This window comes from Thermobia domestica, chromosome 3 (genome assembly GCF_964235325.1).
Source record: "Thermobia domestica chromosome 3, izTheDome1.hap1.1, whole genome shotgun sequence".
Classification (NCBI taxonomy): domain Eukaryota; kingdom Metazoa; phylum Arthropoda; class Insecta; order Zygentoma; family Lepismatidae; genus Thermobia; species Thermobia domestica.
In genome coordinates this window covers 211,269,819-211,413,997 of record NC_137456.1, presented here as the reverse complement: position 1 = coordinate 211,413,997, position 144,179 = coordinate 211,269,819, and the positions used below count along the sequence as shown (strand labels likewise).

The 144,179-nt window shown below is 36.4% G+C and overlaps 3 protein-coding genes across 3 annotated transcripts; 2 read left to right on the top strand and 1 right to left on the bottom strand.

The window, feature by feature from the left end:
• Positions 1-46,625: 46,625 nt before the first annotated feature.
• LOC145682101 (uncharacterized) lies at positions 46,626-98,750 on the top strand. Its single transcript, XM_081753696.1, has 2 exons — positions 46,626-47,441; positions 98,730-98,750. Exons 1-2 carry the CDS (start codon positions 46,626-46,628, stop codon positions 98,748-98,750), a joined length of 837 nt encoding a protein of 278 aa, XP_081609822.1.
• A 16-nt stretch (positions 98,751-98,766) lies between these two features.
• LOC145682100 (uncharacterized) lies at positions 98,767-99,513 on the top strand. Its single transcript, XM_081753695.1, has one exon. The coding sequence runs from the start codon at positions 98,767-98,769 to the stop codon at positions 99,511-99,513; it is 747 nt and encodes a 248-aa protein (XP_081609821.1).
• Positions 99,514-111,576: 12,063 nt separating this feature from the next.
• Positions 111,577-124,739, bottom strand: LOC145681576 (E3 ubiquitin-protein ligase Siah1-like). Its single transcript, XM_081753211.1, has 2 exons — positions 124,524-124,739; positions 111,577-112,450 (listed from the first exon to the last, which is right to left on the bottom strand). The coding sequence occupies exon 2, from the start codon at positions 112,430-112,432 to the stop codon at positions 111,611-111,613; it is 822 nt and encodes a 273-aa protein (XP_081609337.1). The 5' UTR covers positions 112,433-112,450; positions 124,524-124,739; the 3' UTR covers positions 111,577-111,610.
• Positions 124,740-144,179: the final 19,440 nt, after the last annotated feature.

Sequence of the window (144,179 nt, the reverse complement as noted above, 5' to 3'; positions counted from 1 at the left end):
GTAATCCATGTATATGAGCATTTCAAATGGATGAGTATTGAAATTATACACTTTAATGTTATACGAAAACATAGGCCCGCAATTGGACGGGAATTCTTGAAATTATATACCAATCTGATATTTTGCAGAATAATTTAGACCCCCTTCGTCCCTCTGAGATGCCCATATCCTCCCAAAATCCGGTTTCATCCAGTTTCTGTTATTTTTATTCGCTTTATATTTTTCCGCCTCCAAGACTCTTTGTTGTGTTGGAACTATTTCCGAAGCACTAGTATTTAGGCGCGATTCTTGTCATTCGCTACCTGGGACGAGTTTGAAGTTACATCACGCAAATCCGACTCTTGGAAATTTCGGAATTTGGGTAGGAAAACTAACCAGAAATGAGGTAAAATTAGTTTCAGTCAATAAATAAGCTTGTTGGACGCAGAAGGGAGCCCTGAACAGTTGAATTCTGCACTGAAACAGACTGAAAACCGTAAAATATAGAATTCGATTCCGAAGACTCCATGTTTGTAGATATGAATAGTTGTGGGCAGGAGTAACATTAAAGTGAATTGGTTTTGCGGTTGTGTGATATTTCAAATTAAGTTTTCCCCTTTGAAATTTCCTTCACCCTCCAAAAGTTCAGCTTAGGATTACGGTAGCCTGTCCATATATATATATATATATATATATATATATATATATATATATATATATATATATTTGCATGCGGTATATGTGATTTCTTATTATTAGTAGTAACATGGCGGTATTCGTAGGCTTCTTTGTAGATAAGTTGATTTTCATAATGTCAGCGTAAGTTAGGACAGTAACTCTCATTTATTCCTAAATTGACCAAAGCTTCCAACGGAAATGGGTTGAACGATTTTTTGTCAGGGTTCTTTTCCCTTCAGGAGGGAGACCCTTGCCATTAGTAGTTTCAATATGTCCTTTTTGGGGCATTTAAAGCGTTTCTGTTATCGGAAAATCATGATTTAATTAGTAGTGGGGCCATTGGGCTCTGATTATTCCGTTTCTTTTTCCCTAGTTTATAGAGCCGGTTCAATATGGTGAAATTTGGTGATTTGTTTGATTCACGTATATGTGAATTGTGTAATATTATGAATTTACATCTGTATTGATATGTTATAATATTTGTTTTCTTAGTTGTATGTGGGATGTAGCATGCATGTGTGTGTAATTTTAGAATTTTGACCGTAGTGATATCGGAGTGAAAATGTGGTTTATTTCCTTATGGACAGTGTATTTTTAATTAGTTATCAATTGTAGTCAGTTGAAACGGATAAACCAATTCGCAACTCCAATTCATAGTAATACTGTACCGTAATCACTCAGATTGCTTATATTTAAGAGTCTTCATCCCGGCGAAATTAAAATACCGCTAATTTTACAGTAATTATGTGATGTCTTCAAATAGATAAAAGATAATTGAAATATGGAACAAGAGCGCCCTAGACAATATTATTTTGCGTGAGCTACTGTTATCACAAGTCACCTAGTGGCTATCCGTTTCAGCTGTTTAGAAACGCGAAAATAAATGCCGATTTTCAAAATGGCTCGAAATCGAAAGCAGGTAAGTGAGTCGTGATAACGGTTTCTTATGTAAAATAATATTGTCTAGGGCGCTCTTGTTCCACATTTCGATTATCTTTTATCTATTTGAAGATATCGCATGATTATTGTAAAATTAACGGTATTTTAACTTCGCCGGGATGAAGACTCTTAACGATGACAGTGCAAAACGTGGTTAGTAGTGCAAAGGTTGTTTTCATTCTACCAACACCATCTCTCGCTCGGTTAGGAACTATTCGCTGCTAGTTTTTTTTGTTACTCCTATACTTAGTGAACTGGTCAACACGAAAATGACCCTTCTTTTGTAATTAATTATGAGTAAATATTAGTTCTGGCCCATATCAATAGGTATTTAGACGATTTACATTAAAAAATGAACGTTACTGAAAAGCACAATCATTTATGTAATCCGGTAATCAAATTATTAATAACAGTAAACTTTGCTTTTTTTTAACTTGACGTTTGCCTATATGTACGGTGACCATACGTCCCGAGAAAATTGGGACAGTCCCGATTTTAGGGTCTCTATCCCGGCATCCCGAATAAAGACCCCAATGTCCCGAATAATTGATAGGGAAAGGTAAAATATTTAACATTGAGTTTATACTTAGAGAACCTGAATAATTTACAAAGGAGGGAACACATTTTGCTTTCGTGAGATCACAAAATTGGTTTACAGTTTTCGATCGAAAAATTTTTAAAATGTATTTGTGAACTAAACGAGGTAAGAATATTAAATTTATTATTTTGTCGCTGTGCAGCTCTCGCGCGACTGTCTTAGTTTGAACAATGAATGGGTTGGCTACACTTGCAACTGCACTGCCTCTCCCCTCCAGACAGTGATGCCAATTTAGCCTATTTTTGGCTAAATCTAGCCTATTTGGAAAGACATTTAGCCATACAAATCTACGAAATGATTATAGTCTTAAATATAGCTTATTTGGTGAAATTCTTTTGCCATTTTGATTTTTTTTACTAGCGGTTAAATTAACTCTAAAAAATACTTTTTCTTTGAACATAAGTGTATTTTTTTAAATAGCATATTTGTCATTATACATTATCGTATTAATTGATTTCTCTAGACAGAGGATGTTTTATTACTCAACAAACACTTGATTTCATTCTTCTTGTCTCTCCCTACCCACATATTTACTACTTAGCAATACTTATCAACTCAGAAAAAAGAATTAATGTCGCTCCCGTAACGGCCACGTTTCCTACTTGTTACTTATTTTAATTTTTACATTTCATTATAAAAATAAAAGTTTTCTATACAAAGTGCGTCCAAGTTTAGCCCCAATTTCGTCTCCCTATAAATTTGGCCGAACGTGATTGCAATCGATAGCTTCCGATGCGTAGAACACGACTGTGAAGGAACCAGAGTGATCAGATGCGCCGTTCCTGAGATATCGCGTTCCAAAAGTATGGGATGCCACGAGAGGTGCCAGCATCGACGTTCAGGTCGACGTGGCACTTTAGTTTATGAAACTCAATCAGAAATATCCTTATCATCGGAAGCATTTTCAATGCGAAGAGAAACTTTGGACTATCGATGACCGGGCACAACAAACTCATAGTTGTGGCCGTAAGATAAGTATCCAATAATGGTGGCTATTTGTTAAAAACATCCTACTGTACGTGTTCCAGACTCGCAACAGCGAGCTTGATCAACGAGTTTAATGCGATACGGAGTTATATCTGTGACCACTGTAACGTGATAGCTTCACACTTTATATAAATACCTTCGAGGCGTTAGGAGACGATCTCGTAGCTGTTCTTCGATACTGGAGCCATCTCGTGGTATCCCACACTTTGGAACGCGACAACGTAGAAACGGTGCATGTGACCACTCTGGTTCCTTCAGAGTTGTATTCTATGCATCGACGCTATCGCTTGCACTTAGGTACTAGCAAATTCATGGGGAGATGAAATTGGGGCTAAAGGCTAATGCTTTGTTGGCCGCACCCTTTAGTAAACTGTTCGGTTCTTCAAGCCACAGAGATTGATTTGTTTCTTAATCTCTTCACGAATATGGCATCAAATGATACCACATAGTTATCGGCAAAATAGTCCGAATTTTTCCACGAATAAGAGTGCGAACTGAAGGTAATTAAATTCAATCTTCTGAGTCACTTGTTTGTATTTACCTTCAGTTCGCACTCTTCTTCGTGAAAAAATATTCGGGTTATTTTCCCGATAAATATGTGGCATCATTTGATGCCATATCCGTGAAGTGGTTAAATGAAACAAATAGGATATCTAATTAGATTGAAATATCTCTATGCAATCATGATGGTTCATGTAGGTGTACGGAGAAATAAGAAGTGTTTGTAAGGAGTATGACCTGCCGAAAGAACTACCACTGAAAATTAGAACAATCTCAGTCTACAAAAGTAACCAATCCACAATCCAACAATGGGGTATCCAGTTCCAGCGCCTCGGCTAGCTGCGACGTCATCGATGATTACATGGCTGTTGACTTTCGCAAATCAGATGAGTTGTTGATGGACTTTATTGTAATTTAAAGCCATGTATGTTGCTTGTTACTCCTTAGCGAAATAAAATTCAACATTTCAAATTTTACTATAACTCACTTATAATCCTACACACAAGAAAAGGGGTTTAAAATTCACAGTGTGGGTTATAGGTTAGGAGTTCAAAATCTAGCATTGTTTTTTCTTTTTTTTGCATAAAAAAGCTTATTTTTGAAGGCCATCTAGCCAATTTTCTTCAGAAGTTGTTGGCAGCACTGCCTCCATATCATCTTCAGTTCAATTCAGTCTGACACTTATCACCTGAGCAGTGTGCTATGCTTCGTCGAGCTTTGTTTATTCTTTTAGTGAATTTTGGTTCAACGTTTTGTTGTTGTTCTGTTTCTTTTCTCGTAAATATGGGTGGTGATAATAAGGGCAAGAAACGTAAGTGTTCGTTTATTGAGTAGTTAAGAAAGGAACATCCCTTCTGGAAAAAAAAAAAAAAAAAAAACGTGACAGTAATCCACATGTAGCGTTTTGTATTCAGTGTTCAAATGAGATTAATATTGCTCATGGTAGCGTCTCCGACATCAAACTTCACTCAAAGACTAAAAAACACCTGGATTTAGTTAATGCAGTAGCGATGACAACTTCAATGAGTAAATTTATCACTAGGAATGATCCAGCCAAAAATTAGATTTTAGCAAAAGAGGCAGTTTTTGTGTATCACACTATAAAGTATAATCATACCTTTTATATTCTTAGATTGTATATACATCTAAACTTATTTCAACACTATTTGAGCCAAAATACTCTTCTGCAAGAACGAAAAATGAAGTCATAGTATAAAATGTTTTAGTCCCAGAGTGTCAAAAGCAGTTACAGAAATTGAGTGAAACGTCTTGTTTTACTGTGATGGTTAACAGCTCAAACTATGGTGCTGAAAAATTAGTACCAATCGCTGTGAGATATTTTCATGTGCCTAGTGGAATTAATGTTAAAGTATTAGAGCTAGGAACATTGTCTGGTGAAACGAGTGATTAGCTTAATGAGTTTGTATTTTCAGTTTTAAGCCGCAACGATCTGGTTGAGAAATTACTTGGAATGTCTATAGACAATACTAATACAAATTTTGGGGGTGCAAAAGAGAAGGGTCGCAATAATCTCTTTCGAATGTTATCAGCAAGCACTAAAAAATCCTTAGTTGGCGTAGGATGCATGGCTCCTGTTCTCAATAACTGCAATAACAATACTGCTGATTCATTTCCTGTTGATGCTGAGGTAATAATTGTGAAGATGTATAAGTTTTTCCATATCTACACACATGGGCGGCGATTAGGAAGGGGCAAAGGGGGCAGTTGCCCCCCACTTTTTTGAAGTAACACATTAATGTATATAGTTTCATTTGGAAATGTAAAGTTTTTGTATGTATTACTGTTTCATCGGAAAAAATTGTGCCATTTAGTATTTGCCGTTGCATGACTACGTATTGGTTGCCTTCCGTGAAGTTAAGAAAGCTACAGGAATTGCGTTTTAATTGCCACGGAAAATAACCCAAAAATTAACCTATTGGAGCACAACAATTCCAGCATACTTTCAATTTAGGGGTATAGAAGCAAAACCTGCTAAATCCATTTTTCAATTTTGTCAGGAAACGAAGGAAAAGTAACGCCCTTATGTTTCAGAATTGTTGAACATTTTCTCTTGTTTAGTGGTCACTACTTAATACAAATAACTGAACTCAACCACTAAACAAAAAAAGTTATTCAACAATTGTGAAAACATGAAGGCGTCACTTTTTGTTCGTTCCCTGACAAAATTAAAAAATGGATTTACCAACTTCTTACAAGGGCTCGATATGGAAGTCAGCCGCTTTGAAACTAATTAAGAGAACATTTCGCTAAAAAGAAGTATTTCATAAGTTATTCTTTAATTGCACAAAAATTGACAGTTTCTAAAATGTCTTTTCTTCTTTCTAAAGTAATGAATATTGATTAAAAAGAGCGTATTAAGAAACAGCTTCTACCTTTTCCATTGTTTTGTAGTGTAATATACGAGTGAAATGGTGTGTTTATGGGGTGTATGAGTGTATATACAATTAAATTTAATGAATTCAACATAATTCTAGGTTTTAGGATTATTTTGTATAAGTGGAGTGCGAAGTGATTTTAAATATTGTGTTTTGATATGTTCCAAGAAAGTGAAAACTGCCCCTAATGGCAACGAACACGTTTTGGGAAGCTGCAAAAGCAAATATTTCTTTAAATGTGGTAGCATGTGTTTGTAGTATTTACTGTCTTTCATTTTGTAAGAGTAATAACATACATTTAATAGCATCTGTGGAATTAAAAATTAAGTTGCTCATTAAACCCCAGTTTCAATATAACTTCTACAAAACAAGACTCGTTATTCATTGCTATGATTAATACAAGTATTATCCTTTCTATTTATTTGATTTGTAAATTTGTTATTAAATAATCTGATTACACAATTTCCCAGACAGAATTTTAAGATGTTCATGAACAAGGAATCAAATCTCTTCTTACACTTTCGCTGTTTTAAGAGTACAAAGGACTAGTATTTACCTCCGTTGCTTTTGTCAATTTACTTAATAAAATATGAAATACAATATACGGCATTTTAGCCGAAAAAGATAGTATCCTATTAGTTATACAATCTATCGTCAAACAAAGTGTTCAGATCATGTCTTGCCCCCCCCCCACTTTTAACGTCCAATCGCCGCCACTGCCTACATAGTTCGAGTGGCTGAACTGAAGGAGTTCTGCGCATTCATTAATGCTGAGTACCATAAACTGCTGCCTTATTGGAACACACGATGGCTCAAACTTTTACCTGCTTTAGAACGTGTTCTACAAATGATGGAGCCACTCAGAAACTATTTTTCTGCCTAAGGAAATCCTCCTATGGTTCTAAAATCGTTTTTTGAAGATCCAAATAGAGAATTGTGGCTTTGGGTTTTACACAATTGTGCATCTCTTTTGAACGATGTTGAAAAGAAAAAAAAAAAAGATGGAAGGGAATAAAGTATCAGCAACAGATGGAGCACGTGAATATTTGATTCTATAAGAACTTGATTGACAGAAAACAGTCCTCATTTCTACCGACGAAAGTTGGAGACCTTCAAAGAAAGAATTTTTCTGCAGGACAAGGTTATGACTTAAAACAGGTGAAGGAGACTGTGTATTCTTTTTATAACCATTGCATAACCTATTTAGATCTTTGGAAATCAAATGTAGACAGCTTGAGGCAACTGTCTTGGATAGTTTTAAAGAGGCAACTAAAATGGGAAGAAGTAGAAGAAAGCTCGAATTTTTTTCAAGATAGTATGCGCCTATTTCATTTGACGATTTGTTTAACGAACTCATATCTTACAGCAGGCTCGTGCTGGCCCAGCGGGACACCGGGATGTGTCCCGGTGCGCCCTCCAAAATATCACAGTATAAATAAAGGTACAAGTCTTTAGTAATAAATTCTTGCAGTTTTATTGGTAAAGAACCCGTGAAAGGTGCAGTGCGCCCTTTACATTAGGCGCTCTTGCGAGACCACATCAAAGATGAACGATTTTATTTACTCTTCTGTATAGCACAGTTCTGTACAATAAATATATACAGTTACTGTTTTTAAAGAACCCGTGAAAGGTACAATGCGCCTTTTACATAAGGCGCCCTACGAAATATCACATTATAGATATGTAGTTTTAGTTATTCTGTATACCAGCTTTGTATAATAAATTCAAATACTGACTGGTAGTACAGAACCTATGAAGAATACGAGGCGCCCTTGACGTAAGATGCCCTGCGAAATATCGCATTATATATATATATTTTAATTTTATTCTTCTTTTTTTCAGTTTTGTATTATAAATTCATACAGTTCCTATTGGTAGAGAACAGGTAATAAATATAATCACTTACAAAAATATTAGAAAGTTATGTAGCTATAAAACGAAACAATGTGATACATCAAGAATAGTTCGGATAGTGAAACGTACGATGCATTTATGTAATACTACAGTGACACTAGTCTCTAATTTACGATTTTTACGGCATCATCGAAGCTTTCACAGTCTTAATATGCATCCATATATCCGAGCATATTGATTATTCTTGTGTGTTTTAAAGCAGTGTTCGGATAATCAGTACCTGTTGTATTTCTGAAATATAGCTATACTAATTTCCGTAAAATGTGGTCTTGTCACCACGGCACGGCGCGTCCTTAGGTTGTGGATCAAGGAGAAGGCCTCTGGGATATAGAAGTTAGCTGCGAATATACTGAATAAGCAGTCGCGGACAGACAATGGGTGATCCTCCAGCTTGGGGATTTGGTGTGGGGCTAACAACCTCATCCTGTAAAAAAAAAAAAAAAATGCTCCGATAAGTTTGCAGAATCCTCGGATCAGAACTGATAACTTGACACAAACTCAGCACAAAAAAAATAGACATGAGATTTGGAACATGGAATATAAGAAGTCTCTATAGGGCAGGTGTGTTAAAATTCGTAAAGAATGAGTTTAGAAATAGAGGATGGACCTAGTGGGATATTAGGAAGTTAGATGAGAAGGAAATGGAGGAGTCAAGTCGGGAAATTTTACGTTCTTTTACGAGGATCGAATTAAAAATTATTCACTAGGAAGGAATAGGGCTTTTCGTTCACAAACTACATGGGTTGAATTTGTTAATGATAGATTTTGTTATACTTCTCTTAAGGGTCGGTGGTGTAACATTATTATTTTAAATGTACATGCCCCAACAGAAAATAAGAATGGCGATAAAAAGAAATTACAGTTTTTACGAAAGAATAGAACGGGTATTTGATCATCTCCGGCAATACCATATGAAAATTCTGTTAGGCGGTTCAATGCGAAGGTAGGACGAGAGGGTATTTTCAAACCAATTATAGGGAATAAGTGTTTGCATAAGGAAGGTTGTGACAACGCGTTAGACTCGTGAACTGTGCAAAATCCAGAAACCTTATCGTGAAGATTACAAAATTCCAATATCGCGACATTCATAAATATACTTGGACTTCTTCATCAAATGGAAAAATACATAATCAAACTGATCTTGTTTTAGTAGACAGAAGAAAACAGTCTAGCACAACTGGTGTTCGGTCGTTCAGAGGAATTGATTGTGAAGTAAGAGAGAGACTATCGTTGAATAAAGGGAATATTCAATATCTGAAAACGGAGCGGTTTAATTTTTTTTTTTTAAGTAGAGGAGAGTCAGGTGAGAGGGGAGCCAGATTGGTGTCGATTATATTCTCTGTTTTAGAAGGTTTGGAGTGCACTAGTGTTCAGAATACTTGGTTGAAATTAGAGATAACATTAAAATTTCAGCAAGAAAAATATTGGGGCACGCAGAAATACGTAGGAACAAACCATGGTTCAACCAGGAATGTTCTAAATTAGCAGAGAAGAGAAAACAGAAGAAACAGCGTTGGCTACAAAATCCGAACGAAATAATTACATAAAATGTCATTATCATCTGGCAGAAAACTTCCAAAACTTTTAGAACTAAGAAACGCGACTTTTGAAAGTTACAATTAATTAACTTGAATATAATAGTGAAAACAAAAACATTCGGGACATGTATAAATGCATCAACGAACTTAAGAAAGGTTATGAACTTCGTGCTTACCTAAGTATATATTAAAGAAAGCTAACGGAACAGTTCTCACTGATCAGCATAGCATCTTAAATAGATGGAAAGATTTCTTTGACGATTTGCTTAACACATAGCCAAAAATAATGCGCGTGGAAAAAGTGAAATGCATACAGCATAACCGTATATTCCAGAACCTAACAGATAGAAATAGAAATCACTATTAAAAAATTAAAGAAACACACATCTCCGGGCGAAATTCTGGTTGACTTAATTTTAGCTGAAGGAAAAAATTGTAGAGCAAGATACACAAACTCATTCTCCTAATCTGGAACAAGGAGGAACTACCACAAGAGTGAAAAAAAAATCAATAACTGTTCCAGTTCAGAAGAAAAGCAACAAAACATATTTAATAATTATTGAGGCATTTCTCTTCTGTCAACATCCAGTAAATTCTCTTAAACATTCTATTAGAAAGATTGACTCCATACTCAGATGAAATTATTAGAGATTATTAGAGGGGATGTAGGTAAAATCGATCAACTATCGACTAGATATCTACCATTCGACTAATACTAGAAAGGAAAAGAGAATACAATATCCTGGCTCATCAATTATTGACTTTAGACTCGGGTAGGAGGGAAACATTGTACATTATGCTTACAGAATTTGCAATACCGAAAAAGGTAGATTAATTAGGATATGTTTAAATGAATCCCAAAGTAAGGTTCAAGTAGAGAAATTCGTGTTCAGAAATCAGCTTCGTGTTCAGAAATCAGATTCAGAAATCTTATTAACGCTTGCAGGAATATAGGCTTAAAAGTAAATGCAGAGAAAACTAAATAAATGGAAGTTGGTTGGGATCGTAATACTACATTTAACGGATGCGTTAAAATACCAAATAATATTTTCTTTCGACAAAGTGGATACCTTCAAATATCTAGGATCATTATTAACAGACCAAAACCATAATCACTAGAAAATTTGATGTCAACTGAAAGCAGGGATTTCGTGTTATTATTCAGTTAAAAATCTTTTGTTGTCGCTAATTCTGTTGAGGAATTTGTAGCTCAAAATATAAAACGATTATCATGCCTGTTGTGCTGTATGGTTGCGAAACATAGTCACTGACTCTGAGGGTAAATCGCAGACTGAAAGTATCTGAAAACAAGATTCTTAAACCCAATATTCCAACTCCAAGAGGAACGGGAACGGGGAAAGGCGGAAACTTCATAAGGAGGAACTGCATAATATTATACCGTTTACCAAGCATTGTTAGGGTCATCAAGTCTAGGAGGCTCAAATGGGCAGGTTATGTAGCCAAAATGGAGGAACTAGAAACACTTTCAAAGTTGTAACTGGAAATCCAAATAGGAAAACGACCATTAGGAAGACCGAGGCGCAAATGGGAGAACAATATTAAAATGGTTCTCCAGAGATTGAAATATAAAGTAGAAACTGGATCCAGTTGGCTAAGGACAGAAATCGATGGAGAGCTTTTGTAAATGCGGCACTGAACCTCCTGCGTCCATAGGCCATAGAGCTATATTAAGTTGTTAATACATTTAGCTTCTTTTTATATGACAGAAATGTTATTACAGGAACTAGTTTTTCTCTAGTAAAGAGGATTTCGATTCGAGCTTAGGTATTTACGTTAATACTGAAACAAATCTGGTGGTGATTTTGATACATGGCACCCATATTTTCTTTCAAAGTCTCTTATATTTCCGTTTGTATGGGCGCCCTTTTAGTAGACTTGTCCACCGCCCTCATTAGTATCCCAGCACGGCCCTGTCTTACAGGGACTGTTTTTTGTCAGAGTGGAAAAACCAGAAGCTTTCATAAGAACAAAGCTGGTTAACCATATTCCAGGACTTGAAGAAAGATGATATAAATGTTCCTAATCTGAAGATGTTTGTTGAGTTTGTTCTTTGCTTCCGGGAACAGATACTTCGATCGAGCGGGCATTTTCAGTAATAAACAACTATTGGGGTGCTGAAAAGTCCGTGATGTCCATTAATTGCGTAAAATCAACTTTAGTAATACAGTTGAACTGTTCACAAACGTGTACATAGGGATGCGCACGACACAAGATTTGTGGCTGTCTCGACTCGAAAATGTGCTGTAAAAGTGATGTCTCGACTCGAAAAATGTATATTTCTCTATTGGAAGAGCCGTGTCTCGACTGGAATTTTGTCAGGAAAATTCTGTCTCGACTCGTCTCGTGCGCATCCCTAGGTGTACAGAAATGCACGAGAACATCAAGAAAAAGGAGAACCTTTTAAAAGCTTTGGCCTCATCAGAGAAATATGACTGGAAAGAGTCCCAACCGTCTTGCTGTATGAACGCTGAAAAAGAGCAGTACAGTGAACATATGAACTAATCTAATATGCATTTCTTTTTCTTTTGCTTTGTCCATCAGTTATTACAACGTTCGTTCTTTAGAATAATTAGCACTAAGGATAATGTCATTATTTAATAGAGTAATGTAAGTAAACAGAGCAAATAAATTACAAACTACTACTATTATGTGAACAGGTTTATATTTTACCTTAATAATAATCTTTCATGGCAAAAGAGGGTTGAGAGTTTAATCAATAAGAACGGTGACTGAGGCACGGGCGACGTTAGCGGAGGGGGGAAGGTCGGGGACGCGTCCCCCAGATTTTAGTCAAATGTATTAAAACATGTGTGGCACTTATATATATATATATATATATATATAACATTTGTCAGAAAGAGAATTTTGATTTTGATTCATCCGACCTCCCCCCAACAGAATTATAAACCTAACGACGCCAGTGGCTGCGAGGACTGACTTTAAAAAATGTCCCGATTTTCACTAACATGAATATGGTCACCGTATCTATATGGCATTATTTTTGTTGTCAGGCTGCGGTTTTAAATTCTCTCTCTTCGTTGCTTTCTGTGAACGATTGTATTGTTGTCACTTATAAAATATAATTGCATTTAGTGAAGAGGAAAGTTAATAATATTCAATTCTCATCTTATATAAAATAATATAAGGTCGTGAATTGAATATTCTTTGGTTTGTAAGGGGCCGCGGTGGCTCAGTGGTAGAGCGTTCACCTCTGGTGCTTGGGGTCCCGGATTCGATCTCAGCTCCCGCCATGTGTACTTTGTGGTGGACAAACACCGTGTGCGTGGGTTTTCTCGGGGTTCTTCCGTTTCCTCCCACTTTCTTCATTTCACCATTTCATTCACTACTCATTATCACCGTCTCCTTTAGCCTAACCGGCATAACCGTGGGACGTAAAACTCAAAGATTACATTACATTCCTTGGTTTGTAGTGAAAGAATCTAATTTCAGTTCATATAAATTCTCCCGTGTTGATATCAGTGTACAAAAGTTTATGCGGTGGCTTGGTGATTTAATATATATATATATATATATATATATATATATATATATATATATATATATATATATATATATATATATATATATATAGGACTGCTTTGAACAGTATCGGGCGTAATTGGAGAGTACAAGGTGTCTGAAAACAAATCTATGTTATTAAGAAATAAATGAATATATAAAGGAGTAATAATATATATATATATATATATATATATATATATATATATATATATGATAATAAATGTGATTAAATAATAGAAGGCCTGTACATATATTGCCCAGTTGTGAATTTTGCCACAAGGTATTGATTATATATGTATAATAATTATAAATATTGGGTACACTGACTATTACGTCAGAAATTGTGTGAAGATAGTATGTCAAGTAAAAGTGGTGGATTGTTTTCACTTCGTGGCTTGACATTAGATAGTAAACAGACATACTAACTAATCATCCAGCCTGATGGCACAAACGCTAGCCATATAGCAAATAAGTTCGGATATTTTCCAGTCAATCACAAAACAGTATAACCGTTCGCAGAATTTGTACAATTTAAATGTGCGCGCTCAGCTTACATTTGCGATACTACTCTGCAACTCTGATTTTTTTGTCCACGTCACCCAATCAAGCTAAGTTCACTATTGTCCGCAGAGGTGACTGAGTAGATAGGGTTGAATAATATAGAAAAGTTATTACAGTAGAATATCGTTATACCGTACCAGAGCGTCCAAAATCCCCAACGTCAATGAAATTTTCATTTCTTCTACTTCTAGTAGATATAGTGTTTGAAATTAGTTGACGCCTCAAGGTTGACACCCTTGCGGATTTGGGAGCTACTATTAAGATTTGCCAGACAACTTACTATTACAAAATTTATTTTATTTATTTATTTATTTTAAATTTTCGCAAATCCCTGATTAGGATTTCTTCTATTTTATCAACCTTTCTCAGTTTCTGAGTAATCAGATAATTCCTTTTCACATAGAAATTCTAAATTAGAGATCACACCAACCTTCCGGCTGGACCGACCGTAATCTGAGTGAATTTGTACCAGAAACAGTTAATAGTCAATCATTCCACAGGGCTTATTCCTTGTGAGATGGTTGCTTAGAAGGCACGGACTCATACTTAGGCACCCAGAGACCCCGTTGGGCCACGCGCTTTATTAGGCCACCTTTTTCGGTATATGAAAGCGTATTTGGTTGTGGATTGTTGTATGTCGAAATTCGACCACTTATCTTTGTAGTTTTAGTGTCCTAGCTTATTCGTTTGGCGCCGCTTTTTTTTCTCTTCTCTATCTATCCCTCTATTCTCTTCAGGAGTTTTTAAAAACTTTTAACCTTCCCCCACACCAGTTTTGAACTTGACAAATATCAGCCATTTAACATATATCAGTTTAACCTAAATTACTAACTGATATGTCGCGATACACGATTGGTATTGGAGGTATTCGTTGATGTGGAATATTAAGGGAACGTTTCGCCATCATATTTCGACCCACTGCAATAGTGAGCGACGGTTCAGTACACGACAAAATTTTCCTTTTTTCTTATTCGTTCAGAATCCCCCTTCGGATTATGTCATTTCTACTTTTGTTTCCATTGGTAACCATAGTCATAAATGTTGTCACAGTAGTTTGGGCCCAAAAGTAGTATTAACATTTTAGAATCATATATTTATACATATTTTGAGATTACGGGCCTGCCCTGCTAGCTAAATGTCTACTATTTTAATTAAAATGCTTGAGAATATTAATTTTATTATTTTGTGCGGTCGATTAGTTATTTGTAAATGTGCGATATATTCGGATTTCTCTTTTAAGTGAAGTCTTGCAACCTAGAAAATTTAATTTGTTGGAGTTGATTTGAAAGTTTAAATGATTATTGAATATATGTATATTAAGATATAAATATGTGTGGAATTTAAATATGATATTGAAGCGAAATGTATAATGTTTAATTCAGTCGATATATATATATGTATATGTATAGGGTTTTGGTACCTATCTTAACGGTCATTGGTGTCTATAGTTTCGAAATATCCAATAAATGTAAAATGTGATTGTTAGAAGATACCACCGCATGTTAGATATTCTCTTCAATTTTTGTGATATTATTAAGTAACATATGTAACAACTAACATCATCTGTATTACACTAACTGCATGTAGCATGGAATTAAGGCAGGTCGTAATCGTAACCCTAATTTATCAGCAAATCTACTCTCAAGTTTATAAATTCAATTGCATCCCTCATATACAAATCCTCAAACCTGAACAGTGTTTCCACCTCAGTAATCGTGCTCTCGAAAAAAAAAATCCCTTTGGACCTGGAAAATTTTCATTTGTTTATACGTGGTATGAATATTACTACAAATGTGTGCGTCTTGGAATATAAGGCGATAGCGATTTAAAGCTGGTCAGTGAACTAGTTAATAATCGGAATGATCAGATAAGTGGCGTGGTCACCGTGTTTGAGTGGCAAAACTTTGTTCGTTTAATCCAGGAAATCGAAAAATATATAAATATATGTGTCTACAAACTGAATATATATGGTCTATGATCTATAAACATGATCGCATGTGTGTACATTGAAATAAAAGGAAGTTAAGTACATGGACACCAAGAAGGTGCGTTCCTAATACGTGTGATATTATAGCTAGTTTGAAATTACGAGCGAGGACTCGTGGGATTAATTAAACTGTCTTTTCATATAAGATATACGAACTCATTCTAACCCTCATTTCAATTTTTTTCGCAATATTGTAGAATGTAATGATATTCTTGGATTTACATATCATTTTACAAAAGTTAAATAATTATTCTTTCCTTTTCATCTGCCTGTTAACGTATATACACCATTACATTGCTGTTGTTAAATTTCGCATGTGGATTGATATATTTATATTTATGTTTATTGCATGTTTATAAAATTCTGTATCTAATTTCTCCATAGATGTAATAAATGTTCGCCAAATTGTAGTTAGATGATTTCTTTTAAACTAACTTCACCCGTGTTGATACGCTGTCCGCTATGTATGCGAGTGTGTGTGAATGAATGATAAATTTAGTTTTAAGTGGTAGCATTTAATATTAATTTACTAAGATAGTGTTCATAATAAGTGGGTAATAGCATGTTATATGTATTAGTGTATGACGGAGGTCATGAAAGATAACCAATTCTAAAGTAGTCTAAATCGGCTCTGGGAGAAAGCCAAAATAACAGGAGCCTGAATAACGACAGTCTTTTCAAAAATCTCAAAACTTCTATTTGTGAAAATTAAGTACATTACTTTGACTTTTTTATTCTTGGCTGATTCAGATGTGTGTTCGATCTCCATTATGAATATTCAGATACTGGATATAGGTTATTTAACATTTCGAAATAATAGACAAACAATTAAATTAAAACTTCTCGTCACCTGGACTGGGTTAGGGCAACTCCCACCTGTGCAGTTGCTTGGATCCAGATCGGGGTCGTATGAAGGAACATGTGTTTCTTCGAGATCACTTCAGAATTGATCCTCAAGTAATAACACTGGTCAACAGTGAAAATGCTTCGAAGATAAAACTAACCAATTCTTACTAATTTTAGGGTGCTGATAAGTAATATGAAATTAGTTTTTGAAGATTGGTTCGGGTTTCAAAGAAATACGTTATCACCCGATGTGCTCTGCTGGGCAAATTAAGGGTTCGTGGCAACAGGAGCAGTCTACTTATTTCAACAAACTTCTATTGTTTGACTGTTACAGTAGTTTCATTGCTATCCTTAGGTACATACGCAGGAGTTGGTCCTGCGGGTCTTGACACCCCGACTTGTTTGTAAATTTAGTCTAATTTCAGGTGCAATTTTACAAATTTTAATATAATTTAGCTTCAAATTGTATTTGGACAACTGAAAACCTTAGGACCACTCCCGAAATAAACTTCTCCGTAGTCTCTGGCTATCCATATTGCTCGCACTTCATCGCTAACAAAGAAATATCAACCACTTCACGGTTTAGTTTGTATTGAAGAGTTTGCCAGAGAAAACATGTTGTGTAACGTTCTTTTGTAGTTACAATTTGCCATCTCGGACGTAGTCGTGGTGAGATATTAGGTGGGTGGGTGGGTGCTATTATTATTTATTATTATTATTATTATTATTATTATTATTTATCGTTCTATGACTATACTAAGCAGAAACATGTCGCGTAAATGTGTTTCCAGTGCAGAGCGAATTGTTTTTTTTAACGAAGTGAAGCGAAAAGTGGAATTTCGCTCCTATCATAAAAAAAGCCTATCACTTATATTCTGGCTGTAAAGTGGGAGATGTGGACAAGAAGTGAGCACCACATATATGTTGTAATACTTGTTCTACAAATTTGCGGTACTGGCTACAAGAAAAAACGCCATGCGTGCCATTTGCATATGGAGAGAACCGACAGATCATACTTCATACTGCCATTTTTGCATAGTTCTTCCAATTAAAGGTCTATTCAAAAAGGAAAAAAAGTGGACTGCTACTTATTCAAATATTCCTTGAAATGTTCATCACTGTGCCACACTCTGAAGAAATAAAGGTTCCACAACTTCCAGTACCTTACTCCAGTTTTTCACCCGATGAAGAGCAAAAGGCGAACAATGTCGACCCACATTGTCAAATTTTGCTGCAGATATATCGTCTTCCACCGATCCTAATTTCACAAAACCAAAATATCATTATCTATTCACCATATGATACTCAACCTGAATTGAATTATCTGGGGTTGTCAAAAGTGCCGCAGAACTGCTGGCATCCAAACTCAAGAAGTGGGGAGCTTGTTCTGAAGATCTAAAAGTGTTCGTGTTTGGAACACGTCAGAATCCCTAAACAGTATTTTCAGTACAAAGTGACATATTACGTTGAAACAATGTAGGCCTAAGTGGTCTTATGAGTAAACTTAACATAGATGATAATCTCGATGAATGACGGCTATTCATAGACGCATCAAAACTATTCTTCAAATATATTTTGCGTAAACTTCCACAAATTACTGAAACTAAAATCAGGTAAGAACCCTTATTGGCAGTCAAATTCGCCAACTCCTCAATGATCCTGAATTTGTTGCAGTGTTAGAAAATGAGGAGAGGATTACATGAGATTCTTTCCGAAAACTGGTGACGAATGTTTTGGGAAACGAGCGGTCTCAGAACTATAAGGAAGTAGAGGTGCACCTAATACCTTCTACCAAGCAATAGTGTGTAAAGTATCACTAAAAATGCATATGTTGAACTCCCACATAGATTTCCCAGATTTTGCGAAGAAGTCATTCATGAACATGGGAAATATTTCTACCAAGTTATATCTATGATGGAGAAACGATATCAGGGCTTCTAGACCAACTCTGCTCTTGCTGATTGTTGTTGGACGGAAAATTCCCAATTTTACCCCAATTTCCCCTTTTCTCGTACAAAACACACACACACACACACACATATATATATATATATATATATATATATATATATACGAGTATATATATATATATATATATATATATATATATATATATATATATATATATATATATATATATATATATATATTTATATCATGATACCATTTGAAAGTCTGTTTTATTCTAAAGAGAATGACGTATGTCATGATACTCAAATAAATAATACTGTTCGGATTCATTTGAGTTTATAGTTATCTCACTTTTTCCTATATGAAATTTGGTATTGCACAGCTGAACTGAGAAATATTTTTTTCCGTCACAACTATTGTAGGTATTACAATGAAACTTGGCACATGTATTACTTATAAACTACAGTAGTTTTAAAGGTATATTATATTTGGGTGCCTTTAGTCGGGGCCGTACCAGGGGATACTACATTTGAAAAAAGGGATTTTTGGACGGGAAATTTCCAATTTTACCTTACATTTCCCTCCTCTTATACATCATATACACATGCGTATAGTACCATTTGCAAGCTTGGTTTATTCTGAAGTGAATGACATAAGAAACAAGATAATCGGATGAACAGAATAGTAGCAATAGTTACGTAATTGAAAGACCAGATAGAAAATTCAACACTACATAACACACATTTCTATCGATTACACATAAATTCGAACCAATTTGTCATTTTTATTTTTATTTTCGTATTCAGCATACTCATTTGCATAAGAAAGTGTACTTTTCTTTTCCGAAGCATGGAAAAAGTTAAAATTTGTTGTCCAGTGTAACCTTCGAATATGAATCATCTTTTAATAACTATTAAGTTTCTTTACCACATTTCTATAATTATCCAGTAATCCTTAATCCATAGTTCCTTCTTCCTTTCTCCTTTTCCTCTTTCTCTTTTCCTCCTTTCTCCTACCTTCTTCTCTTCTTTCTCAATCTTTCTTTTCCTCTTTCTAATAAAACTGAAGAGGGGTCGTAACTGGGAGTTATCGCTATAGACATGGTCATTAAATTGCTTTGATGTTTCTCTTCGGGAGTCCGATATGAATTAGTTAATCCTAAAACGTACATATGAAACAAGAATTCCAAAATTCATTCATATTTTTTCTTTTCATATTTGGCAAAATTATCATAATTAAAAAAAATTCAGTTGCAAAATATAGCGACTCCCCGTTCCCACTCACGATCAAAATATTTTGTTTTGCTCTTCAAACAAATACATTGTATTTTGCCTAATGTATAATTTATGCAGAAAATTCGTCTTACGTGTAGTGAGGAGTACAGTACAGACATCTAATGTGAATAGAAACAGTGTGTTTCCTATTTAATAACACTAACACTCGAGATGCTTTGTCTAAGAGCTCGATAAAATAGTGTACTACTATTGTTCTGCTATTTCTTGAAACATAAAGATTCCTTTTCCATATACAATTTGTGTAGAAAATGGTTCAATTATATAATTACAGGAATAAAATAACATTTGTAATATGGGAGTGGGACATACTGTGTAAGAAATACAATCACATACTTGTTCAATAGAATTATTTGAAATACATTTTCTTTTTTCTTCAAAAAAATATGTTTTATATTGAATACTACTATTGAATAATACTATTGTTTTATATTTATACTGAATACTACAGAATACCTCTTTGTATATACAGTCATAAGTATCTATATAAATGTAAGCCTAAGCTGTATAATTTATTAATTGTATGAAATCTGCAAGTACACCTAATTATCTTTTATAAAATACATGCAGAACAAGTTTTTTCTGCACAGCTTGCATGTGTTGTTTGCTCTGCCTACTCCCTGGCTCAGTTGTTCTGACTCAGTTACGCACAACTTCAAATGAAAAAATGAAATGAAATGAAATCTTTGTTTTACGTCCCACGTTATGCCGGTTAGGCTGAAGGAGACGGTGAAGATGAGAAATTAATGAAATGGTGGAATGAAGAAAGTGGGAGGAAACGGGAGAACCCCGAGGAAACCCAGAACACGGTGTTTGTCCACCACAAAGTCTACACGGCAGAGGCTGGAATCGAACCAGGGACCCGAAGCACTGAAGATGAACGCTCTACCACTGAGCCACCGCGCCGTCAGAGTATCCACGAATGCGAATGACTCTGTACTATAGTGCCACGCCTCACGCATTTCGAAAATTAAATTATCACACCTTGTATAATGATTCATAATTATTTCAACCATTTTTTTTTTGTTCTACTGTTTTCAGCTATTCCGACAAGTCACTCTTTTGTTTCCTTGCTCTCCCCTTCGATTTCTTTTTCACTTCGCTTATAGGCACTAATCATTCTACACGCGGATCAACTTTTTCGGGAAGCAAGCACTCAAAATAAAACCTAAATGTCTACCTATTTTGTTAGAAATAATTCATTCACTCTCTCTTATAGAACCAACTCTCATATCATTTGATATATAAACGACAAGATCACATTTCGCATTAAGGTTACAAGATGGTAACCTGATTGAATTCCATATAACTACTCACTTTTGCAAGGTAGAAACAATTCTCCTCTTTCATTAACCGACAATGGAAAATGTCTTTATTCGTGTACATGCTTCTCTAATCGTTCCACAGTGACGCGCGTTATACGTCACTTGATTTCGATTAAATACATCTCATCCACAGAGCGTATTATACCATCAAGCGAAGTTGCAAGGAATGGATATTCCTTATCGATATACGAGGGTCCTTCCGAAATTAACGCCTCCTATTTTTTGTATTGACTTTGTATGTCCGTGTCAGATGTCGTTGGTATAGTGCTAATGCTTGAACCTTTCTCTTTTATTTGCAGCTGGTCCCGTATTTGTGTGGTAGTTGACGCCAGCTTAGTAGTGTCCAAAATGGAGCCTGATATGGACGTGCATGTAAAACGACTTGTAATTGAATTCCTCACTGCTGAAGGAACTGCGCCGATGGAAATCCATCGACGCCTGGTAAAGATTTATGGAAACGATACAATACACGTGAGGAAGCCACGGCCCGGTAGATACTACATAGCTGCCATCCCTCGCAATGAAAAGCGTCTTGATCAACTGATCCGTGCTGATCGCAGGATAACGACCAGAGAATTGTGTACAAACCTGAATGTGGCGAACATTTTCAAGACTGAAGTTATTGTCAAAGCTGTAAGGAAATGGTTAGCCTCAGCTGGTTTCGATTTTTACCAGAGCGTCATGCAGGCTCTGGTTCACCGTTGGCAAAAGTGCATAACGAATAGTGGGAGCTATGTGGAAAAATGTCAGTCTGTAGCTGAAATATTGCTCTGTTTAGCTGTGCTGTTGCTATTTATGTATCTCCATTAGTTTCCATGAAAAAATAGGAGGTATTACTTTCGGAACGACCATCGTACAATCCGTATTTTCTGACAGTGACTTTATACTTTTCTTCGTACATTTTTTGAATTGTATCTTCATTCGCTTTACTCCCAAAAAACGCACTTGGAGGATATAACATTGTCTTTACCAACGGTGCTAGACAACAAGCAATCATCTTAATATATGGAGATGTAATACTGATCCTTCGTTCTTCTTTTCATTTTTTTACTGTTTAGGCTTGCTCTCTGATTTATTCTTCAATCTTTGTCATAATTTCCTTTTCGAAACAAATTCTATTTTTGTAAGATTCCTTACACATGCCATAAGTTGGCCTTTTGGAATGTCGGGTACATCATAATCTAGGATCCTTTCTTCTTGATTTCTGGCCGAGTTTTGATAATTTCTCTTTGGTAGAGAAACAGTAATTTTGTAAATATAAGGACTTTCTGGAATAGTACTTTTTCTTGAGCAGCAATTCCTTCGAACGTTTAACAATTAATCTTTCAGCGGTGAAAGTGTGTTTCTACTGTGCATAGCTTTACAGTATATGCTGTTTTCGTACTACGCATTATAAGGATCACTCTGAGATAACACCGTTCGTATATTTCATATTTCATACGGAATATTTATTAAGTGGAATGGACTAGTTCATCCCTTATAGGAAGAACGTTACATTACTTTCCTTACAAATTATTAAAACTGTACTTGGATTCACACCCAAATGCGGAAAAAGGCAAACACTATCATTAAATTGTGTATCTGTATTGTATGAGGAGTCACGCAAATTATTAACAATGGAGTCACGCCATCATAGCAAACCATATCCGACCCATCTCACTAACCAACCACGTTACAACAAGTCGGTTCTATGTAATTCACTCCGTTTTATTTGTTTTCCTTGTATTGTGTGGCCAGTATCCTATCTGTAGTATATAACTCAGTACATAGGAAAAATATTCAGTACAATAATTAGCGGGCTCCACTCTCCGATTACCAACACCTGAGGTTCAATCCTCGTGGGACATCACGCTGTATAAGGTAAATATGTCTTTGACTTTGGTATTAACAAGGTTGCTATATTCGTGACTTCCGTTACACAGAGACAATATTAATCTTGCCGTGGATCAAATAACGTTTTACATTTTCTAGGAGCCATGACTTACAAAATTTCTAAATACAAATGCTAGAACAGGTGTCATTTGGCATACACATCTTTTTCCTGGAGGCACTATAGTAATATAAAGGATTAGTTATATCATTTTGTTTCATCTAAATTTTCTTGTTCATTTTCTGTTATTGTTGTTCACTTTTTAATATTTTAATAATTATTACTATTAATCTCCACTTGTTCTGATACTTTGTATGTTATGTTCTCTCTAAACCTTAAAGACTTGTGGTAAACAAGTTTTTAAAGCATCTCCGATCTGAGATTTCAGCAAAAATCTCGGTTCATGACTTTTAGGATCGTTCAGAGTATCGACTGTAGTCTGCTATTTTACCCCGAACGACTTGAAAAATCGTTTCACCAACTATTGAAACCGCAAGTCGTATAAATCTGCCGCTTCTTTAAAACCAGTGTTGGGCAAATTTCAATTCAATTAACAATTAATCTGTAAATGTAATTGTTAATTGCAATTAACAATTGAAATAAGTAATGGTTAATTGTTCATTGCAGTTGGCCATTAATAATGGAGAATCAATTGCAATTAATCAATTGATTGAAAGTAATTGCAGTGGAAAGTAATTGCAATTGAATTCAGTCATTCAATTGCAATTGAAATTAATTGGCAATTAATTGAATTGCAATTGATTTCCACAGCAATTACTTTCAATTGATTGATCAATTGCAATTGATTTTCACTGATTAATTTTCAACACTGTAGTTCAGAGAGGGCGTGGGGCAATGAAAACTTTAGCCACGACCAATTGACTCACCACCCATCGTGACCCATAACCCACCGTGACCCACTCTGACCCACCACCCACCATGAACCACTCTCACCCACTGTGACCCACAGACCCACCAAAACCCATTGTCATCAACTCTGACTCATGATTCACGCCTTCTTCTCTACTGACTAAAGAGTTTAAACTTGTAATAAAACAAGCCTATGAAATCATCACTCATCGGAGTATGAATTTCTACGATCAATCGCTCAAGCACCGCTCTATTAGAATAAGGGCGGATCTGACCTTTCTAATATAAATAAAATAAAGAGTTTGTTTGTGTCTGTCTGTATCTTTGTGCGGCCTGTGGACCAGACGAGTGGACCGAAACTTTTCAAAATTTGGCCACGGGTTGCTTGGTCTAAGACCCAGATCAAGACGAAGAGGATTTTTTTTTTAAATCTCGAACTACGCGGTCTCAGGGGGACGTTTTCCGGGACCGACCTAGGGACCAGACAAGTGGACCGAGAGTAACCAAATTTTGGTCACGGGTACCTTGGTCCAGGTCCCACACCAAGGAAAAGCGTTTTTGACAAAATTCGAAACAGGGGGTCTCAGGGGGGCGTTTACCGTGACATGTAAAAGTAGTAGAAAATGACCGATATTAGTGTCGATTTCATAGTTTTCGCGATCGCTGAGATCCATGGTGAAACTCCGATCGCATTAACTTCCAAATTCACCCTATTCGGCTGCGGGTCGGGGGTCAACGGCGAGTGGGGAGGGATACCGAAACGTAAAAGTAATCCAAAATGACCGATATTAGTGTCAAATCCACAGTTTTCACGGTCGCTGAGATCAATGGTGACACTACCATTAGCGATGACTTTCAAATTCATCTACCGTTGTATGCGGGCCTTAGGTCACCAGAGGGGGGAATTCCGAGACATGTAAAAATAATCGAAAATGACCGATATTAATGTCAAATTCATAGTTTTCGGGGTCGCTGAGCTCATGGTGAAACTCAAGACCGCGCTTACTTTCACATTTAGCTTCCATTAGCTAAGGAGCGGAGGCATTATAAAGAGGATCAAGAGACATGTAAAAATAATCCACAATGACCGATATTAGTGTCAAATCCGTAGTTTCCACGGTCGCTGAGATCAATGGTGATACTTTCATTAGCGATGATTTTCAAATTTAGCCACCATTGTATCCGGGCCGGGAGTCACCGGGGGTAGAGAATTGCGAGACATGTAAAAATAATGGAAAATGACCGATATTAGTGTCAAATCCATAGTTTTCGCTGTCGCTGAGATGAATGGTGATACTTCCACAGGCGTTGACTTCTAAATGCAGCCTTCATCTGCTGCGGGCCAAAGGCGTTGTTTTTTGAAAATTGGAACCAGAGGATCATATGGGCTTTTACCGGGATATGTAAAAAGTAGTAGAAAATGGCAGATGTTAGTGTCACATTCATAGTTTTCGCGGTATCGGCTTGGGGCCAGAGGAGATTTTTTTCACAATTCGAACCAAGGGGGTCTGAGGGGGCGTTCACCGGGACATGTGAAAGTAGTAGAAAATGTATTTGTGTCGAATCCATATTTATCGGGGTTGCTCAGATGTATAGTGACACCCCCGATAGTGTTTACGTTCAAATTCAGCCCCCATCGGCCTTCCCAATGAAAACACATGTACGTTGTTGGATATATATTCACACAAAATATATCCAATTTTAGAAATGTTTCTTAATTGTTCTCCCGTTCTTCAGTTTGTTTACATTGATATTTTATCTGATCCGTGCGAAGAACGGTCATAACAGCTAGTACGAAAAGGTAAAGTGTTTGTCATGGACCACATTACAATGAATTCAATTATATAGATAATTATTATAACTATCATTGATAATTATTTCCTTGTTGAATTATAGATCCTTTTCAGTTGAAAAAAGAATAAAATTTGCAAGTCCCAAATCAACGTAAAAAAGATCAACGTAAAGGAAAAATGTATAAAATTTTCCATATAATTAAGCGTACCGTACAAACTTAAAATTTCCATGTAATTAAGCTAAATTACAATTTTTGTCGTTTTGTGAGCTTATTTCCACGTTTTGTGCGTCACCGAAAATGGGTCAGTGTTATCCTACAAATATGGCGGAACAAGTTAATGCTGTTAGGTCAGGAACGATTTCGAGGTCGTTTCCTTCAAGTCGTCTTGTCGTGTTTTCTACCGTTTTCTAAGCCTATTTCCACGTTTTGTGAATCAATGGTAGTGGGTCAAAATGGGCATTGAAAGTGGGAAGAAAAATGACCCACTCTCCCACCAGTATCGAATTTGAGGTCGCTTTTTTCGCATTGTTTAGTGCATGTTTTGTACCGTTTCTGCGCATACTTTTACGTTTTGTGCGCCACCGAAAGTGGGTCAAAGACGACCTACAAATATGGCAGAAAATGACATATTCATGTCACATTCATGGACCATTTTGACCCACTTCCACTGATGGACAAAGCGGGACAAATCATGCATAAAATATGTGAAGGAAACGACATCGACATTCGATGGTGACGGAACAGCATTAAGTTACTCCGCTATACTTGTAGGCCATTTTGACCCATTTTTGTTGTCGCACTAAAGTGGAAATAAGAGCACAAAACGGTACAAAACAGACACTATACGATGTGAAAGAAATGACATCCAAAGTCGATAGTGGCGGAACAATGAATGTCTCTTCTTCCTCACACCTTGGTAGACCATTTTGACGCATTTCTAGTGATGCTCAAAACGTGGAAGTAGGAGAACAGAACGCTACAAAATACACACTAAACGATGTGAAGGAATCGTCCTTCAAATTCGTTGGTGGCGGAACAGCATTAACTTGTTTCGTTATATTCATAGGTCCATTTTGACCCATTTTCGGTGACGCACAAAACGTACAAAACAGGCACTAAACGATGCGAAAGAAACGACCCAGAAATTCGATAGTGGGGGAATAGTGAGTCATTTAACTCCCACTTTAAAGGCCTGTTTAACTCACCTCGGGTGATGCAAAAGACAAGAAATAGATGCAGAAAACTTTTTTTTTCTTTTAAAAAAAAGGTACTAAGCGATGCGAAAGGAACGATCTAGAAATTCGATAGTATCGGAACAGCAGGTCATTTTCGTCACACCTTGGAGGCTAATCTTGACACACTTCTGGTGACGCACAAAACGTGGAAATGGGGCACAAAACGGCACAAAATAGGCATTAGTTAATGCGCAGGAAGGACCTCGAAATTCGGTAGTGGTGGAGCAGTGAGTAATTTAGCTCCCACTTTGAAGGCCCGTTTAACTCGCTTCCGGTGACTCACAAGACGAGGAAGTAGACACAGAAAACTTTTTAAAAAATAGTCACTAAACGATGCGAAAGAAACGACTTAGAAATTCGATAGAGGCGGAACAGTGGGTCACTTTCGTCACACTTTAGAGGCCCATTTTGACACACTTCTGGTGACGCACAAAACGTGGAAACAGGGGCACGAAACGGCACGAAATATTCACTAGTCAATGCGAAAAGAAGGACCTCGAAATTCGGTAGTGGCAGAGCAGTGGGTCATTTTCGTCCCACCTTCGAGGCCCATTTTGACCCTCTTTCAGTGACGCACAAATTGTCGAAAAAAGGGCATAAAAGGGTACGCGATGTGAAATTAACCACCTCGAAATTCAATAGTGGGGGAACTCTTGGTCATTTTCGTCCCATCTTGGAAGCCCATTTTGACCCACTTCCGGTGACGCACAAAACGTGGAAATAGGGGCACGAAACGGCACGAAAATTCACTAGTCGATGCGAAAGGACCTCCAAATTCGGGAGTGGCGAAGCAGTGGGTCATTTTCGTCCCACCTTCGAGGACCATTTTGACCCTCTTCCAGTGACGCACAATACGTCGAAATAGGCGCACAAAAAGGTACGCGATGTGAAATTAACGACTTCGAAATTCGATAGTGGCGGAACTCTTGGTCATTTTCGTCTCATCTTGGAAGCCCATTTTGACCCACTTCCGGTGACGCACAAAACGTGGAAATAGGGGCACGAAAACTCACTAGTCGATGCGAAAGGACCTCCAAATTCGGGAGTGGCGAAGCAGTGGGTCATTTTCGTCCCACCTTCGAGGCCCATTTTGACCCTCTTCCAGTGACGCACAAAACGTCGAAATAGGCGCACAAAAGGGTACGCGATATGATATTAACGACCTCAAAATTCGATAGTGGCGGAACTCTTGGTCATTTTCGTCCCATCTTGGAAGCCCATTTTGACCCACTTTCGGTGACGCACAAAACGTGAAAATACTCGCTCAAAACGGTAAGAAACTGGCACTAAACGATGAGAAAAAAGCGACCTCAAATTCGTTGTCGATGGAACAGTGGACTCATTTAAACCCACCTTGGGGACTCACCTTGGGGACTCATTTTAACCCACTTCCCATGACGCACAAAACGTGGAAGTAGACACACAAAACGGTACAAAACGATGTGAAGGCAACGACCTCGAAATTCATTGGTGGCGGAACAGCAATAACTTGTTCCGCCATATTGGTAGGCCCATTTTAACCCACTTGCTGTGACGCACAAAATGTGGGAACAGGGTCACAAAGCGACACAAAACACGCACAAAAGATGCAAAACAAAGTACCTCGAAATTCGTTGGTGGCGGAACAAGTTAATGACGCCGTGAACACCAATATAAGTATATACTGTAGTTCTTACCATCAAGTCTGAGAACTGCACGGTCTAATTTTTTTAGCCAAAGTAGAAGCCCAACCGGGATAGTGATGTCAACCGGCTCGGCTCGGTTCAACTGAGCGAACAGCTTGAGCTGGCTTGGTTGGATGACCCATCGACTGGGCTCAATTGAGCCGATGGCTTGAGCCGGCTCGGTAGGGACGAGTCATCGACTGGGCTCGATTGGAGCCAATGGCTCGAACCAGCTCCGTTGAAACGAGTCCATAGATTGGGTTTGAGTCAGCTCAACTGAGCCGATGGCTCGAACCGGCTCGGTTGGGGTAAGCAATCAGCTCGGTTCGGTTCAGCTCGTGTGAAGCCACCGGTTCGAGCTGGCTCGGTTGGATGAGCTTTTGGCTCGGCTCACTTCTTTGTTCGGCTCGATAAGTTAATGAGCTTTGAGAGAGCCGCTTGAGTCGTTAACAACCCTAAACCCGGGTCGAGCAGTTTTGAACATGTTTGGCTGGAGTCCCATAATTTTAACAATTTTTGGCTCGAGCCCGAATACTTGCTCCTCCTCAACTCAAACCTAGAACCTCGGGACCGATGTCCTTGCCTCCTAAAGACTAGTTGACGACCGAGATCGACAGTCAATAGGGATGCGCACGAGACAAGATTTGAGGCTGTCTCGTCTCGAAAATTTGCTGTAAAAGTGATGTCTCGACTCGAAAAACGTATATTATTATATTGGAAGAGCTGTGTCTCGACTCGAATTTTCTCAGGAAAATTCTGTCTCGACTCAACTCGTGCGCATCCCTAACAGTAAACTAATTTTTAGTATTCGGATACAAACCGCCTATATTCCATGTTTATACACGGTGTTATAATAATAATTAGTTATAGTAGTAGAAGTAGTATCATGGATAATTATATTGTCTATGTAGGATATTGAAGAGAGTAGTACTTGGAACTACACAAAGGATTTAGCTCAAATTGGCTCGTTTTGGCTCGACTCCACTGGAAACTCGATCCAAATCGAGTTGGGGGAAATTTTTCGAGCCGAGTTCTCGAGTCGAGCTCAAAGATGTTTGCTTCGAGTCGAGTCGAGTTTTAAAGAAAACTCGCTCGAACTCGCTCGTGCCCATCCCTATTGTATGCATGACGGGCATATAGAGTTCTTTCGAGGGGATAGAATCATAAACATAATATATTTTAAAAAAATGCTTAGTTTCACGGCTTTCTTCCCAGGGGGTGAAGGGATGGTAGTTATCCAGCATTTCTTATATTTTTTTTTGAAATATGTAAAATAGTAACAAGTGGACAACACAATATACACATATCTTCTTATCTTCAGTTTTAATTGCTGATTTCAATTGCAATTAACAATTACAATTAACAATTACAAGTTTCAATTGTCAATAGCAATTAACAATTAAATGTTTCAATCGCACTCTTTGCAATTGACAATTAACAATTAAAAGTTTCAATTGCCTGGTGACCAATTAACAATTAACAATTGACGAAAAATTAATTGCAAATTTTATGATTGAATTCAATTGCAATTGAAATTAATTGTCAATTGCAAATTGAAATCAATTGCAATTGATTTCCAGAGCAATTACTTTCAATTGATTGATCAATTGCAATTGATTTCAATTGATTTTGCCCAACACTGTTTAAAACTGAATTTTTTGCAGAGCAAGAACCTCAAGGAATAGCGAGCCTTTTTAAAATTACTTTTCCTAGTCTTCACCTCTCCCCTTCTCCGACTATTGAAATAGTAAATCCTCATAAGGATCATCAGCAGGATCATAATAAGTATTAGCAGCAGGATCATCATAAGTACTTTACCTTTATCCACAGCTTACTTTCTGCAGATCTGTATTCCGCTGTTTGTTTTGTTCTAACAATTGTCCTTTATAATACCGTCCGTGTATTGTAATCCATTTTTCTCACTAGTTATTAGATTTCCACCATTCATTGTATTACATGCTAGTGAGACACATAATTGCTTTCCAAGTAACACTTTCCATTCCAACTTCTTTTTTTTTTAACTGCTTCCATTACATCATTGCTCTTCTTTGAATCCTCTCTACAATAGAAGTACCAAACACCCGTTTATAACGGGATAGTCCTTTTTTCACACAGTCGTCTGTTGTCCCGAGAATAATGCTAATGGGACGCAACAATTTCTTTTTCACTGTCGAGTGCCAATAGTAGTACGGTGTTCGGCGAAAAAATCTGGTACAAGATTTCAACGAATTTTTCACGTTTCATTGCCCTACACAATGAACGTTTGTTTTGAATACGAGCGTGTCCGTTCGTTCGTCCTAATGTAGGTACATTTGCCTAGAGGCCATATCGTGCAACGTGTCCGCACCAAATGTTAAACTTAACACATTCAAGTCAGAGCCCGTTCCTGTGGTGTTTTTCCTTCAAGTTGGCTGGTTTTGCGATGCTTTTCGATTTTTATAAAAAATAGTTTAAAAACGTTAGAGGAATGAGGTTTATTTTCTTGAAATATGAAATTATACTACAAAATACAACACTATCAACCTGTTTTCTCAGTTTTATGTACCTTTTTATAATTTTTATAAATGTATCTTTGTCAATTACAGAAAAAGCCCGACAAGCAATATGATTGATCATAAGTATGCATATATGAGCTTTTTTGGTGCATTACAGCGCTTTGAAATAACAGAAAGATATAAATATGAAGTAAAAATGTCGTGCAGAGCCGATTATTTCTATTTTATAATATACATATATTTTTAAGATTCAAATCATCAAAGTGAACAACTTGAAATATGTGTGGAGGTTGAATATATCGACTCTACATTTGAAGTAAAAGACAGTCTTTATAAAAATTATTTGTATATAGCCTTGCACTGTCCTTAGGACACACAGAACATGCGACTGTTTCGCTACTGAAACATCTATATTACTTTTCATATTGAGCCTTCTGATGATATATATTAAAACAATCTGGCATACATAGATGTACCAAGAATTGAGCACACTCCCAGCTTGTTTCTCTTCGTGCTCTTTTACCAGAAGTAGCTTTTCCTTTATCAGTACACACTTTGCATGCACAGTACATATACTTCCTTGTTTCTCCAGGACCGACCACCTATTTCTAGTCGCTATTCTGGAGTCGCCCTTCTGTCGTTCGCTTTTTTTGCATTCACTCTTCTGTCGTGCTACCATTGCGAGAAAATATAAGAATATAAATAAATAAATATGATTGTTGTACCTAAGGAAATATTACAAAAAAAAAAAAAAAAAAAACACCCACTCACATAAATGGTTACTATTACAGCCACCCTTATTGATCAGCCATTACAAACTAAAAGGCGGGGGGAAACGGAAATTATCTGATATAGATGTGCCTTCAACGTGATCTGGGTCAATATCTGAATCATGACGTATGGGAAGATAGCCCCCTACTTTAGAAAATTGAAACAATGACTAGGTCATTTGTTTGTACTACGTTTGTACCGTTTGTACTGAAAATATTTTCGTTTCTACTACGTTTGTACCGTTTGTACTGAAAATATTTTCGTTTGTACAATTTTCCTTATAGGGTTACTTGAGAGGTCAACTGGGGAGGTTATCTTGGCGCCAAGATAGCCCACCCGTATCACAGCACAAAAAATTGAAATACACCATTCGAAAGGAAATCGTTTGTACTGTTTGTACCGAAAAAAGTTTTGTTTGTTCCCTGATAGTTTTTGAGAAAGAGAGGATGAAATTTGGGGGGGGGCTATCTTGAGGCCCAAATGTCATCTCCTCTTTTTCGAAAACAATCAGGGTACAAACAGAACTTTTTTTCGGTAGAAATGGTACAAACGATTTGGTTTCAAACGGTGTATTGACATTTTTTGTTGTGAAACGGGAGGACTATCTTGGCGCCAAGATAGCCCCCCCCCCCAAATGTCATCCTCTCTTTCTCGAAAACTATCAAGGTACAAACATTTTTTTTTCGGTACAAACGATTTGCTTTCGAATGGTGTATTTCAATTTTTTGTGCTGTGATACGGGAGGGCTATCTTGGCGACAAGATAGCCTCCCCAAATGTCACCCCCTCTTTCTCGAAAACTATCAGGGTACAAACAAAACTTTTTTTCGGTACAAACGGTACAAACGATTTGCTTTCGAATGGTTTATTTCAATTTTTTGGGCTATGATACGGGGGGTATATGGCGCCAAGATAGCCCTCCCAGTTAACCTGTCAAGTAACCCTATAAAGAAAATTGTACTGCACAAACGAAAATATTTTCGGTACAAACGGTACAAACGTAGTACAAACGAATGATCTTCTAAAGTGAGGGGCTATCTTGGCATACGTGAATCGTGAACTTCAGATCCAGAATCAACAGCAAACTCATCAAGTATATTCCCTATTTATTCTTCGTATTCCGTATTTATTCCCATTTTGAGTTAAAAATGTATATAAAGCCGCGATACGGGGGGACAACCAAAATCGCACCACTTTTCACATAAATAGTTTTAATTCGAAATTTTAAAGAAATTCAAAATGATTTTTTTGATCTATTGAACTTTATTGTTTTCCGATTCTTTCACAGTGATTCCATGACAATATCTTACCATTATCATAATAAAAATGATGGTATTTTAGAAGTCTGTGATTGGTACAATTTACCAACAGGTTTTCCAAATCGCACCATGAAAAGCCAAAATTGCACCGCTATTTGAATATATGTAAATTTTACAGCAATGCATATGGGTAAAACAAATTATCATTTCCATGGAATATCGCATTATTTTGTTTATGTTATACTAAGATGAGGTATAATACATCTTTAAAGATAAAAAAAAAATACTGCAAAGTAAATAACAGAGCACAGAAATAACACCTTAGATATAACTTAAGCTAGGTAGAAATGCAACCTAGAGGTAAAACAAATTAATATTTCTATGACATATCACATTCTTTTATCTCAGTGTTATTAATACGAGGAAGAACATATCATTAAAGAAAAAAATATCCATATGCTTGATCCAATAAGTAATATTCTTCATAATCCTATGAAACGTAAAGTATGTATATTTATGGAAAACAGACAGCTACACCTTATGTGCACATAAATCAGATTGGAATTCACGTTTATCTCCTGAAACACCTGGACAAGACTCATGTATCCAGACCTTACACAAAACACTCTGTACCATACCTTCGACTAAATTTTCTTGACAAAGGATTCAAAACCAATTTTGTTCATTGATTTCAAAAGCCACATTTGAAAAAATGCGAATATGTGGCTTGGATCATCGTGATTTTGATGTATATATTTGTCGAACACACTTTTTGGTGTTAAGGTTTCCTGAAACCCATTCAGACCTAGCTGAACGTTCAGAAAGATTAGATCTCTCCATACGTTTGGATACTCTTGATTACCTTTGCCGTTATTCTTCAAATGTTTTTTTGTAAGGGCTTGATAAGAGTACTCCTCTTCCTTGTGCTTGCATGTTGGTAGTTCTATTTCCTCCCACTATTGGGCTGGGCAGCGTCACTTTATTTTCTGTATATTTTTTCAAAGCACGATTCATAGACCCCGGAGACCATTTTCCATATTGCCATGTGCCTACCTTGTGTGAATTGTAACGAGAGAGAAACCAGGAAAAACAATTCATCACGGAAGCCAAAATCGCACTGGTGAGATTTTGGACAAACTGTAGTAATGCGATTTTGGAAACTACACCATTTTTTTAAAAAATATTCTTTACATACCTCCCAAATTAAAAAAATAATAACTTGAGTTAGTCACTATAATATTAATGGTATTTTGTTTATTATTACTTATTGAAACATAAACTAATTCTCTTAGCTTAATCCATATTCTACTGTGAAACACTCTGAAAATTAGTAAGGAATACTCCAATTATATTGTATTGCAATATCACACACACCTGACTTCATTTTACTCCGTAACTATGGAGTAATGCAATGCAATTCTTGTAAAAAAATGTTTTGTGCTCTATTTTCTAAATCTGCTCATCCTATTGTAAAATTTCAATTGACACTTTCTCATTGAATTTCCTTTCCATCCAACTAATCTCTTACTTTTCTTTAAACTCATATCTGCAGTTTCCTCAGTCGCGGGAGACTAGGATTCGGTTCCCAATAGGAGCTCATGTGTCTTAATTCCATGTTTAGCTTTAGATCTACGTCTCATAGAGTCACGACGCTGAAAGGAGCACTAAACACGTCCATTTAGACAGCCCCCCCCCCCCACCTTTTCAGATTCAATCAGAAATGGTCTCAATCGTTTGTACATCGTTTGTACAGAAATGTGCAGGCGAAATTTTCGTTTGTACACAATTACGGGCGCCACCAGAACGAAAACAAAGTGGGGGGGCTGTCTAAATGGTAGCCCCCCCCACCTTTGCAGATTCAATCGGAAATGGTCTCAGTCGTTTGTACATCGTTTGTACAGAAATGTGCAGGCGAAATTTTCGTTTGTACACAATTAGGGGCGCCGCCAGAACGAAAAAAAAGTAGGTGGCTGTCTAAATGGTAGCCCCCCACCTTTTCAGATTCAATCGGAGATTGTCTCGATCGTTTGAACATCGTTTGTACAGAAATGTGCAGGCGAAATTTTCGTTTGTACACAATTAGGGGCGCCGCCAGAACGAAAACAAAGTGGGGGGCTGTCTAAATGGTAGCCCCCCACCTTTTCAGATTCAATCGGAAATGGTCTCAATCGTTTGTACATCGTTTGTACAGAAATGTGCAGGCGAAATTTTCGTTTGTACACAATTAGGGGCGCCGCCAGAACGAAAAAAAAGTAGGTGGCTGTCTAAATGGTAGCCCCCCCCCCCCCCACCTTTTCAGATTCAATCGGAGATTGTCTCAATCGTTTGAACATCGTTTGTACAGAAATGTGCAGGCGAATTTTTCGTTTGTACACAATTAGGGGCGCCGCCAGAACGAAAACAAAGTGGGGGGGCTGTCTAAATGGTAGACCCCCACCTTTTCAGATTCAATCGGAAATGGTCTCAATCGTTTGTACATCGTTTGTACAGAAATGTGCAGGCGAAATTTTCGTTTGTACACAATTAGGGGCGCCGCCAGAACGAAAAAAAAGTAGGTGGCTGTCTAAATGGTAGCCCCCCCCCCACCTTTTCAGATTCAATCGGAGATTGTCTCAATCGTTTGAACATCGTTTGTACAGAAGTGTGCAGGCGAAATTTTCGTTTGTACACAATTAGGGGCGCCGCCAGAACGAAAACAAAGTGGGGGCTACTATTTAGACAGTCCTCCCACCTTTTCAGATTCAATCCGAAATGGTCTCAATCGTTTGTACAGAAATGTGAAGGCGAAATTTTCGTTTGCACACAAATGGGACGCCGCCAAAACGATAATAAAGTATATGCTGCCTAATTGGTAGCCCCTCCCCACGTCCGATTCAAAAGAAAATTATATCAATTTTTTGTACATCATTTGTACAGTAACGCGCAGGCAAAAGTTTTGTTTCTACGCTATCAGGGGCGTCGACAGAACGAACACACATGGGAGCTGTCTAAGTGGTAGCCCCACCATGTTCGATTGAACCACAAATTGTCGCGATCGTTTATACATCGTTTGTGCAAAAATGTGCAGGTAAAATTTTCGTTTGTACTAAAGAATATACGGATGTGAGTATTTTTAATATTTGACCTAGAATTGAAGAAAAGGGTTGGGGATTGCAATTGCTATAATTATGTATATATCTCGGGATTGCTCAAATTTAGAGATATGAAAGTTGTTATTTCGACTTCACATTTCAAATGTTAAACCAGTGTATCATGGTTTAACGTTTTCTGATACTTAACCTAAAATGTAAGAAAGGGGGTTCACTAAAATGCTCACGAAATTCGCGATTTTGGATTTTGGATTAATTCTATATTAAAGACTCAGTATGAAGACAAAATATTGCGCACAGTTGCACGTTGGACCATCTGCTAGTCCTAAGATGATAATAATAATAATAATAATAATAATAATAATAATAATAATAATAATAATAATAATAATAATAATAATATGGTAGAAGCAATTAACTTTGAAAGTACTGGTTAGTGGAACATTAAAAAATGTGTCATATAATATGGAGTATTTACTAACAAGAGATGGGATGTAAATACAGGGGATATACAAAAAGAGTGGAAACACCTGGTATAAAAGATTGAGCCATTTCAAACACGGTTTGAGTCTGAACATGATGGTGTCGCTGTGGTCACCGGCACATCCCTTGAGGCAAACAGCCTGGCCAATCGAACAGAAGGGCCAATTACAGTTCAACGACCAGTCCGTGCAGGTTATCGTGAATCATATCTGAACTGATAGAGTTTCAAAGAGGGGAAATTATTTGTGTACGTATTGTGGGAGTTTCCGTAACGAAAGTAGCGGAAATTTTTAGTGTATCAAGAGGTACAGTCTCGAAGATCATGTTTGCCTACGAATGTTTCGGAAAAACCGTTTCAGCGAAGCATCAGCGTGGGCGCAAGTGTGCGTTGCGTGACAGACACACGCACATTGGGTAGGATTGTGACGAAGCAGATCACCATGGCGCGAAAAGTCAATGCTGAGCTGAATACTGTGCTTACAAAGCCTGTTAGTGTTAAAACAGTCAGAAGAGAACTCCACAAGTAAGGAATTTATGGCAGATTTTGCATTTCCAAACCACTCGTTACTATTGACTATGCTGCTATACGGAGACAGTGGTGCAACGCCCATAAAAACTGGACAATGGAGAGGTGGAAGACTGGCATCTGGTCGGATGAGTCTTCCTTTACATTGTTTCCAAGTGCTGGTCGAGTTTACGTGTGGAAAACGCCGGCACAAGCGTACAATACAGACTTCTGTTACCAATAATGATGATTTCGGCAGTTTTGGTGGTCCAGTGATGGTTTGGGCAGCCATATGCTGGTATTCTGCCAGACTCATTATCACCTTGCATGAACATGTCACTGCCAAGGACCAAGTAACCATTTTGAGTAACCAGCTGCATTCCACGATGCAAATCTTATTTCCAGATGGTAATGCCATGTTCCAAGATGACAGAGTCCCTGCTCATACAGCTCACATCGTCCAGAACTGGTTCGATGAGCACAAATATGAAGTGTCGCAACTTCCATGGCCCCCAGAATCGCCACATCACAATATCATCGGGTCCTTGTGGTCAGTTTTGGATACCCGCTACCCACCACCGTCCTCTCTATAACAACGTTTCGCTACTTTGGCGGAAGAATGGTATAACGTCTCTTTGACAACCATACGCGACCTGTATTTCTCCATTCCCCATCGACTACAGGGCGTTCTGCACACGGTCCTACTTGCTCTTAGTGAAGGTAATGTGCATGAAGGGAATCCATATTTTCGTCCATCCCCTGTAACTTTTATTCTTGAATTTGAAATTTAGTAAAAATGATAACAAGGTATAATGTGAAGGAAAATATACGGAACTGTAGGAAAATATATGGAAATAATATTCAATTGAATAATTGTTGCTTCAAATTTATTGTAACTTAAAAGAATGTCTTAGTGAATTTTTGCTCCATGTTCGATTAAATGAATGTACTACATTCATAGATGTACAATATGAACACAATTTAATAAATAGATAGAAATTGATATGGATAAGCAATGACGTAAATATTAAGAATAATTTTTAGCTCCCGCCGTATGAATATGGGAGCTTATAGATTCCTACCAGATCTTTTGTAGGTTTGTCTATCTCTCTCTTTCTCTCTGTGTGAATGTGATGTTTTATTTCTCCGTAAATACTGATCGGATCTGAACTAAATTTTGTGAGCAAGTCAATAGAATATAGCTATTTTTGGTACTTCCTCTGACCCTTCTATGGGTGCTGATATGTGTGTATGCGATACTCTATTTCTTGGTAATTTCAGATCTAAATCAAATTTGGTGATTAGGTAACCTATCGTCTAATTAATAAAGATCGCTATATTCTGCGAACCCTCTCTGACCTCCGAGGAGTGATGGGGGTTACATGTAAAAGTAATGTGTCGGATCCATAGTTCAGAGGGTCTGAAAAGAATAGTGATACTTCTGATGTCATTTAAATACCATTTTAGCCCCCACCGTCATGGGGGTTCAGAGGGAGGAATAATAGAAAACAGACGATATTAGTGTCGAAGGAACAATTTCCAGGATGACTGAGATGAATAGTGAAAGATTCAATGCCGTTTTAAGTTCAAGTTCAGCCGTTATCGACATAGAGTGGCATATAGAAATAACCAAAAGTAATGTTTAAATGGGAATAATAAGGACCAACACAGTTTGTGTTTCACGCTTTGCAAATCGAGAGCTTCTGAGTTCGGTTCACAGACTGTCCCTCAGCTTCTACTCTTTCCAACTACGGTATTTTTAAAGTCCGTATGTGTTTCACCCACTCCACTTAATACATTTACAGTATATTGACGATTATCGGAATAGGAGATAGCGAGAGCTGGTGTTTTGCAATCTAGCGTTATAATAATAGGTACCATTTTCAATCTCAGCAATCGTTATTTAACCGGTTAACGTTGATCGCTAAACTGCAAAAACAGTAATACACAGCTGTAGCCCAATCCCCTTTCTTACTTTCTAGGCTAAATATCAAAAAACGTTAAAACACGATACACTGGTTTAACATTTGAAATGAGAAGTCGAAATAACAACTTTTATATCTCTAACTTTGAGCAAATCCTGAGATATATACATAATTATAATAATTGCAATCCCCATTCCTTTCCTTCCATTCTAGGTCAAAAATAAAAATACTCACATCCGTATATTCTTTAGTACAAACGAAAATTTTACCTGCACATTTTTGCACAAACGATATATAAACGATCGCGACAATTTGTGGTTCAATCGAACATGATGGGGCTACCACTTAGACAGCTCCCATGTGTGTTCGTTCTGTCGACGCCCCTGATAGCGTAGAAACAAAACTTTCGACTTTGCATTACTGTACAAAGGATGAACAAAAAATTGAGATAATTTTCTTTTGAATCGGACGTGGGGAGGGGCTACTAATTAGGCAGCATATACTTTGTTATCGTTTTGGCGGCACCCCTAATTGTGTGCAAAAGAAAATTACGCCTGCACATTTCTGTACAAAGACGTACAAACAAGTGCGACAGTTTGTCATTGAATTTGACATGGTGGGAGGTCTACCATTTAGGCAGCCCCCAGTTTGTTTTCGTTCTGGCGGCGCCCCTAATTGTGAAAAACGAAATTTTTGCCTGCACATTTCTGTACAAACAATGTACAAACGATTGAGACCATTTCCGATTGAATCTGAAAAGGTGGGGGCTACCATTTAGACAGCCCCCCACTTTGTTTTCGTTCTGGCCTCGCCCTTAATTATCTACTAACGAAAATTTCGCCTGCACATTTCTGTACAAACGACGTACAAACGATTGAGACCATTTCCGATTGAATCTGAAAAGATGGGGGGCTACCATTTAGACAGTCCCCCACTTTGTTTTCGTAACAATCACTACCAATGTGTTTGGTATCTCTGAAACGATTTGAAATAACAATTGTTGTAAATGGCGTTATAAGCATATAAGTCTTTTGGAAGCATCTGCATGATGAGACGTGATATGTCAGCGCGTTTTCGAAGTAAAGTCTTTAGAAACATTTAAATTTTCCGTTTCTTGTAGCTTTGTTCCTTCATTCATTCGAAATATATTATACCATGATCATAGTATTTGACGCTAAGGTACTGTTGATGCGCATTGCACTGTCCATGTCATTTGAGTTATTAGAGATTTCCAAGCTGCACTAAATAATGTGTGGGCTATTGTGGTTTTGTTAAACAACTAAGTTAGAAATATGTAATACTTTACGTAGCGCAATTTGAGAAAATACAACTTTATTTTGCTTTAGTAACATTGCTTGTTTATCTAGTGATATTGCAGAGTATATCCAGAATGGCTATATATATCCTGGATGGCCCATTTTAATCTTTCCACAGAGATATCTCGAAAACGGTTGATCATAAATGAACCAAACAAAAACTCAAATAGGAAATGCCATGGGGGACACTGAATGGTGTTGTCGCGGTGCCTCCCGGGGCCGCCTTTTATGGGATACCAGGGCCAAACTTTAAAATTTTAAATGGAAACATGGGGCGAGTAATACCTCGTTCCATAGATCTTTAAAAAGCAAAAAGCGTTGTGGCAAAAGATTTTTCATATCGGTCACCGTATTCAAGATGGCCGCCAAGACATGATGCCTGTATCTGATAAAACGTCCAGTACTACTAATACGAAAACAGTTGGAGATAAACGAACAGTCAGAAAGTGAAACAGGAAAGGATGGGGCGCGTCGAATAATGTTCTCGCGGTACTCCCAGGGCTGCCTTTCGAGGGAGCCAAACTTAGAAATTTTAAATCGAAATATGGGTCAAGTGATACGTCGTTGAATAAATCTTGAAACACTAAACAGTATTGTGGCAAAAGATTTTTCATATTGGTCACCGTTTACAAAATGGCCGCCAAGACATGGTGCCTGTATCAGATAAAACGTCCAGTACCACTAGACTCCTAATATGAAAATAGTTGGAGATAAATGAACAGAATAAAACTCGTATAAGAAAGCACAGAGTGTATTTATCATTCCACGGCTCGAGTATAATGTAACGGAGAAAAAGATTATTAAAATATAATTGACATGATGCAAAAGAGGAAATGATAGAAAATTATTTTTCCGGTCTCTGTCCGTAAGTAGGTGAAGCGGGAATGAATGGTAAAATCTCAAACGAGAACCTCATATTTATTTGCAATAGATGTGGTTTGTCTGAAACACTTGTGTGTACAAATGACTGGTACTATAATGAATAAAAATAAAGTGAAATAAGGTGAATAAAAATAAGGTGAAATTCAAGTTTAACAACATTTTACCCGCCTCTTCGCCCTGATAATTTAACGCATTGCGTGCAAGATTTTTGGGACATATCTGCATCAGTATGTACCGTTTCGTTACCAAGGATCACAACTGAAATTACCGCTGAAAGTTATTCGGAATGTAGCTGTGGACATTTCAGTGAAACTCATCACATGGAAGGAACAGAAGACAGAAGGAAAAGAATCGAACCAATATCATAATATCATGCAGAGGACTGTTGAAGGAAACCAACGTTCGTAAACATTGTTCTAAAATTGCATTGTTCGACAAATTTGTTTTGCATTTCAGTTGATTCATTTCCGCATCAAAACATTGCGCGCAATCAAAATGGAAGGTACCATTTAACAAGAATTTTATATACTTTATCCCATTACAAAGACATTTATATCTTTTAAAACCATATTTCAAATAACTTTGTTTCGTAGATACAATTTGCAAAAAACTAAGGCTCTCATTTGCAATTTCACCGATCCTTCTTGCTTCACTCACTTACGGAGTGAGGTTGGAGCGATAATTTTCTAGAAGTTAAATTTCTTCCTTTCCATTATGGCACTTTCACTCTAATCATCTTTTCTACTGTTGCAACATTCCCGAGCTATAGAATGATAAATACCCTCTGTGATTTCCCATTCGAATATTTATTCCGGTGTTTTCATATTAGTGATACTGGACGTTTTACCTGATGCAGATACCATTTCATGGTGGTCATTTTGAAAACGGTGACCCATATGAACAATCTTTTGCAACAGCACTCTTTAGTTTTTAAAGATATGTCGAACGAGGTATCACTCACCCCATGTTTCCATTTACAATTTTGAAGTTGCGCCCTGGGCCCCATGAAGTGTAGCCCTGGGAGTCTCCGCGACAATATCAATCGATGTGCCCCATGACATTTTCTGTTTGAATTTTTGTTCGATTCATCTATGTTCAACTGTTTTCATATTAGTGGTACTGCAAGTTTTACTGTATCCGATAGAGGCAACAGGTCTTGGCGGCCATTTTGAATACAGTGCCCGATATAAAAGATCTTTTGCCACAACGCTTTTTAGTTTTTCAAGATCTATCGAAAGAGGTACCACTCACCCCTTGCTTCCATTTAAAATTAAAGTTGGGCCCCCGGGAAACCGCGCAGGGCGGACCTCTGTGGCAACGCGACCAGACCTATCTATCTATCTATATATATATATATATATATATAGAGAGAGAGAGAGAGAGAGAGAGAGAGAGATGAATTCTAGTTGCATCAGCAGTGAATTTTGTTTCGGGAGAGGCTTGAGGATAGAGTAAGAAACATTTGCGTTGTACGTGCAATGCAAACAATTATCACTTTTTTTTCGGGAGGGGTTTGAGCCCGATAACCACCCCCTAAATACGCCACTGTACATGAGTCAACCGTTCTCATATTATCAAACACAGCAACGAAACAAATTTTGAGTGAAGGTAATTTTAATATCTATCAATATCAATATTCGAGACGACACCGAGACTTTCGAGACTGACCTAAGTCTCGTCTCGGTCTCGTCTCGATTTATAGAGGTCTGTCTCGGTCTCGGTCTCGTCTCGGTGTTTGAAAGTCCGTCTCGGTCTCGGTCTCGTCTCGGTGTTTGAAAGTCCGTCTCGGTCTCGGTCTCGTCTCAGTGTCTGAAAGTCCGTCTCGGTCTCGGTACCATCCCTAGTCTAAATGGTAGCTCCCCACTTTGTTTTCGTTCTGGCGGCGCCCCTAATTGTGTACAAACGAAAATTTTGCCTGCACATTTCTGTACAAACGATGTACAAACGATTGAGACCATTTCCGCTTGAATCTGAAAAGGTGGGGTGGCTACCATTTAGACAGCCCCCACTTTGTTTTCGTTCTGGCGGCGCCCCTAATTGTGTACAAACGAAAATTTCGCCTGCGCATTTCTGTACAAACGATGTACAAACGATTGAGACCATTTCCGCTTGAATCTGAAATGGTGGGGGGCTACCATTTAGACAGCCCCCACTTTGTTTTCGTTCTGGCGGCGCCCCTAATTATCTACTAACGAAAATTTCGCCTGCACATTTCTGTACAAACGACGTACAAACGATTGAGACCATTTCCGATTGAATCTGAAAAGATGGGGGGCTACCATTTAGACAGTCCCCCACTTTGTTTTCGTTCTGGCGGCGCCTCTAATTGTGTACAAATGAAAATTTCGCCTGCACATTTCTGTACAAACGATGTACAAACGATTGAGACCATTTCCGCTTGATTCTGAAAAGGTTGGGGGCTACCATTTAGACAGCCCCCCACTTTGTTTTCGTTCTGGCCTCGCCCTTAATTATCTACTAACGAAAATTTCGCCTGCACATTTCTGTACAAACGACGTACAAACGATTGAGACCATTTCCGATTGAATCTGAAAAGATGGGGGGCTACCATTTAGACAGTCCCCCACTTTGTTTTCGTTCTGGCGGCGCCCCTAATTGTGTACAAATGAAAATTTCGCCTGCACATTTCTGTACAAGCGATGTACAAACGATTGAGACCATTTCCGCTTGATTATGAAAAGGTGGGGGGCTACCATTTAGACAGCCCCCCACTTTGTTTTCGTTCTGGCCTCGCCCCTAATTATCTACTAACGAAAATTTCGCCTGCACACTTCTGTACAAACGACGTACAAACGATTGAGACCATTTCCGATTGAATCTGAAAAGATGAGGGGCTACCATTTAGACAGCCCCCCACTTTGTTTTCGTTCTGGCGGCGCCTCTAATTGTGTACAAACGAAAATTTCGCCTGCACATTTCTGTACAAACGATGTACAAACGATTGAGACCATTTCCGCTTGATTCTGAGAAGGTGGGGGGCTACCATTTAGACAGCCCCCCACTTGGTTTTCGTTCTGGCCTCGCCCCTAATTATCTACTAACGAAAATTTCGCCTGCACATTTCTGTACAAACGACGTACAAACGATTGAGACCATTTCCGATTGAATCTGAAAAGATGGTGGGCTACCATTTAGACAGCCCCCCACTTTGTTTTCGTTCTGGCGGCCCCCCTAATTGTGTACAAACGAAAATTTCGCCTGCACATTTCTGTACAAACGATGTACAAACGATTGAGACCATTTCCGATTTAATCTGTAAAGGTGGGGGGGCTACCATTTAGACAGCCCCCCACTTTGTTTTCGTTCTGGCGGCGCCCCTAATTGTGTACAAACGAAAATTTCGCCTGCACATTTCTGTACAAACGATGTACAAACGATTGAGACCATTTCCGATTAAATCTGAAAAGGTGGGGGGGCTGTCTAAATGGACGTGCACTAAATTCCAAATCAAGCAATCGAATATTCACTAAATTTCCATTGCTTTTCCGTAATTTTCAATATTCCTGCAATAGACTGTAACTAAGGCACAGCAAATAAAAATATTTTATAGGCTATGTGAACAGTTAGTGAATTGTACTACACAGAGTGACAATATTGTGCTTATGTAACTGGTAGAAATTTCCTAATTGCGCGAAAAATCGTTCTTGACTGATATTTTAAGCAATCGTTATTAAAATTGTTTTTAGGAAAACTTCACTAAGTCCACATTTGACACGTTTGTGAAGTTGTCCTGCCCACCTATTTTTTTTTTTTTTTTTTTTTTTTTTAATCAAATGTTCCAACATATTTCAGTCAAACATTTTCTTGTAGGCCTTATATCTGGAGAACTACATATAGTGTAGCCAAACCCAAACTATCAATTAACTCAGTATGATATACTTATTCTGTAGAAAATACAAAAGCTTGATTGAGGGACCGTTCAAAAATTTTGTGGCCTCTGATCCAAAAACTAATTATTGGCTAAGATCGCAATCTTTTGATCCATTTTTCGTTTTCCTAAAATTCTTGTTTATATGTACATCGTTAACGTACGTTAGTTTTGCTAAAACTATCATGAGTTTCACAATAGTACACCTTTTATTGGAAAATCAAATGAATAGGCCAATTTTGCAGCTCCCACTAACAAACGAATTTCAGCATTCCTCCATCTCATATTGTTACTTTATCATTAGTTTCGAAAAAAAAAATCTTTATTCCAGAAATAAATTTTCCGCCAAGTGTGAAGTTAGTCACCCCACAAACAATTTTCATATTTTCTACTACCTGTCGATCGTGTAGCTGCTCTGTTGAAACTATTGTTAGTCTTGCAAAAGTTCACGTTTTACTTCAGATATAAAGTGTCCCGCCAATTGTAAAGTCAGTCTGTGCATGAACAATTTTCATAATTTTTCAGATTATATTCATAGTTTATCAATAGTTTTGCTAAAACTGACGTTAATTTATTCCAACACCAACACAAGTTTTATTTCATGAATAAAGTTGCCCGCCAAGCTTGAAGTTAGCCCGCCAATAAACAATTTTCATAAATCTCCGTCTCATATCGTTAGTTTAGGTTAGTTTTGCTAAAACTATCTTTACTTTCAAAAAATGCACTTTTTACTCCAGATTTTTCCCGCCAATTGCGAAGTTAGCAGCCTATAAACAATTTTTACAATTTTCCATTTTGTGTATTTAGTTTATCGTTAGTTTCAATTAGTTTTACTAAAACTATTATTAGTTTCGCAAAAAATATTTTTACTTAAGAAATAAAGTTTCCTGACCGTGTCAAATTAGTCCGCCATTAAACAATTTAAATAAATCTCCATCTCATATCGTTATTTTACGTTAACTTTGCTAAAGGATCATTAGTTGCGCAAAAATACAAATTTTATTTGAGAAATAAAGTTTCCCGCTAAGTGTAAAGTTGGCTGACCCATGAACAATTTTCCAGCACATAACGGTGGTTCACGTTAGTTTTGATAATACTATCCATAGTTCGCAAAAATGCACTTTTTATTCAAGAAATAAAATTTCCGCCAAGTGTGAAGTAACCCATAGTCAATTTTCATAGTTCTTGAATTCATATCATTAGCTTATGTTAATTTTGATAAGATTATGATTAATTTTGGAGTAAGGAAATTCTTGTCCTCGATCTTTCACGTTGAGAAGGGCCTGAACAATTGCATGCGTTGTCGCCATTCTTATTCAACTTTGCTCTGGAGTGCGCTATAAGAAAAATGAAAAACAGCTAGCAGGACCTAAAGCTGAATGGTATTCACCATGTATGCCGTACGCAGATGCTGTAAATCTGATGTAGGAACAATACAAACAACTGCAGACGTCTTATTAAACGCTTGCAGGGACATGGCTTTAGAAGTAAATGCAGAGAAAACTAAATACATGGAAGTTCTTCGGGATCGTAATACTTCAAACTATTGATGTGTCAAAATATCGACTAATATTTTCGACAAAATGGATACTTTCAAATCAATTCTAGGTGATAAGATTATACTCTCGCAACGTGGAGTACAACAAGGCGATCCTCTAGGTCCCGCTTTGTTCGCCATGACAATTCAGTCCATAGTGTCTAGGATTAACACTGAATTAAATATCTGGTACTTAGATGATGGCACTATAGCAGGAGATCCTGACACAGTTATAAGTGAACTACACAATATTCGAACTATGGCAGCAGACATCGGACTACACTTAAATTTTCTGAAGTGTGAAGTAGGATTTTTAGGAATTCCACAAGATCAAATAGAAGTATTATATTCACAATTTAAAAATTCAGCACCGGGAATACAACTTATCACAACCTCGTCAGCCTTTCTACTTGGTGCAGCCCTTTCACCTGAGGAAACACGTAATTTGTTAGTCGAGAAAACTAAAAAGGTAGATTTTTTCTTGTCACGTCTGGCCCTAGTCTCCGCACATTCAGCTTTTTATCTCCTTCGTGCGTCGTTCTCCATACCAAGAATAATCTATTTTTTACGCTGCTCTACTTCTTGGCGTGAAGTAGATTTACTAGAGAAGTTTGACACCGTTCTGAAATGTGGACTGGAATCGTTACTCAACTGTAACCTAAATAGCAACGCATGGATACAGGCCTCCCTTCCAGTTGATTCTGGAGGTCCTGGTATTCGTCGGGCTGTCGATTTGGCGTATCCTTCATTTTTAGCGTCGTTCTATGGCTCCCGGCATACCATTCAGATACTCCTCAACCAACTGAATGAGCCTCACATAGAATCTGATGTCCAAGACTGCACATCTGAGTGGTCTAACCTAGTTGGTTTAAGCCCTCCTGAAATAACGGGCAGAAGTTCGCAATCAATTTGGGACAAGCCAATCATCAAATTACATCAATCAGTGTTATTACAAGAAGCAGACAGTCAAGAGGATAAGGCTAGACTTCTCGCCTCCTCATCAGCAATTTCAGGTGCTTGGCTACAGGCATTACCTTCACACACCCTAGGACTGCACCTTCCAAACGAAAGTTTTCGTATTGCAGTTGCACTTCGCCTAGGAGTAGACATCTGTGAATCACACAATTGCTCTAAATGTGGTGCATCAGTCAAGCAGAATGGTCTACACAGTCTGTCTTGTATAAGTACCTCCGGAAGACATGTGAGGCATTCGAACGTGAATGACATTATCTGGAGAGCACTCACATCGGCGGAAGTTCCATCTGTTCGTGAATCTGTGGGGTGTAACAGATCTGATGGCAAAAGACCAGGTAACATGGAACCATGGAAGAGGGGAAGGATTCTTCTCTGGGATTTCACCTGCTCTGACACTTTCGCGTCATCTAATCTCACTCTTTCTTCATCTCGAGAAGGAGCTATTGCAGCCCGCAGAGAATGCGAGAAAAGAAGAAAATATAAAGATCTGCTCAATAGATACATGTTCGTGCCCGTAGCCATTGAATCGAGCGGCATTTGGGGCCTCGAAGGGCTCAATTTCATCAAACAAGTAGGCCAACGTATAGCACACGTTACTGGTGACAAGCGAGCTACTACTTTCCTGATACAACGTATCAGCATAGGAGTTCAGCGAGGAAATGTGGCTTCCATTTTAGGTACATTACCTCTTGGAAAATTATTAGAAGAAGTTTTTCTTTTATAACTAACTATTCAAAATTTGCTCTTTATCTTGTATATCTTTTAAAATAGGTATAAAGGTCAAGATGTATATTTAATATATATTAAAAATACGTTGTAATCATATCTATTAATAAATCAAGTGTAATGGTGTAAAACTTTCAAGTACCTAGGATCAATGTTAATAGACCACAACCATACACGAAGAAATTAAATGTCGACTAAAAGCAGGGAATTCGTGTTATCATTGGTTCAAAATCTTTTGTCGTCGCAAATTCTGTCGAGAAATTTGAAGCCTAAAATATATAAAATAATAATCATATCTGTTGTGCTATATAGTTGCGAAACATGGTCACTTACACTGAGGGAAGAACGCAGACTGAAAGTATTTGACAATAAAATCTTGAGACGAATTTTCGGACCAGAAACTGCATAATGTATACCCTTTATCAAACATTGTTAAGGTTATTAAATGTAAGAGGCTCAGGTGGGTAGGCCATGCAACGAGAATGGAAGAACGTAGGAACATTTTCAAAGTTTTTATTGGAAATCCAATCGAGAAACGATCTTTAAGAAGACCTAGGACAAGGTCGGAGGACAATATTAAGATGGATCTCGAAGAAATAGGAGTAGAAAGTAGAAACTGGATCCAGCTGGGGAGAGTTGCGAAATTAACAACAACTCGACTTCGAATCAAACTTATGCTAATATTTCTTGCTCAATTTGTGCTGATTTGTGCCGCATGTTTTATAATTTGTGTTATACAAAGACGGGGGAAATAAGTAACAATGGTCTCAAGGGAATGTGAAGTTGGCCTTCCACAAACTTGGTTTGATTCAAACTTATGCCAATATTTAATGCTCAATTTGTGCTGATTTGTGCCGCATATTTTAGAATTTGTGTAATACACAGTACAGAGAAATAGAATAACAAAAGTTTGAAGGGGGTGTGAAGTTAGCCCCATCATATCCAATTTGATTCAATTCTATGTCAATATTAGTGTTCAATTTTTGTTGATTTGTGAAGCATGACTTAGAATTACAGTTTCATTAAAATATGTATCCTAAGGGAAACCAGATTGAATTATTTTCTATAAACCTATTGTTTTCGTGCGAAGACCGGGCATTTCATCTACAGTTGTTTTTTTTTTCGGGGGGGGGGAGTTGAACAACATTCACATTAAACCTCGTTGTCAAGATACCTTTCAGCTTTCTTTTTTGAATTAAGAATTTCTTAACATACAGAGCATTAGGTAACCTAGATCCTATAAAGTGTGCTGCTAAGGATTATTGCAACCAATGGCGTGCGTAAGGGGGAGTTTTAAACTTTTTTACCTTAATTTGAACCAAATATTAAGGAAATAAACGTTTGTTTACAAAGATATGTATACAAAATTCCTGAACCAATAAAACTTGGGAGCTTGAACCCCTCGCCTCCTTGGTGAAATCTTCGTACGTTACTGATCGTGACAACAATAACGTTTGCCAATATTTCATTGTAATTTTACTTAAAAGTTTCCCAGCACGCACAGAACCAAGGGGAATAGTGACTGAAATTTACAAATCAATTTATGGATTTAAAAGGGGAAAAATAGTTTACTTTTGAACATTTTCCTCAATGGCTATGAGGTTGCCAGATAATACTTTCGATCACAGAGCTGACATGGTATTAGAGAGTTGAGTTCCAGAGAATTTCTAAATCCTTGTCCTGCACAAAGAAATAGACAAAAAGCAGTAAACAATAATCGTAGTAATAAAGGAAATTCAGTTGACATATGAGTGTGCGCGAAAGTATAGAGAAATCGAAACTTCGCATGCTTCTTTACTAATGTCATGTTATCGTGTCGTAAGTTCAGTGTTTGTAGCATTGATATACCACGAGTAATACTTCCGTATTGGTCATTTACTCATGCTTGTATTGGACAACAGGACGTCAATAACCTTCTTTCCAGGCAGCAGAGTATTCACCACAAACGAGGTGAGTGAGAAAACTGAAGAAGCACTAGTTGCTTAATAAAAGTGCGTAATATATATTATATTTTGGCATATTATATTTTAGTAATATATATTATATAGAAAAAGTAACAGCATTACATTTTTAAAAGTTTTAACTTGGTCAGTCTACAGATTGTTTAAGCTGGTAGCTGTTTTCGAATGTGTCCATATAAAGTTTTTTTTTTTTTTTTTAAATTACGTTATGAATTCGTAATGACAAAGACACGGGTAATTGGAATTACACTCTACGAAATCTAGTTCATTTTTTACGATAAAACAAAATAACTTATTTCAGCAAAATCCTGTTCCTAATTGTAGCCAACTGCTACTCTTATCTAACTAGTTTTCCATATTTTAAACATTTTAAACTGAACACTATTTTTTAATGTAACTGAACATTATTTTTCAATGTACGTAAAATCAGTGAACATAGCAAAACATTATAAATATATTACTAGGTTAATACTATGAAACAAATATGAAAAATAGAAGAGCAGATAAGAGTACTGCTAAGGTTTGCATTTTAGCTAGTAATCTAGTTTTTGGAAAGTAAGCTCTAGTCTTGCATTTTGGAGAGTCGATTGAGCCACTTTCTTTACAGATACAATAAAATGTCGAAGGGGATATGATCTCTATTATCAGTTCTATGGTCTGTTTCTAATAGTTTGGTTTATAGTCAGTAGTCAGTTGTGTTCTTGAGTGCCAACAGACACCTTAAGTTAAACGTCGCTTTTTCAAGAAGATAATCACTGAGCTTTAACTGTATGTAAAGAGAACCATCGTCATAAAGGAAAGATAATGATAAATTGTTTCCTGTTGCAAAAGTAGCCCGCTTCGGTAATAAATTATGATCACAGGTGCATCGTATTTTGCGATACAATTTTTCGTTTGCATCGCATTTCTAGGAATTTGTGTAGCAAACTGCGATGCGATACCGTTTTTAGGGATGGTACCGAGACCGAGACGGACTTTTATATATTGAGACGGGACCGAGACGGACTTTTGTATACCGAGACGAGACCGAGACCGAAACAGACGTCTATAAATCGAAACGAGACGGAGACGAGACTTAGGTCAGTCTCGAAAGTCTCGGTCTCGTCTCGAATATTGATAATGATAGCTATTAAAATTGCCCGTACTCAAACTTTGTTTCGTTTCTGTGTTCGATAATATGGGAACGGTTGACTGATGTACAGTTGCGTATTTAGGGGATAACTACCCAAATAACATTTTCGTTGTCAAACGGTGTGCCAACCGTTGTCTATTTATAGGCATCGTTGGCAAAGCCACTATCAAAATCCCAACGGCAAATTCGACAATCCACAACCATCCATGCCAACAAGCGAAAACAAACAGTGGTTCAACGTAGGTGTTTTGTTGGCATTCCATTGGCCCAACCATATCATAGTTGGTAGATTGTAGGTTAACGATCGTTGGCCAACTGTGATTTTCTCGTTGGCATTTTGTTAGAATTTCGTTGGCTCAATTCCTTTATGGTTGGCTCACTGTCGTCCATTAGTTGGTTGGCCAACTGTACACAATTTTCTGTTGGCCCAACGTTGCAAATAATTGTTGGCATAACGATTTGCAGTACCGCCAAAATCACCGTTGGCCAACCAACTATAAATTAAAAAAGAAAACCTACTGAAAAAGATTACACAATATTTACTTCCTTCCTCTGTTTATTCAAATACAACAATTATCTTTTCATTATGACCTCAACTATTATAAAAAGTATATTCTCAATAATGTCTTGTAAAATATTTTGCAATATCTTCGTTCCTTTTTCTGTTGAATCAAATATTAACAGAACTTTCTTTCCACATATATTTTTGTTTTGATTATTCCGTCAACTACTGTCTGTTTCAAATAACAGGTTAAAAGAGCAGTAGAAAATTGTTTTTGAAATAACATATTTGATATTGCAAGGATGCGATGACGAAAAATTGATAAAAATGTTCACGATGTTACACAACGGCACTATGCTTTCGGAAGCTGGAAATCTCCCTGACTAATAGCAGAAATTCTGAGAATTTCGTAACTTTTCTAGAATTTTCAAATTCCCTGACTCTTCCAGGATATCTCATTCACCTCGCCACCATGTATTGCAAGTAATACAAATTTCCTCATAAGAAAGAGTAACCAAAAGCTTCCTGTAGTTTATTTTTAACGCTGATCCTTCTTTTTCTCATTTCATTTTGTTTCATCCTTCTCTATTTTTTTCATTTCTGGTCTCGAAGGGGAGGTCCGGGCAGGACCCCCTTCCCTTGGCTACGTGCCTGCCAGTCATTAGTTGTCAAATAATTAATGTCTATATATTTGGGTTACAAATAGTTCAAATCCTCTATTTTGGAGCAAAGATACGCTACTTTTTCATGTTTGGATCTGGCAACCCTGACAATGATTTAAGTCAACACAATGTGAGTACCCCTTTTTGGTCCAGTGGCTAGCAAGCTTGACTTCAGTTCTCGTGGTCTCGAGTTCGATTAAAAGTGGGGGTGAAGTTCAACGACCGAAGTAGATTCCACTGTAATCAGTAGCTCCACGTCTCCTTTATCCATCCTAGCATAAGCGTGGGACGTTAAACTAAAACAAGCCAAACCAAAAATCAACCCAATGTGTATTAGTAACTGTAAGTCCTGGAATAATTGAATATAGACAGCTATATGGTATGGATCGAGTTTGAGGTGGTCAGTGGTCAAACTAAAGCAAGTGAAATGTAATTATGGTGTAATTAGAACTTTTAATTAAGCACGGTTTTAATCTAAAGTGTACACAGGCCTAAGGTTTAGGGGGAACAACTAGTGTTACTGAAAAGTTATCAGTTACATTTAATTTCAGTTACAATTTGCATTTACATGTATTGCTGGAACGAAAACTTTGACATTAACATTAGCCCAAAGACTATGAAAAAACGCGTCTTTTGAAAACATTCTTGCACCATAAAACAAATTACGAGTAAGTTTAAAATATTTTGCAGTTTAGCTCCATTATTTGCACTGGGCAACACTGCTTAAAACAATGTACAGTAACTGCGACTTGTAATTAAAACCACCAAAAACTATTGTTGTAATGCTACAGAAGCAAAGGAAAGCAACATTATCAAGCATCATTATTAAAAATTAACACAAATACGTCATTTTAAGCAATATAATAATCATTATCCGTGTATTTGGTATCTCTAAAACGGTTTGAAATAACAATTGTTGTAAATGACATGATCATTTAAGTCTTTTCTAAGCATCTACTTGGTAAGACGTGATATGTGAGCACGTTTTCGAAGTAGTCTTTAGAAAGTTTACATCATTATCATAGTATTTGACGCGAAGATACAATTGATGCGCTTTACACCTTCCATGCTAATTATTTGAGTTATTAGAGATCTCCAAAACGTTGATGTTAGTGATTCGGTATTGTCCTTTGTTACACTGAATAATGAATGTGGTATCAGGACCGGATTTGGGGAATGGACCGGTGCACGTGTACCCCTCTTCTTTGTAAATATAGTATACACGAACTAAAATGAGAAGCTAGCGATGAAAATAGCAACACTTGCCGAACCTTTCTGCAGTCATGTTTCCGTTTGGAGCTCAAAAGAAAGCGGAGTATTGCGAAAGCAATAGTATAAGTCAATTTTCTGAAGGTTGAAGGAAAAGTATTCAGTAAGGAAAGCAATATAACATTTGTCAAGTAGAGAAGGAAACATAAGCCAGGAAGAGAAGAGAGTAGAACATCTTTTCCTGCATATCACTTGCGGCCCTCTTTAAAATACCCCCTCCATCCCATTCTATGTATCAGCATTGTCAGGTGTAAACAATGTGGTCACATGTCACTTTGAAGAGTTTCAATGAAACTGGTTATTTTGGTGGTTATGGTGCACTCCAGATCAGAAAATCCTGGATCCGACCCTGTGTGGTATTGAAGTTATATTTCATACCTAAATTAGAAATATGTAATATTTTACATGGCGCAATTTGAGAAAATGCAATTTTATGTTGCGTTGGCAACACTGCTTGTTTATCTAGAGGTATTGCAGAGTATCTAGAATAATTTCCCCTTCAATATTTCACACAACATGGTAAAAAAATTTCATTATATATATATATATATATATATATATATATATAGATAGATAGATAGATAGATAGATAGATAGATAGATAGATAGATAGATAGATAAATAGATATAGATATAGATATAGGTAGATAGATAGATAGATATAGATATAGATATCGCGAATCCAAGGGCAGGGTTATAGGTGTTATAGCCTCCCTTGACGCTCAGGTATACACTGGATAAAATTTGCTTCAATACTACTTTCTTTACACTGGATAAAGCGGAAAACCATAGCTTAGCCCTTCCCTTGATCATATCCTGGATCCACGGCTGCATATATATATATATATATAGATATATATATATATACATATACAGAGAGAGAGAGGGAGAGAGAGAAGGCTGTATACATCAGTATTGGATTTTATTTCAGGAAAGGATTGAGGAACGGGTAAGAAACATTTGTGTTGTACGTGCAATGTGAAAAAATGATCAAAAATGTATTTCGGGGAGAGTTGAGCCCGATACCCAAAATGCTACTTGGGTATCGGGCTCAACCCTCCCCGAAATACATTTTTGATCATTTTTTCACATTGCACGTACAACACAAATGTTTCTTACCCGTTCCTCAATCCTTTCCTGAAATAAAATCCAATGCTGATGTATACAGCCTTCTCTCTCTCCCTCTCTCTCTCTGTATATATATATATATATATATATATATATATATATATATATGCAGCCGTGGATCCAGGATATGATCAAGGGAAGGGCTAAGCTATGGTTTTCCGCTTTATCCAGTGTAAAGAAAGTAGTATTGAAGCTCATTTTATCCAGTGTATACCTGAGCGTCAAGGGAGGCTATAACACCTATAACCCTGCCCTTGGATTCGCGATATCTATATCTATATCTATCTATCTATCTACCTATATCTATATCTATATCTATTTATCTATCTATCTATCTATCTATCTATCTATCTATATATATATATATATATATATATATATATATATATATATATATATATATATAATGAAATTTTTTTACCATGTTGTGTGAAATATTGAAGGGGAAATTATTCTAGATACTCTGCAATACCTCTAGATAAACAAGCAGTGTTGCCAACGCAACATAAAATTGCATTTTCTCAAATTGCGCCATGTAAAATATTACATATTTCTAATTTAGGTATGAAATATAACTTCAATACCACACAGGGTCGGATCCAGGATTTTCTGATCTGGAGTGCACCATAACCACCAAAATAACCAGTTTCATTGAAACTCTTCAAAGTGACATGTGACCACATTGTTTACACCTGACAATGCTGATACATAGAATGGGATGGAGGGGGTATTTTAAAGAGGGCCGCAAGTGATATGCAGGAAAAGATGTTCTACTCTCTTCTCTTCCTGGCTTATGTTTCCTTCTCTACTTGACAAATGTTATATTGCTTTCCTTACTGAATACTTTTCCTTCAACCTTCAGAAAATTGACTTATACTATTGCTTTCGCAATACTCCGCTTTCTTTTGAGCTCCAAACGGAAACATGACTGCAGAAAGGTTCGGCAAGTGTTGCTATTTTCATCGCTAGCTTCTCATTTTAGTTCGTGTATACTATATTTACAAAGAAGAGGGGTACACGTGCACCGGTCCATTCCCCAAATCCGGTCCTGATACCACATTCATTATTCAGTGTAACAAAGGACAATACCGAATCACTAACATCAACGTTTTGGAGATCTCTAATAACTCAAATAATTAGCATGGAAGGTGTAAAGCGCATCAATTGTATCTTCGCGTCAAATACTATGATAATGATGTAAACTTTCTAAAGACTACTTCGAAAACGTGCTCACATATCACGTCTTACCAAGTAGATGCTTAGAAAAGACTTAAATGATCATGTCATTTACAACAATTGTTATTTCAAACCGTTTTAGAGATACCAAATACACGGATAATGATTATTATATTGCTTAAAATGACGTATTTGTGTTAATTTTTAATAATGATGCTTGATAATGTTGCTTTCCTTTGCTTCTGTAGCATTACAACAATAGTTTTTGGTGGTTTTAATTACAAGTCGCAGTTACTGTACATTGTTTTAAGCAGTGTTGCCCAGTGCAAATAATGGAGCTAAACTGCAAAATATTTTAAACTTACTCGTAATTTGTTTTATGGTGCAAGAATGTTTTCAAAAGACGCGTTTTTTCATAGTCTTTGGGCTAATGTTAATGTCAAAGTTTTCGTTCCAGCAATACATGTAAATGCAAATTGTAACTGAAATTAAATGTAACTGATAACTTTTCAGTAACACTAGTTGTTCCCCCTAAACCTTAGGCCTGTGTACACTTTAGATTAAAACCGTGCTTAATTAAAAGTTCTAATTACACCATAATTACATTTCACTTGCTTTAGTTTGACCACTGACCACCTCAAACTCGATCCATACCATATAGCTGTCTATATTCAATTATTCCAGGACTTACAGTTACTAATACACATTGGGTTGATTTTTGGTTTGGCTTGTTTTAGTTTAACGTCCCACGCTTATGCTAGGATGGATAAAGGAGACGTGGAGCTACTGATTACAGTGGAATCTACTTCGGTCGTTGAACTTCACCCCCACTTTTAATCGAACTCGAGACCACGAGAACTGAAGTCAAGCTTGCTAGCCACTGGACCAAAAAGGGGTACTCACATTGTGTTGACTTAAATCATTGTCAGGGTTGCCAGATCCAAACATGAAAAAGTAGCGTATCTTTGCTCCAAAATAGAGGATTTGAACTATTTGTAACCCAAATATATAGACATTAATTATTTGACAACTAATGACTGGCAGGCACGTAGCCAAGGGAAGGGGGTCCTGCCCGGACCTCCCCTTCGAGACCAGAAATGAAAAAAATAGAGAAGGATGAAACAAAATGAAATGAGAAAAAGAAGGATCAGCGTTAAAAATAAACTACAGGAAGCTTTTGGTTACTCTTTCTTATGAGGAAATTTGTATTACTTGCAATACATGGTGGCGAGGTGAATGAGATATCCTGGAAGAGTCAGGGAATTTGAAAATTCTAGAAAAGTTACGAAATTCTCAGAATTTCTGCTATTAGTCAGGGAGATTTCCAGCTTCCGAAAGCATAGTGCCGTTGTGTAACATCGTGAACATTTTTATCAATTTTTCGTCATCGCATCCTTGCAATATCAAATATGTTATTTCAAAAACAATTTTCTACTGCTCTTTTAACCTGTTATTTGAAACAGACAGTAGTTGACGGAATAATCAAAACAAAAATATATGTGGAAAGAAAGTTCTGTTAATATTTGATTCAACAGAAAAAGGAACGAAGATATTGCAAAATATTTTACAAGACATTATTGAGAATATACTTTTTATAATAGTTGAGGTCATAATGAAAAGATAATTGTTGTATTTGAATAAACAGAGGAAGGAAGTAAATATTGTGTAATCTTTTTCAGTAGGTTTTCTTTTTTAATTTTACTCGAGATTTCTTCATAGTTTATTAAAATACCAACAAATCCTCACAAATCAATATATGTTGATAGTAAAGTAGTTTAGATTGATCGAGCTCCTGGGCCTTCAGAATTTCATGTCACGCTCCCCCCCCTTCCCCTTACGAAATCCTGGCTAAATGAACCAATATATGTTCCAGTAAAATTGTTTAGAATGATCGAGCCCCTGGTGTGATGACCACAGTATTTCATGCCACGGCCCCCCTCTTTCACGAAATCCTGGCTACGTGCCTGTGACTGGTACTAATGAAATAATTTTATCATGAACTGAAGAGTGTGCTAAACATTTGCAAAAAGAAATTATAATCAATGGACGAACACAATTCTAGATTGATCGAACCACTAGACAAAAACAACAAAGGAAACATCTGCATACAAGAAGGTGTGACGCAATCAAGAACCACTGGGGAGTAACCTAGAAAAGAACTTCCCAAGATAGATAGTTGTGAAGAAGATTTGGAAAGACCTTCATCCAGCAGTGGATTGATAATGGTGATGATTTTATTATATCTGGACGTCAGAGGTAAACTAAACGAAGTCACAATTTCGTAATTTTACAGAAGAAGCCATATTAAGGAAGATCTAGAGTACTGTATTTCAAACTATACTAAGTAGTTACAAAGTAGTAGGATAGTTTCAGACTTACATTATTACACCACTAGAAAGAACGTAGTCTATTAAAAAGTATTCTTAGATCAATTTCGTCCAAAAGCGACTTAGCATAGTCTACTTCTAAAGGGCAGATATATACATGTAAATTTTACTAGGTAAAGTAGGGTAAAAATGGATCCACAATTTAACGAGATAGCGAAAATATTTTTAACTATTCAATCCTTCACGTTACAGCGATACAAAAATTAATACAAATGAAAACTAGAAAGTTAAGAATCACTTGTTCTGGCGAGAGAGAGAAAATAGATACAGATAACTCGAATTACCTATAACCTGTGCATTACGACCTTATGAACTTGTATAAGAAATAGAATGTACTTAAAGGAGATGCAAACTATGTGAAACATGGGACTTTGAACCTAACTTATTTGGTGATCCAACCCGAGACCACACATAGCAAAGATGAGTGCCGTAGCTCCCACCGCAAGGTTCAGGAAGCTCGAGTTACAAAGTGTCAATTAAACATGGAGATGTGAAACGGTAATAAAGCATTGAATCAATTTGAAACAGAATATATTGTAGTAATAATTTACCCTGTTTGTTAAGACAATGAACGTTATGTTCTGTTTTTAAAAATAACAGGCAAAGCAGAATGTATTGTATAATAAATGAGAAATTGTAACATTTCAATTTCGGTACGATTAAATACATTAGTGTTGCTATGTATTGCGTTATTGAACAATTCTAATTCAAAGGAAGGAAATAAACTACTATATAGTCTTCGAGTTAATTTAATAGAGTTAAATTGTGTAGGCAGTACTGAGGCTATATGAGACAATGGCTATTGCTGAAAGCGAAATATGGGTTACTATTAGAGTTTTATTCCAGGTATTATATACCCACTGATGATTGAACCTGAAACACACGCATGGAAAGCATTAGAGCTAGCAAATTAGCTATGAAGAGGTACACCATGGCATCATTCTAAGTCAAGAATGAAGGCAAAAACTAATAAACGGAAACAACAGACCGTGCGATAATAATAATTTCACAATTTTAATTTCACACTATTTGTTTTGAGACTTTCGAGACGAGACCGAGACCGAGATCGAGACAAGCATATGTTGACCCAGACGAGATCGAGACCGAGACGGCGATTTTTGACTCGAGACGAGATGGAGACCGAGACTGCTATCCATCAACCGAGACGAGACCAAGACTGTACAAAGTCTCGTCTCGATACCATCCCTAAATATTTTAAGATATTGTATAACGATTCATGAACATTATAAACACAGTGCGATATTCATTTTTTTCTATTTGTTTATTTAGAACTTTAGCGTTATTTCTCCGCTCCAACGCTATATGATTTATATTTCTAGTTCAAGTTATTTAAGACTGCAAAGTTAATATGGGCAAGTTAGATACATGATTTGAGGACTTACAGGTTAATGTGGAATTGGAACCATCGTAATGGGATCATACTTCAAGGCTCCCTACCGGGAATTCAACTGAAAGTATGTATACAAAATTCATCCGTGCTAACCATAGACCGATGGGGAGGGCGAAAACGCAATATTTTGTTTTTCACATACAGTCAGGGGTAGACTGGCTTTATGAAGAAGTGCGGTGAAACAGTTATTCTGGACGATGCCATATCAATTAGTGCGAAAGGGAGGTATTGTATTATTTATAGGTGTGTGTTGCTATAGACGTCTCCTACTATGTACATAATCACATATGATATTAACTACAATATAAAACAATTTGAAACAAATATACATAAACCAAAGGGCTATTTTAGTTTCAAGTTTCCTTATAGAAGATAACCGCGGTGCTCCAGCAAGGTAACTGTAATTTCAGTTTAGCCAACCTTATATGCGGCTTCAAAAGTTATTACTAACAAAGATTCATAGCATGCAGCAATCACTTTTTGTATTCAAAAAGAAATATATATGTAAATATATCAGGAGAACTTTCATTTTATTCCCGTTATTAAATAGATCTTAAGGAAGATCCACTAATCTGCTTTAAAAAAATATCTGGTTGTCTCGTGGGCCAATTCAACCCTGTACAGACTATATAACTGAAACGAGGAAAGCATCATCATCATAGGTATTCTGCCTTTATTGGCAGGTCACTTGCCGCAGCTGAAAAGCTTCCATGATCCATGGTCCTCCGCTTCGCGTATGATCTTTCTGTTTTTATATCATCCATTAATTGTAGTCTCCTTCGCCCCCTCCCTCTCTTTCCCGCCGCCATACCCTCTAGGACGTCCCTCATGATACAATCTCTTCTTAGGCGATGTCCCAACCAGTTTCTCTTCCTCTTCCTAATTATATCTAAAAGTGTTCTTTTCTCACCCACCATTTCTAACACTCTCTCATTCGTTTTCCGCTCGACCCAACTAATTCTTTCCATTCTTCTCCACACCCACATTTCGAAGGCTTCCAGTCGATTTTCGTCACCTTTACGTAATGTCCACGTTTCCGATCCATACAGTACAGCACCCCACACCAAGCATTTTATGAGTCTTTCTCTCAACTCTTTATTCAAGGTCCTACAAAACAGACTTTTCTTCCTCCTAAAGGCTTCTTTCGCCATTCCTATCCTTGCTTTTATTTCACGTTCGCACTTCATTTTACTACTAAGAATACTACCCAGATATCGAAAACTATTCACTTGTTCTATTTTCTCCCCTCCTATTTTTATATTTGAAATAGACCCCTTCGTTCGAATCACCATGGCTTTTGTCTTTCTAACATTTATTTTCATCCCATATTCTTCAAAGCCTTTTGTAATTTTTTCTAACATTTTATTGATTTTATTTTCAGATTCTGCAACAAGCGCCATATCGTCTGCAAATCTTATGCATCTAATCATTCAACCTCCTACCGAAATGCCATCATCATATGTAAACTCTTTTTCACTATCTCTTCTAGATAGACATTAAATAGTGTTGACGAGTGGGAGCATCCTTGTCGAACTCCCCTTCCAATTGCACTCTCTTCCGTCAGTTCTTCCCCTATCCTAACCCTTCCTTGTTGGTTCATGTATAAGTTTCTTATGAGTCTTCTATCTTTCCATTCCAACTCTATCTTCGTTAGAACTCCCAACAACAATTCCCAATTCACGCGGTCAAAAGCCCTTTCTAGATCAATAAATATAACATACACCTCTTTCCCTTTTTCTATAAATCTTTCACCAATCGCCCTTAATAATCCAATTGCATCTCTTGTGCCCTTGCCTCTTCTGAACCCGAACTGCTCGTCCTCATGATAGGTCGAAAAAAGCAATGTTCTATCATTCGACATACAAAAATAAATGTATTTGAAAATGTGGGTTTCTTTGGAGAGTTCCCCCGTTTCCTATCTTCTACATTCCACCGTTTTATTAACTCTCATCAGTACCGTCTCCTTGAGTCTATTCGAAAAAACCATTGGATGAAAATTTAAAAGATTTAATTTAACTTTTTAAAACTTGCTACGTTATACTGTACAAGTAGCAATGAAAATTAATCATAGCCAAGGAACTGCTAGAATGCGAATGAAAAAAAAAAAAAAAAAAGAACTTGGAAACCCAGGGAAAACTCATATACATTACGTTGTTTACCAGAAAATCTGATTCTCTGAGGTGAAAACAATAACTTCTGCAGTCGAGGCGAGGGTTCTACCACTGAATCAGCCTGACCTCAATATTTTTAAAATGAAAATTTGAAAGCTCATTGTCGGCAGATGTATCTCTTACTTTGTGAAAATTAAATTATGTGTTATATATACTTGTGATGTGATCCTGTAATCCATCTAGTGATTCATTGGAGGAAATCTAGTGCGGTAGCGAACAGTCTATAGAGGGTTCATCTCTGTGCACTTGCCAACTACACTTGATTCAACCTCTACTCGTGTCGTTCGGAGTCCAAGATAATAGTTGTTCCATCCTTCATAACCTCGATGCTGCACAAGGTAAAAAAGAAGAAACTAAAATATTTCTAATAGTAGTTGCAGTCCGGGTGTTGCACCGGAACAGTTGGTTTATAGTGAATATTTGAAAAGTATATTTGAATCCCTTTTCTCACTTTAAAATGAGTACTTGAATCGAATATAAATCATAACAATTCACCCCCACTCAAAAAACTTCAAAAATGAATTTCGAATGATGCAGCTGTTAATTAATAAAACGTTTTCCTCTTAAGGTACGCATTTCAAGAAAACTAACGATTCAACGAAAATTGACTAATGAGCTAACTATTTTTGATTTGGGTTTGAGTTAGCGTCCCGTTCAGCAGCGAGGCTATATGACGCGAAGACCTACAGCTTATCGTGGAATCCGAACCACATGAATCCTAATCGGGTCTCCTACTCCTAAGGCGCGTACGCTAACCAGTTAGCCACATTTTTAAACATTTTTAAATAGTTGAGCGGACCGTGAGATACTCTATTTTTGGCATAAATTTTGAATTCGAAATTTTGTTGTTATCAGAATTGCACGCAAGTCCGGTGTTCAAATTCCGCCGACTATCCTAACATTCCTTTCAGAATTCATGCTATAAATGCCCTTGTCTAGCTTCTTAAACAATAACAAGTCAGACTTTCTTACATTCAATGTTCTTGGTTCACGTGGCCCCTGGTCGATTCCAAATGAGAGAGCACAGAAATTTTTATTCTACAAATATTAGACTTCCAAACTATGTCATGCATAAATTTCAGAAATCTTATAGAACAGCGTTGTCTGTCCGTCTGTCTACATGTATCAGAGCAAAAATAGCAATGAGATATCGACAAACAGTATTTTTGCAATCAATTCAGAAATGAAATGAAATCTTTAAGTTTTACGTCCCACGGTTATTCCGGTTAGGCTAAAGGAGACGGTGAAGATGAGAAATGATTGAAATGGTGGAATGAAGAAAGTGGGAACAAACGGGAGAACCCCGAGAAAACCCACGAGCACGGTGTTTCTGCACCACAAAGTCCACACGGCGCGAGCTGGGATCGAACCAGGGACCCCAAGCACAGGAGGTGAACACTCTACCATTCAGCCACCGCGACCCCCACAATCAATTCAGAGTTCCAGTTATAGTTATTCTCCGTTAACTCTCTGTTCAAACCGGAAGTGATTCTAATTAGTCATTTCTGGTTTCAGCATTTACCGCCATAGAAGAAAACGGTAACACATAGCAATAAGCGTTTTCTTCCAAACGATTCAATGTCTCAAAGCAACATACTATCACTATCCTCAACACACTACCAAAATCGAAAGTAGTAAAACTTAGTATTAATTCTGGTTTCAGTATAGCAGAAATGAAAAGAGATATCGAGATGGAGTTTTCTGCAGTTGATTCATTGTCCCAAGAATAGGTACAATCTTCTTCATTAATTTTCTATTCAAACCGAAAGTGGTTCAAATTAACCATTTCTGGTTTCAACATTTATCGTCATAGTACAAAATTGGTAACACAGCGATAAGAGATTTTCTGCAATTGATTCAGAGTCTCAAGAGCTCATACCATTACAATCCGCAACAACCTACCAAAACAAGAAATGGTTAAAATTTACTACTAAGTTCAATTTGAATACTGATTTCTATAGAGCAAAAACAGTAAGAGAAATAGAGATCAATTTTTTTTTCAATCAATTCAGTTTCCCAAGAGTAGGTTTTGTCTAGTCCGTTAGCCATTCATTCAATCCGGAAGTGGTTCAAATTAACGATTTCGGGTTTCAACCCTTATCGCTATAGAACAAAAAAGTAAGGCTTAGTGAGGAATGACTCTTTGATATAGGATAGATTCAGCATCCGAAAAATATGTTCTATCTTTGATCTTATTAATCTACAATAGTGCAACTAGTAATTACCCCATCAGGAAGTTACGGTCGGAAAGAGGGATTGCCGCAGTCGACGGTGGCACGACGATCTACTTGTCCAAAGTTGCCGACCTTTTGCCGAAGCGGCAAGCGGTCGAAAATCGTAAAATAAAATGCCCTTTGCCGACTGTTGCCGACCGTCAGAGTCGGCAAAACAGTCGGAAAGGCCTCTTTCCGAACCTCTGCCGACTCCTTGTGCCGGCCTCTTTTCGACGGCGGCACAGGCGCATTTAATGCTCATTTCCGGCTGTTTACCGACTGCTCGGCTAGGCAACTATTCGTCGCGGTCGAAAATCGCGCGAAAAGACGCCGTTATCCGGCGCCGGCAATCCGACAGCGGCATCTCGTCGGCATTGACAAATTGTCCGACTCTAGGCGGCAGGATCCTGATGGGGTATAGATGTACTACTTCAAGTTTGATTATTGAAGTAGTACAATAGTTTGGAAGTCTACTGTAATTTGACACTCTGAAACGAAACGCTTTATTATTATTATTATTATTATTATTATTATTATTATTATTATTATTATTATTATTATTATTATTAATCTTATTATTATTATTATTATTATTATTATTATTATTATTATTATTATTATTATTATTATTATTATTAGGATAAGTAGTTAGAGTGAAGAAATATAATAAAAATCAGGGTAATTATGCATATAAGATCTGAATAATTATCGGTGTCCATCGGTTAAAATTTCTTCAGTAATTGCACCTCCTAACAAACTAATGGACTTCCCCAACTTCTGTAGCTGATTCCAGGCCTGCAGTTGTTCCCTCATGTTTGAATCAGTCGAGATTTTGTATTGGTCAATTAGTAAACTGTAGCCAAGTAAATCAAAGCCTTTGATATATTGTTGTTTATTGGAGTTTAGAGTCCCTTTCACAGGGGTGTATCCACGGGGGACCATCGGGGCCAGGCCTCCAAATGATTTCCTGGTCTCCCAAATGATCAGGTTTTAGAACATCATTGTAAGATTGCCTCGCTTCGGTTATTTAAAATAACAAAGTTTACATATAATTAATAATTTACGGTAAAATAGTACGGAAAAATAAGATTTTACCATATCGATCGAAAAATTATATGGTATCTCTTCCTTATACCTCTCGGAAAATAGCACGGTATACTTTTTTATAACAGCAGATTACACAATTTACTGCGATTTATATTTGACAGTTTGAAGACAAACAAGATACAGTAAGTACTACAATAAAACTAATTTGTAAATACTTTATATTTTTATATGCTGTAACTAGTGTTTTAGAAAAAACATACTTTTATCAGATGAGAAAAAATTTGGTGAAAAACAACGATCTTATTCAGTTTTTCAGTTTAGATTACTTTCGCTTTTTTTCTACTTGGTGTAAAACAGGAAGTGAGATATAGCTGTTATTAAAATAATTGCTTTTTAGTCACGGATAGTTAATAAATATTTTGTCAGGAAATCTTAAGGAAATTAAGTGCAATTTCAAAGAAAATCAATCTTATGTAGATAGGTTCTGTGTACAAGGGCTTAAACTGAAATAGTTATGCAGAAATATATAACGTTTGGTCCGGGGCAGTAGTTCTTGGTTAACCCTCGAAATGACAAGTTTATTTTATAACAAATAAGCTTGCGATATTTTATAAATGACAAGGTGAGATTATGAAGTTCGTATGTATTTTCATTTACTATGCACACGGGTACCCACAGGTAATTGTTTATGTTTTATTATAATTGTGGGTACGTACTTGTTAATAACTCTATTCCTGATTACCAATGTTATAAATAGCTAGTCTTTACTCGTTTCTTTGATTAAACTTCACTTTTAATGGGAAATTATAAAAGTTACCAATACATCACATGAAATAATTATGTAATGTTTTGATAGTATACATGTTTTTTGTATATATAGTTTAGAACCTAAAGTTAATCATTTACAGAGAACGGTTCACTTCTTTTGACAACGTACACAAATTCTACTCATTTTGCTGAGCTGTTTGCAGACATTTTTCTTAGATATATCAAATGTTTGTTGCTACATTTTTTACCTTTTCTTGGATCACACACATGACAACTTCTATGCTTCCCTACTTCTGCTGGATTATCATATATATGGGGAGAGTTCTATACTTCTGTAAATTACGGCAGAGTTCCATAGCCCATTTTGTATCATTATATAAGCTAATGACAGTACTTCAATTGATATGTTTTATCAATGCTTCTGCTACTGAAATCAAAGACACCTTTAGTCGGTGGTAGTTACATTTCAGTTTGGGTGGCTGTTAGTCCAAATCACGTATATTGCCACTCCAGAAGCATCAAGAAGATTCATAAAATAAGCAAAATGGTATCTATACATTTTCCTCCTGCATGTATAGTTGTGAACCATCTAATCGAAGGAATCAATCAGCCTTTTTGTTTCGTTGTAATATACAGGGTGTTTCAAAACAACACCGACAACGTTCGGGAGGTGATTCCTGACACCAAGATAAGACGAAAAGTAAAGAACAACCTGGATCACAAATGCTTCCTTTCGGAGTTATAGGCTGCCGAAACGTGAAAAATGAGTTTTAAAGGTCCATATCTCCAACACTATGGAATCTACCGTAGTAGGGTCAAGACTTCGTTTAGGAACTACTATGCGCCCTATCCAGATATCCATGTTTCAGAATCCTGCGGTACTTCCGCAACAATTTTTATAGAGGTAGTTAGTGAGTGCTTCAAATTATGTGCCCGTAGCCAAACTGCCTCTATAAAAATTATTGCGTGAGTACCACAAGATTTTGAAACATGTATTTTTGGATAGCACACATATTAGTTCCTAATTGAAGTCTTGACCGACTACGATAGGCCCCATAGTTTTTGAATTATGGACCTTTAAACTTATTTTTCTTTTATATTTTCGGCAGCCTAAAACTCCGAAAGGAAGCATTTGGTATCCAGATTGGTCTGTACTTTCGTCTTATCTTGGTGTCAGGAATCACCTCCCAAACGTTGTCGGTATTGTTCTGAAACACCGGGAAAAAATAAGAATAATAATATGTGGCTTATTATTCTTGCGTGGATGAAATTTATTGTCGTGAACAGTGACGTATTTAGGGGGGCTTCCGGGCTTAAGCCCCCCCCCCCCCCCCCGAAATCTTACTTACTATACTAAAGTATATGAAATATCTTTCAGAAATATCAGGCAAAGCCCCTCCCGAAACAAAATCGTAAATACGCCACTGGTCGTGAAGCATACTGGATAAAAGTACAACTGAAGAGATTTCATTCGGATCGTAAGATACAAGTGTGAATTTGTCATTATTAAACATCGGATTTGTATGCACTTTAAATTCATGACATATGCAAGCAACTATGCTGTTAAATATGTTGAAATATGCACTTAATAAGCACTAAAAATGTAATAAAAGAGTACATTTTCAAACATGCAGTAATGTTGTTACAAAGTTTTGTAGGTGAAACATAACATCGAAAGTGTACTTTACCTTTCAGGGATAGACAGTTACAGTTTATATACTACTAATTTCTTAAAACACACAGACTATGAGATTAAAATAACACACTGATATAAGAACACGATCTCACATTGTTCTTCACATTTGTATTTTAGAGTGCATTTACTTTACACGAAATAATACCTCACTATTCTACACCTTCCGTTATATATATGATTTATATCTTCCCATAATTAGCCTTACAGTATATCACAAGATGCTTCTATTCAGTTTTTGGTGTCAGTTTGTAACATTTGTAGCCTGAAAATGACCTGTTAACATCAATAGATATTACTGGATAATATTTTAGAAAGGAGTAAGTTTAGTATCTATATTTTCTGCTAAGTTGAAATTTAACCCTTGAAGGTATTTCCCGTAGTTTCAATTGTCTTGTAGTCGGAGTTTCTGGCAATAACATCGTCAATTTATTTTCCACAGAGCGCCCGAATTTACCAGGAATTGACTGGAGCTCGTGCCGAACTTCATCAATTAAAGTTAAGCAATCACTGAGCAGCATTCCTCGCGGTTTTTATTTGTGAACTGATGTGGACATGATATTACAATGTCTTTATCATCATCGGATCTCTTTTAATGTATTAGCAATTGTAAGCGTCTTTGCTCTCCTGATCGGTCGCTAACAATATTGGTCTTTCATAAACCATGCATTCTTCCATTTTCCCATGCAAAATGACGTTCTGTTGCATAGACATGTAAATGCATTGAAAACACAAACTAAAACTTGATTTATTCCATGCTATAAACATACATATGAAAATCTTGTAGAATATGCGAAATATGCTCTTAAGCATTAATGTATGCTCTAACCTTTGAAATATGCATCTATATGCATTATAAAAGTTCAAATTCGAGCTGTATTATTGTTGTTAGAAAGCCCTACCAAGTTTAACAGAAATGCATATATGCAAACAAAATATGCATTTCCATAAAAATCCGAAGTCCAGTCATTATACACGAATAAAGATGTTTGAAGCTCTCTGTGTTGCATAAAATATGGCCACAATCCTTAAGTGAGAAAAAATGAACAGTAAACAAGTGAGAAATAACCTGAATGTTAAATAATGACCTGCACATAAAAAATACATTCACTGCAATAAGTTCACCTGCTAGTGCTGCCATATAGCGACCACGGAATATTGTAATAATGAAGAATTTAAAAGAAAAGTAAGGTCCTGACTTTTCATTTTAGCTTCAGTTTGTCATGATTAACTATGAAAAATAAGAAAAGCTGAAACAACTAATTAAAATATCATTCAAGCTGAGTGAGGCATATCATGAATAAATACACAGAAGATACTGTGAGAATTCATAAAATATTAAATATTTTCAAGTTTCATTAAAGCAACTTGTTAATAAAAAATGGTGGTCATGAGGCTGAAAGACTCACCTTGTCATTTCTAGGGTTAAACATAATAAAAATTATCTTGAATATAATTTATGGAGAAAAAGCAAAACAAATAAATAAATAAATAAATAAATAATAATAATAATAATAATAATAATAATAATAATAATAATAATAATAATAATAATAATAATAATAATAATAATAATAATAATAATATAAGAAGAAGAAGAAGAAGAAGGTAGAATACGGAAGGAAACCAAAATTTTCCGGTTTTTCAGACCTTTAAAACACTAGCTGCAACACAATGTTTTTGGCTTTGTACATTCCAAAAATGACGGGCCCCTCCAACATAAACCTGCTGACTAGACCCCTGCCCTTTCAGCAATGATACTATGTGAGAGATGGACTTAGGGTTTCACGTGGAGTGTAAAACACTTAAGGTCCCACTGAGAATTGATGGCGGGTATCCCGTGCTGAAGGCATGTATGCTAACCATATAGGTGTGAGTGAGGAAGCTTCACAACGCCTTTTAGTTTGCATAGTTACTGAGATATGGGCAAACCGAGAATTTGTGTATCTAACTTCAAGCGAACCTTCCAAGTTCTGGGCCAGCCGATATTTTCTTGTGCCAGAATTTATTCCGTATGGAGGAGCTGTGGTAGCTGTGTGCTACAGTATTCACCTCTGATGCACAGGATCGTCATTTCTACCCAGCTCGTGCCAAGTCGGCGTTGTGGTAGACAAACGGCATGTGTGTTAATTTTCTCGGGAACTCTCATTTCCTCCCGCTTTCTTGATTCCATCATTTCATTCATTCTTATCATCATCATCATCATCTCCTTTAGTTTACATGGGATAATCGCGGAACGTGAACTTTAAAGATTTTATTTCATTTGTGCATAATCCGTATGGGCTGCCTGGGCTAATTCTTTCTGCATTTGGGATACCTTAGTTAGCAAAGCAGTAATAGACTACTACATGCTGACTTTAACGCTATTGTTGGAGGGCTATGTCCACGGATATTCCTCACTATATTCGTGAAGCACTTTTGCTCCTTTACATGTGGAAGAACCAAGATTCTCCTTGAGGAAGATAGTACACGAATCGACTGGCCAAGTGACAAAGTAAATCTTTCTTTAAAATGAAATAAAATTTTGTACAGTTCTGCTCTTTATAAAAAGGTGGACGAATGTTTGATGATTGTGAACAATTATAAAATAGTTAACTGAATGAGAACGTGGAAGGGAAAACCACGACAACACACTGACACAATGAAAAAAATTAAATGAAATATTTCAGTTTAATGTACATATAATTACACGTACATATAATTACATATGTACATGTAATTTGGTACATGTAATTACAGAAATATGAGCGTTGAAAGTTTGACGGCTAACTTTCACCCAAGCCCCTAACTGTCTGGGCCAGCCGAAATTTTGATTAGATCATATAATACTCCGTCTGAGCTGGCTGAGTAATAATGTTTCAATATTGGAGCTAAAGTAGTCAGTGAGTGAAACTCATTATAAACTACTGTATTTTAACTACACATTATTAATCGTTGGGTGCATTCTTTCACGTTCCTACTTATACAATATTTGTGAAATCAAAAAGTAACATCGTTGCTCATACAGGTTTGGGCAACCGAGGTATCGAGCATACTTAATGGTACAGTATACCCTCTGGGTGATATAGTAGTAAATTTTTATTTCTGAGCAATCAATATTTCTGAGATATTGGCACGACTTTTATTTATTTATTTACATTGAAGCAAGAACTTTCCGCGAGTTCCCCAAGGTTTTGGGACAATTGAGAAGTTCATATTACTAGGATTCTCATTGAGCTTGGTATGGACTAGTGCATGGCGCAAAATTTCAAAGTTAGATAATAAAAATAATAGTCGCAGTACCTCTCACGTACAAATTGTGAGAGATCTCCCCTCTCAATGGCCTTTGGTTTGACAAAGAAAGAAATTGCATCAGGCATAAAATTTCAAAACAATTAGATTCAGGATAATCAATTTTGAATTGGACACACAATTCATATAATGTTAAAAAATATCTTACTTAAGACTTCACTTTTGTGTAACGCTGTCTCTGCACTAGTACTAGTTGTCGATTGCAGTTTTCGGATCATAGTCCTTAAGTGAAGGGCCATTGATGAAAATTAGCAAATCATACAATGTGTCAGTTTTCCGTGAATTCCTGTAGGCAGTCTTAACTCTGTTGAAACTGCTGAAGCCTCTCTCACATGAAGCAGTACTCTCAGGTAAAACTGCACAAAATGTTACAATTGAAAGCAAATTTGGGGATCTCGTAACGAAGTTTTCACTGTAAATCTGTTGTGAATACTTCACTTTCCATGTCTATTGTGAAGACTTCACATTCCGTGTTTTCTCCCACTCAATGACAACTATTTTCCTGCAAAACCGAAAGTATGCAGCCCTGTGAGTTTAGGCACAAACCATTCCTACTGAACATTAGTCGCTACTTATAAATTTCTAGTCGCCAATGGTGACCTGGCGACCGGAAATTTTGCGCTCTGGACTAGTGGCAGTTCTTGAGATAAGTATTATAGGTAAAAATGTAAATTTTATCGATACAAGCTAAAATAAAATAGCTTACCTATGTATTAATTCTTGAATACAGCTTTCTGAATCTATATGAAACTTTCTTCCCTTAGCTGTAGCAATAAATTTCAAACTTTTACCGATGTGTATTCGCATCGCATTCTATAAACCGCAACTAGTATGGACTCATAAGAGTATGTCGTAGGAACGTGAAAATCCTGTCCTTAAGAATTAGCTAACCTGCTTCTAGTTTTCTTTTCAGAAAGAAGAGGGCAGAATAAAATACACTGGTTGACAGTTGCTAGGGGCAAATGACTATGTAGTGACATAAATATGCCAGATTGTACCAAAAGGTTGCACGTAAAAGACACAACCAAGCAACCGCTGTTATGAGTACATTACAGTAGTGCAAGCTAATTAGTCTGTTGGAAAATGGCGCAAAGGATTATTATGTTAGTGATTATCATCGCAGAAGAGCTCTTGGTCGTCTTGAGACAGGTCAATGTGTTACAGAGGTTGTACGTGTGATGTGAGTAGCACAAAGAGTTGTTACTTGATTGAAGAAAGTTGTTCGGACCAGAGGAGCTGCTGTACGTGTGCATGTTGGAAGTCGTCGTAGGAGTACAGAAACTCGACAGGACCACTACATTCACCAATTGGCCAAAAGGAATAGACGTGCCACTCCTGCACAAATTGCTAGTGAGTTTACCGGAGCGTCAGGTGATCATGTACCGCCCCCCCCCCTCGAACAATTTCACGACGACTCAATAGTGTCGGGTTGAATGTGTGCAAGCCCGGTAAGTGTATTCGAATATACACCACCCAGATCCGGATCCAGGATTTTCTGAAGGGGGTGCACCATTAACTACCAGTACATTTGAATAAAATTTAAATTTTTTAAATGCCTTTAGGCTTCTGTGGTGTGAATTAGGAATTGACTTAAACTATTGCTTTTGCAAAAATCCACTTTCTTTTTAAGCCCTAAACGGAAACATGATATAAAATTTTCGGAAGATATTGTTATTTTCACTGCCAGCTTTTCACTTTAGATAGTATATATTCACAACGGAGATGGTGCACGTGCTCCTGTGCACCCCCTAAATCCGGCCCGACCCCACCTACCACCATGTCAGATTACAGTCGGGTATGACACACCGTGATTGAAACGAAGGAAACTGGGCAAATGTTATGCTTACAGATGAGTCACGGTTTTGTGCGTCCAGTGATTCCGATCGTCAGTTGGTGTGGCGAAGAAGAAGAATGAGACCAACACCATTCACCAAACATCCGTGAATGAGACAGATATGGTGACACTGATGTTATGGTATGGGTGGGCATCATGTAAAATGGACGAAAACCATTTTTGCAGGTGGATTCGTAACCGGGGAACGGTATTGTAATGAGATACTGACAGGATATGTTCGTGTTTTTAGTAGTGCAGTGGGTCCAGAGTTCGTTGAGTTGATTTTGAGTTTAACGTCCATTTTCAGCAGCGAGGCTATATGAGACGTGGACCTACTGATTAACGTGGAATCCGAACCACATAAGCTCCGCCAGAACCTGGAACCTGGGTCTCCCGCGCCAAAGGCGCGTACGCTAACCGCTTAGCCACGGAGGAACTCGGGTCCAGAGTTCGTGTTTATGGATGCCAATGACCGTCCACACAGAACGACTCAAGTTGAAGAGACTGTGGAGTGTGAGAATATCTACGGTATGGATTGGCTATCGTGTTCTCCTGATCTTAATCCCTTAGAGCATCTTAATCCCTCTGGGATGCCCTTGGATAACGAGTTGCACATAGGAATCCCCACTTTTGACCCTTTAGGACGTGAAAACTGTCCTAAGGTAAGAATGGAACAACATGCCTGTGGAATTCATGAACTCCCCCGTGGACAGCATGGTAAACAATGTGCAGATGCATTAATATCCTAGATGGTCATACACGTTGCTGTTTTTCTCAAAACTCCTCTCTATTCATGACAAATGATATTTCATGCCATTACTCCATATTGTTCTTCATGTGCTTATTTGTTTCTTGTTTACATCCATGTTTCATCCCTAGCACAGTCGGGATAGGTGTTCTAAAATCGTTGTTTTCTTGTTCAAATATAACTTTGAAATATTTTGAGTGTTTAGAAGCTGATATTATTGTCAAATAATTATAAAGAAAATAAGTTTTTGTAGAGTGTTTTGTTTGATGTGCTTTCCAATGTTTATTTCCTTATACCGTGTTATGGATTCTTACAAATAATAAAGAGAAAAATCAACAAAAAATTAGTTAAATGCTACTTCTACATGTGTCTCACTGCTATAGCTATTATTATTGTTATTGAAGGCATCGTATGATTCAGTATACATAAAACGAAATATGTATAGAATTACAATATACAGAACATGAAATTACTTCTGTAAATACTTGCTTTTGTCTACGTCGAGGAAGAATATTTCCATTCTTCTCCACTATAATGGGTTAGGTTAACTTTCTAATGTATTAGTGAAAGTGTTTTATACAAAATTTCCCCTTTTAATTATCATTGATATTTTCATTATCATTTCCCTTCAGATCTTGTCTCTCTATGTATTCTCATATTAATGAACTAGCAGCGTTCACCCCGCTTCGCTGCGGTCACCCCGGAACGCAATAAACTTTGTTACTTAGATAATTTTTACCTTTTCGCTTTCAAGTGATATGATAAAAACCATAGAAGATTGCAGTAAATGTTAACATTATATCGCCTGTCATTTATGTTAACCCGCCCCGCTTCGCTGCGGTCACCCCGGAACGCAATAAACTTTGTTACTTAGATAATTTTTACTTTTTCGCTTTCAAATTGCAGTAAATGTTAACATTACAGCGCCTGTCATTTATGTTAACCCGCCGAGTGACACGGTCATGCGGGTTGCATATAAATACGTTTATTTTTATACCTATGATGAACTAACAAAGGATTTGTACGTTATGGACACTTGAATGGTCAATTATCTCAAGACACTGGTAATTAAAAATTAAAGTGATATGATAAAAACCATCTAGGGTCCAAATCCTAATAACCCCCCAAAAATGAAAGAAATTGGTTCAGCCGTATTAGCGTGATGAGCTAACAAAGGATTTGTGCGTTCTCTTTTATATAATAGATTTAATCTTCTACATGCAGGAGGGGATTCAAGGAGAGACACTAGTGTAGAGGCCGAGAGTCCAAGACGTCCCGGTTTAGCCAGGATACTGTTTCATCTCGAAAATGTTCAAAACTCCAAATGGTCCGGTTTTATTCTACAACATAAGAATATCTTCCGAAAAAATTAAACGTTTGCCCCGAAGTATCCTATAAAATCATTAATTTTAAAATTTGGTTTGATATATTAAACGCTACAGATCGTGAGCAAGTGTACATATATAGAGCATACATTAATAAATAATAATAAACTGCTTTTTAAGTATGTAGGGGCTATGAAACATGTAAATTCGTTGAAATCTCAAACTCGATTTTTTCGTGATAACCATACGTTCTTCCTTCTTATGAAGGTCGAAAGTAAAAATGGAATTGAATGTAAGACAATGTAAATTAGAAAATCATATCATAACTGTTTTCCTTTTCACTTGGCCAAGTTTTCGTATATACAAATATGGCAAAGGTAAAAAATGTTAGTCCAGAAGAAAATTATAACAGGTAAACTATAAGAGAATGAATGTAAGGGAATTCTTGAGGGTCAGATCGAGTGAATACGGGTGAGTGTGAATGAGGAATGGAAGAAAGTGAATGCGATTTGAGAGTGAGGGTGAATGAGTGTGATTGAGGGAGTTAAGTGTGGGTGAATGTGAATGAGGATATCAGTAATATTTGAGGGAATGAATATGAGGAATTTCATGCAAAAACCCTTTTCAAGTTTCAGTATTCCGTTTTGACATGGACTTATACGTTTAAAAATAAAAGTATTCTCAGAAAATATAAGTATATTAGTGATTTGTTTCCAAATTAAAGACATCAGAAATGTACCGCCACATTACACAGAAAATGCCAGCTATAGCACAATACTGCTTGAAATTTCATGTAATTCTGAATCAGATATATTTTTCCATCCGATTACGTTTCGAAGTCTTAGAGCATGAAATATATCAAAGTGACATTTCTGTTTTAAAGTTAGGAAAAGAAGTAACAGTAGCTTAACATTGTATTAGTTAAACTTGAACTAACAATTTATATAGATAGATAGATAGATCCTGGTGAATCTGGCAAATAGGAATATTTAATTAAGCGATTATCAACTTATCGAAACGAGACTTAAGAAACAAATAAAAGATGTGAGCCATCTCTCTAAGCTTTTTCGATAATACTTCTTAAATTAAATCATGTTATGTAGGTATAATAACAGTTATTACTGAAATGTTTATTTGTTAAATACGAACACAATTATAATGTGTTTTTGGAATACTTTGTCGGTACAAAAATCACTCTCTCAAAGTAAACTACATCTTGTGAATTTTTCATAAAGTGATGTATCTCGTATTTAGGCCTATTAATGGAACCTTTATTTATGAAATAAGAACTAAATGTTGATTCTGAGTTTTTGAGAAAAATCGAAATGACCTCCCAGTCAAGACTAAGCTTCTCATTACGGATATTTTAGTTTGATTTTATTTGATTCTGAGTTTAGCATCCATTTTACCACCGAGACTATATGAGACGTGGACAACCACATGAGCTCCCTCCGGGAATCGAAGCCGGGTCTCCAACGTCAGAGGCGCGTACGCTAACACAGCCACAAAAAAAGCTCTGGATGCTTTAGAATGAATTATTTATTCCACATTTCAGATTATTGATAAAGTATTTATTTATGAAATATGAATAAAATCGAACGTGTTGTTTAAGATAATCGTTTCACATCATAAGCAAACTAAATTTTCTGGACTTTTTCTCAAGAAGTGACCTATTCAACAGAATAGGATTGTAAATGAAATATTAATGTATGGAACACAAGCCAGTTTCGAGAAAACAGCATTTTTTAAAAATATTTTTCAGCCTGTAGCGTTTTTACATATTTTTTGTACGTCCAATATTCTAACATACGCTATTTTATTTCTGTGAATTTTTACTTTCAAGTGACGATAAGAAAGAATAAAGTACGTTGATCATGAAAATAACCGAGTTCGAGATTTCATGCCATGGAAGGACTTTCAGATGTATGCTTCTCTGTTTATCTGTCCATTCGTTCGTTTCTATACAATATCTATACAATTGCTTAGAAGCCTATCGTTTACTGCATCCAAACCGAATTTTAAACTTAAGATTTTCTAAGATTTTTTACTAGCGTTTTTATAATTCCCAAAAATAAGTGCAGTTTTCTGGATTACGAAAACCAAAATAACCAATTTTGTCGAAAGCAACTTTAACAAAATTATTTATATTTCTCAAACCGTTAATATGTAACTTAAAACCCTATAATATGGTATAAGTAGTTTCTTTTGAAAAGAAAAAAAAGATGTAATTTCTTTTTCGATGTTGTCTGAAACATGACATGAGCGGCTTTATTTATATTTCCTAAATATTTTATGAACGTCCTCTAATGTGATGTGGGTAATTTCTCCTCAAAGATTCCACAAGATATGGACTTCCAGTGTGTCCCAGGTGTATTTGTGTACAGCGGGCCACAGAAATTCTTCATGTACAAAATGTGTGAGATAGGCAACCGAAATAACGCCTGCTCCAAGATTAATTACGCCTGGTATAGTAGCTAGAATAGCAGCGTGAAGTTGCCCCCACCTCTTAAAAAAATCCGTAAAGAGTATTCTCGTGCAGCAGTAGAGTGAAACGCAGTAGACTGACGAAATGACAAAAGGGAGTCTTTGAATACTTGAATTCACAGTACTTCTTCTTTGTACGATACACACATAAAATTATACACGACCAGTTGAAAAAATATACGGATACCAGAGACGCCGAAGAGAAGATAACAAACGGGAAAATTAGTTAAAATTATAATTAACTCAAAATAGGATTATACAAACAAGTTTACTTAGGTCATATAACTATACATATCCAAGTATCAAATAATATACGGATAGATTATGCGGTATATACGGTAGGTTATTTTCTTTTAAATAACCTAAAGCTTTGCGCCGAGTTTCGCGCTAGTCCTACCTGCAAATTAATTAAAAGTATGGATGGATAGTTTGGAGGGAAGAATCAAACACCCAATGAAAATTTTGGGGGTCTAACACGGCGTGAACTCCTAGATTCTGGAGGTACTGATTGATACGTAATACTACTTCGAAAGAAGAAATTGTTGATTTCATTATTCGTTAAATAATTTTTGAAAATACTAACCATTGGCAATTTATTTGTAAATATTAAAAAAGCAAAATTCGATAACACTCAAACGAGTTGGAGAACTTATTCCTTATTAACGTATTTCCGTTAGGTTACAAACATAACTGAGGGTTCACGAATTGTATAATATTTGTAAATTTTACACATGGAGACACAAAGAAAAAAGGGGAGAATGTAGTGTCAATAAACAACTTTAAAATGCACGAAATTAACGGATAATATCAAATATAGAACTATTCACAGAATTAACTCTGTAACTCGTTTTCTCCATTCATTTTCTTTCCTTTATTTTCAGGATTACATCATCACTGAATTTCTCCACTGGAGATTATCTTTCATTTAGCAGCATCCAACTGGAGTTCAGCCTTATAAATGAAACATTTTAAAAAGGTTAAACGACGAAGGCGGGAATCGAACCCGGGCCATCAGATTAGAGAAACTACAACTCTAAACACTCATTTAAAGCGTTACTTCTTCCGGGTGGCCTAAATAAAAAGCGTTTTCTGTTCGCTCAAAACAGTAGCTTGTTAATAGTCAGATTGATTGGCAAAACAAAGGATCGGAGGGCATTATATCACTGTATTCACTAAATTATCAACATTACAGATTTTTTAGAAACAAAATACACACTCCTTTATTTTGAATCAAATACGGCGCGTATATTATACTCGTAAACAACCTAAAGACAAATCAATTACTGCGTAGTAATCGTGGTTAAGGGGTCAACGCACTCGATCAGTAATCTGAAAACTGGCGTCTTTAGTTTTTTAAATCTGGGGAGGATTGGATGAATAAAAGTCAAAATCCTCTTTCCGACGAAAGTTGCATATAAAAAGTAGTATAGTTTCTTTAAATATACTTGACTAAAGTCTGGGGGAGACTCGACCCCTCGAACCTCCCGCTAAAGACGCCCGTGATCTGAAGGTAGTCGAATTGAATCGGATCCACGAACGACCAGTACATTTTTTTTTACTGTAGAATTTTTGGTGGTGATTGATCGGCGATGACACACGTTTTATTTTCTTCTGATATTTGAATACTCGGATTTTTTAATACTTGAACTATCAAATCTTAACGAATAATAATAATAATAATAATAGTCTCATAGAAGATTAAAAGTTAGGAGTTTATTATCGCTCAGGGCATAACATTACAACCAGAAATGTAACATTTGGCAAGATTATTTCGGTTTTGTTTAGTGTTGCTCACAGGAAGCGGAATTTCTCATCTCGTTTCTGAAACAAAACAACGCTTTGGTTTAAAATTTTGGTAGTTGCAGAGGTGTGTCCTGGAGGTCCAGACACCCTCCCGAAATCCCGACTTATCTGTAAATTTTGTCTAATTTTAGGCAATTTTAAAAAATTTTAGTACCATTATTATTATTATTATTATTATTATTATTATTATTATTATTATTATTATTATTATTATTATTGAAAATTTAAGACTTAATATTAGGTCCTATTGCAATGTAAATAAGCGTACTGAAGTTGATAGGAAAAGAAAAGGAAAGGATAAGAGATAGTGATAGAGAAAGGATAAGAGCTATTAGTGTCCGAAAGAAAACAAGAGGGTAGAAAGAAGGTGTCAGCTTCTGGACAATATTAATATCGAAACTTCGGATGCCTAAACAGAAATTAAGTAGGATTTTTCTTCACCACGATATATAGTACACGCTTTCTTTGGATAAAAGACTTCGGATTATGTATGCGTTATACTGATATTTTAACAAAATATGTATACCAATATAAAAAAGAATAGTTCCTATTTAGAAATTTTGGTTGAACGGATATATGGAACGTGTTGGAAATGGCGAACGAAAATATTATTTCTAGCAGTAGGAGTAATAGTGAAAGACGTTTCTTTAAAGAAAAAAATAACTTTATACCTTTGATTACCAATTATAAAGAAACGCAGGATTGCAACGTTAGTTTTGTAGAGACACTACGCAGAAAATAAGCAAACATGTGTTTTTAGCTTGTGCGGAGAAGCAATATTCGGACCAGGGTCTCTTCCGGAAAAAGTAAATACTATCGTAGAAGTACGGGAAGGAATGGATCGAAGGGATTGAAATTGTGTGTAGATATTGTAATGTAAAATAAGGCAATTCGTGTTTCCCAATTGTTCCCATGTAATCTATTTCGTAAATATGTTGATATCACGAGTTATATTATAATTACCACAGTCGTTGTGTAAAAAATATTCTTGACGCTTCGTGCCTACATCTGTTGACAGTGCGAAAATTACAAGGGGGATGAGAAGGAAATCCTCTTTGGTAATACTGGATGTTACTATAACCAAAGGAGATTACCCCTTATTCCCCTTCTATTAAGTGGCAAAAATCTGTCTCCAATATTGGGGGAGCGGACGGGTAAGACCGTTCCCATAAAGCGATGTTGAAAATACTTATGATGTGGAAAAACAATACTGTGGAGGATCAGGAGAGCAGAGTTGTCTTCAACATTGTGAGGCGTGCAGATTTGATGCGTATTCTGGAGGATATCAGTTTCATCTCATTTTCGTTTGTGGCAATCGGACACAATTCATCACATTTCTCCCCAAAAAACACATTTCAAATCTGATTATTGGGAGCACAGTTCCTCAGTTTCAAGATTGGAGGGGGACATTTCCCCCTCATCCCCCCGTGCCATTTGTTCCAGTGCTTTTAAAACACACACTGTCAACAGATGTAGACACGAAGCATAAGAACATTTTTTTACACTGACTGTGGTAACCATAATATAACTCGTGATATAAAAATATTTCCGAAATAGATTATATTTTGTTGCCAGTTACCAACGGCGGCGATTTCTCTGTAAATTTGGGGGCCATTCATAAAAAATACATATAATAATAAAAATTACATATTCATAAAAATACATGGGGCCAAATGAGCTTTTGGGGCTCAGGATCAGCGCACTTGCCAGTTAAAATGAAATATTGAAAGATTTTATAACTGATTTGAACACTTTAAATGTTCACAGTCACCTTGCAAAAAATGGCCCCGATATTAGTTTACCAAAGTCTGCTTTCTTCTTGTAAGTGAAAAAAGAACTTCAGGCATTTTTGGATATTGATATTTCTAATTACAATAATAGCAAGATACGGAGATACTTTCGGTGAATCAGAAAAGAAAGTGGTCTGAGGCACAATATGTCTATTTTTGTTTTTAATTTAAATTTGAAGTCTCTCGAGTATAGTATTTTATCATTACAGAAATCAGTGTGTTTCGTCATTATCGTCAACGTGTGCAATTTGCTTCATAAATGAGTGTTTTTTGATTCTTACTTAACACAGAAGTCTTAGCGTAGTGTCGTGAGCATTCATTTCGTAATTCAAGGGTCGCGGTTTCGATTCTCGCTGCGGTAAGTTGTTTTTATGAACTAGAATATGCCTACTTCTGATGTGTAATAAAATGAAAAGTGCTCAATTTCTTTCGGTCTTACAAGTTAGAGTGGAGACAGCTTTCTTCACAGGGGAAATACTAGCAAAATGACGTCACATGTCTGTGTAAAACCTTGATCTGTACTGTGGTGGAAAACGTAACGTGTCTAGCAAACAATTCATGAATACGACCCCTAAGGGTCATGCTTAGGGAATAGTATGAGTCACAAATGTGTCTGAAACAATATTTTCCAAGCGTCCGAACGTCTTTCACTATTACTCCTACTGCTAGAAATAATAATATTTTCGTTCGCCATTTCCAACACATTCCATATATCCGTTCAACCAAAATTTGCAAATAGAAACTATTCTTCTTTATATTGGTATATATATTTTGTTAAAATATCAATAGAACGCATACATAATCCAAAGTCTTTTATCCAAAGAAAGCGTGTACTATATACCGTGGTGAAGAAAAATCCTACTTAATTTCTGTTTAGGCATCCGAAGTTTCGATATTAATATTGTCCAGAAGCTGACACCTTCTTTCTCACCTTTCGTTTCCTTTCGGACACTAATAGCTCTTATCCTTTCTTTATCACTATCTCTTATCCTTTCTCTATCACTATCTCTTATCCTGATCGAGTGCGTTGACCCCTTAACCACGATTACTACGCAGTAATTGATTTGTCTTTAGGTTGTTTACGAGTATAATATACGCGCCGTATTTGATTCAAAATAAAGGAGTGTGTATTTTGTTTCTAAAAAATCTGTAATGTTGATAATTTAGTGAATACAGTGATATAATGCCCTCCGATCCTTTGTTTTGCCAATCAATCTGACTATTAACAAGCTACTGTTTTGAGCGAACAGAAAACGCTTTTTATTTAGGCCACCCGGAAGAAGTAACGCTTTAAATGAGTGTTTAGAGTTGTAGTTTCTCTAATCTGATGGCCCGGGTTCGATTCCCGCCTTCGTCGTTTAACCTTTTTAAAATGTTTCATTTATAAGGCTGAACTCCAGTTGGATGCTGCTAAATGAAAGATAATCTCCAGTGGAGAAATTCAGTGATGATGTAATCCTGAAAATAAAGGAAAGAAAATGAATGGAGTTAATTCTGTGAATAGTTCTATATTTGATATTATCCGTTAATTTCGTGCATTTTAAAGTTGTTTATTGACACTACATTCTCCCCTTTTTTCTTTGTGTCTCCATGTGTAAAATTTACAAATATTATACAATTCGTGAACCCTCAGTTATGTTTGTAACCTAACGGAAATACGTTAATAAGGAATAAGTTCTCCAACTCGTTTGAGTGTTATCGAATTTTGCTTTTTTAATATTTACAAATAAATTGCCAATGGTTAGTATTTTCAAAAATTATTTAACGAATAATGAAATCAACAATTTCTTCTTTCGAAGTAGTATTACGTATCAATCAGTACCTCCAGAATCTAGGAGTTCACGCCGTGTTAGACCGCCAAAATTTTCATTGGGTGTTTGATTCTTCCCTCCTAATGATCCATCCATACTTTTAATTAATTTGCAGGTAGGACTAGCGCGAAACTCGGCGCAAAGCTTTAGGTTATTTAAAAGAAAATATCCTACCATATATACCGCATAATCTATCCGTATATTATTTGATACTTGGATATGTATAGTTATATGACCTAAGTAAACTTGTTTGTGTAATCCTCATTTGAGTTAATTATAATTTTAACTAATTTTCCCGTTTGTTATCTTCTCTTCGGCGCCTCTGTTATCCATACATTTTTCAAGTGTCTGTGTATAATTTTGCATTTGCATCATACAAACAAGCAGTACTGTGAGTACAAGTATCCAAATACTCCCTTTTGTCATTTCATTGGCCAGCCGCGTTTCGCTCCACTTCTTCACAAAAATACTCTTTACGATTTGTGCATTTAACAGGTGAGGCAACTTCATGCTGCTGTGCTAGCTACTACCAGGCGTAATGAATCTTGGAGCAGGCGTTAGTTGGGTTGCCTAACTCACGGACGCTGTATATCAAAAGTTTTTGTGACCCGCTGTACACGCTAATTAAAATGATCTGGTCCTTTTCTCTTCAACTCTCATGCTTCCTAGGTGTTTTAAACTGTAATTCTTCAGTTTACAGAAACAACATTTTATCTGATTTTAGTACACTTTAACTCCCACTTCCCTCGCATATACTGAGCACTTGAGAATGGGATAGTAAGAGTGGATGGGTTGTGCAAATAAGTTAGGTAATTTTAATTAGATTTGTACACATTGATGGGAAAACTTCTAGCTATACCTATGCAAGAAGTAATAGCTTACCCCTGAGGTAAGCTTTTATGGACGAGTTTTCCAGAAACATCTGAGGAGATTTTGTTCACATCTCATAAATATCTATTTTACTTATGCATATATATATATATATATATATATATATATATATATATATATATATATATATATATATATATATGCATTTTCATTTATTTTCGATAGTGTCTGAAGAAGGATATGTAAGATATCCGAAACTGTCACAATTATTATTTTATAATAAACGTTGCTTTGCTCAGCAATTGTATTTTACTGTACTTTACTTTATAAAAATACAATGTGACGAAAGTCGTTTCCACTTCAAAGACCCACTAGAGGTAATTTATACTTGGAGGTGAGTTTTGTCGAACGATTTTGCTGAACATGTAGCAGGGGATTTTATTCATATCTCATAAATGCATTTTTCACTAGTTACCTTCAATATGACGTAATTATGAAACTAAAAATTCCAAAACGAGTTGTTTATTCTTAGGGGTGTGATTTTATGGTATGGATTCCTTAAATCAATCTGCAACGATTTTCTTCATGTTTCATTTTTTGAAAAAATGACAACTCTCTCACAACTCTGCAGTTTTTTCGTCTGATACAAGAATATAAAAAAAAAACACACACACAAGGGGTAGTCTCTTTTTGATGATATGTTTTATAAGGTAGTTTTATCAAAAGCTGCTGCGGCCATTTTGTTCACATTTCATAAATATTTTTTCATTAACATCTCTATAACATGGCGTACTTTCTCGACAGTTTCTTCAGAAACTGCTCAGCCGATCTTGTTCACATTTGATAAACAACCCTATAATATGGAGTAAATCGTTTCTTCTGCATATAAAAACAAAGGGTACTTTATTCTTCGGGTGAGATATTTCAAACAATTTTTGGATTAAAAGATCCAACATATTTCAATCAAAAATTTTCTTGTAGATCTTATATCTGGAGAACTACATATAGTGTAGCCAAACTCAAACTATCAGTTAACTCAGTATGATTTGCTTATCTATATTATAAAATTGAAAGTGATTATGTTCCTTACTTTTAATCTTTTCAACCACCTGACAGATCTGGATCAAAGTTTCAACATAGATTCGGTTAATCATGTCTGGGGTGTTTTTTTTCTTTTTTTGTCAATTCACTTTGACGGAGCAACGTAGGGGAGGGGGAGGGGGAAGCTGTACAAAAACCAATATATAAAAAATAAAAGTTACTATGTTCGTCACTTAATAATTCTTGAACCACCCTACCGACCTCAATCAAATTTTCAACATAGATGAGGTTTGAACCTGGGAAACGTTTTGTCTAGGGATGGCCAATTCCGGAATTTTTATTTTCCGGAATCCGGAAAGTAAAATCGGAAAATTCCGGATTTCGGAAAAATTCCGGAATTCGGAAAAATTCCGGATTTCGGAAAAAATCCGGATTTCGGAAAAATTCCGGAATTCGGAAAAAATCCGTATTTCGGAAAAATTCCGGAATTCGGAAAAATTCCGGAATTCGGAAAAATTCCGGAATTCGGAAAAATTCCGGAATTCAGAAAAAATCCGGAATTCGGAAAAATTCCGGATTTCGGAAAAAATCCGGATTTCGGAAAAATTCCGGAATTCGGAAAAATTATTTTTTCTTTTTGTAATCCTAAGAATTTTGTTCAAATGCAAACGAACAAATTTCCTTTTTGTAATCCTAAGAATGTATGATGCAAGTTAAGCTGAAACTTATATCTTAAAGTATACACTACTCAATCTTCCCATGGTTAATGAGATGTAGTCCAAAAGTACGATGTACTCCTAATATTTAATTTTTGTTTTACTGTGATATTGTCCAGAGGTAAGACATATATTACACTGAGATAAACAACTTGACATAATGAAGATGTTATCATACGTAGTTTTCCAGAAAATCGTGAGAAACGATTTTTTATGAAGTTAAAATATGCGTCGCTTGTTGCCAGTGTAATGCAATTGATAACTTTTATGCTGGAATAGTCTTCTTCTTCTTCTTCTTCTTCTTCTTCTTCTTATTATTATTATTATTATTATTATTATTATTATTATTATTATTATTATTAATCGTTTATGTACTGTAAAAGAAAAATATGAACCGTTAAGTAGTATATTTTATCTTGTTTTTTGATATCTTCTAACAGTAATAACAAATTGCTTGTAAATACGCAATGATTATCAAGGACAATGGCATATTAATGTAAGGACTACTCTGCAGACTAGCAATAAACAATAAACAATAACATAAACAATAGTCCCCAAAAAAAAGTAACTAACTTGGGCACGTCAGAATATTCGCGAGAATATAGGGACGCATTGAGACTAGCAAAAAACGTGGTGTTATTATTACTCAAAGGGCCGTACGATGGAGGCTTTAACGTTAATGTTAATGGCACCAATGAGCACTTACTTGCTCTAATGGTTAACCTCACTTTTGAGATGATTCTTAGAAGTGGGCGTGTTGGCATGCAGTTGGAGTACTAACGATTTGCGTCACTATCGAACACTAACGTAGCACTAGCGACGTTTAAAGTCGAAATTGGAGTCTGACATAAGTGGCTTGTCAACTTCACGGACATTATATTTTCCTTGAATGCGAGAATTTTGCGCCCTACCACAAAAATAGGAAAAAATGCACTCGCAATATATTTGCACTGGAATGTTTGCGCCCTACCCCAAAAAGAGGGGAAAATGCGCCGGCTATATATTTGCACTGGGATCTTAGCGCCCTACAATTCAACTTATTATTGTATTGTGTAAAGTAACTTCCACTCGCACTTGAACTAGGCTTGCCTCTCATCGTCTCAGTGAGTTACTCCATCCGTTATAATATTCCGAACAAATGAAAAAAAAATACAATTTTAGTTCACTAAAGGGCAATCCATACAAATACAATTTTTCATTATACTACAAAATTTACAATAAACGTATAAATGACTGATATATAATTATTTATTAATATAATCAAAGAGTATAATTTAATCTACAAAAGGCTGTTTGGCTCTACCCAGATATCTCTGTTCACAATCCTTGAGAGTTGTTTGGCTTTTCAGGACACAAAATATAGAAAAGAAAATGTAAAGTGAATGTAAAATCAGTTCAGTAATATTATCAAGAAAACTATGTACAGTGTGTTTACTTGCTGGAATTACACTTCAAACACACAATTGCGTTCAGTCGTTCTTTCAGGAAAAATGTTCCGGGGGGCACATTTAGTATTCCGGAGGGGGGTCACTGCTGGTACTATTCTATTTATTATTATATTATAGACGTATTATTTTGGTCTCCTCCGAGGGGGCACTCTGAGAGCTCTGGGGAGGCCAGTGTTCCCCCAAAATCATCTCTGGAAGAAGCAGTGATTGCGTTGATCCGTTGTGTTCTTTTGGCTTATATTGAAGTTTATTCTCCCCTTATATAGCCACAATGAAAATAAATCACAAATGGCATGGTTGTGGGGGGAGGATTGTTTATGCTGTAATGTCAGCCCCTCCGAGGAAATGCGTAAGCTCCAATAGGTTCTTTTATTTCGCAGGTCTCAAACTTCCCGGTGGAGGTACATCGCAGGCGCAATTTTCCCTGTTCTTGAGGTAGGGCGCAAATTTCCCAGACGCAAAATTCTCGACACCGTTCGAATGACCTCGGAAGACTATATCTTTTTCAATACTTTTTTATAATTTTTTACTCGAGATTTCTTCATAGCTTCTTATTAAAATACTTACTAATATATCCTCATTTTATTGTCCTAACCAATCAATATGGGTATGTTGTCAGTAAAATATTTAGATTGATCGAGCCTCTGGTGTGTAACCACAGTATCATGCCCCCATTAGAAATCTTGGCTAAACGAATCAATATATGTTGCCAATAAAATAGTTTAGAATGATTGAGCCCCTGGTAAATAACCATAGTATTTCGTGACAGACCCCCCCCCCTTCCTATTACCATATTCTAGCTACGTGCCTGACTCAGCTAAATCTCTACATTCTTTACCAAGCACACATTTTCTAAAGCGGAAAATGCTCTCTAAATACCTAAGCTCATTATTTTCAGCAGATGCACAAACTGGGTAACATGCTATCTACATGAATGTTATATATGTCGATTACTGGAAACCGCTTCTCGCTATCTATTACCATATTTACTATATAATGATTAACGTTAAAACCGGAAATGGTTGATTTGTACCGCTTCCGGTTTGAATATTACATTCATCAGGGAACTCGATTCTTAACTATTGACTCTGTACATCATGGCCAAAATTGATTGGTAATCCATCAGATAGTTCTTGAGACTGTTTGTTTCACTGACGGACAGAATGAATATATGGCTATAGAGTTTTGATAAACTAAATTCGTTAATGAGTGATGATGGAACAAATATAAGAAAGGGAACCAAGAGTACCACCGGGAAAATTTTCGAACACAAAATTAGCCATCGAAAACCCACATGTCCTGGGTTAGAATACCATAGATGAAAACTCTACCACTGAGTCATCAATCACCCGCTTATTAGTTTTGTTAACTATTATATTAATATAAATTAATGAATGCCTGCTTATGTTAATTATTGAACAATTACATTGTATACTTCGTAAAGTCAATTTGTATTTACTGTACATACAGTGAGCGCAGAAAGTGTTCGTACACCTATGCTATTGAAACGAAAATGCCTGCGAAAAAGAAACAGAAAATTTAAGAAGTGTAATAACACACACAATATGAATAATGAAAACTAAGCTTTATGAATATATCAATAAAGAACCACAAAGACAAGTTTAATGGTCAGAAAGTAAATAAATTCCGTAGAAAATATATAGAGTAGACGCAAAAAGTGATCGTACACCTGACGTACGAATACGAAACAAAGATACCACAACTGGGGTTCACTAGTATTCACCTGAGTATACACCTCTGTATAGCATGACGAGTAACAGAATGAGTTTAGTTGTGAATAGGAGTGAAAAAACTGCACGGTGGGCTGTCGAAATGGGAAGCAACCGAACAGAAACAAATGAGGAGACAAGAAAAGTAATTATTAAAGTGCATAAGAAGGGTAAGTCTTTGAGAAAGATAGCAAACCTCAGGGGCAGATCCAGAGGGGGCGATCGGGGCCATCGCCCCCCCCCCCACATGAGGAAACTTTCTTATTTTATATATAAATAAACCCATCCATAACAAGTTTGGAGCTCTTAAAAGTAGCAGTATTACTGCCGACCGCCCCTTCCCCAGAAGTCCGTCCTGGATCCGCCCCTGTATAGAGTAGCCACAATCGAGTATTTTCCGCTGTATGTTTGGAGTCGTTGTCTTGCTGAACAATAAATTGTTTTCAAGAACCATCTTCTGCCCACTAGTATGGAGATATTCCTTTAATATGTTAATATACACTTTGTAGATCATCACTCCATCGATAAGGTGGAGACGACCCACTCCTGAGGCACTCATACAACCCCAGACGAGCACGGACCCTCCTCCGTGTCTTACTTTAGAGACGAGATTTTGAGGATTCATCTCTGTATTCACCTTGCGCCATACCATACGCCTCCCATTGGACTCGATAAAATTAAATTTATTTTCGTCCGAAAATATGACCCTATTCCAGAAAGAAGCCTGATCCCTTATCTTTATACTCTTTTTCAAACTTTAGTCTCTTTATACGATTTGTCTTGTTCACCCAGAACATTTTCCTGGCTATCCGACCATGATACCCTGCAAATATTCCGCATTGTACTGGCTGATACTTTAACACCGCGTGTTTCCAGATCCGTTGCCAATTGCACAGCACTACTTTTTGGAACCTTTTTTCTTTCCCTAATAATGTAACGTTTAACTTGTTCACTCAACACTCTTGGTCTTCGAGTTCTTTTTTTATTATTTTTTTTATGGTTTCGCACAGTGATAGAAACATTATACATCGCAATTATTGTTTGTACTGTTGAACAAGGCCTGTCTGCAAGGTTTGCCAGGGGCGGATCCAGGACGGACTTCTGGGGGGGGGGGGCGGTCGGCGGTAATACTGCTACTTTTAAGAGCTCCAAACTTGTTATGGATGGGTTTATTTATGTATAAAATAAGAGTTTCCTCTTGTGGGGGGGGGCGATTGCCCCCTCTGGACCCGCCCCTGACTCTATAATACCTTGAAACAGCTTCGCACACCTCCCCAATCCCCAGACATGAACCCCATAGAACATCTATGATCTGTTCTGGAGACAAGAATCAGAAGGCACAGCTTGTCTACTAAAGAAGGCCTAAGAAAAGCTATTCAAGAAGAATGGGACATAATCAGTCCCGAAGCTACAGAACTACGAACTACTACAGGTGAAATCAATGCCACGAAGATTACAGACAATCATTAACGCACAGGGTAATCCCACAAAATATTAAATAACGTAATATACTTTATAAGCATTAATTCAAGCATAAGTGTACGGTGACTTTTTGCGTTTACAAAAAAGGAATTCTCTCTTTTCTTCTGAACAAAACAGTGATTGTGTTTGTTTGGCCTTTCTCTTGTATATAGAAATAAAATGTATGAATGTGTAGTCTTAATTCTGGTTATATATATATTTTCCACCTCCCGTTCTCATGCTAGCTGTTTTCAATATAAACTATGCACGGTGTACGAACACTTTCTGCGCTCACTGTAGGTATGTTGACAATAAGCGAATGTTATTAGAATATTTGTTGAGATTTATTTTCCTTCACTGCCTTTCGCCTGATTAAAAAGTAGTTTGCAGTGCTTTGGAGCAGCTGCAGGTGGGAACGCGATAATGTTTGAGACATACCGGCGACTTTTTTGTGTGTGAAAATAAGATCTTTCTCATAAAGTAGTAAATAACTGCAGTAGCAATTGTCTACGTAAATGATAAAGACATATCCAACTACAAGAAATTAATACAGTATATATAGCCTATTCATTATTGTGTTTCTCTTTTAACAACTACTAGCTAAGGATGGCCAATTCCAGAATTTTTACTTTCCGGAATCCGGAAAGTAAAATCGAAAAAATTCCGGATCTCGGAAAAATTCCGGATTTTTTCTGAATTCCGGAATTTTTCCGAATTCCGGAATTTTTCTAAATTCCGGATTTTTTCCGAATGTCGGAATTTTTCCGAAATCCGGAATTTTTCCGAATGTCGGAATTTTTCCGAAATCCGGAATTTTTCCGAATTCCGGAATTTTTCCGAAATCCGGAATTTTTCTGAATTCCGGAATTTTTCCGAATTCCGGAATTTTTCTAAATTCCGGATTTTTTCCGAATGTCGGAATTTTTCCGAAATCCGGAATTTTTCCGAATTCCGGAATTTTTCCGAAATCCGGAATTTTTCCGAATTCCGGAATTTTTCCGAATTCCGGAATTTTTCCGAAATCCGGAATTTTTCCGAATTCCGGAATTTTTCCGAATTCCGGAATTTTTCTGAATTCCGGAATTTTTCCGAATTCCGGAATTTTTCCGAATTCCGGAATTTTTCCGAATTCCGGAAAGTAAATTTTCCGATTCCGGAAAACAAAATTTCCGGAATCCGGATTCCGGAAAATTTTGGCCATCCCTAGTTTTGTCATTTCACTTTGACGGTAGAACTTAGGAGAGGGGGAGAGGAGGGGGAAATATGTAGAGATGAATAAAACTTAATCACTCTAGAGTCACCGGACCGATTTCCATCAAACTTTCAATATAGATAAGGTTCATGCCTGGAATGTTTTCGTTATTTCACTTTGGCGGCGTATCTTTTGGAGGAGGGAGGGGGAGATGTTTATAAGCGATCGAAAATGACCGATATTAGTGTCGAATCTATAGTTTTCTAGGTCACTAGAAGAACAATGACACTTTCGATGCTGTTTAAATCCAAATTCAGCTCCGTAACTTGGAGGAGGGGGAGGAAAGATATGGTAGGTGCAGGCAAATACGCCATGTTAAGGATGTTTGATTTTTTATGGTCTTAATTTTGATGAAACACATAGAACAACATATGATGTTGCAGAGTAGCCTTTTCCGCGTGTCGAAAAGAATATGGCAATGATTCGACTTACTTCTATTTTGTAACCAAGGTAAAAGAAAAAAGTGTTACAAAGCGGCGTATTTACCAACACGTGCAGGTAACTACGCCAAGTCTAGGATACTACTAGAAACCTGTAATAAATCTTGCAACTGCTTACATCGTCTGAATTATACGAACTCAAATATTACTACATAACATGAGTGAAGCAAAAAATAGAATAACCGAAGTTCAAGATAAAAAGATAAAATGTAAAACGGAAAATCTCAAAAGGTGAAATAAAGTTTCAAACTGAAAAGTTTTAGTCCATAACAAGATAAACAAACCGTGCCACTGTATTGTGACTTAAAACACTACACCGATATTACATAGACCATGTGGGACAAATAAAATCATATTTGTCTTCTACAGTCAGTCCTGCAGGAGTCCTGGCGTATTTTGCTGGACTATGCTTGATATAAATTTAATAGCCATGGAATCACAAATACTGAAATTACACTTACAAAACAAAGTGTTCCAAGACAGACACGAAATAAGGTGTACATTACTGTAAACAATCGGCAATGTTCTGAGTTAGCACGTTACTAATAACGGATTCTTACTTCTATTGAAATAATAACGTCCTTCCACAGATCCTTCCTGAAGCAACCCCCCGCCAAGTGTACTTTGTGGTGGACAAACACCGTGTCCGTAGGTTTTCTAGGGGGTTCTTCCGTTTCCTCCCACTTTCTTCATTCCACCATTTCATTCGTTACTCATCATCACCGTCTCCTTTAGCCTAACCGGCATAACCGTGGGACGTAAAACTCAAAGATTTCATTTCATTTCGTTCCCACAGCAAACAATACTGCATGGCGTCCCGGTCTCAGTGCTGTCTTCCGGATTATTAATCAAATCGGACTTTTCCAAGACTGTGGCACATATTGGAGGCGCATTTTAGCAGATTTCTTCGGAAACGTCCCAGCACTGAACACTTTGTGTATTCATCTGCACTGGCGTATATAACTGAAGTTACCTTATATGAAAACGATGGAAAATGAGCAATTTCAGTGTCGAATCCATAGTTTCCGGCGTCGCTGAGATGAACAGTGACACTTGCGATGCCGTTTAAATCCAAATTCATCCCAAAACTTGGGGGAGGGTATATATATATATATATATATATATATATATATATATATATATATATATATATATATATGTATACAAATGATCGAAAATGACTGATATGAGAGAGCTCATCAGTAACAGTAAAAAGTTACTGATTAACGGAACACATTATTATTACTATTATTATTATTATTATTATTATTATTATTATTATTATTATTATTATTATTATTATTATTTTAATTTATACCAGCAAAGCGGTTAATTCATTCTAGTAATATTATTAATGAAAAGAGTCATATCACACAGTTTTACCTCTGGATACACATGTACGAGTAAATCTTATGTAAAACTGAAAAATAATATGTTTCTTTACGTAACGCACGTTTGGGCTGTAGTCTACACCACACCTGTAGTGTTGGTGGTCACGATCTCATCACTCCGAAACTTCCGATTGTTTGTTGTTATGTATGAATGAATGTAAAACTAACCCATTTCCAAAAATAATCTCAGCACTCTGCCTTACTTTTGTAACCAGGGCCGCCCACAGGGGGGATGTATGGCGCAAGCTGCGCCATTGAGAAAAATTTTGGGGGGGGGTTTTAGTCTACTTTTGAACTAGCAATTTTACTGTCGGAATAGCATTGAAACACGATTTTGAGAAGCTAATTTTCAAAAATTTTCCGGGGTGAACCTCCGTACCCCCTGCTTCGATACTCGATGAATGAAGTACCGCGCAAGTAGTCGTATGAAAGGAAGGGTTGGTTCATTTTAAGAGAGAAGGGCTGCCCACAGGAGGGATGAATGACGCAAGTTGTGCCATCGAGAAAAAAATTGGGGGGAATAAAAAAATTGGGGAAGAATTTTACTCTAATGTTGAATAAGTAATTTTGCTGTCGTCAGAATAACATTGAAACACGATGCGAATTTTTTTTTTAAATCTCGAGAATGAATCCCCCTACCCCCTGCTTAGAAACTCTATGAATGAAGTACCGCGCAAGTTGCTATATGAAAGGATGGGCTGGTCGGTTTATCGCTTTGTGTAGGTAATTTACCCATTTTCTGCTGGGAGCATTTATTTATTTCTTATTTATACCATGTACGACACTTAATAAGTAATGCTGTTCAATTGCTACATGATGTATAATAAATGAATTAATGATAATATTTTGTATAGTTTTCTGTTGTGCGATTACATTTTCCAGGGCCTGCGGTAAACTGAAAACCAACTCAAAAGTGGCATCACTGTGTACAATAGAGGCTTTCCGTGAGAGGTCGCTCCAGTAGTATTCTATATATTCAGCTACATGTATTGTACAGAGTGAAGCCAGCTAGGCAGTTGTTCGTTTTTCGCAGATCCTGGAAAATGTAATCACACATTCACACACATAGAAAACTATAGAAAATATGATTATTCACCATACATCAGGTAGTAACAGAATATTGTTACGTATTATATGTCGTCCATAATAAATAAATAAATAAATGTAAACGTAACCGAACAATAGATCGGTTAAAATAGCCTGGTACTGCGGTTCTCTTATATAATTTTGACATCAATAAAACGACCTCAGCACGCACTCTCTATAGTATTTATCTCTATGACAAAGTGGAGAGAGAATGTTTCAGCAGACGTGTTGTTTGCTTTGTTTGTTGTAATCTAGAATTTTGATTGATTTAATTATGCCTCGAAAACTGAAAAGATTGTTGAAATATAAATGCTTAGAGGTCATGTGTAATACGGTGCATCGACAGGACAAGTGGGCAGAACATTGCAAAAAGAGACACGCTTACAAGTTTAAAAATAATATACACATAAAGTACGAAGTTATAGCAGTGAAAGGTGATAAGCCATGCACACCCTACATGGAATCTAATGAAGTGACATCATCAAGTTCTACGAAATCAACTAAAGAAAGGCAAATAATTTTTAAAATATTTTCTCATATCCATTATGGGCTTGTGTATAGCCCGCTCCCCGCAGTTCATTTGGTATTTCACAGGTCGAAGCATGTATATCGTTGTGATTTTTGCTTAAAATAACTGTATTTCAATATTGCCAAAGCAAACAAACGCCAAAGCAACAAACTTGAGTTTTGAGGAGGGAAGAGATTATTAGTTTTGGGGGGGAGTGCGCCATCAGCTTTGGGGGGGATGGGCACCCCTGTTTGTAACTACGGACCTGGTCTACAGAAACAAACTTTGATGTTTAGTGGTAAAATTTACAAGGGAAATACATAGTTATGTTGGCTTCTTTCATACTTTCTTGACTCTATGGTTGGTACTTCGACTTCCGTTTGTAACTTCTAGGCATCTTTATATCAAAAAAGAACATAAACCTAAAATGTATAAAACAGCGGCACAAAAAATACTCAGTAGTTCTAAACTGTTCAATTTTCACTTCAAGAAAATAATTGCGTATAACTGTGTACTGCCCGCTTCTGTCTCGGAAGTAACACTTTCCAAGTGTAATACTCCGATTTTGATAAAAATTTGGCAGGTAGATACTACACATGAAATAAACGAATACGTGTTTTATATTTTCTACGGAAAAACGGTTTTAGGGGGCAAAACCCCACCCAAAATTTTGAAAGTTGACGCCCGAAAGCTAAAAACAAGTGAACCGAAGTCAACGAAATTGTACACATATATTGTAGACGTAAAATGAGGGAATACGTGTTTCGTATTTTCCTGAGAAAAACGGTTAGGTGGTGCACGGACCCCTCCAAACCTTTGATCACGAAATATCAAAAGTGCTAATAACAGTATGTCAGATGTGTGTAAAGGACATGAAGAACTGCAACAAAATTTTGTGTAGGGACAATACGCAAAAAATAAACGAATACGTTTTTTTTTATTTTCTGCGGAAAAACGATTTTAGGGGGCAAAAGCCCCCACCCAAAATAATGAAAGTTTTGGCCCAAAAGGCCAGAAGAAGTGAAGTGATTGAAATTGTATACAGATATTGTAGGCATAAAATGAGGGAATACGGGTTTCGTATTTTTCTGAAAAAAGAAAAACGTTTGGGTGGGACACAGATGCCTCCAAAACTTTGATCGTGAAATAGCAAAAGTGCTAATAACATTATGTCAAAAGTGCTTAAAGGACATGAAAAATTGGAACGACACATTGTGTAGGGATAATGCACAAAAAGTAAACAAATAGTTTTTTTTTAATTTTCTGCGGAAAAACGTGTTACGTGCTAAAGTCCCCACACAAAATTTTGAAATTTGAGGCCCGAAAGGCAGGAAGAAGTGCACCGAAATTAATGAAATTGTGCACATATATTGTAGACGTAAAACGAAGTAATAGTGTTTCGTATTTTCCTGGAGAAAAGCAGTTGAGTGGGGCAATCCGTTGATTATGAAATATCAAAATTACAAATAAGTATATGTTAGAAGTTTCTAAAGAAAATGGAGAATTGCAACGAAACTTCGTATAGGAACAATTTGCAAAACAATAAATGAAACATGTTTTAGTTGTGCGGAAAAACAGTGTTGGGGTATAGAAACAAGTAAATATTACCGTAATAGTGCAGAAAGGAGTGGACTGAAGCAAATGAAATTGTGTGTAGATATTGTATAGACCCTATACAAAATATCCCTTTCGTGTTTCTTAAGTGTCCTTATCCGTTTTGCTTCAAATTTGCCACATCAACAGCAAACAGGACATTAATCGACACGTGTTTTGGTTTATGCGGAAAAACATTGTAAGGGTTAAAGGTGCCTCCTGAAATATTATAAAATACGCTATACTATTTGTGCTTGTTGTTGATCTGCCAAATTTGAAGAAATCGGATGGGGACACTTGTGAAACACGAAACGCCTTATTTTGGATATCCTATATCTACATACAATTTCATTCGCTTCGGTCCACTCCTTCCGCCACTCAACGCCTCGGTCACTCAACAATTTCTTTCTTTTCAGGAAAATACGAAACACCTCTACAATGTTTGTGCACAATTTCATTCGTTTCGGTCCACTTCTTCTTGCCCTTCGGGAGTCAAGTTCCAAAATTCTGGGTGGGGGCTTTTGCCCCCCAAAACCGTTTTTCCGCAGAAAATAAAAAAAAGTATTCGTTTATTTTATGTGTATTATGTATCTGCCAAATTTTATCAAAATCGGAGTGTTACACTTGGGAAGTGTTGCTTGTCATCATATTTATCTAGTTTCATCCCACTTGTACTTGATAGATAAAGCATAGTGTCACCAAACCTAGCAAAGGACTACATATGATTACTTACTGTCAAAATACTTATTAAATAAGCATAACTAATGCTATGTATCTAGTTATTATCTGCAGCAGACGTTGAAAAAACTTGTACGTAATGTGCAAATAGGCGCTCGCTGTAATGACCGCTTCTTCTTCTCCAGTAGGAGTACTAGTTCATCCACCTAGGGGTAATCGTTCACCTTAGAAAGGGATATCCGGTTTTAGTTCATTTTCCTTTAATGAATCATTACTATTGATTATGTTCATGTGATGTCTTTAAACTAAACGTTTCTGTTACTTTAAAAACACTAAAAATAGTGTTTTCCCACATGCTTCTTTGAATCTATTTAAGTGACAGTATTTCAAAATGGAAATAGAATCAGATAAGGGAAGCAAGTTATAAACGAAACAATGTTAATGTAAAGATAAGTTAACAACATGACCATAACGCGATTTAAATTTCTGTGTTTACCGGCATGATCTGTTAACAAAGTTGTATGCAAGCCATGTTGTCAACCATACCAGGATAAAGAGCACATCGATGTAACATACGATGCGATCTTGTTGTTAGAGTGAACTCAACATCTACATTCGTAGTCGCTATCGCTGTCGCCTTTGGTGCACCAAAGACTTATACCAGTATACAATATTGAAATGCTCAGTAAAGTGTCTCTTCTGTCAGTTTCCATTGTACTTTAAGTACCGTAAATAAGGAATCTTCGGTGTTCCTTCTTCACATGTCTGGTTTAATTTCAGAAACAATTACGAAAATAATCTTTCAGTGGTAAAACTTAACCCATATTAACTGGTAATACACTACTGATAGTATACGTATCTAGTGTGAAGTACTTAAATATTCATTAATCGTCTTTACAATGTTTGCTATGTTTTGCATGTCTCGATTAGTGCTTCTTTGTTTAAATGCAGAAGTCGAACGGATCTTTAGTCACTTGAATCTTGTGAAATCGAAAACGAGAAACAGAATTGCTCCACAAATAGTAAACGTAATTTCATTATTCGTAATTATGTATAAACAATATTGCACAACTTAGAAATTCTCAAAGGTTGTTCTGCACATAATTCGTACATCCACATGTGCATCACAGAGAAACGATATTTTTATTTAAACATCCTCGTCTGAAACTGCAGAAACAATCGAAAAGATGGCTGGTCAAGATCAATCGATTTCCTTCTCGACTTTCAGTTAAAAATAAGTAATTAACTTCAGGTCACTTAAATTTATATTTACAATATAATTATGTAATGAATATGCTAGTAAACTGAAGACTTTCTTTTGTACGAGAAATATGTGGGCTGTTGCCTATCATTTCCTGTATGGTGGGATTTCTAATGATTTTCAAACATTTTAGTGATATTCTACTGGCTTTAAGTCTTTGATCTAGTGGGGAAACGCGCTAACGTGCTACCAACACTGATCAACATGTTGGGTTGATATTGAGTTCATTGTTACTACACGGAAAGCATATATATTGATTGTTACATTATGTTCTCTGTCAACCAATCAAACTTTCGCGTTCGCTTTTCGATCCATCAGAAGCCCACAGGAATTTAAATCGTGATATAGATGTATAACAAATGTCTTTAGTGCTGGTTTATTATTTCCCTTTTCTTAATATTTTTCAGGTTAAAATAGTGGACACTTGAAGGAAATTTATCCATTATGACAACACAACAGGAATTAGAAGCTGTCTGGGAGTGTCTTGAATGTAGCTCTTGTAGAAGATTACAATGTGCTGACTTATATATTGGTAATTGTGGCCACATCATATGTGGTAGGTGCGGTCAAAATGAGGCGCCGTGCCGCACTTGTCGAGAAGTATCCTCAGATATAAGGAACAGATCCCCAGAAGACATAATAAGACAAATTCCTCTGCCATGCCCCAACAGAGCACGTGGCTGCTTGATTTTCCTCAGGGTTGACAATAGAAACCATCACATCGAAAGGTGCTCTTACAGAGAATTTGAATGCTTCTTCACTGGATGTAATGAAATGTTAACAAAGGACAGCATACTAGCTCATTTTAGCCAAAATCATGGGATTCAGAGAAGACATATGACAGCAGAAATAAATGTCACCAGGTATCCATTAAGATTTGAAAATGCACATAGCCTTCAAGTCTGGGACGTTGAAAATTATGGTTGCTTTGTTTACCAACGCCTTCATGACCATGAAAATGCTATTTCATTCCATTGCATTCAGTACGTTGGCACGGAGGACGAAGCTTCAAGGCTTACCTATACACTTACTGAAACGCGTGGAACTCAATCTTATATGTCTCGAGGGACAGTAACTCACATATCATTACCAAAGGATATCATTCAACTTTCAGGTAATTGCTTGATTGTTCCAGGAGAGCTGAATATGAATGATGAACTAACGGTAGTAGCCACAGTAGCTAACAATTAATGTGTGTTCCATTAACGTTTATCTAAAAGTGGCATATGAGCTATAACATTATTAATAAAAGTTGACTCTTTTTAAAACTGGAAATGGTGATACTGGTGGACAAAACACTAAGCTGGTAAAAGTTCGGTAAAGTAGAAAAGTACTCAATTGCTACACTGAGATTTTAACTGTAATATGTTTATTTGAGGCTATCACTTCTAAAAGGCTGAAGTGACTTCGTACTATGCACCTGATAGTCAGACACTTCAAACTTGGTCAGTTTATCTTTTCAAAATTTTAACACGCAAACGGGGAATTAGAAATGATTGTTGAAAATACCAACCTGAATGGAATTATTGGTTACAAAACAGCATGGGATTTGGATGATAGAGCACTCACTTCTGGCGCACGGGTTATTAGGTTCGATCCCAACTTCCGTCAAATGAACTTTGCGCTTGGGTTTTCTTGGAGTTCTTGCATTTCCTCCCACTTTGGTTATTCCATCACTATTATCCATTTCATCATTATTGTTTCCCTTAGCCTCGGTGTGTTGTGAGATATTAAACTAGAAAAAACTATAGGGGTTGCTGACCTGAAAAAATTAGAGAAATGTTACTCCGTGTTTAAAAAAAGCAGTATTCTTAATTATTTTTCGAAATTCAGTTCTAAATGTGGTATGATTATTGTTAGAGAAGTTCAAAACACAATCTTTAAATTTGGTGACATGAAATTGCGTTTTTTGTTTGTTTGTTTGGGTGAAGGGGAATGTTAAAACTTAACTCTACAGGAAACAGAAATGAATTCATTAATCCCCTAAAAATTAATTGACTGTCTTTAAGTATTTCTTTTCAGAACCGAGGATTTGTATGAGACGGGGTCTGTTACTCAGGTTTGAGTAAGAGGCAAGCGCTCCTAGCGGGAATCAAGTCCAGAACCACGTTCAGAAGAAACACACGCACAAGTCACTCAGCCATGAAGGCTGCTAAAGCAGAGAAGTGAATTTCGGATTATTTCCATAATTAAAAATAAACAAATACATATTTAAACATTATTGGAAATGCAATATTCAAGGGGAGGGATGGGTTTTATGAAAGGAATACACTTTTCACTTGCACAAATTTAACGTAGCTGACTGAATAGAGAAAGATAAAGTAAAATTAGTGGATATTTTGCATAAAATTTAGACTATTTTAAGTAACTAGAATATGAATATCTCCTTTACTTATACGGATTTTGGAACATATACCACGACGAGTGATAATTTCGCAATTACTTGTAGTTTCTTTTCAACTATTATACTAGGCTCTTAAGGGCAGTAAAATGGCTTTTCCTCCATGGAATACTAATGTCACTTACTTATGCATACGGAGAAAAGGGTAAGTATTAGAAAGTGTAGGGCAACTTGTGGAACACCGTAAAATATATTATTCAAATTGAACTACGTGGACAATACATTCTATTTGAAAACTGAAGTAGTACCGAAAGTACCCGACATAACAAAGAAAACACAACATACTTGGAATAAGCTATCTGTATTTGTTAACATATTCTCTCCTTTTAGCTCGATATTCTTTTCCCAGCAATGTTCAATTGCTTCGATATTATGTTTATAGTGTGAACCGTCGAGATCCTCAAAATACCTATTAACCACAGATTCCACCTTTTCATTGTTCACAAAATTGACAAAACCCGAACCAATTTTATAAGTTTGGAAAGAGAAAATAATCCAAGGGGCTAAATCTGGCGAATGCGTGAGGAAGTAACTCATTGATGTTGGAAATCGCGATAACGGATTTATGAACTGGTCCATTTTCTTGATGACACAACACTTTCATTTTTGTCAAATGCGATCGCTTTTAATTGATTCCATCACTCAAACGCTGCAATTTACTTGCATAATACTCGCAGTTGATTGCTTTTTCCTTTTTTGAAGATAATGAATAAAAATTATCCCACGCATCCCAAAACACTGACGCCAGCAGTGGAACTGCCTTCGCCTTTTTTGGAGCCGATTCTCCCCATTCAGTTCATTGTTTCGACTCTTCCTTCATGACAGGTATGAAGTGTTTGACTCATGTTTCATCCATGATTATGAATCGACGCAAAAACTGGGGCTTTATTGCTGTGAAACATCGCCAAAAACTTAATTTAAACATCCCCACGACGCTGATTTTGTTTCATTGTAAGCAAACGCAGCACTCACCTCACGTACATGTTTCTTATGCCCAAATTTTCAGTTAATATGCGATGTACAACACATTTTGAAATACCTAATATGTCTATTATCTCGCTCACTTTCAGTGGACGGTCATCCAATACCATTTGTGTGGATTTGCGTCAATTTATTTAACGAGGACGTCTCATTTGGTCGAACACTGCGATGTTCATTTTTGCAACTCGTACGGCTTCGTTTAAACTCCGCTACTCAATATTTTACTGTTGTAAACCACGTAGCAGACTCCCCCAGAGTAGAATCTATCTCGGCTTTGATATTGGCTGACCTGAGACCTTTCAATTGTGTCACAACGATTACCCGTGTTTTCCACGTTTACAAATTCACTTTGAGCGTTCACTATACATGGCTGTCAAACAAATACTAAACGACGTAGTGTCTTCAAACTTCACACTTACTTTGCAGCAGTTGGTACTTTCAACCATAATAGTATTTTAAAACAACAACCGCCATCTATACACCAGATCGGTACTTCTGGGACTAACCGTGTAATTCAATAATTCTAAAAATAAAATTTCGCAACTGATACAGCTTGCATTTAAATATTTAACCACTTGAAAATAGGCCTATAACCTTTTAATTATGCATATCTATCCTATAAATTCTAGGAATGAGTTGAGTTGATTTTGAGCTTAACGTCCCGTTCAGCAGCGAGGCTACATGAGATATGGACCTACTGATTAACGTGGAATCCGAACCACATGAGCTCCTGCCGGGAATCAAACCTGGGTCTCCCATGCCAAAGGCTCATACGCTAACCGCTTGGCCACGAAGGAGCTCAAATTCTAGGAATGAATGTATTAAGTACAGCCCGATTTGAAACCTCAGTGTTGCATCGGTTTGTTGTTTGTGTCGCACAGACAGCCTAGTAATAAATAGGCCTATTCGTTACACTAAAAATAAATTTTTAAGCCATTACATGCCGTTACTTTCGCTATCTCCAGTTATTCATTTGATTTAAATCAACTCAATGTTATGTATAACGAAGTTCTTCGATAATTGCTTAAAAGTAGTAGGGAGTTCGGGGTGGTTGGTTGTCAAACCCATTTTGTTTTAAGTGTGTGTGTCTATGTGTTAAACGGAGTTAGGGCGACTTTAATCTATAGTGTGCAACGGTTCGAAGAACAGGGTGAAGCTAATATTAATAAGTCCGGAAATTGGCCAACTCCGTTATGGAGGTGTGTGTTTTTTAAACTTCATCTCTCTGATTGTAATGAAGATTGTTTTACGACTTTTGTCTTCATTATTTTTTTTTTCTTTTCAATATCATGCAATGTAGTCAGGACACCTTAAATTCTTATTCTGTAACCAATACAATAAATTTTGTGGCATTGAAGAATGTTCTCTTTCTTTTACTAAAAACATTTATTTTTTATCTGAAGAACATCTTTTTACATTAACATTTGCTATCTCTGAAAGTTATAAAAAACACAATTCCTATTCTTCGCAGCAATGTACTCAAGATAATTGTCTAATATTTTTCACATGACTTTATACAGCTATGCATGTCATATAAATAACATAATGTCATAAGGAAGATGTCATAATATTCATATTAGTACAAAGTGTACCTGTAGATCGCTTATAATGCTTGAGAGGTGAATCTATTCATAGAGACAAGATAAAATTCTATGTATTAATAAAACAAAACTGACCAAAACAACAAATATATTAATAACTTTTGTAACACTTCCGGCAATATAACTGCCTTTCAGTGGCGTAACTGAGGGGCCCGCAGGGCCTGCAGTGTGTGTGAGAGGGAGGGCCGCCGCGGAGCAAATGTCAAGAGCTATAGGCTTCAAAAACTAAGCTGAATACGGAATACCCATTTCCCTGAACAACATTATTTGCTTCACAAAAGAAAAATATGCTCTGGGTGAAAATTCATCCATTCTAGCAACATCAGTTTAAAAAATCATCTTAGTACTCGAAGGTTAAAAGAAAATAATTTTTCTGCCGACTGTACAATGTGCTGAAAATGTTTTCCTTATGGTGCAAAAATTAAAGCAGAAAGAATGCGTAGCCCTATTACTACATCCGGTTTAACTTGCATTGTTTCGTTTCTTTATGTAAACATGTCAATCAATGCACCAATACTGTTGTATTCTCTCTTGATTATGAATGTAAACTGTGCCTTTATCAGTATGTTAATTATGATTTATTAACCATTGTCTTCTACAGGTACATAATATAGTAGGAAGTTAATGGGCGTGGGAAGGGAGGCCAAAAAATAATCCTGTGGGGGGGCGACATTTTTGCGTTACGCTACTGCCACCTTCATCAGACAATTTAAGGTCAAAGGTCCAGAGGTCATGTTATGAAATATAATTGAAGAACAACTTAATTATGAACAGAAAACGAAAGCAGGTCACACCTATTCACCCAAAGCCAATTAAGTGTTTCCTCTCACTTTTTACATTCACGTGTACAGTCAACTTCCCCAGACTACTAAAACTCCATTACGTTGGGCTCCGTACTTTTATTGAAAACTCCTGGATAAATGTAACCCAACTTACACCTAACATTTCAATTCGGAGATTACGATTGGTAAGCCTGTGGAGCACTGAAACAGGCTTTTTCTATGGACTTGATGAACGAAGAAATTTCTCCAATTTAAGAAATATAATTGAAGTCGTTTGGAGCTCTTGACTAATGAATGCTATATATATAATGAGGCAATAATTCATTCTGTGTATAAGTATTCTTCACTACACACTGTACGGGGGGAGGCATGGTGGTTCATTAGTAGAGTACTTGTGGCGGGAGCGGACCATGGTTCGAACCCCAGTCAAGTAAGTTTGTGTTGAACAACATCGGATTTGTGGGTTTTCTCGGGTACTACCGTTTCCTCCCACAATCTCATTCCATCAATTTTTCCATTCCAAAATTAACTGACAATACCAATTCTGGAACAATTAAAGAAATACATTTCTAAATTTTTGTCTCCATTCATGGACCGGCCTCAATTTCGTGTCATTCTTATATCTCTTTTCTTCTCCACAGGAGAAGATGTTGCTTAACACACAGAGTATGGATTGAAATTTAAATTAAAACATGTTAAAAAGGTCAGATATTCGGTGATTGGAGCCCGGACAGCCTTAATAGGAATTCATTGCGTTAAACCACTTACCCACGTCGATCACTTACTTGAATGCTTTTCTTTCATTGGAAAACACGTGATTATGGTCATTAACCTTGGTAACATGGTATGACGTCACATGCCAAAGAGGTTGATTTGGGAGAGGTACGCACCTCAACCTCCAAATATTTGGGAGGGATACATGGCTCACACTCTTAAATTGGGGAAATTTCCGGAAATTAAAGTTTGTAGAGATCTAAACTGGAGGGGTTGGAGTTCGTATAAAAACTGAAACCATAAGATAATGAAGTAAACACAAAATTCAAGTTCTTTTCTCAAAGTGCAAAATTTATTTATAAGAGATACTCCATTCAAAAATTGATCATTATTTTTTCGCCTTTATATACTTTCAAAGAATACCATATAGAAGCTAAATGTATTATAAACAAAGTGTATCGTGAAGTTGATATTAGAAGATTAATGAAAACGACTGGAAACGTCAGAAAAGTGAATATTGAGGAAAATGGTTTAATGAAACGGGAATATATAAGATGTTAGAAAACATGCGGTAAGGAAGGAATATTGTAATAGTAAGGGTAGAAGTCAACTAGAACATATCTGCATGATGAAAGACATAAAAAGTAGGAAAGATAAAAGTGAGCTAGAAGTTTATAAATAATATTAAACAGAGAATTTCGTGATTAAAATGGAAGTGATCAGTGGCAAACCGCCATGCACAGAAGCAACTAAGTTTGTGACAAATGACCTCCTAGTCAATATAAATATTTAGGCTTATAATAATGATAATTGGTTACGAAGACACGGTCGTAAATCAATTAGAAGGTAAGTAAAGGTCGTCAACTTTGTGAGATGGCATAAAACCATTAGGTCTGAGTGTACATTTGAAGGCTCCACACTTTCTTGACTTCTAAATTCATGTAAGTGATGTAATGAGTACCATGTTCTGATATGCTTTTTTATTTATCTGTTTCCCGAATTGGTTTATATATCTATTGCCGAACACAAAAATCTACCCAATTATCCCACATCTAGGCTCTCATCCATCTTATTTCTATCTTGCCGCAAATTATTTGAAGGGAATCTATGCTCAAAAATGGAATGTTCCCGTTTGTGTATATTTTTCAGTCGACTTGTATGGTGTTTCCAGTTTTTGTGAATCGCTGTGCTGATCTATTGAACAAAACATTGTACTAAGACCGGAGGTAAAAATACATTAAGACATTATTACTCCTTGTCGGTTTGTCTTCTTTCAAAGAAATTACGGGTCAATTTTATTATATATTAATCATATTTTATTCAAATATACTTGAAATTGAAAGTATTTGCAGCGGGGGTTAAAGTACGAGTATCTTATGATATTCCTTCTCATAATCTCAAAGAAACTAATAATAAAACATAATAATCGTACTTTAAGATGTATCTCAAGATCAGAGTACCTAGACCAACGTGGTAAAACAATTCTAGAATATTCTTATCCCTATTTCGGTTTTTCTTAATTTTAAAGAGAAACTGCTCAATTTCTTTAAAATAATACTTTATTTAAATGTTATTGAAATTAAAAGTTTACAACGGAGGTGAAATTATTGTGCGATATTTGTACCTCCTGTTGGCTATTCTTAATCTCAGAGGAAATAAAGATCAAACGTATAATAATCATACTGTGTTTAGATGTACTTTCGAGATCGAGATGTACTGTTTAGAAGATCAGTGTACGTAGTCGAGGAAGTAAAACTATCTTAGAATATTCTTATCTTACTGGCAGCTTTTCTCAGTTTGTAAGAGAATACTAGTCATTTCTATTATAATCGTATTTTCTTTAAATGTGCCACAACATGAGAGTGTAAAACTATCTTAGGATGTTCTCACCACTTTCAGTTTTTTTTAATCTCTAAAAAAATAATCATACATATTATACCAAATTTAGATGTACTTCAAGATGAGAATATCGAGACTGGGGATAGAATTGTGATAGGGTATTATTAACTGCTTGTCGGATTTCCTCAGTTCCAAAGAAAATACTGTCAATTTCATTATAATAATATTTTATTTAAATGTGCTTCAACATAAGAACATTTACAGCGGAAGTAAAACTATGTCAAGATATTCTTACTACTATCTGCTTTTCTTAATCTTTACGAAAATAATGGTAAAACATATAATAATCATACTACATATATATATACTTCAAGATGACTGTTGTTTGACCGGGGAGTAAAACTATCCTAGGATATTCTTTTTAATATATTGACGCATATCTACATACAGTAAATGCGTACCTAATAATCTCATGCTGCTCTGTAAGTATTGGATTCAGCACAATTACTTCAGGAAATTATTACCCTAGTTTCTTACTGTCCCATATTACAATAGCAACAAAATTAGTTTGAAATCTACTCACCTTCCCTGCTGTCCGTGCTCGTAGCATTCAATAGCTCACTTCTTTCCTTAGGAACCATGTACACGTCGTAGAGAAACTACATTCTGAGCCCAATGGTACGTGTAGGCCAGCATTGCGAGGGACCACCACATCCTCCCTCGGTAGAGTCGTTCAAGCAATACGGAACTTCCTCTAATTACAGTAGAGCTACACCGCACCTAAATTTCCAGTTCCAATGGTTCCAATGAGCGGCGGCTACCCTGGTAGGGTCGTAGACACTGCACCCAGTAAGGTTAACAAATCCTGGGATGAACGGTCCCAATTCCTCAGCGCCCCTAAGGTACAACTGTCCGTTAGGATACTAGGTATCCCATCCCGGATCTCAGAGCACGTACAAAATGCTCTTTGAAAGCAGTACCTACATCATCCTTCCGATAGGGCATTGGACCCGTCCCCCTGGGCAAACCAACTACTCACTCTTTCATATCACGCTGGATTACCACGTAGCCTTGTGTCCTGGACCCAAGGTCACTGCTTAGTTGCAGATTTCGGAGGACACCCGAAAACTTCACCTCTGCCGTTAAGGCGGCAGCAGAAGCTACCTACCTCACTGAAAACGTGATGAGGTTACACGTACTCTCCCGGACCCAATGGCACGAGTTAGTTGGCCATTTCGGATGATAGACTGAGCCTCACCTCCTTCGGTAGATTATTGTCGAGCTTGTTGGAACAGTCTATGAGGCAGAGCTGCTCGGGGTGCTGAACATTCGAGATAGTTACTTGATTCCAAGCACCACTCAAACCTATCTCCCCCTCAAAGTATCCAGCCCACCACAAGGCATGCGGTAACAGGTGTGTAATGAGAGGGTCATTCCGCCATTTTCAGCACAGTTTGGGTGACGCTGTGTAGCGTAGTCGCTGACGCTCTCGCCTTCGGTGCAAGCGAACCCGGGTTCGATTCCCAGTGGGGGCACTCTGTTGAAAAAGTGTAACATGCTTTTTCAGGCCAGCCACCCTGAACGAGGATTTCCTGGGTTTTCCTCATTTATACCAGACAAATGCTGGGGTGGTACTCAGGGGCGTCATTTAGCCCCCCCCCCAAGAGTTTGAGGAACACGTATACTTTAATTAATTGTATACTAATATACTAGTACAAAACATGAAAGTCTTATGTCGGTGGTGCTCTTGCCCCCCCCCAAGCGAAATCTGAAATGACGCCCCTGGTGGTACCTAACTTATAGGTCCCAGGTCGCTTCCTTCCTTCCCTTTCCCCGTATTGTATGCTCTCCGACGGACGTCATCCCTCAAATCGTGAAAGGCTAAATAGCCAAAGCCCAAAGCCCAGAAATGTAAATTCTAATTCGTAGCACGGGTTGGGACCGGCCACGGTGGGGTTTGGGCGGCGCGTTTACAAAGTGAACCGACAACATATTTTCTTTCAACATTGTGAATATACAATCATATTTATTTACTCATCGACTTGAAATATCCCTAGAGCACAGTCAAAGCTATTTAAAATGCCTGTTTAAATTTACGTAGATTTTTATCGCCATCGCTTGGCGCCATATTGATGATGTCATGTTATGCCACTGCCCATTTCTATTTTTGGCAAGTTTTTATAGTGTTACACACCCACAAAATAATTATTGAAATGCAAATTTGCTTTCCAAAAGTTTTTCGTCGTTAAAACTATTTGGATATGTTTAGCGTAATCTAAGTGCTGAAGATAAAACCTGACATATTTAAAAATGACGGTAACACATAAAAACGATATTGACAGATACATTTTGAATCATGTATCTTTAACTTGGCACCAGAACAACGTTCATATCTCAGTTCTGTGATGAGATATTTCGTATAAGGATAAATGAATATATTCGCATGGTCGCCATATTGATGACGTCATTTCAGGTGGTTACTCATGTGCTATTTATGACGACTCTCTCAGAAGTCTCAGCGGTTTAAAGAAAATGAGTTAAAAGTTTGTTTTTAAAGCCGTTTTTCCGCCTTTAATTGTAAAAATATTCTCACATGTTTAGCGTAATCTAAGTCCTAAAAATTCAACACCTTGTGCTACAGAAAATGGAGTAGTTCGCTTAATTGTTAAGATACAGAAATAATATTGGTATCTTTAGAAAGGTGAAACTCCGTTCTATAAAGTTTACCTCGAGGTGTTTTTCTGTATATCTGTTAGTTTCATAGTAATCTACTTTAAAACACATAAAAGGAAACGGAAAAAATAATTTTTAAGATAATAACCGCCATATTTAAAAATGGCGGCAACACGTAAGAACGATATTAGCTGAAATCACTTATACAATGCCTTATTTTTAATTTGGCACCAGAACGAAGTTTGTATCTCCGTTCTGTGGTGAGATATTACCGCATAAGCATAAGTAGTAGTAGTTGCGTGGCCGCCATATTGAGGACGTCATTTCAGGCAGTTGCCCACGTGGGATTTTTTAGGACTTTTCTGTGGAATGTCAGGGGAGCCCATAAAATGTGTTGAAATGAAAATTTACTTTCTAATATCTTTTTCCCGTTTAGAGCCATTTTTGGCTTAATTTTCCTATGCTATATTTAGACCTACAGCAAAAATGTGTTGTAATGTCAATAAAGTACTGTATTTGTTATTTTTATTAATAAACAATCAAATTACTACCACAGTTGCAAAAGGTGGCCGTTAACAGTAACAGTATGAAACCACTTATGGCTACCTACTGGCCACCACAGATTACTCACGAAATATGTCGACCCACTAATGGTCATTGCACTTTTTTGTTGTGTTTTGAGGTTATAAAAGAAATACCGAGATTTTTCTTACCAGGGATCTAAGTTTCTACTTACCAGGCCACCAGATAAATTTTCTACAATTTTTTGAAAAACTTAAAACTCTTACGTAAGAAATTCCACAAGTAATTGGAGAATTCTGTGCATCACAACACACAAAATGTAACAGCATATCCATATTCATAATGCCTACTGAATGAGTCTGTTGTTTTAATAAGCTACGTTTCGATTGACTGAAAACAGCATAAAGCTTAATAAAGGACTAATAACATGAAAGTGGCCATAAGTAGTACGTCCACCCTACCTCAATATTAAGAAATATGTATATATGGTTTTCACTTCTAAATTATAGCTAAATGTGCGTGTCTGACATTTAACAAAGTGTCAGAATACTAATACTAAAGTTTCTTGTTTTGTTTATTTTAAGGTAGTAAGCCCGACGAGCTCAACCAGACTAGTTGCTAAAATACCAAGTCGCCTTGATATTCTTAGGTTACCATTTGCAAATTCAATATTAACTGCAAGAAAATAAGGTCGGTGCAAGTAAATACGCCATGTTAAGGGTGTTTGATTTTTTATGGTCTTTATTTTGATGAAACACAAAAAACAACATATGAGTGTTGCAGAGTAGCCTTTTCCGCGTGTAGAAAAGAATGTGGCAATGATTCGACTTACTTCTATTTTGTAACCAAGGTAAAAGAAAAAAATGTTACAAAGCGGCGTATTTACCAACACGTGCAGGTAACTACGCCAAGTCTAGGATACTACTAGAAACCTGTAATAAATCTTGCAACTGCTTTCATCGTCTGTATTATACGAACCCAAATATTACTTCACAACATGGCTGAAGCAAAAATTAGAATAACCAAAGTGCAAGATGAAGATAAAAGGATGAAATGTAGAAACGATAATCTCCAAAGTTGAAATGAAGTTCCAAATTGGAAAGGTTTACTCCATAAGAAGATAAACAAACAGTGTACTATGACTTAAAAAAATACATTGATATTACTTGAAACATGTGAAACAAATGAAAACATCTTTGTTTTCTGCAGTCAGTCCTGCACAAGCCCCTGGCGTATTTAGCTGTACCATGCTTGGAATTGATTTAGTAGCCAAGGAATGACAAATACTGCAATTACACTTACAAGACAATGTGTTCCTAGATGGATACGAATAAATACATTGCTGTAAACAATCGGTAATGTTCTGAGTTAGCATGGTACTAATAACGGATTCTTACCTCTATTGAAATAACGTCCTTCCACGGAACCTTTTCGAAGCAAACAACAGTGCACGGGGTGGTGGTCTTAGCGCTATCTCCCGGAGTATTCGTCGGAATATGCGCCGACTTGTCCAACACCGTGGCACATATTGAAGGGAAATTTTAGCGAATTTCGTCGGAAACGTCCCAGCACTGAACACTTGGCGTATTTAGCTGCACTAGCGTATATACTTGCAGTCACCTTACATCATAATATTTTGATTATAACACTTATAAATACATTATCATTACAAAAATGTAATCAAGAAGAAGTTTCGACTTTACACTCTGCTTACAAACAGTAAAATCAAATGCCGTTTTCTTCCCTTGAAATAGTTTATTCAATCCCTTTTAAATTTACTGGCATTCTTCTAGAGTTTTTATTTTAACCATAAACTGAAAATCCTCTTTATTGGCTTTATATCTTTGAACTACTCTGGGACAAAGTGATAAACAGTTATTACTATGCATAATAGTGTTATGTGAAACATGAAGAGACTGTACAGGACTTGAAAAGACAGTTTCTTGACTTCGTTCTTTATCCAGAATGTTGAACTGATAATAAAATTTTTTGGCTTCCTTCGCAGTGCCCAAATATTGCAGCCAGATATTCCACGATCCATCTTTGCTTTCTTTAGAGTAATAGAAGAACCACCCCCATTCTGCGACTTCAAACACTATAAATGGTTCTGAAAGAGTAACAGTCCACTTCTTCTTATGACCTGTTGCATCAAACACCGTTGAATCTGTTTCTCGTGGACAGCTGGAATGCTTAGATAGTAAGTGTTTTATCATATGGGGTTTTTTCAACACTTCACTGCATTGCGGCTCTGCGCATTTATAAGGCCTGAACTCACATATCTTCTCGTGGGCATCTTTCTCTGAACCCCGATGTATCTCATTGCAACCAGCTCTTCTGTTGACACAAGGAAGTGGCAACCTTCTCACAATCTCTTCAGCGAACAAGTTTCGATCTGTATCATCAATATCTGCAAAAGGTTCTTCACATTGTAGACATTTGCGAGAAGATTGTAGGCAGTTCTCGCAAATTTGGTGGTTCCTGACGCAAACATAAATTGGTGCTATAAGCATTTCCTTACATATCGGACATTCTAATATTTTCCACAAATCTTGCAGTGTGGCAATATCGAACACAAAATTTTCTGCACAGGTCCCCATTTTGGTAGATACGAGCAGCTGTAATTAAAAACGTGATATTTATTGTATGTGAACTCCATAAAAATAATTAATTTAAGCAAAATAAATCTTGACAACGAATGAATTAAGCTGGATCGCTAGTCACATTTAGGGTAAAACTTTCTCACTAGATGGCAGGGCACACTGCGACACATGCGATGTTGCCACATGAGTTACGAATAGAAAAGTGTTTAGAGACGATCACGTTTTATACATGCACACCTGAAGATTATAACAGTTCCAAATAAGAACTTTTATGACTATACAGAAACTGCAGGATTTTTTCAAGGGCGGGGAAGGGGCAGGGACACACATTGGCCGAGTTTCTACTCTTTTACCGAGTTTCTCGAAAATGTGATATGGTCTATCTGATCATTCCTAATAAATCAAAAAGATAAACAGAATTTTAAAAATCCCTCTTTCCTACTAATTGTAATGGAAAAAAGAGTCTTTACACAAAATTATTTAACACAAAACCTCACTAAAGGTCCCTTGTGGTGTAACAAAAAGGTACGGCAAAATTTCAGGGGTGGATTCCTTATGGGTAGACAAGCAAAAGAGTTAATATGACCATATATCAGGAAACGCACCATTACAGAAGTACGGCCATTGAGCCGTCTGATGCTGTGAAATAGACATTCTGGTCGCCCTTAATGTGACTCAATTTAAACATCAATAATACACCCCTTAATTAAGCTAGAAAGGCAATTTTGGTATCAATGAGTTCCTGAAGGGTGAAGCTTTCGACTGACATGTATTTCATGTACGTGAAGGATATCATGGTCGAGGAGGGTAACTATCTTATGCAAAAAAAACAAAAAACAGGTAGTTTCCTGCCACGGCCGCCATGGTACCTCCCCATCCATGAAATACATATCGGCGGAAAGCATCGTCCTTCAGGAAAACATTGATACCAAAATTGTCTTTCTACCTTAATTAGGGTGTGAGTTATTGAGGTTTTAATTGAGTCAGAGTAAGGAGCGATCAGAATGTGGCATTGAATGTGAATTTGACAGCATCAGGCGGCTCAATGGCCATAACTCTGTAACAATGGATTTCCTGACATATGGTCATATGAACATTTTTGTTTGTCTACCCATAAGGAATCCACCCCTAAAATTTTACGGTACTTTTTTTGTTACACCCTGTGTGTGTTTTTTTTTTCGGCTCATTTAGCCTAAAGAGCAGTACCGCAGAATGTAAAGTTCAAAATGAATAAATATAACACGAAAGGTAATGTTGTGTTTAGACAAGCAAAAAGACTGAATTCGGAAAACTTAAAGCTATCGTATTTCCAAAGCGTGAAAATGGGACATTTTTCTGAAACTCTCCAAGTACATATTACGTTTTATTCTCTATATACTATAGTGATATAAATAACACATATTACGTTTTTATGGTACACACTTGTTCACAAAAAGCAGGAAACTCGTTCAGAAACTAAGTCCGAAAAAGTGAGCCTAGATTCGTCACAATTCCCGCAAATCTATGCACAGGGAATTGCATTTTCCCTCCGTTCTTTATATAGACACTAGCTGCAAATCGTACTGTCATCCGAGCGATGTGAAAATGTAAAAACAAAATCAAACTACCGTACTTATTTCTGAGATTAATATTGATTGCACATCTCATGCACAGTTCTAATATGCAAAATCAACCATTATCTTAAATGGAAATTGCTGAAAACTACAGAAAATGGATATTTAAACCTCCAACTAGGAACCTGTGCTTAAAGTGATTCGATTATCAATATTATAACACAATCTCTTGTAAGTTGCGTCTGTGGTCAAGCGGGTTTAGTACTGCTACTAACATTTCAGAAACGAAGGCCGACGGTTCGAGCATCCGTGGGAAAAGTTAAAGTTTTTCTTCCTTTTTTTAAGTATATTAGAACTTTTTTTTAAATATAAATTTCTACTGTGAAGTGATTGGAAACACATTATCCGACGAACTGTCACTTTCCAAATCCCTGTCACATTTACTAGCCCGCCATGTCCATAATTCATATACGAAAACGCTAAAAATGAGAAATGTGAACACAGTTGAATACCTAAAACCACACATCCAAAATGAAAATTATTCATATATATATTTCGGGGGGCTGTGCTAACTTCATTCTTGGAAATGTAAACCTTCTACAAGATATTTCATTCACTTTACAATATTTTATTTGAATAAACATAAAATTTCGGGGGGGATCAAGCCCGGAAGTTAAAATACGCCTATATATATATATATATATATATATATATATATATATATATATATATATATATATATATATATATATATATATATATGCTTGTATTTTTTTACATTACAAAAACTTAGGGAACCTCATAATCTAGATTCTTATAAAGGAATTTGAACAATAATTTAGAAAATATGTACTGCTTAAAATCGGACTAAATCGCAATGCCAGTAATCTGTAATATCTTACATTTGTATTTATTTACATTGAATGTGTACTTGTTTTATACTGTATAGCATGAATATTAGCTGCTACATAAGAAACAATTATCTATAATTGAATTTAAGTAGGAAATCGATATAGTTATTATAAGAAGAAGCTTGTAAAAATGAAGTGTATAATAATGGTTGTATCTGAAATAGATGTTGCGTAATAGTGTAATTGCTTACCCCGCCAGCTTTGGAATACTGGGCTCTTCAAACTGTCCATCCTTAGGGATGCGCAGAGTCGAGTCGAGAGAGAATTTTCCTGACAAAATTCGAGTCGAGACACAGCTCTTCGAATAGAAAAATATACATTTGTCGAGTCGAGACATCACTTCTACAGCATATTGTCGAGACGAGACGGCCTCAAATTTTGTCTCGTGCGCATCCCTATCCATCCTACCTAGATAAAATCAATTTTGGGTGCGAATATTCAATTTCGTTTAACGAGAATAGTAATCTACGATACAGATTGAAGTGAGATATTGGCTTGAACTGCTTTATTACCCACTTAACCTTCGTATACTGCAATTATATTTAATTGTGGCATAAATATTTATTATTCTTAGAATGTAAACACTGAAAAATATATATTAATACGCAATGAGGAAGAACTCAATGGCCGTAGTAATTAACAAATTGGTTGCAAGTTTATTTAAAATTAACTCTCTTGAAATCTAAATCATCATTATTAGAAAGAAAGCAAGAGAACCGTTTTGTTAATTTGGACATATTATAAGAAATTGAGGAACGTGTATTTAATCGAACAGAACATATGAAACTAAATGGAATGGAATGTGGAACCGAACTTGAAAGAGGATAGAATGAAAAATGAAAGAATGCAATGGTTAACAGCAGTAGTCACTACTTACAGCAGATGAGTGAAATCTATCCCCCCCCCCCCCAAAAAAAAAAAAAGTTCAACAATTCTGAAACATAAGAGCGTCACATTTTCTTCGTTTCCTGACAAAATTGAAAAATGGATTTTGCATATTGTTCGTCTATATCCGTTCAATATAGTTAGCTAACAAACCAAGTACGTTCGACTGGCTAGACGTCAAGTAAGTGAAATTTATAGCCTATAGGAAGTTACGATACAGCGTTCACCGAAGTGACGCAGACTTTGAAGCTTCTGGTAGGTCCTATTTCGTAATGGATTTTAGGTCAGTGAGATTTCATTATACGTATCAGAAAGCTCTTTAACTCCATACTAAAGGCGTGTCGTATGATTTATTCAAATCGTCAGGTATTCGGACAACTATGAGCCCAATTCGTTTTGCTTCACTGCTCACAAGTTTAAAATATATTCTTACTTTTCCACGGAAACACAAACTGTTTTAATGCTTATTTTATTATGGGTGAAATGCACAATTCTGCAAGTAATAAAAATTTACATGTCCATCTCCGAGATTCGATTCCTCGTCCTTTGGCTAAGCAGTTCGACACGTAGACAAGTAGACTAATTGACGTTGTGTAACACCTTGCAGGAAAATCGATTTGAACTGCACGAAGGAAATTGAGGGCATTGATTATAGCTGGATTGAGGCAACTACCATGTGCTCCCATGTATTCATAATTTCGAAATATTTTATCCTTAAGTATTACAATGATGAATTGTTTCTACAGTACAGTTAATAACGGATCAACATATATTATTACACTTAAAAGAGGAAAATACAGATTTAGAGAATGTTTTCAAATGTGAACGTTGGATTGTGGGTTCGAACCTATCATCTTTGGTTGACTGTTTCCCGAAGATACACGAAGTTGAACTTAGGAAATGTTTACCTCAAAAGACCAATATTACACAGTCCAAGTTCAAAAACGTTCTTATAGCAACTATAGTGATTTCCTAATTAAATTTAATTTAGAGTTACCTCGTGCCGTAAGCGTCGGTGGACCATCGATGGGTAACTAGCGACCTCTCGCCAAAATATGATGGCCCCACTGCAACGATCCGCGGTGGCCCCACTTCCGTTTTGAAAATTATACCACCAGTGGGCCACCGGTGGCACAGACGCGACGAAATGCCAATGAATTACAAAATTACTCCACCAAAATATGTCAAATAGCCTATATGAATGATTCATTTACATTGAGATGAGTCTAAAAAGCACTTACAAAATATATATACAGTTCTCCCGGAATGGCGCGAAACAGCAACCTTGTGATGTAGAAGCATGGGTTACTCTTGACCCCGGAGCTTACTTTAGGAATGTTCGTCAGGAAAAACAAATATATAATAATAAACGCATGCACATGACTGGCGATAAGTCGTTTCGGTCCCTTCGCCGATTCGAAAGACGGACCGAAAAGAAGTCATCGCCGCTACGTGGTGGTAACTGCAACACCCCTACTCTAGATGTCTGTTTCGACTCGACGAAACCCTGCCGCTAGGGACACACTAGCGGCAACCTTTCGATGCGTCGCTATATCGGCGATCGACATTTACCGGCAAGTGAACCATTAGATGTTAGCGACGTTAACGGCATGGGGTCAAGTTTCATCTCAGAAATGTGAGATATTCTATTTTGGCATAAATTTTAAGTCCTCTCCTCTGTTAGGATACGCATCTTAATAAAAATGGCGTGACAACAAGCCAGTCCGCGCAAGGCACCCTAAAATGTTCTAGGAGCGGCTATCTTCATGATTGCTATATATTATGTTTGGTATTTCTGTTTGTATTCATTTCGTAAGTCAGCGGGCGGCCCCCTGCCCCCTTCGGGTGCCCATGGGTCAGAGGTAGGTGAAAATGTTAACTAATAAAAATCATTTCAAACGGTTAAGCCATTTTTTGTTCTGATAGACAACATCTTTTTCATTTGTATCATATGTAGGTTGATACAGATTAATAGCATTATTACTGTCTTATTATTTATTTCATTTTTACCATATACTCAACGTTTAAGTCCTTTAGGCTAAAGAAGACTGGTGATTTATGCAAATAAATTCTAGTTCAAGTAAAATTTTAATGGACCCTTAACGGGAATTGAACCCGCGACTATAAGACCCAACATCGAACGCGAAAACAAAACTGACTTACCGAACGTTCCTCAGTAACTGATTTTTTCATTTGTAATTGTTTTACTCAGTTTTATAGTTTTAGTAGTGCCTCTTTAACAACAAGGGACGAACACAGAATTATCATAGATAGATAAAAACACAAGCCTCTCCCAGCTCGAATAGAACCCGGTACCCCGTACACCAAAGGCACACGTGCTAACCACTGGACTATCTGTGTAGGGTAAACAAAGGAGCAGAAATAAATATATATTGCACATCCGACGAAACGCAAACGTCCCAATGAAAGCAATATTAAAGGAAAAAATTGAAAAACTTAGTGAGCTCTTGAAAGAGCTCGAAGGTCACCTGGGTATGAAGACAAATCTTTATTCAGGTATTAATATATCGTATAATCGCCGTTAGCTTCGATGACACATCTTAATCTTCTTGATAATGAGTTAACCAAGCTAGCGACATATTGCTGTCCTGTGCTATTTTTTCCCACGCGTCAGAAACTAGCTCCCAAAGTGTGTCAGCTGTTCTTGGTGGGAGATCAGGACAATTTTCGTGTAGAGTTCTTGTAACTTCCGCCCATAGATTTTCCATTGGGTTCAAGTCAGATCCTCTTGGAACCCAGTCGACTAACTCAACATTGGGTTCCTCTTGAAACCAGGCTTGAACTAGATGTGAATCATGTATTGAGCTATAATCCTGTTGAACTTCTACAATTCCGTCTTCAAATAAATTTCTCGCAGCGAGGAGCAAGCCATACTGCACAATATCCAGATACTTCTGGCTGTTCAATCGGCCTTCTATACGGTGTAATTCACTAACTGTATCCTTACACAGCCATCCCCAGCAGTGAATAGTAACATGCCCGATTCGATGCGTTCTGTGCATGTACTGTGGATCGTAACGTTTTCCTGTGGGTCTATATACAAGCCGAGGACCATCATTTGCTGAAGAGAATATCTTTTCGTCTGTGAAGATTACATGATCCCAGTTACGTCCAATATTTGCCTCAGCAAATGCTAGTCAATCAACTTTATGACTATCCGTCAATTGCTCCTTACACGCGGCTCGATATACGTGAAGCCCTGCATCTTTAAGGCGTCGCAGAGCAGTGAGGAAGGAGCCAGGAAAACGAGACGCTATCACTAACTGCCGGGATGACATGAAAGGATTGCGACGGCTTACATCAGCTAGGGCCCGATCTTGTTGTGGGGTTGAAACCCTTTGAAGGCCAATGCCAGGTACTCTAGACACGTTACCTGTTTCTGAGTATTTATTCCAAAATGCAATTCCCTGTGTATAGATCTGCGGGAATTGTGTCGGATCTAGGATCACTTTTTTGGACTTAGTTTCTGAACGAGTTTCCAACTTTTTGTGAACAGGTGTGTACCATCACTAAAATTGCTAGCTAGGTAGCTACTTCAAGTCGGAACACTAAGCACAAAATGAAAACTTCACCACGAGACACAGAAAACAAAAGCCTACCATGATCACAAGACGAAAATTTATGAAAAACTGAGGAAAAATTTAAAGTAATAGTTTTTTTTTTCTTTTCTTTATTTATTTTGCTTAAATGCTACCAGAATATCAGATCTTTCTTGCTCGACGACTATAATCTACACTAGACTTACTCCAACGAATATCGTGAAACGTCCTGTGAACAATTTGTTGTTTATTTCTTTTTCAACTTTCAGAAGTATAATTGCTGTGATATAAAAGAGAGTACCATAAATATTTAATGCTTTCACCTTGTTTTATTGTTGCCTACAGATACATTGTTTAGGTAGATTTAGAGATGCATGTCGGCATGTATATTACTATAATTACCTTCAAAGAATTGCCCATGTGATTTAATGCATTGTTCCAACGTTTATCCTACTGTTGAAACGTTTCGAAACACTTCTGGAGCAATATTTATCATGTTTTCCTCCCACGTACTGTCCTTGACTTCATTGACGTCACTGAATCGTTTCCTTTTCAGACTCTTCATCAGGCGCGTAAACAAAAATGTCAAAGGGCGCGAAATCTGGTGAGTACGGGTCATGGGACACAAGCACAATTTTGTTCTTTGCCTAGAGCTGTCACACTGACATGGATATGTGATTTGGGACATTACCGTGGTGCTATAACCACATTTCACTTCTCTACAATTCTGAACTCTGCATCGTATACTTTCATGCAATCTTCTCAAGACATCCAAACGAAATTACTAATTCACTGTTTGTTCTTGGAGAAGAAATTCCTTTTAGACAATCCAATTCACATAAAAAAGTCAACATTATTTTCATATTGGATCGAACTTGACGTGGTGTCTTGCAACCTGATGAATTTGGAGTTTTCCACTAAATGAATGCTTGTTTTGATTCAGGGTCGTACTTATAGCACGGACTCATTCACAGTCACATTTCGCTAGAGATTTCGATCTTTGTGCAGTTCAGTTTTCAGAGCATGTGCTAACTATATGCCTAAAAGAAGGATCTAACAGAATATTTTAATGTCTCATCTATTGATAATCAAGTGTGTGTTAATACATTAGAATGATAGATAATATTCAGAAACATTTACAGAATTACTTTCGACAAACTGGATGCTTTCGATTATCTAGAATCAATATTAACACACGAAAACCATATTCACAACAAAACTAAATATGGAATGAAAGCAAGGAATTCGTGAAATTTTAGACTAAATTCTTTTGTTTTTGCGAATTCTGTCAAGGAATTTGAAGGTTAAAATTTATATATATATATAACGATAATTATGCGTGTTGTGCTGCATGGTTAGCAAAAGACCCAAAGAGACGGGAATTGGGAAACTTCATAATGAGAAACAGCATATTTTGTACCTTATAGCAAAGATTGTTAGGGTCATCAAGAATAGGAGGCTCAGGTGGGCAGGTCATATATCCAGAATAGAATAAAGTAGAAACACTTTTGAAATTTCAACTGAAACCCAATCGGAGAAAAGACCTATGTGCAGATAGGAGGACAATATTAAGATGGATCTCGCAGAAATAGGGTTATAAACTACAAACTGGATCTAGTTAACTAAGGATAGAAGTCAATGGAGAGCATTTGTGAATGCATCATTGAACCTTTGAGTTCTGTAGGCCATGGAATTAGTTACTTACATTAATTTGATCCTTTTTCTAATTTGCTACGTTCACAAATGATCGTATTTTAAAAGTAGGAAGAATATGAAGAGTTTTCTAAAATTCATATATCATTTAGAAACAGTCATCCTCATATGCAATTACTTGTATGTTAATATTTATATTTGATCTGCTAATTATTAAAACTTTTGATTTGAGAGAATACATTCGCAATCTAAAGCATTCCTAAAAGTATGAAACCTTGCTTATTATTTTAGAAAGTAGAAAGCAATGTTGCCAGATCTAAAGATTAGAAAGTAGCGAGGTTGTGCTCCAAAAGTAGCGGATTTGAACTATTTTTAGCCAATACATAAAAATGTCAGACATCAGATGTCTGAATTAGCAAAGGTTAGGTGGGGACAGTAATTTCGGATTGTTGGTAATGGTCTGTCACGGAAACTCCCTACTACATCTACAATAGTAGAACTGCAGTATGCTATGACTGGGCAGACCCATGGTGGAAAGACTACAAGGTGGTTGCATGCGCATGTCGCCTGTAGCGCTGTCGTGGCTGTGACGTCATCTGGTTTGCAAGAGACAACGGGGAAAGGCGCGGCTTAAGTGGAAATTCTTTGTTACTGTGTTCTGTTAAATGATATCGAGAATGCCTAACTGTGCAGTGTACGACTGTAGTAATTATTACAGAAAAACTAAAGAAACTAATATAAAATACTTTAGATTTCCTCAAAAAAAAGGGGGGGGGGGAATGTCTCCAGAAATGAATTTTAGCTTGCAGGCGACAGGACAAAATAAACCTAAAAATATGGTTAAATTTTACATAAAAATAATAAATAAATGCAATGTTAGATGAAATTTTATAAACACGTTTTCATTATGTAGTTTCTTTTTAGTATTAATAGCATGTAATAGTAGTATATAGGGCTACAGTAGCTTATGTTGATTCTTCATACAAATATCCAATAGTATGATTTAAAAAGACGAACTTCGAGGTAAGACCCGGGTTCAAAATCATGAGGGAGGGGGTGCGACAGAGGTGATCATTTCTATCATCATTTCCTTCTACATAAGATATTGAGACAAAATTTTCCCCACAGAGGCAGGCATGTAATTCGAGAAGGGACGCACGATGATCTAGGGGGCTTGCCTCCCTCGAGTTACTCATATGGAGAACATTGAACGCGCTAAAGTAGTTCGGATCCCATTTCATTCTCGAGGTCTGCAATAGCTGTAGCCTCGGTGCTCAAACGGGACATTGCACTTCAAATTAACTAACGAGTGGAATGTTCGTAATAACGATTAACGGTTACAAAGATATATAACAATGTATTAGATCAAGAGAATAAAGTATCCACCTACCATGTCAGGGCGACACTGTCGGGACATTTTTACACTCAGATTTTGAAATTTTTGTTCATTTTAATCATAACTTTGGATACTTACATATACATATTTAGGGCCCCCCTCCAGAATTACAAAATTAAGAATTACAAAATTTAAAAATATGGTAGATTCTCGAACAATCAAGGAAGCACTGTGGCTGAATGGCAGAACGCTCAGCTCTGGTGCAAGGAGTATTGGTCCTCTTCTAGGTCAAGAGAGTTTGTGGTGGGCAACATCGTGTCCGTGAGTTTCTCGTGGTACTCCCGCATTTTCATTCCACCAAATTCCACATAATTATTCACTTGCATTTATCTTATGTCTTCTTTAGTCCACGGGACAGAAAAGAAAAAACTTGATGTAATTTTATGGTTTATATGTTTTCTAGTCTAGTTGTAACACCCCTAGATTGTCTTCACCTATCCCTAGTACTTTGTTTCTTGCTTGAAATAGTCATGTTGTTGCAATTTCTTTGTTTGAGGTGCTTTATATATACATATTTATTTCTATATTTTTTTAGAACATTATAGTATATGTAACGTTCTATTTCGTACAAATGTTTAATAATAGACCTACAATTTGTCGTGGCGTAAATTTTGACACTAATATTCAGAGAACTGTCAATTTCACCAATTCTTTTGTTCAAATATAAATTCTATAAATAAACAAACCATCAGCGATTTCAAATAAGATTATTTTTTCTATATAAATCAAAAATAAAAGCGATGTTTAAAATATTAAATACGTGCGTCTCTTCTCAATAAAGTTTTTAACCTTCTGTGAGATTCTGATGAAAACCATGAATTCGCCCCTTAGATATTCTCAAAATTTATATGTCATCAGTAAACAATTCTCTTTCAAGCAAAATAATAATAATAGTAAATCGAAACTGATCAATGTGTTACGAAAATATACTTGAGCATAATAATGAAATGCGTTAACGACACACTGTGTTATAGACTATTGAGGCCTCTACATACTCGAGTGTATTACTTAAGATGTTTATAAAAGAAAAGAAAGAAAGAAAGAAAAACCAGAAAATGTAGTGAGCAATATTGGCTTGTTCAAGCTTCAAAGTTGTTTGATATGAACTGATATTGCAGTTTCTTTTGCTATTGTAAATATCTTCCTTTGAATTAACTTAGCTTAATCATTGATTACATTACGTTTATATAATTACTGTTTGTTCTAAAATTTTCACTTCGTTGAAGATCACTACAAATACAAGAGAAGTTTGCGTGTGAAATACCAGCGAGCAAGCGCTTGTTAAAAGTTCATCTGCCTCTCGTTGACCACGTCTGCGACCAAGATGACGTCATGCGCCAGAGAGACAAGAATGTAGCACTGCATTGCATCCACCTTGTAGTCTTTCCACCATGGGCAGACCGTGATAGTATAAAATGGACGACTTTTCTGGTTTTCAAGGAGACATGTTTGCTTAAATCAGTTTTGTGCTCTCTGAAATACACTCTTCAAGGTTTACAGCATGTTTATTCACTGTAATTCCTCACTTCTGTAATTCATTTGCTAAATTCTTGATCTGAGAGACATAAATTTTCGAAGATTTATTGTTAAGTCCATTTATGTATTATGATAGCGTGGACAATACAGCAACACAATTAAACTTTCGATGTTCATATTTACACAGATCCGCATAACTACCTGGCCCAGGCATTAATCGCGACAGCAATATAGTCAGTGATACTGGAACAGCGCAAACTTAACAAAAGTCAACGAAAACAAGAATTGAATTAATATCAAACATTTTAGTTTTAGTAAAACTGTTGTTCGTGATCAGAATACTCAACGAACAAAACTTTCATTGCATTATAAATTTATAAAACTAATAATTTTTTTTATTTCATATATAAAAATAAACACGTATCGCATTCTTAAGAGTTATAGCCTGCAAATAATTAAAAGTAGCCCAAAAAGTAGCGTATCACCCAATTCGAAATTTTGGTAGCGAGTTCATTTAAAAAATCGCCCAATCCGCTACTTGTAGCCTAATCTGACAACATTGGTATTAATTTCGACACTTCATCGTCTTTCATAGTTTCTTTGTTTCATATGGACTTCACTTGAAGTAAAATCGGTAACTTATAATGACATTACCTGTAAATCATTCAAGCTGTATTATAACATCCCAAACTCTTAAGTCCAAATGAAGAAGTAATGTAAAATTGATGAACACCCATAATAGAAACAGAAGAACATGCCAAATACTTAACGAGAAAATTTTACTTCAATCATTATGTCTCCACTTCACTCTACTGAAGTAGATATTCAGGAAATTAACTTGAACTAATTTGTGTTCACATTGTTGGCATGGATACATAATTATTTCCTATAACACCACTAAAATTCCCATTGTTTTATAACAAACAATATTAAACTAGTAAACTTATTATGATACCGTGCAAAATGAGTGAAATTGCAATTATTGGGCTCTTGCGATTAATATGATCGATTGATGATTAACGTGTGTCTTCCCTCATCCAACAATTAAAAAACCATGACGAAAGAAGTTTTGAGTCCGCGATTAGAATAAAATATCTTCGTCTGCATTGCACCGCTTGTTCCCAGACAAGTTCCCCGTCACTAAGAAATGTTCGAAATTCCAGATGTTGAAGTCGGTGGGAGAAATGTCAGTAGAATACGGTGGGTGAGAAAAGGTTTCAAATCATAACTAATGGACAGTCTATACCTCCTTTGAGAGACATATGGTACATTTTCCTACAACATGATAACATCATGTAATATCACCATTAAGTTACTGTATGTTTCTGGATAACTTTCTATGGATAGCATTTCATGGAATCCAGCATTGTAATGAATCCTCCTTAGTGATGGTTTTCCCCTCGACGGAGAAAGACATGATGAATCACCTCTACTAAAGAATACCATACCAGCAACATATTCTATGGGTGCAGAGGTAGTTCTAAAAACCGACCTGAACGTTGGTCACGATTTAACCATTGTCTTGACCATTTACAATTGTAGCAGATCCATTTTTCATCAGAAGCAACAATCCGAGACGAAATTTTCCCTGCTATTCCTTACCTTCAGAGAAATGCACACCTCAAGACGGCGCACAGTGCACAGTGGGCCAGAATTAGAATCTGACTGGAAAAAAGTAGTTTTGGCAACTACGTCTAATCTACATTCGAACAGCACAGTTGTGTTAAGTAATAAATAAGGTTTCTTGCTGCGTATCAGTAAACACGGATAACAGCATATAGTGGCGGCAGCAGCACTTCAAAATTGATAGTTCATTATCTGTTTTATAGCGCGCTGAATTGGGGTAGTATGAACGTAAGGTTTGCGGTTTAATTGCGCATGTGAAAAGGCAACGAACGATCGCAAAATAAGCTATGAGTAAAGGTATGTATATGTACTTGCTATTTGACTAAAGTTTTGATTGATTGGTTTACGTTGCTGTTCTGTAGAAGCATTTCTAGAGAGTCGAAATATTCACGTATTGAAGAACTGCTATTGGAAATTGAAATTGAGATTTAAAAATGTACGTTCATGTCTGTATTGAGATCTTTCGTCATGATGTAGTTTGATATATGTATTTCGAAATACAGTTGTGGTCTACTGCCCGTTCTTGCCCGAGTTTTATATTTATCGTCTTTTCAAAGTTAGGTGTAGCGAGCCGGATACGCTCTTCGTGGCGTGAAGAACCTGTACGAGGTATTGCGTTCTAAACCATCACTTTATAATTATGATACGAACAGTTATGGAATGTAAATTCTTTCTGTGGATGTTCTTCGCAGTGTGAGAGTGACTTTAAGTGCCTTCAAAGTGATTTCGAGAATCGTTGGAAGCTGTAATAGAATGACTGATAAATTTTTATCCAAATAAAATGATTGGTTGGAACTTGGAAGGACATATTAAGTTCTCTGATAAAGTATTTACTGGTTTCAAAACGATCTCTTGAAGCCAAGAGCATAGGCCTTTGACAAGCAAATTAGGCAGACCTAGTAAACTCTTCGAAGATCCGGAAACAAAGTCGAAGAAAAAACTTGTACAACCACTCGTTACAAAGCATTCTGAGTAAAAACTGGTGTTGGCTACCCAATGTTCATTGAGAGCTGCTGGAAAAAGAGATGCCGCGGTTGTATTAGGAGAAATCACTCAAACGACACCTAAGGGAGCAACGAAAATCAAAAAGGCTTATCATTCTCCAAAATTCTCTTAAACACTTATTCTCCGGATGAAGTCGTGGCACTTATTATAGATAACAACTTAACAAAAAGAGAGTATGCAAATTTGAGACTAGGTGCAAAGGCAGAACATTGTGACATATATCCGTCGTATAAAGTGGTGTGGGAAGCAAAATTAAAGCGTTATCCCAGAGAAAAGAATATTATAGTAACTGACACGTCAGCCGAAGATAATTTACAAGCAATAGTAAATCAGACAATTGAGCGCATCGTGATTTTAATGAAGATTATATTAAACAGTGCATCAAAGATGGAGACATAATGAAATTAGTGTGTGAGTGGGGTTGCGATGGAAGCAGTTGTCATAATGTATACAAGCAGAAAGTTCAAACAGAAGATAAATTGAACTAGTGGCTCAGATATTTTTGCTATCTCCTTCGTTCCCTTACAGTTGTATTCAACATCAGATAGGGAGGTTGACAAAGCAATTTTGTAGCAAAATCCCTAACCATCGTCGCCTAGATTTTGTCGACCAATTAAATTATTGTACCAGAAAAGAGAACTGAACTGTCGAGAAAAGAGGTATGTTCAATGGAAACGCAAATACGTAATTTAAAGCCTACTGATGTACCAATTCAGGAAAAGGAAGTAAATGATATCCCTAAACTTGTGTTCACAATGGTGAATGGGAAGATGTGAAACTCTGTTACAGAAATTTCCTCCTCAAACGTACTCCTTGAAGGCACTTAAAGTCACTCTCACACTGCGAAGAACATCCACAGAAAGAATTTACATTCCATAACTGTTCGTATCATAATTATAAAGTGATGGTTTAGAACGCAATACCTCGTACAGGTTCTTCACGCCACGAAGAGCGTATCCGGCTCGCTACACCTAACTTTGAAAAGACGATAAATATAAAAATCGGGCAAGAACGGGCAGTAGACCACAACTGTATTTCGAAATACATATATCAAACTACATCATGACGAAAGATCTCAATACAGACATGAACGTACATTTTTAAATCTCAATTTCAATTTCCAATAGCAGTTCTTCAATACGTGAATACTTCGACTCTCTAGAAATGCTTCTACAGAACAGCAACGTAAACCAATCAATCAAAACTTTAGTCAAACAGCAAGTACATATACATACCTTTACTCATAGCTTATTTTGCGATCGTTCGTTGCCTTTTCACATGCGCAATTAAACCGCAAACCTTACGTTCATACTACCCCAATTCAGCGCGCTATAAAACAGATAATGAACTATCAATTTTGAAGTGCTGCTGCCGCCACTATATGCTGTTATCCGTGTTTACTGATACGCAGCAAGAAACCTTATTTATTACTTAACGCAACTGTGCTGTTCGAATGTAGATTAGACGTAGTTGCCAAAACTACTTTTTTTCCAGTCAGATTCTGATTCTGGCCCACTGTGCAGTGGGGCGAAAACGCAAAAAGCTGGCCAAAATATGATAACTATATTCAAATTAAATGAAATTTAGTATTAAGGGGTTATTGAGGTTGCTAATTACGATTCTGCAACTAAAGTGGAAAAAAAACAAAATGGTGGATCCAAAATTGCGGAATAAAATTTGCAAAAGTCGAAAAAGTCATAGAAATGTTCTCAAACGTGGCGATAAAGGGGTTATTGAGGTTGCTGATTACGATTCTGCAACTAAAGTTGAAAAAAACAAAATGGCGGATCCAAAATGGCGGAATAAAAAGAATGTCAACATACTTCGTACTTTTCACAATGTATCTTTAACAACATTCACTTTTTTCACATATTTTGATGAACAATTACTTGTTACTTACGTTCTTATTGATTAGAAATGTATTATTACTTAAATGACACAAATTATTGGTATTTGATTCGGTCATGATAACTGCAACGGCTTGTCACTGTAACATTAAATGAACAATAATTAACATCAACACGCTTCGTAATTGGCACGTTTTGGCAGCTACTTTTTTGTCGACAGCATTAATTGATATTCAGACTACCATTCTACAAAGTATGAACGTGGTGCACGGGGGTGCACATAATGTTTTCAACGCTTTAAGTTAATAAAATATATAAACAATGTGAAAATTTTGCCTGACTTACGATTCAAATTATAAATTATTACATCATTATTATTAATTTTTCACTTCATACACTTATTCTACTTACCAGTACGATATAGGAAAACTTTACAGATTTAAAAACTATGAACGCGTTCGAAAGTTACAACCGTTTAAACAAACGCGTCACAATTTTTCTATTATTCTATACGCATTGGACCTGCTGAAGGGTCTACTTAAGAGTGGCTCAGGTAGTCGGAATAAAGTAAAAACCCTATTCTATTTATGGATTTGGGCCCTTCTAACATCACTCTAGCCAACTACATTAAAAAATTCGTATATTACAAACTTTCGTTTTTTTACTTTTGGCCAGCTTTTTGCGTTTTCGCCCCACTGTGCGGCGATGCTTGTTAGTCGGTGTCAACTCATGTGACACCTAAAACTCCATTTTCACTTAATCCTGACAAATTACAGAGGTATAGTGTATACGAATTTGATTTTTAATCATTTTATTGTGTTATTTGTTAAAGAATGTTATAATATTTTGTTGCTAATTTTGTTTATTAATAATAGTTAATTTTTCGTACTCTTTGTTTATGTCGTTATTTAACTAGCTTATATGTGGGCGTAGTGATACTAATGATTAAGTTTGTTATTCATTGAAATGCATATGTTTATGGAAATTCTTCCAAGTTCTATGAATTCTAGTATTGTCGTATTCTAAATATTCGATTTAATTTGTTGTGATAAATATTTTCAAAATTTTTAATGTGACGCTGCCATGGGAACGGATCTGTGAACTCCTAATTTGCTGATAGTCTGGGTGCTAGACTAGGTACACTCTGCAGCAAAAAACCTGCAACATGAGCATGTAAGTTTATTGTGAAACTACATCTAACAGCGCAGGGAATCAACATAACGACTAACTGTCACGAATCACGCCTGGAGAAACCTCGGTGTCCTCCCCTGCAAACTTAATTTGGAGCAAAAGACTTCGTTGTTTCACAATAAACTTACATGCTCATGTTGCAGGTTTTCTTCTGACGACTGTACATGAACTTTGGATACAAAGATGATGATTTTAAATGTAAGTCAATCTTACGTAATTTCTCCTCCTGTAGATATTTTGCAATTTTTATTGATTTTAGGAGAAGTAAGGTATGTTAAACACCTGAACATCAATTAGTGAAGTCTAAAAGGAAGTATTGAACTGAAATTGTGAAAGAAAATCTACCAAATAAAATAATTGGGAAAATATCTCAACTGCAAAATTACCTTTAAATTCTTGTGAGCAGATGGGCTACTGTTTCATCAGTAACATAATTCGTTGCATATGCTTGCTGATCAGTTAATATTCGACAGTACCGTAAGCTGAAACATTCGTTTCGTTGAAAGATTCTTCAAAATTAAGATAAAACCTGATATAACGTTTTCCACGTATTAATAATGCAGTTCAAATTACTTTTAGTAGGCAAAAGTTGAATTTTGAGAACATGGAAAAGGCAACGAAAAAGATTCGTGGTTAGTTTTATTTTAGCACCTCCTTCCATAGAGTGATCTGGCTGTATTTCCGAAAATTGCACAATATTTTGCTACGTGTCTAAATTATTAATATTTTGGACAGAATAAAAAATCTAGGTAAACAAAAACGTAATTATATTTTTCAATTCAGTGACTTAAAAATGTATAATATTGACAAAATTCTTCAAACCTGGTTTATTCAGTACAAGAATACTTATTGTTGCACATATAGTCACAACAAATAAATATCAATGGAACAAGCACAATTTAACGAATATTTTTATTTTATTTAAAGTTGTTCTTTGCTGGCGTTTACAAAAATAATTCCCAGAAATATTTAGACTTATCTTCCTATTTTGATTCTGATATAGGTGCATGCCTAGTTGGCCCAGAAAAGACGGTTAGATTGTGGTTTGATAATATATGTGTTTAATTATAAGTAGTGAAATGTGAATTATATAGTATTGAATTGAATTGAATTGAAAAAGGCTTTATTCAAGCGGGCGAGGTTCTGCATATTGCTGCTCTACCACCTAACCCTTGTAAGGAAGTACATTGAATTATACAAAATACATACAATCAATTGAGTCAAAAGATACGGTTATATACAACTAAAAATACAGGTATACAGTAAGATGATAAAAAAAGAAAAAAAGTGGTACTTTTAACAAAACACACACACACGCACAAGTACGAGAAGTGAAGAAAAAAAGCATACAAATACAAACATGAAACCAAACACATACCGATCAATAACATAGAGGCAAAATAAGCTATGCTTGTGATTCACAATGCAGGGAGGAGGGTAATGAAATATATTTTCAATGCATGATTATTTAATAAAGAATATGTACCAAGTGAAGTATGATTTCATTTACGTACTTCAAGTGATAGAATACAAATCATGGGTACCTGAACTTAAATTTTGTTGGTTGAGTAAATAAATTTTTAACATTTTCTTGAAAGAATTAAATGTTTTAGCTTCTTTTACTACATTTTGTAGAGCATTCCATGACCTTGGTGCTAATACTGAAAATGCCGCAGTGGTTTGCTTGAGTCTATGGTGTGGAATATCAAACAAATTTCTTTTGCGTGTTAAGTGACTGTGAATAGTTGACCTAGCAGTGAGTTTCTTGTATAAACACGCTGGACGTGTTGTTTTAAGAATTTTATAAATGAGAGAGCAATAATGCAAATGTCGTCTTTTGGACATTGTCAGCATGCTATTGCTGTTAAGAGTAGGCAAAATATGATCAAATTTTCGTATGTTGTAACAGAAGCGGATGCATGAATTTTGTACCTTTTGGATCAGGATGGCATTGCTTCTTGTTAGAAGCGGACCATACACAACATCACAATAATCAAACAAAGAAAGTATCAGCGTTTGTGTCAGGAGTAGCTTGGTATCTTTGGACAGACAGTATCGTATTTTGTACAAGTTTCTTAGTATTCCTAGAGCTTTTGAACACTGAGTAGAGACGTGATTATTCATAGAAAGTTTATCGTCAATTTGTACTCCAAGACTTTTAACTCAAGGTGAAAATGTAAATGAAATGAAATCTCTAAGTTTTACGTCCCACGGTTATGCCGGTTAGGCTAAAGAACACGGTGAAGATGAGAACTGAATGAAATGATGGAATGAAGAAAGTGGAGGGAAACGGGAGAACCCCGAGAAAACCCACGAGCACGATGTTTGTCACCCACAAAATCCACACGGCGCGAGCTGGGATCCAACCAGGGACCCCAAGCACCGGAGGTAAACGCTCTACCACTGAGCACCGCGCTCCCTTTAACAGAAGGTGAATAGCTAATGTTTGAATCTATTATTTGTAATTCTAATTTGTCAGGAGCAATTTTATTAAGTTGATTAGCGGAACCTAAAACAGTATAAGTAAATTTTAAGGAATTAATAATAAGACCGTTATCAATACACCAGTTACTTATAGATGTTGTTAATGAGTCGAACAACTTGTGGTAAGTCCTTAGGCAAGGCTTTTATAAACACTTGAGTGTCGTCTGCGTAACAGTACATCTTTGAATGCTGTACAACAGATACCAGATCTGCAGTGTATAAGGTGAAAAAAACTGGCCCTAAAATTGAGCCTTGTGGAACACCTCTATCAAGTACAGCAGCTATAGAAATTTTATAATGGAGGAACTACGTAAAGTAACTTGCTGTTTTCTCTTATTTTGATAGGATTCGAACCATTTTATGGTTTTTACTGAAAAGTTATAGTATTTCATTTTTGCTAAGAGAACACCATGCTGTACAAGGTCAAATGCCTTTGAAAGGTTTAATAAACTAGTATGACCAAATATTTGTCATTTAGTGCATGAAAACATTGTCTTTAATACCTAACAAAGCAGTAGAAGTGCTGTGAAATTTACGAAACCCAGATTGTTCGTATGGAAGTATGCCAGAGCTATCAATATATGAAATCATTTGCCGAAGCACTAACTTTTCAATTACCTTTGAAAGAACTGGCAATATACTTATTGGCCGAAGGTCACTACTTGATTTAATACAAGGCTTCTTTGGTAATGGCAGAATTTTAGCTAGTTTCCAGGGATCAGGGAATTTACCATTCGATAAAGAGTAGTTCACAATATTAGTTAAGGGAGACGTGATAACAGGTAAAGCAATTTTAAGCATATGTGGGGTTATTTAATCAAAACCCGCTGCATTGGATTTAATGTTAACAATTGCTCTTCTAACTTCATGTTCATGAACAGGTCTTAACTTGAAAGGAGTTCCACAAGCAGTGTGTTTCAGTGAACTGTACCGATTTATTTGTTTATCAAATGTATCGTCACTTTTTACTGAGATGTCGGAAACCTTAGCAAAATGACGATTTATGACATCAGGACAATTTAGTTCTTCAAAGAGGTTCAACAATGAACTTTTTCCACCTATTCCCAAATTATGTAACGTCCGCCAAGTGTCTTTGTTGTTTTTAGCGTTATTTATACAAAAGGAAAAATACGCAATCTTTTCTTGTCGAATAACTGCCGTAGTAAAATTACGAAACTTTTTGTACTTATCCCAGTGTTGCTGCAACTTAGTGCGTTTGAACCTGCGGAGCGCAAGATCGCGTATTTTATTGGCAGCTTCGTATTACCAGACACTTAAGGCAATTTGTTATTCGAAACTTTAGCTGTTTTTATTGGCGCGTGTTGATCAAATAGATATTTTAAAGAAGTCTGAAGAAAATTAACTTTAGCATTTATAGATTCCTGAGATTCAATTTGTTTCCAGTTCAAGGCTTCAGCATTTTGTAGAAATGCGTCGTGATTAAATATATTAAAGTTGCGATAACGAATAATATCAAATGACTTTCTTGGCGTCTTTTTAATGTTCAGGATAGCATGTGTCACCCAGTGATCGGATGATCCAATGGGTGGACTAACGCCACTTGATGCTATCATGTCAATTTTATCGGTAATAATGAGATCGAGTAATGATTCATCGAACTCTGTTATTCTGGTTGGTTCGTTAATGAGTTGGACAAGCCCAAACATATCCAGGATACGGTTCAAATATTTTGTTTCGGCTTTGTCAAGACAGAGCTGATTGCAATTAAGGTCACCTAGTATATAAAGACAATCAACTTGTGGATATATATGTGTAATCATATCCTCAAGAATAGACAATTTGGTGTAGGGGATATTTGGTGGTCTATACATTGATACTATACCTATACGTAGCGAATTTATTTTCACCATTACCGTAAGGCATTCTATTTGATCTGTGTTAGGCATTTCAAACAGTTTTACATCCAAATTTTCAAGGTAATACATTAAAATTCCTCCAGCATGATGTGCTCTGTCTTGCCGAAGAACGGAGTAGCCAGGTATACTAATGAGCCTTGTATCAGTTGAATTGTCAAGCCACGTTTCACTAACTATAAAAATAGAACACTGTGATTCTAACATTAGTAAACGTGTTTCATCTATTTTAGGTAAAATGGAATGAACATTAGCATGCATAATTAAAAATTGAGACTGTTGTCCTGCCGTAAAGTCAAACCTTTCCTGAAAAGTTTTGTTCATACTAGTATTTAAATGTTCCCTTGTACCATGCCAGTGGTCATGAATGCTCCCTTGTATTATGTCTACGTTACTCATAACTATTGTTAAACAATTTTCTTACAATACAACTACAATATAGCGATAATGTACCAACTAGTAAACCCTTTAAAGCTAGAGTGGTACCCACCTTTGTCTCTGGCTTTGAAAAACAGTAATATAAATCTGATCCATCATCTCCATAGAGAATAAGTAACCTACATTTGCAAGAACAAAAATTTCTCTACAAGTACACCCCTGAATATTGACATATACAAAAACACAATGGACATTTGGCCACTAACAAAAAATATCGTAAGACTGTATTGTACTACCATGAGCAAAATAAATGACGCGTCTCTTTATTCTGAAGTTTTTTGAAAATATCTCCATTTTCTTTATATGTTCGAAATTTCGGAAGGTTTCCCCAGCAGGACACGTTAATAACAAACCCGTTTTTAATATTTGTGTTAGATATTAGCTTAAAATAAAGAAATTAGAAGCAAAAAACATTAAATCGACAGAAATCTCGAGAATTACCAACTCTGCTAAAGTGGGAAATTTTCAAGAACACGAGGGAATTCTGCAGTTCAACACGAAGCAGTGACATCTATGTCATTGAGAGAGACGTGGATTAGATCTACAAACGAAACTTTTAACGAAACATTTCTAATGTGTCTTATTACATGCATTATCAGCGAACTCCAAATATATGAATCTATGCTAAGTATTAACGTATAGATAGAGCAAATAGTGGAAATTACCTATGGAAAAAGACGAATTCTTAACACAATCGTAATGAAAAATCGCCTTTACCGTAGAACAGGTTCAGTAGTAGTAATTGCATGACTTGGCCTAACTTTGGACTTTGACCCCGACTTTATGACGTCATAGGTCAAAGGTCAATGACCTTGGCCCGGGGTCAATGACCTAGGGGTACATAGGACCACCCCTCTAAATTTTGGCAGGGGTACCTTGGCCCACCCCCTAAATTTTGGCAGGGGTACATACGACCACCCCCCTTAAATTTTGGAAATTGCCAAATCTAAAAATTTGGTATGGTAGCCTAGGACCATAGTATGTACCGCTATTAGTATTGGGTGTCTATGTCGTTCCCTTTCATGGGTAAAAAATTGCCAAAAATTCAAATTTCGGGGGTTTTTGACCTAATTTATCCCCTTTGATGAGGTGTTATTACCCTATATAGTTATATGGGCGTATACAGGGGTCCATTACCTGTTACGGATTTTTTGGCGCTCATTAATCGTATTAATTAAGAGAAGAAAGACAGTCAGTGTAAATTTCAAAATTAATAAACAGACCTCGTATGGAAATTCTACAAGAACTCTCTCTCTTCTCAAGCATATACATATATGTTTGAATGTGTGTGTGAGCAACCAACTTCGATCGAATCGCCCAGCAGTCCTTTTATGGTTAAAAAGAAAGAAGAATCGCTCCACAGAACATTCCAGCAAGAAGTCTCATCGCTAAATTTAGCCATTGCATCAATTGGTTGCGTTTCAAGTTAAACCGGGATTTTCCCTTTGAAAAGGCAGCACAAGCGATTGGCGAAGAAAGCAATTCAGTCTATTGAAGAGACTCGGTTAGGCAGGGGTGCCTTCGCACCTGTCGTGCGTCCCGCACGTAGAGTAGGCTTTTACACGGGCTCGCACCTAGCCCGTCGTCCTGATTTTAAGTTTCCAGAGCTTTGTGCCTGTTGTTGTGTAATTATAGAACGAGCCTTGAATTTAAATTCATTTTGTGATTTTATGAGTTATAGCCGAAAAGATAAAGGGCTAGCAAGTTAGTTTTAAACGTTCTTCAATGCAGTCAATGAAGTTTGGCAGGAGAACCTCCAAACGATGATCCTGTTGTGAGCAGTATGATTGTTGGATGCTTTCTTTCGTGTGATATATGAACTATTGGATTGGATTTGAGAACCAGATTTCTGTAGAGAGGATAGCGCAGAAGAGGAAACCGCGGCTGACTTAATCCCCACCCTCCTTGTGCAGTGCATAGTGAAACGCGAGTGTTATATAAATTATTCACTACTCTCAATACTCTCATTCCATGCCGCCAACGCAAACTGTAAGTAGAATTGAGAAAGAATCATTCTTACAAATTGAAAAAGCCACCTGATCAAAGTAAATGATCTTAAGAAAATAAAAGTTAAATTCAGAGTAATCATTTTGAGCGCTCAGGTTGTTAAATATATAATTTGCTTGTAGTTTACTTATTGTATGTTGTTTGTTTGATTACAATACATAGTACTCATAATTTTAATCTCATGTTTAATTCTTAGCCGTGATTGCATGTAGCTTTAGAAGGCGTTGTAACAGTTTATAGGTTATTTATTTTAATTTGTTTTGTTCATCCATCTTTACGGCAAGCACTCTTCCCTCCCCCGGTATCTTTCCAGCGGTCGGTGGAGACGGGGACTGCTTGTATGGTTTATGACGACCTCTTGTGGGCGCTGGAAGCCATGAAACCAAAGTTTGGAGCAAGTGAAACAAGAGAGAGAGAGATAATATAGTTTTATTTACGATAAACCCACAAAGGTCGGTCATATCCATAAATGGCGAAACCGTAAACAGGACCTAGCTTAATCTTCGGATAGAATTGTATTTAAATATATTAGTGTTCATTTTTTAAAACCCGACAGCAGTAAGAATTTGAGTTACGTAGTTACAAGTAGCAGACGAACAAACACCAATCAGCTGATCATAGCCAAACACACACATCAACAATGACTTAATATTACGTTTGCACCTTGGTTATTCACATATGTGTTAAATGTTAAGAATGTTGTAAGAAAATAATTATATAAATGTGTGTTAAAATATGTTAAAATAAATTAATAAGCATTTGAGAAATATCAGGAAACTCTCAATGAACTTAGAGCATTTTAGATTTCAGCTTAAAAAAAAAAAAATCATGAGGTCCATTAACGTAACTATAGACGGAAATTTTTTCGATATATATTTAGATAAGAATGAAGAAACCAATTATATCACTTGGCGTAGAGTTAATCAATTCGAATGTTTTGGTTCACCAGACAGAAATAAAAATTCGAATATTCCGAAAGAAGTTACTTTCACCGTAGAAAGGCGGCCATTTACATTTGACATTACGGCAGAAGTGCGCATAGATGATAGACGACGAATTATAGTCATAGGTAGACGTATAATGCAAGAATTGCAATTTATTTTAGAACAGTATCAGAAAATAGGAGACTCGAGGTATGATGAATACTTGCATGAACAAATTGTAAGAGAACTCGAAAGTGAACCCGGTAAGCGTAGGAGACACAAAGCTAAAAACAAGAAATCAGCTGATACATCCGAAGTAGATTCAGGCAAGCAGCTGTTGTGCAGGTCAGCATCACCTACTCGTTACATAGCTTTAAGTAAATTGAAAACCTGGAATAAACACGCGTTCCATGATTTTGAATATGTAGATTTTGAAAAATGCGTGGAATTAAAATCATCGTCGAAAGTTGAACCACAGTATGCACGCATAGTTACAGTAGACAATTTATGTCAGGAAACACACAAAATTTTACCTTCTGTTGAAATTCAATTACCACCGTTGAGTGTCAAGCAGTCAAATAGTTGTGAAATTAGGCCAATTGAATTTGAATGTTTAGAAAGTAAAAATAGTCTAGTGGAAAATTATGTAGAGCAGTTACGAGCTAACGTCACCATCGTAGAAAATGAATGTATAGAACGATGTCAGATTTCTACACCTGTAGTTATTGAACCACCACCATTAGTTTTACATCAGCCTAGTGTTAGTGAAACCAAAGTTGACTTTCAAGAAGTAAGCATAGTTGATATTAATCAGGAAGCGTTTGAAATAGTAACAGCATTGATTAGTTATGAAACGAAGGAAATTTGCGTCAATAACATCCGTTCTGAATGTGTTAGTTGCGAATTACCACCTTTAATAGTACATCAGGCTAGTGTTAGCGCAGTTCCAAGTGTAGTATACGAAGTGCAAGGCTCATTAGAAATCGAAAAAACCCTTGAGTACGTACAAGCGCAGGTTACGGAGGAAAATTTTGAGTTACTCGATAATCATGTTGTATTTGAAGATATTTGTTTGTTTTCACCGAAAATAGTGGTCAGGAAAAACAACATTAGTAAGACTATCGACTATGATTTTGGTAAACAACTTTGCGCAGTGGCGGATGAATTGTTTTGTAAGTTCGAACAAGAACTCAATGTGTCGTGTAAAATGCTTGAAGGAAAGTTGATGGTAAATACATGTAGAGTAAACCAAGAGAATGTTAGCGTTCAGAGAAAAGAAATAGGCAACACAGAGACAGTAATTAAACACGGCTTGATGCGAGTATCCGTAGACAGACAGGTTTTAAATGTAGTTGCAGTGCCGGCGAGAGATGCCGATGAATTGTACGAAATGAATGGTAGCGCAGTGGTAGCGCGTACCCCTCCTCTCGGAGAAGCCAGGGAAGGCTTGAGAGTAGAGTTGTTATTTTTGTGCGAGATTGAGAATTTGATGCTGTTGCATTTGTATCGCGAGCAAGTTGTTTTGCGCGATTTTACAACTACATATGCGTCTGTAGTACCGTGCATGTCGTTTAGTATGAGTTACGTCTTTATATTGCGATTCGACTCGGTCCGTATCGACTTTGAACATAGTGGTATAGGTCAACGACTTCAAGTTAAGAGTTTGAGATGTAAGCCCGCGAAGAGAATTGTGTTTTACATAGTCAATGGCTGTTGTGTGATTAATTGGTCAAAACCATTACCCGTAACCAGACATGAATGTAGGTTGAACACTAAGCATACACTAGCGAAGAGATTAAAATGTAAGAATAAGGCACAAAGGAAAAACAAGGTAGTTCGAAATGGTCAACCGATTTTCCACAGCATAGTAGCTCGAAATAAAAGGATGTTACGACGCATAGCTAGCAAGATCAAGATTCATAAGCGTAAGAATAGCGATAGACAAGTGGGTCATGAGTGTAGTAAATTTGATTCTTTCGCACATGCAAATTTTAAAATTAGTGTCCCACCACCGCGAATGTGTAAAAAGGAAAAACTCGATCTTGCAAGTTGCCGGAAAGCGAGACAGCAGATCGCTCTTGGTGACCTTAATATTCGTCAACCTAATCTTAGAATGTACGCGCAATGCAAGGGAACAAATGCCAAACATATGCTAGACAGCGAGTTGCGAATAAATGAAAAGCGCGCTAGTAAGTGTAATCCGAAACAAAGTAAATGCAATCGCAGACAAACTAGATATCAATCAAAGTTAAAATGTAGGCGAGATTATTTTGGACCAAACGTGCAAATTCTGAAAATATCGACTCAGAGGAATCTTAAGAAACGCAAACGCGAAGAGCAATCTATACAAGGCATCGTGATGCATCGCAAATCCAACCGTCGTAAACGAAGACGCGTCATTGCGTGGAAGTCTGGTAAGCACGTTGTAGAAAGAAAAAAAGTTCCGCGAATCAGAAAAACTAAATGGAAAAGTACTCGTAAGAGTATGAAACTAAAGGCATACAAGTGTAATAGACATCGGTGGAAGATTAAAATTCTAGCGCGACCTAGGCGTAAACTTTGCCCGAATTTAGACTGAATCCCGGAAGAGACGAAAATTAAATACCGAATTTGATTCGTCAGATTTTATAAGAAATGAAAATAAAGATTGTTATTTCTTTTATTTTAATTATTCCCCTCGAATCTCGAAAGTTAGGAATTTGTCTTTCAGTTTCAAGTGTGTGCACACGGTCACCGACGCGCCCAGCCAGAGGAACCACCAGTATCCATTCATAATCAGGTACGTTCATTTAAATATCATGTTTTGTTGTTTCTTTACAGTTTTTGGAGATGAAAGATGAACGGGAAAAGCAGAGGAAGGACGTTATTGGAAATTTTAAATAGGTAATCAATTTAGATCGCGATTTCGGGCTTTGAAATTTTAATAAGACCCCACCACTTTTGAAAACTTTGATTATCCCGTTTTGGATACGGAATTTCTGTATGGAATTTTTGTTAGGATGTCTATGTTTTGTATGTTTTATTTCTTTTCAGGTACTTCCAGTCCTGGGAACCAAATGTCATTAATAAAATTTTACTATTTTATTTTCTTTGAGTTTTTATTCATTTACCTTGTATGATTATATGAACATTTAGCTGTCCCCATACCATTAGGCATTTAGAGAAATGTTAGGCAATTAGAGATACTTGAAATTCAATTAGAGAAACACTAATGAATGTTACAATTAATTATGAAATTTGAATTAAAAAAAAAGTGTGGTTTTCAGTTAACGAATTTTTCCATCTGACTTTGTCATGAAGTATGTGCAAAAGTATAATGAGTTTTGTAATATAAGACTGGCTAGGCGTCAGAACATTGAAAGTTAAATAATACTTAGTATAATTTCGTAAATACTTGAAAATAATGTTGAATTTAATAATTTGCTTATGAATCCATTTACGTATAATGTTCGTTATGTAAAGTCAGTGGGTATTTGTTGCGATACTAATGAAGTTTTGAACTTAATTGAATTTAATCACGAAAATTGTCCTACAAGTTAAGAAGAGGTAAAAGGTTGAAAATTATAATTCACCCCTAGAGGCGTCACTACTATTCTCTTTCAAAATTACAGTGACGAAATCGGTTTGGCATCCGGTTGGGCCTCAGCTAGTGTGTGAATTTGGCCTTTAGACACACACACTTCAAAATTCTCTTTCGGCCTATGACATTCTCAATTTATTTATTTAAGAACAAAAATATCTAGTTTGACGCTTAAAATTTTATATTTTATCAGACATTTATTTTTCATTGACTCAAGTAAAACAATAAATTGTAACTGTTTGGATTTTAATTAAACCGATTCCTTCTTCTTTTCTTCGGGGTGCATCGTGCTCATAAAATAAAATAATATATTAGTTTTATGTAAATATGAAATGTGACAGGCCATCATGTCGTTTGTGAGGAAATGTTATATTATTTTATGGGTACGATGGACCCAATGATAACCGACACTATTTGGTATCGATATATTAAGTGTTTGTTTTAATTAGGTAACAATTACTCATAATAAAATTGGAACATATAAATTCGAGTTGTAAAAATGGGAAATAAGTATAATGCACATTGGTTGTAAAATATTATGGAAACTGAATAATCAAAAGTATTATCAACCTTGAAATTCACTAATGTCGGTAATTTTGAACAAAATTTGATAAGTGTTGTTTTAAATTTTGAAAATAAATTTATTCTCGGAAATGAAAAAGTGAGTAATATTTTGCATCGTAAAGAATTTAATGTTGAAGTATTCTCGTTATTTGTTTAAGTTTGAATCAGAAACTTGTTTCAGTTTAGTGAAATGTTTTCGAAATTAATTTTGTTCAGTTTGAAACGTTTAGAAAAAAAAAAAAAAGAGACGTATAGTGGCAGTAAGTAATTGAGATATGTAAGGCAAAAGGCCAGTTGTAATTTAAGAACTATGATTGGGCAAGAATGAATTAAAAGGAGCTAATAAGCAGTTCCCATGTTGCGGGTTAATGCCGGTGTCAAAGGCTATTTTGAAGAGCGACACCGATGATGCGTTTCAGGATACTAGCGATAATATTCGCATACAAGGCGATTATAGCGTATAAGGCCTATGGAGAGGCAAACGCTTGTACTGAGGACCACATATATATTGCGAAGTATGCACGATGCAAAGGGCAATGAAAGGCCGCATCTGTGTTTTTCGAGGTTGATTTTTCCCTCGTTGTCGTCGTTAAGTTCCCAGCCAAGGGTGCTGGAAGAGGCAAGAAGCCTATATTTTTGTGCGTTTATGCTATTAAATGACAATGGTCCATAAGGTTGATATGTATATCCCTTTTACGTCCGATGTTGTGAATGCTCAGGAAATATTTCTAAGAAACGCCCATGTTTTGAGGTGAATTTATCCCTCTTATATTGTGTAAATTGTCTTTTTAAAGACAACCGCAATTTAAAGTATTCTAGCTCAGCTTTGCCCATAACCCAGTTAGTTGCCATTAAACGTCTATCACAAAATTGTTGTTGATAAATTGTTATGACCAAGTTAAAATAAATAAATAACCTTAAGATATTAAGTTGGGATTTTAGGTAATGTTTTTTTTTTTAGAATTAAATTTATGTTATGAGAATACATCAACTTTGTTACGTAACAGCAGGTGTTAAAATGTATTAATGTTTAATCAACAAGTTATAAAACGTTATGAAAATTTGATAATTTAATTTATTATTAGCTCTGAACTTATTAACATTGTCGGTTTAATTTTGGATAAAATTTGATAAATATTGTTCTAAATTTTAAAATGAGTGTATTTCAGAAATTGAGGGAACGTGAATAATAGTTATTAAAGTAAAATTAATTGAATAACGAATGTAACATTCTGATCGTAAGTGATATGGTCACCACCCGATATGGCTAAATGTATTGATTTATTCCCGATTGTGACTTAATACCGGATATGACGATATTACTGATGTTAATAAGTGCATTTTTGCCAGGAGGCCGGCACATTTTTTGGCTAGCGCTCTTTAAAGGAATGCAATTGTAAACCTACTAATTCTGTAGGTATGAGCGGACCGAAAAATATTAATAATTAATAAATGGTTAATGATGTTGAGATGCAGGGCTGTAGTATCGAACTTTCCCTCCCCCAGGGTATTCTTCTTGTCCTTTTCATATTTTTTTTTCTCAATACCTTCTGTAGGTCTAGATACTGGCAGCCCAATTGGGGTTGGAAAATTTTACCCAATTATGACATAGCTATGATGCGTAAAGCATCTAGCTGGGAGGGATTAAGATTTCATGCAGAAGCGATTTTATCCAAATCGTCGGGAAGGTTGGCGATCCCGCACACTTCGAGCTGTAAGAGGAAAATAGTAAGTCAGCGCTCATTGATCTTCGGGATCAACTCATTAACCTATTTTTGTTTAATTCATGACTTACGACCTGCTTTGTCAATCAATGGCACGCAGGATGGCGCTTCGAAAGGCCTAACCGCCGTTTAACTTATGTATATATATTAAAATGTTTTAAAGTTTACTAGTTAGGTTATGTAATGCAAACATATAGATTGATAGTTTAACTATTATGCATATCATGATACAATACGTATGTTAATATATAGGAAAACTTTGTCTAATTTTGAACTTTACCAGTTTTATGAATATGTTTTACATATTTAGTGAGAAAATACAATTAGAATTTGGATTTTGTTCATATATCATATTACATTTATATATTATGTTCGCATATTCCAATTATTATTTTGGAAAACAGACATTTAAAAATGAAGAAGTAGTTTTAATGTGGAAAATATATTTAAAAAAAAAAGTTTACTTTTGTAGTTTTTACAAGTTTATCTATTGCTCAACGACTCACACAGAGGAGAGAATACCTAATTTGGTTTCGTTTTGTTTTAAATATTTCATACAGGTGAAAAATTTCATCTAATTCACTTTATTAGAGCTTCATTCATTTCAATACGAGAAAAGTATTAGTTGAAACTTTCGCTACATGGTTCATTTGAACAGAACGATTGTGATTAACGAAGTATTTTGTTGTTTATCCGATTATTTTTATGTTCAAAAATTTATAAGGAGAGAAAATATCGTTTTGAATCAGCACTTGTCAATAAAACTCACACGATTGTAATAACAAATTTTAGATTGAATTTGAGAATTTTGAGAACGGAGAATTTGAAAAAATGAATAAATAAATAAATAAATAATGGAAAGAAATTGGTTCATTGTACAATTTAATAGTAATTAATAGATTCCATTGTTTATAGTATGCTGAGGCAATCAGGGTTAAATCTGTTAGTCACGTTGATACTTATAATGGTTATCGAGCGAACAAAATGACTGAATGTGAAGGCTTTTTGAGCTGTATACGTTTTTCAACCGAATGGCAATTGAGCATT

Bases quoted from the DNA above. Each gene is read 5' to 3' on its own strand.
- LOC145682101 (XM_081753696.1), top strand. From the start codon at position 46,626: ATGGATACTTTCAAATCAATTCTAGGTGATAAGATTATACTCTCGCAA. The intron at 47,442-98,729 runs GTTGGTTTAAGC...AATATTTTTCAG, and splicing joins CATCTGAGTGGTCTAACCTA to GTTAAAATAGTGGACACTTG.
- LOC145682100 (XM_081753695.1), top strand. From the start codon at position 98,767: ATGACAACACAACAGGAATTAGAAGCTGTCTGGGAGTGTCTTGAATGT.
- LOC145681576 (XM_081753211.1), bottom strand. From the start codon at position 112,432: ATGGGGACCTGTGCAGAAAATTTTGTGTTCGATATTGCCACACTGCAA.